The 106,567-nt window shown below is 35.9% G+C and overlaps 3 protein-coding genes across 4 annotated transcripts; 2 read left to right on the top strand and 1 right to left on the bottom strand.

Annotated features, from left to right (window-relative positions):
- The first annotated feature begins 6,055 nt into the window (after positions 1-6,055).
- MS3_00000790 (uncharacterized protein) lies at positions 6,056-7,849 on the top strand. The gene has a single exon (XM_051208421.1). It carries the CDS (start codon positions 6,678-6,680, stop codon positions 7,398-7,400), a length of 723 nt encoding a protein of 240 aa, XP_051064526.1. The 5' UTR covers positions 6,056-6,677; the 3' UTR covers positions 7,401-7,849.
- Positions 7,850-14,492: 6,643 nt separating this feature from the next.
- On the bottom strand, positions 14,493-37,778 carry XT1 (glycoprotein 2-beta-D-xylosyltransferase). The gene is made up of 4 exons (XM_051218090.1): positions 37,694-37,778; positions 33,951-34,336; positions 22,355-22,451; positions 14,493-17,915 (listed from the first exon to the last, which is right to left on the bottom strand). Exons 2-4 carry the CDS (start codon positions 34,289-34,291, stop codon positions 16,971-16,973), a joined length of 1,383 nt encoding a protein of 460 aa, XP_051064525.1. The 5' UTR covers positions 34,292-34,336; positions 37,694-37,778; the 3' UTR covers positions 14,493-16,970.
- A 1,475-nt stretch (positions 37,779-39,253) lies between these two features.
- On the top strand, positions 39,254-102,621 carry MS3_00009686 (uncharacterized protein; the record flags this gene model as incomplete). 2 transcript variants are annotated; one of them, XM_035731251.2, is made up of 18 exons in its annotated part: positions 39,254-39,311; positions 52,963-53,041; positions 54,503-54,689; positions 56,422-56,898; positions 60,763-60,845; positions 64,284-64,413; positions 69,904-70,289; positions 71,543-72,522; positions 76,863-77,539; positions 78,549-78,774; positions 80,580-80,688; positions 83,716-84,300; positions 86,465-87,710; positions 88,210-88,264; positions 91,644-92,051; positions 93,762-95,071; positions 97,516-98,220; positions 101,620-102,621. In XM_035731251.2, the coding sequence occupies 18 exons, from the start codon at positions 39,254-39,256 to the stop codon at positions 102,619-102,621; spliced, it is 8,703 nt and encodes a 2,900-aa protein (XP_035588107.1). The 2 variants fall into 2 exon arrangements, with proteins under 2 accessions (XP_035588107.1, XP_051064524.1); XM_051218089.1 differs by lacking the exons at positions 39,254-39,311; positions 52,963-53,041; positions 54,503-54,689; ... (10 more) ...; positions 97,516-98,220; positions 101,620-102,621 and adding an exon at positions 88,357-89,134 and having other exon boundaries at positions 83,340-84,300.
- Between the last annotated feature and the right edge of the window lie 3,946 nt (positions 102,622-106,567).

Genomic DNA, 106,567 nt, shown 5'->3' with positions numbered 1-106,567 from the left:
TTATTATTATTATTATTATTATTATTATTATTATTATTATGTCAATTGACAAGATTCAATTCTTGTACTATGTATTTCATTGACACAAAATTTTTGCATTTTCAATTTTCCTATAATGCTTAGTCACTTATTGTGACTGAACACTTTACTGCAAATCATCCCGACCTTTAGTGAATGACCTTTTAATTTGTAAATATATATATCGTTACAGATGTAAACGTTAACCATTGTTAACACATTACATTGTCAAATTCATAAATGTCATGCCTTATTTTTGGACTTTATAAAATAATAAAATTATGGACTAATAACTGTATAGTGTGATGATGAAGTTGAGGAAAACGATTGTTTCCTAAATTATTTTTGATTTTTGAATATTTTAAGGGAATATTTAACTAGTACAACGAGATTGTACCAGTCATAAATAGTTGATGAGGTGTGCAAATGAATACGGTGATATAATCAGTAGTTATGAATAACTATGGAGGCTTAGTTTACGATCAGACGTACTTCTTACGTACGCATAGTTCTGGTTTCAGGAAATTTTAATATAAAACAAGAATATGAAGTTCTTGTTTTGTGTATCTATGAAACGGATAATATTCTTATTTCTTTTTACACTTACTGTATGACCTTTTATCACCATCATCATTTCAATGATGATGGTTTCAACTTGTTTTCAAATGTCATTATTTTATTCCTAAATAAGTTAATTTTCTCAATTTCGTTTACTTCTCTATGAGCTTTAATCACATTCATCTTTGTAATTATCTTATTACATTCACTAATAAATGTCATCATAAGTTTATTGACCTAACGACAAAATTATGATTTTCACTCATTTAAAATATTCCTATTAAAATGTACTCAAAATGTACTTTTATTAGATAGTTCACAAATGTGTTACTAAAACATGAACGCTAATCACATTATTTTCAATATAAAATTACTAGATTAGTCTTCATTAGATGACAAAATCTTGTCTAAGTTTTCTTAACCTTTATATCTAATAAACGTTAGAAACAAGTTTACGAATACATGAACGATAATCGCTTTTCCACTATTAATCTCTAAGGGATATCTAAATTCATGAGACATTAATAAGTGCTTAATCACTTGACCTTTGCGGCGGAAAAGTAGTAGATAAAAAATAATGGAAATCAAATTGTGGGTGGCCCTGAAAAGGGCCTTTACTCGTTCTCGCGGTCGAACGTCATCACTATTAGTTTGTAATGGCGCCACAGATAGGACAGTGCACTGCTCGTACGTTCGGCGATGGGTCGTAGGCACAGAAGGTATGAAACATTGCTTCACATCTACAGAAAACCCAACCAACCGCATCACCGGTTTCACACGGAGGCTGCGCAAGATTACAGATGTCGCAGAGTCGATTCTCGTCATGCTCTTCTTCATTTTCGATGTCCCGTTCAGTTAACTCTTCCGAGTTAATAGAAATTACTTCCTCCTCATCGTTACTGAGCGTTTCATCCAAATCAACAGTTCCTCGTTGTATAAACGGCACTGCTACGTTAGTCGAGGTTCTTGAAAGGGTGTACGAATGCTGTTCTCCATGTAAGTTTACTGGCGTTGTTGGTAGTCTACCGTGAACTATGAAGTCATGAAGTGAACTGCATTGTTCCTCCGACATTCGCCTGATTAACGCAGACTGCTTTCAATTTCCCGTAATCACCTATAGTGTACATTATAAATTGGCAAATTCCGTACCAGGAAGGTTCGCGTGTGAGAACACTTTGTACCGCATATTGCAGACATCTTGAGCGGTCAGACATTTCCCATAAGATTGGTAAGCAAAATTCCTGATGTGGAATGCAGCGGTACCGGAAATCAGCAGCGGTCTCACAGTTTCAAACTCCCCATCCGTTAACCTGCGCATCCATGAATTACCCTGGTACCTCAGGGAATTGCACTCGTGATTGTGATGTACATTCCCACGTACAACAGTCCAATAGCCGTCTATAATCTTACAAAACATAAATGCTGGACATTGGGTGTTCATAGAAGCCCTTCATTAAAAAAAATTATAAAACAATTTACCAAATTACCTCCTCCGTCTAATACGTTGTGACGAACCGCTAGATCTTATACGCCCATTTCGCCAACACACAAATTTAATGTAGGATTTTTGATCTCTGCCAATATGCGAATCTCTCACTACATAATGACTGTAAGTCGATCTTTCAAAATTTGTGATAGTGGTCTTTAACGCTTCAACCGATGGAAACGCAACCAGAAACAAGGTAGTCAAAAAGACTTCCTCCATTTCCGTTACGTGAGAAACACCAGCGCTCGTACTCGGCACGTTACTCTGCTCCATAATGACGATTGAGATTGTGCTTCGTCGACAAGTACTGATAATTTATAACAATTTTCAAGACATAACTAACCAATTAAATCTAATTTTTGGAACTAGCCATTTCATTGGACGAAACACGGGATGAAAAATATTGTAATTTGGGGTTGGAAAATTTTTTTTAAAAAAAAAATGGCCGGTTGGACAATATTATTCTGTTCACTTGAACTTTCATTTGATTGACCTTTATTAGTTTTCATATAAAATGTCCTGACTAGTATATAAGTGACCAGATTGTTCGAAGTGTATGGCGAAAATACATCAGATTTATTTAGATCAACTCAGCTTTCTCAGTTAATATCTACAGTCTGTTAATCTTAATCGCTATTAACACGAACATACTCATCGTCAAACATGAATGATAAGATGTGTAATAACTTATTTCAATGAACATGTATTAGATGTCTGGTAGGTCATCGTGATGTTTCGTGTATCAATGTAGATATTTGATATGAAGAGTTAATCAGAATTTGAAAAAGGTCAATCGATGGACTGAGAAGTGAACAAAGGTCAAGTGTACTTCGTTAGTAATTTCAGTGGTTAAGATCATGAGTCAGTTGAAGCTAGACCACCATGAAAAACCTGGAAGCAATGGACGGCCGCTTCGTCCTATTGTGGGACTCTTCAGCAGTGCGCATCCACGAACCCGCCCCCGGGATTCGAACCCAGGACCTACTGGCTTCGCGCGCGAGCACTTAACCATTAGACCACTGCGCACTGCTGAAGAGTCCCATACTAGGACGAAACGGCCGTCCAGTGCTTCCAGGTTTTCCATGGTGGTCTAGCTTCAATTGGCTCATGATTTCAACTTGTGAAATTTCTAAAAATCTCCACAAAACCCATTATGATAATCACTGACTACATTAAAATGAAATGACAACGGCTATTGTAATAATTCTATGTAAAATTGTTATGTTTCAGGTGATGAACAATTATCTTGTTCTAACATTACTGAAACGAAATAGTCAATCACGTCACTAACGGAAACATCACCATTAATTGATTGTTCTCATTTAAGAAATACTTATCTGTATATGTGTTGTACAACATCTCACTGACTTTCTGTATGTTGTTCCCATAGCCTGTCTCATATATTTCACGCATTGTCATTTGATGATGTTTTGATTACCTAAGTTAATCTAGCAACTTAAAAAAGGTGAATATATTCCAGTAAAGATTTTAACAGATTACTAGATTCCGAATAGCATACAGAATGAGAATCGGAATACTTTTAGCATTAATTAATAATAACCAGTAATCTACTGTTGATCACTTTCAAGCCGTCAGCTGTTTTCTCGACAATCATTCATTCAGTTAAATAAACAAACATAACTTTTTATTAAAGTACAGTTTGTTTACTCACCAACATTAATGGAATCTTTACACAAGCATTCCCTAATTCATCTAGTTTGATTTACATTAAACTTCAATGGAAAGATTCACGTAAACAACACCAAATGAATTTAAACTTCACCCCATTGCACAAGTAAATGGCTATCAGGACTCAGTAGCTAAGTGGATAACGCGATGAAGTTTGAAGCGAACGGTACTGGGTTCGAGTCCCAGAGTGAACATCAACTCTGAGATGCAAGTACATCCAGCTGACGAGTCCCAAATAGGACGAAACGCGCGTCAAACTGGATTCCACTACTAGCCACTATCCATCTTTGCTTAGAATGCTTGTGAATTAAGGTAATATCGAGGCAATCTACATAGGATGCATATATGCCAATAAGAGACTGATCAATTGCTATCCTAAACATCAATGGGAAGATTCAAGTAAACAATACTAAGATCTAATCTGGTTGAAAAGAATGTAAATATATAACGAATTAATTGAATAAGGGTTGGTGTTAAATAAAAATAGTATCATAAGCCATTTAAGTGTGAAATTATGAAGTTGGAAAAGTGGAAACGATGCAATCAAAGTAAAAAAAAGTTTGAAAAGAGTGATGTAATAGAATGGGGGTAATGCTGATATGGTTAGGAAACATTTACTACTATATGTAGACGTAGACGATCTATGTAAAATGACTAGAGGCCTACTCAAGTTAGACGGGATTGGTGTGACTAACAGCTAACGTCAAAATCACACTTCGCGGTCAGCACCTATTTCAGATTACCCCTTCGTCGTATGAAAGTACTTTGAAGACCGTACAACACAAAGGACGTTATTATAGAAATATATTAGTAAAAATGAGTACAGCGAAGATAGTGAGACCACCACTACATGGACCAGTTCATGGCATACGATTAACTGATGCGCGCTTTTTTGTCGTTGACTTTGACAGGGATCGATGATCTATTCGATATTCAGTGACCCAACTGCCATATGATATGGTTAAGGCTCAGTGACATTTCAACTCCGCCTGTAGCTCTTCTAGAGTTACTGCCGGTCCCAAGCCCGGGTTAAGGAGGAGGGTTGGGTATGGGGTTAGCTTCCCCATCCCGTAGAAAACTAACTCGCTAAAAAAACGCTTACCAGAAAAAATAATTCAAACCATTTTAACTCTGCCCTGGGAGTTAGAAGGTCTTCATTTAGAAGAATTATGATGCCTCATGGTGAAAGCCGAGTTCCTTCGGAAGCCACGAGGCCGATGCCCCTTCTAACAACCAGAGCAAAATTTTTGTATGTACATGGAACGTCCGAACAATGTGGGAGACCGGGAAGACCAGTCAAATAACAACGGAAATTAGGCGATACAATTTGGCAGTACTGGGAATCAGCGATACTTACTGGACCCAATGGACAGTTCAGAATCAATTAGACGATTTGGACTTCGCAGATGACCTAGCCCTCCTATCGCATGCACACGAACAAATGCAGATAAAGACAGCCAGTGTAGCAGCAGTCTCTGCATCAGTAGGCCTCAGCATACACAAAGGGAAAACCAAGGTCCTCAAATTCAAAGCGGAGAACAGCAATCCAATCACTCTTGATTGCGAAACTCTGGAAGATGTACAGTCCTTCACATACCTAGGAAGCATCACCGATGAACAGGGAGGCTCAGATGCAGATGTAAAGGCAAGAATTGGCAAAGCAAGGGCCGCATTCCTACAATTGAAGAACATATGGAACTCAAAACAACTTTCAACCAATATCAAAATGAGAATCTTCAATACGAACGTCAAGGCAGTTCTACTGTACGGAGCTGAAACTTGGAGAACTACAACAACCATCATCAATAAGGCGCAAGTATTTATAAATAGCTGTCTTCGCAAGATACTCAAAATCCATTGGCCGGATACCATCAGCAACAGCCTACTGTGGGAGAGAACAAACCAGCTTGCGGTTGGAGAGGAAATTAGAAAAAGATGATGGAAATGGATAGGACATACATTACGCAAATCGTCAAACTGTATCACGAGGCAAGTCCTAACTTGGAATCCTGAAGGGAAGCGGAAAAGAGGAAGGCCAAAGAACACATTACGTCGAGAAATAGAAGCAGGTATGAAAAGGATGAATAGGAACTGGCAGGAGCTTTATAGGATTGCCCAGGACAGGGTTGAATGGAGAATGCTGGTGAGCGGCCTATGCTCCTTCACGAGGAGTAACAGGCGTAAGTAAGTAAGTCAGTGACATTTCACTGACCCTACAAACTTATAACTATAGAGCCTGATGATGAAGTTACTGAAAACAGTTGTTCACTCAAATATTCTTTGCGTTTGAATATTCTTTGGTGATACTTCTGAAAGTGTTCTATCCCTTCAATCCAAAACATTTTGAATTAGGCTCTTGGAATCACTCTCAGACTCTTCCATTTATTTGACCAAATTAAGTACTTTGTGTGATACATAGATATTTTTATATGCAGTTGTCATTAATTTGAAAGAGTTACCTATGGATCTTTGATTGAATTAAAGAATCTGTTACTTTGCATAGAACAGTCAAGTCGATTTCAGAGTACGTCCTAGTTAATGTATTACTTAGTCTAATGTTATTTTTGTTCCTGACATTTTGTCACCATTGTGCTTCAGTTGGATGAAGATAGATTTTATGTTGAATACGATTTCTATAGAAGTCTTGTCTTCATTGTATTCTCTAATGAATTTCATTGGTTATTTACTGTTTCTTAAACATTTGTAAACATTCATTAGTTCTACTTCTGGAGTTTGAACAATATACATTCTTTCTGTCCCATGAATTAATGTTTCGATAAGTGTATTTTTATAACTGACTAAATGAAATTTATGCGACTATTCGTCAATATTAGAACGAATAGTTTGACAAAAATTGGACAACGGTGGTTTTGGAAAGAAGGATCCTTATAAACTTGAATTGTTACTTGAGCATCAGCTGAAACTAATGCAAATGTTGACAGATATCAAAGTTTCGCCTCCCACACAGCCTAGCACATCTAATGCAAACACAGCATCATCAGTAGACGGCATCGCAAATAGCATCGCTGAGTTTCATTATGATCCTGGCGCCAACGTTACTTTTGACATGTGGTTCCGTCGTTATGAAGATCCATTTAAATTTGATTTTGCTAATCAAGATGATGCTTGGAAGATTCGGCTGCTACTTCGAAAAATGGGTGCAAGTGAGCTGGACGGGTACTGTAATTTGATCCTGCCTTTGGACTCACGTGATCGCCGATTCTCAGACACAGTCCAGACATTAAGTCAACATTTCGGCGACGACTCACCATTGTTTAATACTCGTTATCGATGTTTGAAGCTAATTATGAACGAAGACAATGACTTTCTTACGCATGTGGGGATCGTCAACCGTAAATACGAACGCTTCCGGTTGAAGTCTTTGTCTGAAGACCAGTTTAAAGCCCTTATCCTCATTTGCAGTCTCCAGTCCCAAAAGTTCAGTGACATAAGAACACGGCTACTGTGCCGATTGGATCAAGATCCTAAACTCAGCCTTAGTGACACAGCCAATGAATACGAACGCTTCATTAATTTGCAACGAGACACGACTATGATTCAGAGTGGTAGGTTTAGTCAATTTGAAGTACGAGTAGTGCAACAGACATCTAACCAGAATAAATGTGCCATAAATGTGTCATTATCATGACTTAAGGAGTAAAATAATGATCACGTTATTACATCAGAAATCACATAATTGTAATCTAACTAAAAACAAAAAAGAATTATATGCATTAAAACAGATGAGAAATGATAAGACAATTGGGAGATCAAATAAGGTGAACATGATAGTTATGAGCACAAAAACCAGGGGGACATTTAAAAGAGGTCCCTTATGAACTAATTAAAAAAAAACGAAAAATCGGACAACACTTAATAAACTTAATTTCGAAACCAGTTTGCAGTCTTATAATCGATGAGAATTAAACTAGGATCATCATTATGGTTCATGTTATATTCGAAGAGTTGTAACTCTTGTAGAGTCTATGGACTTGCAAAGATTCACAAGAATAATCCATTAAAACTAGTGATTGGTTTTGAAGATGCCAGATGTATTTGAAGTTTGACAACTCTTTAACCAATAACACCTTCTAATATGAATCATACCAAACTAGTGAAATCAAGAGTCAAAAGCGAGCAGGTTCGAAGATATGTTTGATACGCTACCAATTGATCGAGAATCGACTGATCTAAACTGGTTAGCGATTGCAGGAGAAGTTGAGCACGGCGTTCCCACATATGATCTAGTGTAGATTCATGACCGAACGCTTTCAGTTAGATGAGTCCATTAAAACGAATGTGGTCAGCATCCAATATCGAAGACTTACAAACAGAGTTATTGATTTTGGAGATTTATTTACCGCTACAATTCTATAACTAGTATAGGGGTTGTGGAGATTATTAAGTTTTTGATTGAGATCATGAACCGATTGATGTTAGACCACCACCTTTGGATACCTGGAAGCACTGGACGGCCTTTTCATCCTATTGTGAGACTCCTCAGTAGTGAGCATCCACGATCCCGCTCGCGGGATTGGAACCCATGGCCTTCTGTCTCGCTTAACCTACTGGACCACTGAGCCGGCATCCAATGGTGATAGTGTCTACCATCTTCCATTGTACTGAGGTAGATACCTGTCTCTACTCGACATGGATTAGCTCCAGTGCTTCCAGGTTTCCAAAGGTGGTCTAACATCAATCGTTTCATGATCTCGATCAAAAACAATTTTATTAATTCCAGCACATACAAACTAGTGAAATACTTAACTAGAATACTTAAACTGTATGATAAGTTGATTAATGATAGAATAAAAAAAACTCTACGGAATTCAAGAATAATGTCAATATTATTCATGTAGAAGAAGATAGAAAGTTTTGATGTATCTTCCTTAGTTATTACTAATGTACTTATCAATAGAGCATTCATTCATTCATTCATGATATTAATTTAAACTCAACCATTTCGATAACCTTATACTAGTGACTATTATTTGGAATATTAAAGATTCCCATTGTGAAAATTAGAACAACACATATAAGCGAACAATTGTTTTCAATTAGATCGTCATCAGGCTTTACTCTAATATACATGAATATTTATACGAAAATTTTTAAACCAATCAAGGCAATATGTATCAGTAATCCGGTACAAAAGAAATTTGGTTAGATGTCTCACTAGCAGAGCTAAAAAGATCTGCACAGTAGACACTCTAAATCAGGAGCTTGAGTTCATCAACAACTCACTCGGCTACCCCAGTGCTTTCTTTAAGAAGTACATGCATGACATAATAAAAAGTCGGAGATTTCGACTGTTCGTAAGAAACCTTTATATATGAAACTACAATTCAACGGGGATGTGGCTAGTGACACTCTGAAATATAGGTTAACCAAAGTAATCACCAGGACAGTCTACGCAGCCAATCTTGCGTTGGCTTTCTCTTGTCGACCAGCGATGTCTGTGCAAACGAAGGATAAGTTACCTGAGTTGGCCTTTTCCATGTGCATTTACAAATTCAGCTGCTCCTGTGGAGATAGCTATATAGGGCGTACTACCAGGCATCTTAACCAACGAATGAGTGAACATCTACCAACTTGGTACATAAAGGGCCAGAGAAAAACTATTCGCAGTTCTATATTGGCACATCTTATTGATAGCGGTCATGCTGTAGATAAATCGAAGTCATTTCGAGTTATCTATCGTATACCTCTATCATTTCCCGACGGAGTCCGTTCCCGTCTCCTATATATAGCTGAAGCCATTGGAATTCGTACATATAACCCCAATTGATGTGTACAGAAGAAATACGTAACTCCCCTATCCCTTCTATGGCCGGTTATAACTTAACTAACAATTTTTTTTAAAAATTTTATTATTATCATTATTTATTTTATTCTATTTGTCTTATCGTTAACCTTATTTCCACATCCATTATTGGTTTGTAATTATCCGCCTCTTTGTATTCTTCACTATTGAATTATTATTTGACCTGTACTATCAATGATTAAGAAACAATTTTTTAACCTTCAACTTGTACTTTTATTTATCCTTCATGATAAAAACATTTAACTACTTATAGTTCAATTTTACACGTATCAACAAACATACATACATACATACATACATACATACATACATACATACATACATACATACATACATACATACAAACAGACACACACACACATGATTTATTCAGTCGTTTATTTTCACACTGTGAACTTTTCACATGAATCGCGTTTAACTAACTGATGATTGAATAAACATAGTAACTTAGTAACAGATTGATCAATTGCAGTCTTAAACCTCAATGGAAAGATACAAGTCAAACAATACCAAATGAATTTAAACGTAGTAAAGATTTGATTTCATGGCAAAGCTCTACTTTATGAACGAGTCAATCAGAGGCGTTTTAGAGATTTCAAGGTTACGGCACCAACTTCAGTGCTTAATACTAACGTACGATCGGTTCACAGGGAATTTTGTACAAAACGTAATAATTGAGCGGCTATAACAAATAAAACGGCAAGACTTTAATTTGTGGACGAATCAATCAGGTATAAGATAATAGATCTCGAATTTTCACGCGAAAGCCTTTCATCCATTTAGCTAACTACATTTCTGGAATTATAGCAGATGTCAGTTCGTGATGAAAACTCCTAACCAAGGCAAATTACGACAATTATTACCAACTGGATAATAAAAGCACCAGTAAAACTGGCTGCATCCAGGTATTACAATATACAGGGATGACTGGAGAGCGTACAGACTCATACATAGGCTTGGTTATGTGCATTGTGTCGTTATCCACAAGTAGCATTTTGTGCACTCAACAACCTGAATGCACATAAACAATATTGAAGCTGTGTGGTCGAGGCTGAAAGAGTATTTGAGACTTTATCATTACTCCAGAGGCCGACTATTCTGTAGCCGTATGGATTATTTCCTCTACTGGATGCGTTACGATTTTAGAACCTCTGAACCTCTTTCTAACCTTGACAAGTTTTTGAACCACGTATAAGAAGTGTATCCACTTGATTTCCTTGTTTTTTCATAATATATTTTTACTCTATACTGACTGTTTGCTGATTGTCCAACATTTCTCAAGGTCACTTAAGATTCATTCAAAGCTCGTCCATAAATTAGAGTCTCGCCGATTTCATTTGTTTGTTATACGCTACATATTTCTTTGACAAGTTTTCTGGACGAACATTTGGCGTTTTTTTAGCGAGTTAGTTTTCTACGGGATGGGGTCGTTAATCCTATGCCCAACCCTCCTGTATTATCAGGGCTTGGAACCATCAGTAGTTTAGCAGGGGCTCAAGGCGGAGTTTGGGATGAAACGTTGGAATTATTGACATTTCAATCATTGAGATTATTTCAAATATAATTTTCACTTATAATGACTGAATGAAAGATAATGAGGTTCAATTAAACTCTATGAAACGAATATCTTACATACTAAACGTTGAATTATGCTTATATATATATATGCCCAGGTGCCCAAACAGAAGCAGGTGGTTTTCGACTTAAAGGTCTGATCTACAAGTCAGTGAAGCAACGTCAGGAGTTGCAGTCCCATGGTAGTCGGTGACCAACAACAGGTTTATGGAGCCCATGTGCACCACTGGTTTGGAATCAGGGTTTTCGAACTCCCCTATATGAACCCTCTGTGTTCATCAACCCAGTTAAATCTTCTGCTGGACATTCGATTTTCATCCTCTCAATTTTGTAAATAACACCCATGGTGTGAGAAGGCAGTGAGTAGAACTACCCTGACAGTGGTTGTATACACGTGTTCATGTGAGAGCATTTGGAGAAGGTGAGCTGACTCTTCTCACCCTCCGTCGTACCACGGCATTTGCGGACTATAATTTACGAACAAACCAATCAGGTATAAGATAATAGATATCGGATTTCTGAGCGAAATTCAATCATCCATTTGGTTAAATAACGTTTTGTCATTATAGCTAATATCAATTAGTGATAGAAATCCTATATCTAATACCTAACGTTAACCATCAACTATAAATCATAATCTTTGTATTTCACAAATGATTTATAACCCTTATTTAGCTCTATTAAGTTGGTGGACATTCTTAAGGTTACTTTAAAGTTACTCAAAGGTCGTCCATAAATTATAGTCTTACCACTAAATTAATGATTCAAATTAATCTCATACATATAATAACTTTGATATGGATATATATGAAAAAATCTTAATTCAATCAAGAGATTTTATGAATTAGTGATCGCAGTCAAATGAAATAGATTATCAATAACAATAAATCAGAGCTATTGTAGCGGTAAATAAATCTCCAAAATCAATAACTCTGTTTGTAAGTCTTCGATATTGGATGCTGACCACATTCGTTTTAATGGACTCATCTAACTGAAAGCGTTCGGTCATGAATCTACACTAGATCATATGTGGGAACGCCGTGCTCAACTTCTCCTGCAATCGCTAACCAGTTTAGATCAGTCGATTCTCGATCAATTGATAGCGTACCCTTGCCGTTTCCCATGGCGATTCGATTTCGTCTCCTACATTTACAAAAGTTAAAACTCTCCAAGCTTACAATAATACTTAGCATTTTTTTAAAAGGAATTTGTACCATCCCTAATTACTTCACCAGATAGTTAATCATCTATGTTCCACTCAACTAGCATATAAGTTTTAATATCAGAATGGGTTTTGTGGATATTTTTTAGAAATTTCACAGGCTGATATCATGAGTCATTTGAAGCTAAACCACCATGGAAAACCTGGAAGCACTGGACGGCCGTTCCGTCCTAGTATGGGACTCTTCAGCAGTGCGCATCCACGACATCCCCCCCCCGCGAGATTCGAACCCAGGATCAATCAGTCTCGCGCCAGGCGCTTAGCCATTAGACCACTGAGCCTAATGTCTAGCTTCAAATGACTCATGATTTCAACCAGTGAAATTTCTAAAATCTTCACAAAACCCCTTCTGATAAAATTGGTTTTATCGATAAAACTGCTGAAATAAATAATCCATAATTCGTAATCTACCATTAATTAAATTACTATAATATCTACAAACCCCCCTCTATCTCTCTATGATTATAATCATCATGTGCTCACTAGTGACGGTCTCCATGAGGTATTTCCTGGATGTTATAACTTGTGATTTGTGTGCCCTGTTAATGTATAATGTAATGATACCGTCAATTAGAGAGCAGTGAGTAATCGATCGAACCAATAACACGTAAAACACATACGAGCAGTCTAGAGTCCTTAACGGTTCTGTTTCCTGCCTAGCCCAGTCAGTTAAGTCCAGAACACCAATCTCAGCCTCTGCGACATGAATCATGTATTTCAAGCATACTGGGTATATACAAACCAAACAGACCACATCACACCATAAAATAGGGAACAACAGTTGTACAAGATTTAACCAAATGTGGCTGTGAATGTGGGAGGTAGTAATTGATAGACAGGCCATAACTTAAGAATAGTAAATCTTATATGAATAGTTTAGTTATTTAACAATTATTCAATAAAAATATACGTTTAGTATTGATCCATAAATGGATCCCAAACGTTACCATTCATTATGCTTGTCGGGACATAACACTGGAGTTCTAGTGAGAAGCCGTGACTAATGAGGTTCAACCGGATCTGTTGTGAGATGGTGGATGATGGCTGATTGGTTGAAGTTAGATATCAACACTGTTGGATGCCGGCTTAGTGGTCTAGAGCTTATGCATTCACGCGGGAGACAGAAGGTTCTGGTTTTGAGTCCCAGCATGCAGGTTCGTGGATGCGGACTGCTGAGGAGTACCGTACTATGTCTAAACGGCCGTCTAGTGCTTTCATGTTTTCTATAGTGGTCTAGTTTCAATTAACTCATGAATTCAACTACTTTAAAAAAGTGACTGTTTTCTTCCAATAACAAAATACTCCTATTCTAGCTTTAATCTCAAATAAGAGGCAACTTTCTCCAAAAAAAGTGACTGGAAGTTCATTTTAAAAAAGTGTACGTTAATTGCCCATAATCATCATGACCATCTCGCTTTATGAAAAAACAATATAACAATTCAAAGTATCTAATGTCGAAAAGATTTATTTATTTATTTGAACATATAAATATTAGTACAAAGGGGTACCGAATACATATGCGCCACACAAGTCACTTGATTTCTGTATGGGCTGTGATACTAGCCGAGTGCCCAAACCGAACCGAGTGGTTTTCTTTACGGGCCATGTCCAGAGCCTTCGACCTAAAGGTCTGATCTACAATGCAGTGGAGTGACGTCAGGAGACGAGTCCCATGGTAGCCAGTGACCAACGACTGGTTCATATACCTTTTGTTCCTTCAGGATCCTGGAGTTTATGTGTTTGGAGTAGGGGTTTTCCAACTCCCCTAGGTGGATTTTCCATATCCACCAACCCTGTTAAAGCATTGGACATTCACTTTTCATCCTCTCAATTTTGTAAACAACAGTAATGTCGCGAGAAGGTAGCGAATAGGAGTTCACCGTTAGTGGTTGTATACACGTGGTCGTATGAGAGCTTTGGAGAGAGAGGGAGCTGGCTATCCCCACTCTCAGACGTACCAAGGCATTTGGGGGCATACGTAGTACGAGACTAAACTATAGGATTGTGCTGACTGGTTTGAGTGCTATATTTCAGGCGATCATTCCTATAAGCGCATCTTTTTTAATTGATCAGAAGTTAAATATTGGATTATAAAACAATAATCTAGATGAATTGCTTTGGTATATTTGTTATGTGGCTATCAATGATATGTAGGAGACGAGTGTCATCATTAACTGTATGTACATTAATACCTATAATGGTGTTCACACTGATTCTCGAATGTCATACGTTTCGTTCCAAACACACAATGCTTTGTCTACTGAACTGCTGAGTTCAGATAGCTAATAAATTATACAATGAGTATGAAAAAATTAGAGCAAATGAGTGGTTTACCCTTGTTGATATTGAAAAGTCACTGAATAATTCTATTCTTGAATATCAACACTAAGAGAGTCATGGTTCCTCACTACTTACTTCATACTAATTAAATATGTTGGTGACTATCTAGACTCAATAGGTCAATAGACATGTGGTGTATGCTACTTATGTTGACAGGTGAAATGCCGACCAGCAGAAGATTGAAATGAAGAGAACAAGAAAGAAATCGAAAACGAATAAAACTAACAACTGAATCAGAAGATATTATTATATTATAATAACAAACTATAGTGCAGACATTGTATGTGAAAAGTATATTTGAAATAATCTCAGCGATTGCAATTTAAAATAGTTCCGTTTCATCCAGCTAACTTGTCTGAACTTCCTCAGTTTGTTTAACTAGTGGATTTTCTTATTCAATCCAAAATAAAAACAAATAAACAAACTGTTGAGTTGGCTTTCCGAGAACTGCAACGAAGCCTCCAGAGGCCCTAGAGAAGCCGAAGAGTCCTAGCCAATCAGAGCATGATGGAGCTTTCTAGAATGTCAACTATTAGTCAGTAGCATAATATTTCTTTTGGCGGATTGGCTAAAATATGATGTTGATTTAACAAATGTGAACATCTATAAATACCCGTGTTTTTCTGTACAAAATAACGGAACCTTAGAGTAAAGTATTTTCTCGCATACTTTGCGTCTTCTCTCTTGTGTTCAGGGCGCTGCATATTTCTAGCTTGGGGGTCACAGAATAGCGTCCAATTCGCAAGACTTATCAGTGGCGACGGGGACTTATCACAAACATACAAACAACCGAAACCAAGTTTTATAATTTTTATAGGTTGATATTAATTACACAATGGTTATGATTGCCCACCACCCATTGATGAAAAATTAAAATAAACCGCCGTGACTTTAACGATATTCCTCTTCCAAAATGTCAAATTATTTGCTTTGTCTTTTTCAGTATTAAACTTATTACAGATAGTTGTCAGTAATCATATAGAACTTTTTAAAAAAGAAAAGAGCCCCCCTCAAAAGTTAAATTAAGAAAACCCTTCCCCCCTCAGAAATTTTTTTCATCCATTTTTTGAACAATTTACAATTTTCTTCACAATATCTGTTTATTTTTTCAATGTATTACAAATAGTTATATTAGTATTTACATAGATGTGCATATAGATGCATGTACATCGGTAATTCATTTATTTCAGTATAAAAAATATCAAAAAAAGTAAAAAGAAAGACCCACCCCCCGAAAAATTTAAAAAAAAGAAAACAAACTCCCCACCCCAAATTATTTATTCAGTTTCTGAGCGATCTACAGTTCTCTTTACAATATCTAATTATTTTCCAATGTATTACAAATAGTTATATTAATGTTCATATAAGACTTTATATAGATATATATACATCATTAAATCACTTAGTTCAGCGTAAAAAAACAACGAAAAAATGTTAAAAAAAAGATAAAAACGCCCCCTTCAAAATTCTTTTTTTAAAAAAAGAAAAGAAAACCCCTCCTCCCTCCGAAAAATGTTTCATTCCATTTCTGAGCAATCTACAATTCTCTTTACAATATCTATTTGTTCTTCAATGTATCACAAATACTATTATCAGTATCCATATTGATCTGTATATAAATGTTTATACATCATTAAATCAGTTATTTCACTGTAAAAAAACACCCCCCCTGTTATGACTTTATGTCCGGCTTTTTATCACGTGATTTATCCACCAATCAAAATACGACTTTTACAATCGTAGTACTATGCCAAAATCAATGACGTTCGACCGGTGTGAGCAATCTAGCGTCCTTATTGGTCCTATATCCGACTAGCCCGTCCATGTGAGTCCAGAACACCAAATACAAGGTTCCAATATGCGAATCGAATCGAATCATTTATTTCAGACATATGAATCAAACAGATCGCAACGCACCATAAAATAGGAAATAACATTTGTACACAATAAAGCCAAAAAGTGCCTGTGAACATGGGAGGCAGTAGTTAATAAACTGAACATAGCTTAAGAATCGTAAATCGTACAATTATAAATTATAGATCAAAATAAAGCTTATAACAAGGGGAATATAAATATTTATAATCTAATTATACCATAAGAATGTATAGATAATATTACTCAATTAACAGGTCTCAGCAGAAGTTACTCATGATTTAATCTTCGCTGGGATATAACACCCCCAAAAGTAGTTTCTCAAAACAAAACAAAAAAACTAACAAAGAAACGAAACCCTCCCCCCCTTCCTCAAAGAAGATCATCTACTCTTTATTTTTTTCATTTATTTTCATACAATTTTCTTTCCATTTCTTATATGTTTGTAATATGATTGTTTGAAAATCATCAATCGGTATATAAGTTGATTCTAATTGTTTATTATCATTTATTGATAAACCATAATATGCATAATAATCAATATGACGTAATTTAGTGAATTTAATAAAATGTTGATTATTAATACAACAATAATTAGGGAATAATTCAATTACCATTGATGTATTTGATAATAATAAACTATAAGTTAAACCAGCACCATGCATACCAATTAATATATCTGTATTAATAATTAAATTTAATTGTTCATTTATAGTTAAATTAATAAAATCAATAATTAATGAATTTATAAAACCTAATTGTTTTAATTTATTTAATAATTGTAATTCATTATTGATTTTTCTACTAATATGTCCATTTATATTACGTGGATGTGCAATATAATCACGTCGACTAATAATAATTATTTGTGGTAATTTATAATTAGTTACTATGTGTTTATAACATAAATTATCATTGATATTTAAATGATAACTTTGAAGAAGAAATTGTCGAAATTCTTCAATATACATATTAAATAAAAGTGGTTTATCAACATATAATGGACTTGAATAACCATATGGTATTATAACAAGTTTATGTATATGTAATAAATAATTCTTATTCATAGGTAATATAGATAGTAAATTTGTATTATTATGATTATGATTTGTAATTTGTCTATAGGCACCAATTCTTGATATAGAATAATTAAATAATTGATACCATACTTCATCTAAATTACCTATAGGATGTCCATCAGTTATTAATAAATGTATATTATTGACTGATAAATTAAGTAATTTCATTGTTAGATAAGTATTATACCAATCTGTCATTGTATGATATAAATTAGCATATTCTACACGTGTAATTAAAAAGACAATTTTTTCCTAATAAAAAGAAAAGAGAGAAAACAAACAATGTTTTAATGGTGATAATTAAGAATTCATTAGTTTTATAGTTGAGTTCATGAGTTCAATTGAAATTAGATCATTATGGAAAAACAGGACGATCCATAGTTTGATGTGCCCAAGATCCACATCACCACCATCTCAGAAGCTTCCAGAGTACAAGGTTGGATGCCTGGTGTTTACTCGAGACTAAAGAGCAAATCATGGTCCTTGGATCGAAGCACGTGTGGTTGGAAGACTAGGCTAAGTTATGTACGAGGTAAAGGTGGGAAGAGACACGTGGACTAGACAACGAAATCAACTACGGAAGCGGATAGCCCCGGACCGCTCATCAAAAGGAGTAAATCTTCCCCTCGACATCTTGCTTGATACCTTCAACTTACCTGCAGCCCCACCACAAGAAGCTCAACAGCAAGCTGATCCCCGTCCCAGAAGGTGGCCTCTCCGTCAGTGGCGAACTACAGTCAAGATGCAAGTCGACCCCAGAAAAGTACGCTATTAAAAAGGGGAGGAGTGTTGGGGACGATATATCTCAAAAACTCATATTTGTAACTTTATCATATCGATTAAATGATTAAATAGCAGTCAATTGATGAACTCATTGACTAATGTTTTAGTGTTGATAATTAGGAATTCAGTAATTTCATAGTTGAGTTCATGAGTTCAGTTGAAGTGAGATCACTATGGAAAAACAGGAATCGTGAGTTCTGTGAGTCCCACAATGGGACGAAGTGGCTATTCAGTGTTTCCGGGTTTTCAATGATGGTCTAACATTAGTTGATTCGTGATCTCAACCAAAAACTTAATGATCTCTATAATCCTATACTGATAAATGCCATGTGCGCATTAGTGACCATAGCTTCGTGAGGGAATTCTCGAAGTTCTAGTAAGAAGCTGTGACCAATGAAGCTAATTCATATCAGATAGAGACAGGTATCTACCTTGATACAATGGAAGATGGTTCCGCAATTTCGTAGATTGGTTAAGGTTAGACATTAACACCGTTGGATGCCAACTCAGTGGTTTACAGGTTAAGTGTTCGCGAGAAAGACTGAAGGCCCTGTGTCCGGGTCCCGCGGTCTGGATAGTGGATACGCACTTCTGAGAAGTCCCGCAATAGAACGAAACGGCTGTCCAGTTCTTCCAGGTTTTCTATTACGGTCTAGCTTAAATTCAACTCATGAACTCAACTATTAAATTAAAATAATATTCACAAAAAGCGTTTCTGATAATAATTAAGTACTAGTGAAGATCACTGGTTGGTGTTTTTTGGCGAGTTAGTTTTCTGCAAGATCAGATCGCTACCCCCAAACCCAAGCCTTCTTCTTTATTTGGGCTTGGGACCGGCAGTAGCCTCAGAACGGCTCCAAGCAGTATATGCTCCATTAGGATTAACAGGCGTAAGTAACCATTTACATATTGATTGATATAGAGGATTTTGTGGACATTGTTGAATTTTTCTAGTTTTTATCATTAAACCGACTTTGGGTAGACAACCATGGTAAACTAGAAAGCACTAAACAGATGTTTCATGATAGTTTGATACTCGTCAGCAGTGTCTTCATGATCTCATTAGGGTTCGAATGCAGCACATTGAGGCTTCGAGGCGATCTCCTCACCTTCAGAACACTGAGTTGAAATCCAGTGGCACACACCTTTAAAGTGCTGGTCAAGGTGTGATGTTGAAAGGAAAAACAAGAGGTGCATCTGATAACAACAAGAGTCATCGTGTTAATGAAATGGTCGGAAAAGTTTTCGGCAATGTAATGAGTAATTTCCAAATACGATAGGAGTGCTTCGAACAATATTAGAAAGTAGTGAGTTGATCTAGCAACTGTGACCAGACTGTTGGTGGCAGTGAGTGCTAATTAATCTCGGAAAAGGAGAGTTGAAAAGAACAATCCTTAAAAAGAACCAAGTCATTTGACAAGGATGACTTAACCTAGCCAACCTAGAACATATAAATTGCTCATTATCTGACCACACTTTAAAAGGGCTTTCTTAATGCATGTGATAAGTATTATCAAAGTAAGTTTGTCAACGTGGTTGTCTGTCATTATACTAAACAAATTATGCAAACCAGTGAGGGGTCTCAGAGAAGCGTATAAATCTTGATTCACGTAGTAGATGAACTAATCACGTTTTGTATTGTTCGTTAACTGTTTAAACATGGTCACACGTATTTCAAGTTGAAAGTCGTTTCAGTTTTTTATAACAGATTATCCTCCAACTAGTTGAAGAACAATGTGCTCTGAAACTAAATATTGAAAAAGAAAGCTCATCAACACACTGAAATCGTTTTTACAAAAATATGTCATTTAAAGTCGTCTCTATGTCCGTCGTGAATTCGGCTTGACTATAAATGTTTGAGCATCCAATAATACGTCACTGAGAACAGCTTTGTTCTATTCATGTGATTATTGCTTCCACTTTCTGCCCTAGACCATTGTCATCACTGAATGAATGCTTGTATGCGGTGGAAACACTTTGTAAGTAATGACAAATTCCCTGAGAGGTTCTTTAGACAAAATACAGCTGATAAAATATTGTGAGTGTTTCCATCTTCAAACACAGGCTTCACTGACTTGGTCATATTTTATACATATGATTTTAGATTTCATTATACTGAGGAGTATTTATCGATGTTCTCATAAAATAAATAGGGTGCAGAAATATTTAGACTTATATATGAGGCTGTGAGACGAATGCTAGCTGTACATGAGACAACAATCTGTTGGTTCACCACAGTTCCCTGCGTAAGGTTTTAGAAACATCATTGTGTTTAACTCAAAATAGAATCCATTAGCTATTCACCTGTAGTATTCTGTTTAAAGACTTAATGAAAATTAAGATCCTTCTACTTACACTAGAAAAATCGATTTTGGTTTTACTTGAATTACCACGGTAGCCTTAAATACTTACCGTTCATGTTTTTGTTATTGGCACACTCTTCTCTATTAGTCGCACATATACTTCATTTCATTTTGTATAATGAGTTGTAACATCCACTTAAGTGTGTATGTATATGTGTGTATGTTGTTCATGTATATAACCATTTACATTCATATATTATTTATAAAGAAAAAAAAATGAAACACCACTAGTCAGAACCAATAACCAGATTAGTTTGATTATAAGATTCCATTGTTTTAAGTATAGAATACTTGGACTAATTAGGTCAAATCATTATGAATACAATAATCTATATATAGAAATTATGCACATTCTCATTCTAAATCTATTTTTACAGATAAATGATGCTATTTACTAAGACAAAGTAGATTTAAATATATTTGATATTCCTTTTCATTGATCAGTTAGACAATGACTAGTAGTGGAATACATGAAGTATGTTACGATCGACTTAAGATTGATCAACTGGATACATCTACTACAATCTATTGTTAATGTTTAAGCTGAGACTGAAATATAGTAAGATTCATTTTGAACGTCCAACGTATTATTGATTGAGCTATTGAGTTCATAATACCGCTAGTTTATAGAATGCCCCCAAATGCCCTGGTATGGCCGATAGTGGGAAAAGTCCGCTCTTCCTCTCCAAATCCCCTCACATGGCCACGCAAATATAGCCTCTGCCAGGGAAGTCCTACTCACTGTCTTCTCGTGGTAGGGGCGCTGTTTACGAAAATGAGAAGACGAAAAACGAATGTCCGGCGCTTAAACTGGATTCCAAACCACTGGTGCACATGGGCTCCAGTATCCTGAAGGAGCAAATGGCGTATGAACCAATCGTTGGCCACCGGCTTCCATGGGACTGCATCTCCTTATGTTGCTCCACTGCCTTGTGCATCCGACCTTCAGGTCGAAGGCTCGGGGAGTGGCCCCCTAAGAAAACCACTTGTTTCGGTTTGGGCACCCGGTTAGTATCACAGCCCTCACACATATCAAATGAGATTTGTGTGGCGCATATCTATTTGGTGCCTCATTGTACCAATATCTATGTGTTGAAATAAATAAAAAAAGTTTGTAGAATATGTATGATTTTAATCAGTAAGGGATTTTTTTAGTTGATTGCGCTCATCACATCTGTTAAACAGATTAGTGGCTATGTGGATTCAGTAGCTCAATTGATAATGCGTTTGATGAGAAAGGTAACGGGTCCGAGCACAAGTATGAGTACCAACACTAGGATATGTCAGATACATTCAATTGATAGATCCTGTATATTATGTCGAAATGCACGTGCTGAATTTCACTCCTAGCCATAATCCAACCTTAATCGAAGCTTGTAACTACTTGTTAATCCGATCAGGACATATATATGTCAAAAGAGGTTAATCATTTATAAACCTTCACATAAATGTAGAGAAAATACGAACTCTTACAGATCAAATTAATCAATTTCGGTGAAAAATATTGTTAATATTTTGTTATTATCATTTCTTAAGAATCATTACCTTATAGATATTTGTTGTATCCAAGTTCATGGAATCAAGTACCTCCACCGATTTGAGAAACGTAATTACATTAGTTTCATACGAACGTAATTGTTCTCTACAAATAAATGCATCGAACAATAATCAAACAAATTTAACACACATTCACTTGACATAATAAGTATGGTTACCATATCAGAAAATATAAACCGTGTTAGATGAGTAACAGTTACCCAAGAGGAGTTGGTTGACATATAGCATAAATCAATTGAAGTTAGAAGTGTGAACCAGTAGAAACCACACAGCTATTGACTGACCCTGAGAGATTTAAAGACACTACGTTCAATGCTTGTTAATGAAGAGTCCCATACTAGGACGAAATGGATAGTCAGTGTTTCCTGCTTTTCAATGGATGTTGAAATAAAATGAGTCTGAGATGCAAACAATGACAAATTAAATTGCTTAGTATTATTATTAATTGTTAAATCTGTTGAAGAATCTCATTACATGGTTGAGATACGCGCGATTTGTCTAAAAAGCTGTTTTTTTATTGAGTAATATACGTAAATGATCTAAATAACTCAATTCATGATGTATCTGTGGCGCTTAGTGAGTCTGTAAGTTTGAAAGAAAAAAAGGTTTTCTAAAATAATAACATAAAGAATTATTGTGACATACGATAATGCAAACGACAATTGCTAACTGTGTCTATTCTTGATAACAGTTTACCGACAAGCAAAGCGGCAACCAGAGACAAATAAACATGGAAACATTTTGATCCTGTGAGCGGGATCGTGGATGTCCCACAATAGAATGAAACGACCGTTCAGTACTTCTAGGTTTTCAATGGTAGTCTAACATCAATCAGTACATCAGCTCAATCAAAAACTTAATAATCTCCACAACCCTGTATTGATAAAACACGGAAACTGTTGCGTCTGAATAGAGATCAGCACTTCTCATAACACATCTCATAGATATTCAACATAAAACTTACTTCAAATTTATTCCGATTCATAATTACTCAATTTTTAACATTTAACCGTTGCTAAGCAAAGATGAATAGTGGTTATCAGGGGAATGTAGATATTAAAACGGATATAATAATGAAATGATATTTGTTCATGTATTATGTTTATAAGTTATAAACTAAATTGACACATTTATTCAGTATTTACTTATATTTAAATAGATTTCATTTAACTAGTTTAGATATAATACCATAATCAATAATTATTCCACATTTCGGTTGGAAAATACAGTATTCAACTGGTAATTCAATCAAGTTATATATATATATCAGAAAGGGGGCTTTGTGGATATAATAATATAATAGTTGAATTCATGAGTCAATTAAAATTAGACTCCCATGGAATATCTAGGTATATTGGAAGGCTTTTTTGTCCTAGTATAGGACTCTTCATCAGTGTGCATTCACGACCCCCCCCGCGGGATATATATATAATGACAAAGGTTAAAGATTTCAGATTTTGACATTTAGTCATATTTAACGAAAATGAAGTTATATGATTATGTATACATATACCGTCTTCATTTTTCTTGTAAATAAATGTGCATAGTTGAGAAGTCCCATACTAGGACAAAACAGCCGTTCATTGATTCAAGGTTTCCCATGGTTGTCTAGCTTTAATCGATTTATGAATTCAACTATTAAAATTACTACAATCTCCATAAAACCCACTTTTTGATAATATTTATTAATGATCAGTCGAATGACCCGGTACGGCCAAGGATGGGGAGAGTCCGCTCTCTCTCTCTCTCCAAATGCTCTCACATGGCCGCGTGTATACAGCCACTGTCAGGGAACTCCTACTCACTGCCTTATCTCGACCAGGGTGTTGTTTACAAGGTTGAGAGGACAAAAAGCGAATGTCCGGCTCAGGGTTTAACCGGGTTGGTAGACATGGTGGATTTATCTAGGGGAGTTGGAAAACCCTCATTCCAAACCAATGGTGCACATGGGCTTCAGAATCCTGAAAAAACAAATGGCGTATGAACCAACTGTTTGTCACCGGCTACCATCGGACTACATCTCCTAACGTTGCTCCACTGCCTTGTGGATCAGAGCTTCGGGTCGAAGTCTCCAGGTATGGTCTCCTATGGAAACCACCTGCTTCGGTTTGGGCACCCGGTTAGTATCACAGCCCACACACACTAATCAAGTGACTTGTGTGACTCATATGTGTTCGGTACCCCTTTGTACCACTATTTATATTTTCAATTCAAATATATAAAAAAAAACTAATTATTCATTGTTTTTTAAAAAATTAATATTTAAGTGTAAAGAAAAGAAAAATTCTTCTAGTTATTTCACTGGTTGAGATCATGAGTCAGTTAAAGCTAGGCCACCATGGAAAACCTAGAAGCACTGGATGGCCGTTTCGTCCTAGGATGGGACTACTCCGTGGCAGTGCGCATCCACGATCTCGGCCCCCGCGAGATTCGAACCCAGGTCTGTTGTGAGATATCAACTCACTGAAGACAATGGCGTACGGTGGCGCAATTTCGTGAATTAGTTGAAGTTAGAAATTAACACCGTTGGATTTCGGCCGGCTCAGTTATCTAAGGGTTAATCACTCGTACGCGAGACTGATCGGTCCTGGATTCGAACCTCGTGGGGGGCGGGTGGGATCGTGGATGTGCACTGCTGAGGAGTCCCATACTAGGACGAAAAGGTCTTTCAGTGCCTACAGGTTTTCCATAGTGGTCTAGCTTTAAATGACTCATGATTTCAACCAGTGAAATTTCTAAAATCTCCACAAAACCCTTTCTTCTGATTATATTTAAAGTAACCTATTTTGATCATCAGTAAATGAAAATTGTTCAAACATTGACTAATTTCAATTGAAGATTATGTTTTATCTAAATTAATATTAATATTTAAGAGGAATAATCGAAACAAACAAAAACTAGCCCCTAAATCTTTTATACAACATACTTTCAATCCAGTTAAAGTTGAGAATATGTTCATGTTGTTCTTGTTGTTGAAAACTTCACTAGTGAAATAATATGGATTGTGTGCGGATTGCCTTGATATTGTCATATTTTTAAATAAAATCTAAAATAGATGTATTATGATCTAGATGGGGAATCAACAACTGGATAATTTAAAGTCTTGATGGCAAAAGAAATATGAATAATATATATGTTGAACAAGTAACTGACTGTTCTGATTCAGTAGGTAAGTGGATATCGCGTCAAGAGTTTGACAGTGAAAAGTAGAGTCTTAGTGTGGACATCAACACTAGGATGGATGTAAATTCAACTGACGAGTTTCGGGCGTATTAGTGGGACATAGATTGGATTAAAGCATGCTTCATACACGCTGATTAACTCCGCCTGTAGCTCTTCTAGAGTTACTGCCGGTCCCAAGCCCGGGTTAAGGAGGAGGGTTGGGCATGGGGTTAGCGTCCCCATCCCGTAGAAAACTAACTCGCTAAAAAAACGCTTACCAGAAAAAATAATTCAAACCATTTTAACTCTGCCCTGGGAGTTAGAAGGTCTTCATTTAGAAGAATTATGATGCCTCATGGTGAAAGCCGAGTTCCTTCGGAAGCCACGAGGCCGATGCCCCTTCTAACAACCTGAGCAAAAGTGTTTGTAGGTACATGGAACGTCCGAACAATGTGGGAGACTGGGAAGACCAGTCAAATAGCAACGGAAATTAGGAGATACAATTTGGCAGTACTGGGAATCAGTGAAACCCACTGGACCCAAGCTGGACAACAAAGGCTAGCTACGGGAGAGATGCTGCTATACTCCGGTCACGAAGAGGAAAATGCTCCACACACTCGGGGAGTCGCTCTAATGATGTCCAAAGTAGCACGAAATGCACTTGTAGGATGGGAATCTCACGGATCCAGAATCATCAAAGCATCATTCAAAACAAAGAAGGAGGGGATCACAATGAATATTATCCAATGTTATGCACCCACCAATGATAGCAACGACGACATTAAAGATCAATTCTACGAGCGGCTGCAGTCAATCATAGAGAAATGCCCAAGAAAGGACCTAACCATTCTGATGGGAGATCTAAATGCCAAAGTCGGAATAGACAACACTGGATATGAAGATATTATGGGACGACATGGACTGAGAGAAAGAAACGAAAATGGAGAAAGATTTGCAAATCTATGTGCATTCAACAAATTAGTCATAGGAGGCACAATATTTCCACACAAACGTATACACAAGGCTACATGGATCTCACCGGACCACACTACAGAGAACCAAATAGATCATATTTGCATCAACAAAAAATTCCGAAGGACAATGGAAGATGTGAGAACCAGGAGAGGTGCTGACGTAGCTTCAGATCACCACCTAGTTGTAGCCAATTTAAAACTGAAGCTAAAAAAGAACTGGACAAGTGGACAAACAGCACTACAAAGGTTCAATACAGCCTTCCTTCGAGATACTGACAAACTCAATGAATTCAAGATAGCTCTCAACAACAGGTTCCAAGCCTTACAAGATCTACTGAAAGAAGAAGAAACTAGTAGACCTCAGCATACACAAGGGGAAAACCAAGGTCCTCAAATTCAAAGCAGAGAACAGCAATCCAGTCACTCTTGATGGCGAAACTCTGAAAGATGTAGAATCCTTCACATACCTGGGAAGCATCATCGATAAACAAGGAGGCTCAGATGCAGATGTAAAGGCAAGAATTGGCAAAGCAAGGGCCGCATTCCTACAATTGAAGAACATATGGAACTCAAAACAACTTTCAACCAATATCAAAATGAGAATCTTCAATACGAACGTCAAGGCAGTTCTACTGTACGGAGCTGAAACTTGGAGAACTACAACAACCATCATCAATAAGGCGCAAGTATTTATAAATAGCTGTCTTCGCAAGATACTCAAAATCCATTGGCCGGATACCATCAGCAACAGCCTACTGTGGGAGAGAACAAACCAGCTTGCGGTTGGAGAGGAAATTAGAAAAAGATGATGGAAATGGATAGGACATACATTACGCAAATCGTCAAACTGTATCACGAGGCAAGTCCTAACTTGGAATCCTGAAGGGAAGCGGAAAAGAGGAAGGCCAAAGAACACATTACGTCAGATAATAGAAGCAGATATGAAAAGGATGAATAACAACTGGACGGAGCTAGAAAGGATTGCCCAGGACAGGGTTGGATGGAGAATGCTGTCAAATGGCCTATTCCCCTTCACGAGGAGTAACAGGCGTAAGTAAGTAAGCATGCACGCTGATTGTTTAATTCTTGTCCAATCAGTGCTAGTCGATACTTGAAGAAGACTCTAGAAATCTTCTCATGCAAAAACTATAAATATACTAACGTTTTACCTATTGTGCTTCTTACCTCCATCTAACCTTGTTATTTGGAATGTAATATCTTTCCTGTGCAACCGTGTTCTGGTTTCGGGACTTGTCGAGTGAATTGGTGTCCAAGATTACTAAGCAATAGGAATAGCTGCGTTGTGTTAAGCGAGGGCAGGACGAAACGTTTGTTACAGATCACACAGCTAATCAATATCTAACTTTACTAAATTATTTATTTATTTATCCTTCCAATCTTGTTGCTATTCCAGTTTCTGTCTGTTTCCTTTCCTCTTCTCTTTAACGTTAAGCTTTCCACTACTAATCCCTGCTATATGCTACTTATATATGTCCTCACAAGTAGTGCACACAGCATTATAAGTATATGTCACATTATAACATATCCTGGCCCACAGAGTGCTTGATACTTGTGTGGTTGAGCCACAGGATTGAGCTGTACTAATCAGATTATAGCGTGAAAGTCTATATGGTGTTTGGTTTTCCTGTGAAAAGGGATTAATTTGTACTGCTCGGGTTATAAAATTTAAGTCTGAATGGTACTTGGCTCTCCTGTTAAACGTGATTGATCTGTACCGTTTAGGTTGTCACGTGAAAGCAATAAGGACAGAGAACGTAAACAAACTTAATGTAAATAAATAATCAATTTCGGTCAAGTATAATAATACTAATAGTAAAGTAGATAATTATCTCTTAATATTTCTTTCTATAGAGAATAGTACATAGTACCTAGGTTATTCAACTCTTGAAAAATATTGATAAATTTCAATAAAGTTGTTACATGAAACTACATCTTTCTATCTATATTATGATAACTTATCATATAGTTAGAGTTTGATTCATTCAGTTGTTGAGTGAATCTTGAATTGATGGCTTCTATATAGTCAATTATATCTAAAGTTATTTTGAATAAATAGATTGTAACTGACAGTTGAAATCAGGATACCTGAATCCTAGTAGTTATATTGATACTTAATAATTTAGTAGATAACGTGTCAGTGTTTGAAGCAAAAGGTATTGGGTTCGAGTCCCAGAATGAACATGAACATGGACATAGGTATATTTAGTCAATAACTCCTAAATAGAAAGAAACGTATGTTCTAGATTGCATTGCTAGTAACAATCTATTTGTTTCTTCGTGTACTTCGTAAACTTACAGAGTAAATGAAATTGTAAAGTCAAAGTTTACTAAAACTCGTCGATTTATGCTTAACAACATATTTTCAATTCAACAACAAAATTCACGAACAAACAAAATGGACACTGATGAGATCACCCAAAATCATGATTTATCGCAGAAGCAGTGATGCAGAGACTAGAAACCTTGATCTTACCAATGATCAAGCCAAAAATCTGAATTCGTTATGTAGACGACACATTCGTCATTATCAAAAAGGATGAGCTGGAAAACACCTACAACATCCTGATCAACAACGTCTTTGACGATATCAAGTTCACAAGAAAACAGGAGTCAAATGACAAACTATCATTCTTGGACTTATTTCTTCATCTAATTTAAAGAACAAAAAATATTTCCCACAACTAATTAGGTAATGTGTACCTTCAGATATACATAAAATTTTATTCTCAGCTGGTTGTACTCGTCTTAGTTTGGTTTATTTATTTATTTTAACATATAGATATTGGTACAATGAGGCACCAAATAAATATGCGCCACACAAATCTCATTTGATATGTGTGAGGGCTGTGATACTAACCGGGTGCCCAAACCGAAACAGGTGGTTTCCATAGGAGACCATACCTGGAGACTTCGACCCGAAGCTCTGATCCACAAGGCAGTGGAGCAACGTTAGGAGATGTAGTCCGATGGTAGCCGGTGACAAACAGTTGGTTCATACGCCATTTGTTTTTTCAGGATTCTGAAGCCCATGTGCACCATTGGTTTGGAATGAGGGTTTTCCAACTCCCCTAGATAAATCCACCATGTCTACCAACCCGGTTAAACCCTGAGCCGGATATTCGCTTCTCGTCCTCTCAATTTCGTAAACAATACCCCCACCACGAGAAGGCGATGAGTAGGACTTCCCTGGCAGAGGCTATATACGCATGGCCATGTGAGAGCATTTGGAGAGGGAGAGCGGACTCTCCTCACTCTCGGCCATACCAGGGTATTTGGGGGCCTTAGTTTGGTAGTAATTATTAAAATTTCTAAACAATAATTATCACCTTCACTTTAATTAACCCTGTTTAGTTTAAGGAAAATCAGTTAATCGGTCAGGTGTAACTAAAGTAAAGATAGATACAGAAATGTATTATCCTAACTTATATACGTGTCACCACTAAGAGATGAAATTGAAAAAACAAATAAGCAGTGAAGGATCGAAACAATGATAAGGAGAATGATTGAAGATTGGAAATATGTTTCTTAAAGACAGAGAGAGAGGATATTTATAACGGAATACTAAAACTGAAGATTAACAAGAAGAGAAAGAGTCAGTGCACCAGCTTATTACATAACTTAGTAGTCACTATGATCTTGCGGACTCCAACCAGTTAGTTTGGGCCAACCAACATGACTCAGACCAAACGTCAATGAATTCATGAAGAGATACCATATGTTGATTAAGTTGCCTTTACCTTTCTTCCAGTCTTCTACATTAGGAAATACCATCTGTCGAAGTAGACGAAGGTTCCGCGTACTCAAAACGTATTCCAAGCAGTTTAGTCAATGAACATGTACAGCTTGATCAGCTGATCTATCGTTAAGATTACTCGCTCGGTCGTTCATGATATGTGCCAGTAATGATTCGAGAATATCATTCATGAAAAATCAGCAGCAAACGTAAATCTTCCACTGCCACAGATCATTTTACATACACATAGAGTACAACGTCCACATTAAGATATTTGGGGTTATTAGTAGTAGCAATAGCATAGTGATTAGAACTAGCAGCAGTGGTGCGAGTAGTAGTAGTAGTATTGGGAATATTAATACTAGGTTCACATCTCTGAAAAATATATAACTCAAATAAAACGACCATTTAGCTCTACCTGGCTTTTATACGATTTTTTCGTACCGATTAATATTAATCATTCGAAAATAAGTCGTTATCAAATCAAAATATAATTTGTGGTGTTTTAGATTACTAATTTGTTGGTTGTCTGCCCGAATACCGATCAATCTTAGTAGGGATTTGTAAGCATGTCGTACGAGTCACCTCGATATAGCCATTATGATACAAGTTTATATGAAACAGATTAAAAGTGACCAGTAGTTCAGTTCAGAACCTGTGCTTGACACTATCTGGGATTCGTCAGATGGGTGCGCTTGCACCTGAACTAATGTTCGCTCTCAGTTTCGAACTGACTACCTGTGCTTCAAACGTCAATGAGTTATCCACTTAACCATTAAATCAAAACAGCTATGAACTTTTGAAACGGGTAAGAATTCTGGTTGAATTTGTAATCGTTTGGATTATCCTGTTGTTGTCGATATTTTGACTGATTTATAATACGTGTTAGCCGGCACCAACTCTGACAAGCAAGTGATCCAGCTGACTTGTACTAGATCGAACGAAGTAGACATTATGGACTCTACTACTAACCACACTATCTATTCCATATAAACATGGTCAAATTTAGCTCCCTTTTGCCTTTTTATGCAAAAAAATGATTTAAAAAAAACAACACCTATGATCTATCGTCCAACAACAGAATGTCCTAATTTTTTTTATATACCATGTGCAACTATACAATATAAACCATAATGATAAAGATGATAAAATAGTGAATAACGCCCTAACAGTAATAATAACAATAGGTATCATTATTATTATTATTATTATTGATGTTTACTATGGAGTCGTTTTTGTTGAATATATGCAAAACAATGACATGATAAATAAACTAAACGAGGTCAATTTATGGTTGCAATAATAATAATAATAAAATACTAAAACTAATATTAGTTCTATTTTGATCGTTTTTATTTATTTCTATTAAATAAACTCAATTATTTAACAAATATGATTAAACAGAAAATGTTAGTGATCATTAAAGGATAGGAGTTTGTAGGAATTGTCGAACTCTTGTAGTTTGCATCATGGTTTAATCTTATTTAGATAATTGTCAAAAACTCAGAAGCACCAGATCGATGTTCTATAGTAGAGTGAGACACCGTAGTGATAATGCTTAACCGCAACCCATTCACAAGGGATAGAATCTGGAACTTTTAATTCGCATAAAGGATTTTCAAACTTTCAGATCTCTGCGTCGTTATCTAATGGTTAGGTTGTCCAGTACTTTCTGGTTTTTAACGGTTGTATAAGTAAGAACTGTCTATGATTTTCATTATGAAAATAGTATTGATATCGTGAGCAAGCACTTAATTGTATTATTTATTTATTTTAACATATAGATATTGGTACAATGAGGCACCAAATAGATATGTGCCACACAAATCTCATTTGATATGTGTGAGGGCTGTGATACTAACCGGGTGCCCAAACCGAAACAGGTGGTTTCCATAGGGGACCATACCCGGAGAATTCGACCTGAAGGTTTGATCCATAAGGCAGTGGAGCATCGTGAGGAGATTGTTAGGGATGCAGAGGAATATACCAATAATTATCATGTTAAGTCTAACGGTGACCTTGGACTTTAAATGTACACCCCCTATTGGTCGATATTTATTTCACTTGTTAGATATTGTGTAAATGTTGTTTCCCATTTTATGGTACGATGTGGTTTGTTTGTTTGGTATATAAATAGAGTATGTCTGAAATATAATGATTCATATCTCAGAGGCTGTGACTTGCATTCTGGACTCAACTGGCTGGGATAGACAGCGGAGCAGGGCCAATCGGGACTCTAGGTCGTTCATTACGTGTTTACGTGTCACAGAAGCGATCAATAAAACGCTGCGCATCTAATCTGCAATCCACCCGTTACAACAGAGATGCAGTCCAATCGTAGCCGGTGACCAACAATTGGTTCATACACCATCTGTTCCTTGAGGATCCTGGAGTCCATGTGCACCATTCGTTTTAAATCAGGGTTCTCCAACTCCCCTAGGCGGACTCTCCGTGTCCATCAACCCGGTTAAAGAGCCATACATTCGCTTTTCATCCTCTCGATTTCGCAAACAACACCCGTAGTGCGAGAACTCAGTGAGTAGGACTTCCCTGGCAGAGGCTGTATACGCGTGGTCATGTGAGAGCATTTCGAGAGGGAGAGCGGATTCTTCCCATTCTCGGCCGTGCCAAGGCATTTGGGGGCACACTTAATTGACTGGATTGTGACTGACCTACGGTTTTTCCAATCGCTTATGATGTGTGGTCATATCTTAACAAGGAGTAATTGTATAACTTTTTAAGTTTGCTATTACTGTAAATGGGTAGATAGGTCGAGTTTTGTTCTCTGAGTTAAGTAGCTTAATCACGGATGACATTGAATGCTTCACAGTCAAGTCATCCAGTTGAGAGAAAAAACTTATACCATCTATTGCCCTATCTCAACTGTACGACTTTCTTAATACTTTCATCATAAAGCTTTACTAACGCCTTATGCTCAAAATCAAATGAATTCCTGTAAATGATTGACAGTGATAAAAATCCTTATTATGGTAGCAATAAGCAAATCTCTCAGATGACGATAATATATCCAAGTATAAAATGACAATAAATAAATCCTAAGAAAACATTTCCTGGTGTAGTTCATAAGCTCAAACATAACTGTATGGTATATTATGACAATATCCCTATCCTAAAGACCATTATAAACGAATAAGAAGAAATTTTAATCTCTGATTATCTGAACCCTCAGTATACACTCTAAATGCAATGGAGATCAAACGAAACTTATCATAGACATTTCAGACATCCATTTAAGCCTATAAATGACGATATTGGATGTATGATAATACAAACTATATTTAAAAACTTCAATCTCTAAAATTATACATTGATATTTATGGACTGGTGACAATGAATAGAAGTTGATGTAAATCATATCAAACAACCATTCCAAGTCCAACCTAGTACATTGCAATGTTTTGAAAATATTGCTGTAGCATAACAAACATCTGTCATTGTGGGCGATTAAATATGTAGACCACATATTCAACTCATCATCACCTCAGAGATAAATATAGAAGATTTAAAAATCTAGAAATGCTGGTACCACCATTAGCTAAAGATAGTTACACTAAAATTCTATTCACTGATAGACATTTAATATGAAAAATTATAGATCGATAAGTACACTGATTAAATGAATAAATCTAAAACCTTAAGTATTAGGATAAATTAAAATAGTGCTTTGACTAACTTTTTTATATTTGGCTTAACACTAGTTTTGATAAATCCATATTGAAAATCCAAGAGTTCATAAGATTCTGGTTGGTTAGCGACTTTCATAGGATCTTCGCCTCCAATTGCACCAACGACTTTAGATGGATCAATGAAAACATTTTTAAATACAACAACATTAAGACCAAAATCATAAAGTTCTGTGCCTGTTCCTTCTATAGCAATTTCATCAAGATGATTTTTATTTCGATTTGTGACATAAATACTGAATAACATGAAACAAGTAAGTATCAGGATAACAATAAATTTAGAAAGAGTTCGAAGGTGGAAATTAAAATATACTTTTCGTCGGAAGTGCATGATAAAGTTTGTCTTCTTTATTTACCTGGCCAACTTTCATTAAAACTACAAATAGAAAGTGCGAGACGTTTTATTACTTCACAGATGATAACTGAAGCGTTAATATTTGCGTAAAATTCATTTTTTGAGTAAATTTACAGTATTTGCAAAATGAAAGCATGCCGCTTACTTCGTTTTTTGTTACGAAATTTGAAACCATTAATGGCAATTAAGTCATCCTACCTTGAGCGAGAAGAATACATTAAGCGCTTTTAGCCCTTTATCTTTCCCAAATTCAGTCTTTAGTAATAAGGATAGGAGGTCTATTGACCTATATTAATTCTTGAAGTTTGTAATACTGTGTAGGTTCAATCTCGTTTTGAATATATTAACAAAGGGTGCTGATATTACGTGTTCCGGCAGAAAATTCCAGTAATTCACTACTGGATGCGAGAAACAAAGCTCCAGACGTAAACGATTTGATCTCAGTTTTTGAAATTTCTTCGAATGTCCTCTCAAGTGATCAGTCATAGACGGAAATAAAAGGCAAGACATGTTAATACCAAGGTCATCGCTCAGTATACGATAAGCCAATATTAGACCGCCCCGTACTCTACAGTAAGATAACGGAAATAAGTTAAGGTGTCTCAGTCTGTTTTCATAAGATAGGCCAGATAGACCTTGTACCACCTTAGTACCTCGTCGTTGGACTCTTTCCAGCATCTCTGCTTCATACTTGAAACAGGGACTCGTTGCTTGAATCCCATATTCTAATTATGGTCGCACATAAATCGGGTATAATAATCTAAACATTTCATCATCTAAATACTGAAAAGACCTACGAATAGACCATAATACCCTATAGCCTTTCGCAGCAGCAGCTTTACAGTGACTAGTGGTTTTGAGACCATTGCTTAATATGACTCCTAAATCTTTATAGTTTCTTACTTTGAGTAGCACGAACCCACATATTGTATGTTGATACAGTTCATCATAGTTATTTATTTGCATTACTACACTCTTATTAGGATTTACTTCTAGTGACCACCTGTCCAACCATGCCACTTATGAGCTAAGGTCATTCTGTAATAATATCCTATCCGATCTACTGTGTATGGGTCTCCAAATTTTTATGTCATCAGCGAAGAGTAGAACGTATGATTTTTTTATAGTTGGTAATTCATTTACATAAAGTAAAAAGAGAAGGCGACCGAGAATCCTACCTTGGGGAACTCCACTTTTTGCAGGTACCCACGAGGAAAGAGCTCCATTTACCCTTACCCTTCGTCTCCTATCATGAAGAAAGTTACTTATCCAATCTACGACTGTATAACAGCTTCCAAAACTTTCCAGTTTAAATTTAAGACCAGAGTGGGAAACCTTATCGAAGGCCTTACTTAGATCTATGAAGATCACATCCACAGGAATATCCCGATCTTTTGCAGCAGCCCAATCTTCTCTTGCAATGAGAAGATTTGTCAAGCATGATAGGCCTCTCCAAAAACCATGTTGTTCCCTGGAGAAAAGATTATGCCCTTCAACAAAGATTATAACAGACATTCGAATGATTTTTTCCATCAGTTTTACAACTGCACTAGTTAAGCTAACGGGTCTATAGTTACTAACTAAATCCCTACTCCCAGCCTTATACACCGGACTTATTGTGGCGTCTTTCCAATCTTTGGGCAGTCTGGACTGCCTTAGAGACATGTCAACTTGTTAAACCAACGCTTACGTTCTCTTTGAAATGGATATTGCACCTAGGTGTTATGAACAAACCTCTAGGATAAACACAACTACATTGATAAAAACATAGATAGTTGTGAGTTTGATTTCGGGAACTTTCAAACAGTAAGGGCGGACAAAAATAGCAGAGCTTAAGAGTAGGTGAGTGACGCTACTAACCTTATATTTCAGGCAAATAATTTCTACTGATAGTTTCTATCGTGAAAGTGGAACATGTGGGATAAAATATCACACTATTTAGTATGCCTAAAAATAGGTGCTTAATCATCAACTTAACTTTCCCAACTCACTTAAGGTATCCTTTTGAGATGATGAATTAACTTTGTTTTTGATATTACTCAATTAAAATGTTGCCTGGAAATTCAGTTTGGTTTGCTTCCAGATTAATATCACCTTAGGATTCGTTAAAAGTCAGGAAAACATAAAAAGGTTTTTAGACCTTATAAGGATTCCGATGTAGGGCTGGACAAAAACCAACCATCCACCAAATCCCACTTCTCAAAGTTTCGTAGTAATGACGGCTTCTTTAATTACTTAGCCGAAACCTAATAGTGTATCTTTCCATTATTAATTACAGATAGATTGTGACATCGTCCAATATCGTTAGTTAGCAACTGCGCCCATGTCTAAGACAATTTGGACAGTTTTCACCACATAATGTCTATGTTGTCCTTCAACTCTCAGTAGAATAGGATGAAAGGATTTGATTTAAAAAACTGAGAGGAACTTACAGCTTTAAATATTACGTCGTATTCAGGATTCAGATTTGTGTATTGAGGATATAAGGTCTAAAGCCTGTGTTAGTCCTTTTCTAGTAAGTTTCTAAGAGTGTCTAGTATTCTCTTGGATGAGTCAGTTGAAGGGGCGGATAGCACTTCTTTGCGCAACAGGTTCCAAGAATCGATTACTCGGTATGAAAACATGTATGACACTGTAATATCACCGTAATGTATTACCATAAACACACCCCTTACTGTATTATTAATGACAAACAAAATTCTTAGTCCCATGACTTACATAGGCATACGAAGTTAAGATAACAAATAAATTTGGAACCATTAATTACATTTCTTTGATCCAGTAACTCGTATATGAAAAGCTCAAAGATGATATGAAATAGCTGTAAATCAATCGATGATCTCAAATAAGAATGAAAGATGAACTGATAAACGACTATCTGTGTCTATTAAAAAAATTTAGTTTACATCTTAGTGCTATGTACAATTTTGCGGCCAACTTGTAAGCCACTGACAAATGTATAGCAGTAAATAAATACCTGAAATATTTAGTTCTGTAAAGCGTCGACATTGTTGTTGACCTCATTCGTTTTACTGGACACGCCCTAGCTGAAGCCACTCGGTCATGCATCCACACCAAGTTTCAAGTGGGCACACTATGCTACGCATCCCTCGAAACTTCTAGCCAGCTTAGAGCAAACTCTTCCCCACATATAAATAACCTTTCAAATATATCTCCGGACTACTTCATTTCATATTGAATGAAACTATCAACACTAGTTGAGTTGATACCCGAGCTCCCAAGTTTGGGAAAATCTTGAGGTTTTTGTGTCATTTCCTCAAAATTTCCCCAAAATTGGGAACTCGGGTACATTTATAAAATTTGAAGTAATTTCGGTTTTAAGGCCCTTAAACGAAGGAAAATAAGACAAAATATTACTTGAAAATTAAATTAACGAATCAAGTTAGCAATAATAGTGACTGAGATATATTGAGCTATAGTTAAATCGTAAGTAATGAGGACGCTAACTTGTAATACAACTTAAATCTGTAACCTCGACAAGGTCGCTTTATTTAAAGTTCAATAAGCAATCTCAGTAATATTGAGAACAAACACTATAAGTCAGTGAATTTATTCACAATAGATTCACAGCACTACAGCGCAGTTTCAAGCTTTTTATATCATTCAGAGTAAGTAGTTTGGTTGTTCAACTACATTAGTCTTGGTTTATATCTCAGTTATTAGATGCTGTAGTATCCTAAACAAACTAACCGTAATGTATACGCGCTTTCTTTGCTAGGTACTCACATGTAAGGTTTGGGCTCATTTTATGAATTTTTCGATGTGTTCACATATCTAGTTGTATTTATAGAACAACTGGTTGTCTATTTACTCACTGGAAACAGTCAATGTTTTTAAATATGATGAATCACCCTAACTGAGATCAGTTGACTGATGTCAAGTTTTCACCATGTATCAACATACCTCCGATTACTTGATTATTGGTCCATAATCGAAGGTATGAAACGTATTCTCATCAAATATTGTGTAGCGTTGTATTAAGGTCATATGTTAATGGTTAGCTAAAAAATAAGATATGAGGTAAACGAGCAATAAACTGCAATCAAATACGGGCATTTAAGTAGTAAATCCGTTAAACAGCCATTAAAATCACAATATCAGTATAATGTTATGCAGAATATTAAGTTTTTGATTCAAGTCTTGAGCCGATTTGTATTAGACAACCATTAAAAACTAGAAAGCACTGGACGATCGTTTCGTTCTATTTTGTGACTCCTCAATCTCAATCAAGAACTTAATAATCTCCACAACTATATGCTAATAATTACCATGTGCTTACTAGTGACTAGCATCGTGAGGGAATTCTCGGAGTTCTAGTGAGAAGCTGTGACCAGTGGAGCTAATCCGTGTTAATGGCTTAACGTTTTCTCTAGTGCCTTAGGTTTTCGCGTTAATCCTCATGCTACTCTTTATGATAACCATGGAATCACTTGTTATTAATAAAGTACAGTGTATCGTTCCGGTTAACCTAGCTCTTGTCATTGTTGATGAATTTGCGAATTGGATGCTAGTTTGTGTCACATTTGTTTTGTCTAACTGGAAGGATATCAGCACCTGTCCCAGTATCAGCAAGACAGATTCTCGGGTTATTAAATAGCTGATAGTATCAGACTGTAGGTATTTATACTTACTTATTTAAAGCTGGTAATATCGCGATGACACTTTAAATGAGCTTATATGTTGACAAATCATGTAATCGTTGTAATTTTTAGCACAGAAATGAAAGAAATGAACAAATGTATGTGCAGCATCAAATGACTTCAACCTATCAACATTTAGCTGTCCGAGTGCAAGACCATGTGTCCCTACGGATAAACACTTTTCTTCGTTCGCAAGCTGACATATCTGACAATGAGTTGACTACACTATAATGGAGTGAGATACCATAATGAGTTATTCTCATTGCAGAGTGATGACATGGGACCAAATCGATCAGGAGGCATCAGTTCCTCAAGATTACAGGTACAATTTGCTGGTGAGTGCCAAGTAGTACGAAACCTAGGCCCAGAGTTTCCTGTAGACTACCTCCAACCGTCATCATATCTCAGCATGTAAATGCTTCTAAATTTTGCTAATTAACCATTGTAGATTATAATATAGATGATCAATTACTATTAATAACTGAGCGAGCAAGTCATGGATACTAATCACTATCGCAACATTATAATACACGTGAGCATTAGTCGACGAACTAATAGAATAACGGGTTAGCATCTGTGAAAATCAATCGACTAAGTTAAAGTCAGAGGGGGAATTAATGACAGGCTGAGTTTCTTTATCCGGGCTTATCAATGTAGAATTATAGTATGGTTTGTTTTAGACGTTGATAACCAACACCACAACACTTTCATCCATTTCATGGATGAAATCCTCTATACAATACACTATGCTGACATAAAGTCGTGCTTTGTGGGCGTAATATAAGTTTAGCAACGAATAGTCATCTTCGATTCAGCAGATGGTATCACGAGCACTGGATATTGAATCTAGTCCAATATCTTAGTGAGATTAGATGGTGGTTTGAGGTAGTCGACAGCAAAACCCTAGAGACGGGTTTCGTGCTACTAGGAACTTGTCAGCAAGGTGCACCTGTAATCTTGAAGAAAACTGGTGCTCCCTGTCGGATTCAATATCGTGTCTTCTAGCTTCACAGTCAGGACTAGACAAGCACGACATTGATCACCACCCAGTGATCAATCAATTGTGATTACATCTCAGTCCTACAGGAGGTTAGTCACGGCTCGGATAGCTCAGTGGTAACGTCTCTGACTGTGAAGCTGGGTGACACGAGATCGAATCCGACAGGGAGCACCAGTTCCCTCAAGATTACAGGTACACCTTGCTGACGAGTGCCAAGTAGCACGAAACCCGGGTCCAGGGTTTCCTGTTGACTACCTCCAACTACCATCTAAATCTCAATACATAGTGCCCGCAGTGTCGAGTCACCTAGACTAGTGGCCACATTGCAACATGGTCGATAGCATTCGATCTGCACTAGTAAGGACTAGACAAGCATGACATTGATGGCCACCCAGTGATCAATCAACTGCCAATATCTTAGTTTTAAATAATACTGGGCTTTGATACGAATTTTGCTCAAATACTGGACGGTCAATTCTTTATATTGCAATGCTACCATGTGCGATTCGGCTGATTTTTCTAGTGAAACAAGTGAAATGCGTTTATGAACCATTTATAATAAAGGTCTAATGCGTCTTTATTTATTTGCATTGTTTTGTCATGATGGGTGTAAAGGCAAACAATATGTCATAAATCTGCCACCGTAATAAATCTACGGCTTTCCGAATCAGTAAGTTTCGACGACATATTCGAAGATGTACAAATATTGTTATCAGGTTTCCTCCGTTTGTCAATACGTAACGTATTCTAGAGATGATTGAGTTTCTAATGACTTCTGAAGGATCGACAGGAAATAACATTTCTCCTGATTTCCGACTGAAACTCAGAACTTCCGTCTCCTTTTAAAGAGATGTTCCGTGAGATGTACCACGGAGGTATGTCGTACGTGGTTGAACCACATAGTATATATGTAGAATTATGGTCTACGTCGTTATTTGTACTATTTTAATAATAGACCTGTAAAATTATGGTCTGCATAGTTAATAGTGCTTCTTTAATAATAAACCTAATCCTAAAATTGTACATTTGTCATGATGTAACTGCTTAATCTAATAGACTTTACGTGGAAGTCATATCATTGTCTGCACTGATTCATCGTATCTTGACAATTAACAACGTGAATCTTATTTCTTCTGAAGAACAGTTTTGGTCTGAAGATATGATAATATATTTAATGTGATTAAAGACAAGCTATACAGAATGACCACATTTGCGAGGCTGAGCCGTGTCATTCGAATAAATCAGATTAATTCTTCCCGCCTTTTCCATCGTTGATCTGCTCTGTTGCTGAATATAAATTTTCCTAGTTAACACATGTTCAGTTTTGTGGATTGTCTGGTTGGGGCTAATACCACTGTAGTGGAATTGGACCATAACCACACAATTCTCAAAGCTGTACACGATACTACTGGAAAAATAGATATTCAATATTTAACGCGGAGAAAAACCCAATGATGGAGAAGTCGAGAATAAGGAGTTGAATGAGAGTTGATCGAATGGCATGGCTCGGTCATGTAGGCGTGGTCCTTGCGGAATGTTACCTTATATATTTTATTCATATAAAATTTATTGTTCTATCTCTAGCCTAAGCTTTTTCCTCATCATTTATTGGTAATTGTTTCGATGCAGTAGGTTGGTATAGGCGATGATGTGACTTCCACGTAAGATCTTATAGATTAGGCAGTTATACCATGACAAATCTGAGATTTTAGGATGAGGTCTATTATTATAGCAGTACTACTATCATAGTAGACCATAATTATACACCACTACAGGTATCACTGCAGGTATCACTACCTGCTACGAGGGTACCCGTTGGATGAATCGTTTTTCAAAAAGCCTGATCAGCACAAATGGTCGAATTGAGATGATAACTAGTAATTGCTAGAACTGTCCAGTTTGTACTCCGGTAATCATGAGCAGACCAGTATCCATGTCAGAAAAAAATCAGTGCCTTTAAGATGCCACAAGAAATTGAAGTTTGATAACACCTTAACCAGTAACACCTTCTATAACATAAGCGTGTCTACTAAGAGAAACCAGGAGTCAGAAGCGAAGAGGTTCGAAGATATATTTGATAGATTATCAATATATCCGGAGACAAGCACAGCTTGCACCTGTTGAGGAAGTTTTGACGAAAAAATTGTTTAAATACGCCATCATTGAAAGTTCTTTGGTCGATAACCTCTCTTATTCCTTGCGACAGGTCGATGTTATTAAGGAGTTTGTCTAACTTTGTCTATCGGTTAGGTCTCCGCGTTTAAGAATAGAACGTTTCAGCGTTTCGTAAGGTTCAGAAACATACGTACCTGTAAAATTCGCGCGGTAATGCCTTGACTACCGCGAGGAATTGTGCACGTGTGTCGTTCACGCCGTGCTCGGAGAAATCGGCTTCTGCGTAGCAAAACCAGGCTTCGATGTTGTCGGGTCAGAAAGGCATGAGTTGAAACTAAGGTGGGGACAAAGTCTTAAGCTTAAGTAATTTTGGTGTCTGTTCAGTCATGATGAAATATGAAGTACGATAATGAACGAAGGAAAAATATATATATGTCCAAAAAGCACGAAAAAAATAGCACAGTGTATAAAAAATTAAGATAAGGCAATAATATACAGAATCCCAAAAAGGAATAGACTCGCAGTTTACGACTTGGTGTACCAGATCACGTTAGGCTCACCAATGAAGATGCCACAAGTATTCAGTGTTTGACAGCGCTTTGGCCAGTAACACCTAATATAACTCGTCCTCACCAAGAGAAATCAAAAGACAGAATCGAGGAGATTGGAAGATATATTTGATGAATATTGATATATCGAGAATCGTCTGATCTAATCTGGCTTGCGATTGCAGTAGATGTTGAGCACGGCGTTCCCACACATGATCTTGAAGATGACACAGGTATTCAGTGTTTGACAACGCTTCTACCAGTAACACCTTCTAATATGATTTGTACCCACCGAGAGAAATCAAAAGACAGAGTCGAGGAGATCGGAAGAGTGTATTTGGCGATAACCAATAAATCGGAATTCTCTGATCTAATCTGGCTAGCGATTGCAGTAGTAGTTGTTGAGCACGGCGTTACCACACGTGATCTGGTGCGGATGCCTGACCGAGCGCCTTCAGCTAGATGAGTCCACTAAAACATATGGTCAGCATCCAATGTCGAAGACTTACAGGGCTATTTATTTTGGGGATTTATTTACCGCTACAGATCACTCCCCCTAGTGGGTTAATGATGACCCTGAGACGTGGCCAGCCAGAAGTTTAAACCCAGCGAGTTTGTCGTTGGTAAACACTCTTCTGATAGCTTGCTAGGATTAGCAGCGTCTGGTCGTCTTTCCTTCCTATATGGGACCGAGGTACAACATAGTAAAAAAAGAAAATGTACAATGAAAATTTCACTTCCTCCTAAACGTCATCGTTCTTTTCCAGCCGTCCTGGAAAAGAAAAAAGAAAATGGAAGTGCATGTCGAAATACACTCGTATGTGCGTAAAAACACAATGTCGGCGAAAAAAATTGGAATATAAACTGATTTACACGTAATTTCGTTAAAAAAATTTATAATGTTTTTTTGTTTTTTTGAAATAAAAATATATAGGCATATTAAAATTGTATTTTTTTAAAATATATTATATGTCGTAAAAAGAAAGATCGAGATAGTATTAAATGTCTAGTGGTGCCTTACGTGCAATAGTCGTTTAAATGTTCTGGAAATCTAACTCTTCTTCCAGAACGCGTCGTTTTAAGTTTATTTTCAGATACATTCGGAGTATCATCGCGTGTGTTGGTTGTCGATTGAGGAATTATGAGTGGAGTCGTGTCGTTCGATTGTACCGAAGGAAAATCGACGTGAATAGGATTTCCTTCTAAATACGCTGCTTTGAGGCGATCGATGCTGATGCTATCGTTGGTTCCGTTCTTATCGATTAGATAGTACTTCGGTTCGCGTTGAAGAACTTTGAAAGGTCCTTCGTATGCTGATTCGAAAGGTCGTCAATGCGAGTCTCGACGAATGAAAACGTGTGTACTATATCGTAAGTCAGGTTGAACGAAAACATCAGTTGATTGAGGTCGAGTGGAAGCAGGTTTAACTGAACGCATTGCGTTTGTAAACCTGTTCGTGCAGGAGGTTAGATCCATGTTCATTGAAGAGGACGAAGGATCCACAAATTCTCCTGGAAGTCGAAGTGTCGTTCCATAAACGAGTTGAGCCGCAGTGTATCCAATGTCAGCTTTCACTGCATTGCGGATACCTAGTAAGACAAGTGGAAGAGCGTCGGTCCACTGTGAAACGTTTGCAGCTGATGGGGAAGCTTTTAGTTGTCGGTGAAAACGTTCTACCAACCCGTTTGCTTGTGGATGGTAGGCGGTCGTTCGGAAGCGAGTGATTCCTAAAAGTGTGGTCAGACGACGGAAAAGTTCAGATTCGAACTGACGTCCGCGGTGTGTAGTGATGGTTGAAGGGCAGCCGAAGTTTGCTACCAATCGTTCGACGAAGGTGCGGGCCACTGTTTCAGCAGTGATGTCCTTGATAGGTACTGCTTCTGGCCATCGAGTGGAACGGTCTACACAGGTTAAAAGGTAAGAGTATCCATTTGAATCTGGTAACGGTCCTACCAAATCCAGGTGAACATGGTCGAAACGAGCATCGGGAGTTTTAAACGAGCCTAAGGAACATTTATTGTGTCTGATAACCTTAGATTTTTGGCAGCTTACACAGGGGCGTGCCCACTCCCTCACGTCTCTATTCATGCCAGGCCAGCAAAACTGTTCTGCTATAAGTCTGATGGTTGCACGAAAACCTGGATGAGAAAGTTTGTGCAATGTATTGAAGACATTGCGTCGATAATGTTTCGGCACGATTGGGCGATCCCTACCTGTAGATGTGTCACAAAGTAAGGTTTCCTTACCTGTTCCCATCTGTTTGATGCGTAGTTTAAGGGTTGTGGACGATAACTCGTGCTGAAGATCACTGTCTTCTTTTGAAGCTCGGTGAGTTTAAGAAGGTCGATTCCTTGGAAACTGTTCAAGGAAGTTATGCGAGATAAGGCGTCTGCAACTACATTGTTTGCTCCAGAGATGTGTTGAATATCTGAAGTAAACTGCGAAATGTTGTCGAGACTCACGGGGAGAGTACTTGTCAGAAGGAGAGCTTAACGAGAAAGTGAGCGGTTTATGGTCCGTGAAAAGAGTGAACTCACGGCCTTCGATATAGTGTTGGAAATGCCTTACAGCACAATACATAGCTAGGAGTTCCCTACCGAATGTGATGTACCGCGATTCGGGGTCTAGCAACCGTCTAGAGAAAATGCCAAAGGTTGCCAGGAGTTGTTAACCCATTGTTGTAAGACTCCTCCGATTGCTGAGTCGGATGCGTCTACTGCGATGCTAATGGGTGCTCGGGTGTCCTGATGTGCGAGCATTGTTGCTTTAGCAATCAGTTCCTTAACTGTGGAGAATGCTTTTCGTGCGGTGTCGTCCAAATTAATGGATTTCGCATTTCCACGAAGTTGGTCGGTAAGAGGTTTCATGAGTAAAGCGCATTTCGGTATGAATCATCTATAGAAACTTACAAGTCCGTTAAACGTTCGTAGTTGCTTGATCGTGGTCGGTTCTGGGTAATCCAGAATTGCCGCCACTTTGGTCCTAAGAGGTGGAATGCCCTGAGCATCTATAGTGTGTCCTAGGAAGTCTAATGAGTCAGCTCCGATTTGGCATTTCTGAACGTTAACAGTAATGCCATGTTTTTGTAGTCGTTCGAAAACAAGATCCAGATGCTTGAGATGTGATTCTCTGTCCAGACTTGCTATTAGACAGTCGCCAACATACGCATGTTCGAAGTTGAGACCTCGAAAACGTCGTCTATGAACCTTTGAAATGTTTGGGAAGCGTTTCTTAGACCGAAAGGCATTCAAAAAAATTCATAGAGTCCAAAGGGAGTAATGATAGCTGTTTTCGGTATGTCGTCAGTAGCCATAGGGATTTGGTTATACGCTTTAACCAAGTCGATTTTCGAAAAGACAGTTTTACCTTTCAAGGTAGCTGTCAAATCGTGAATGTGAGGCAACGGGTAACGATCGGGAATGGTTTTCGCGTTCAATCGCCGATAGTCACCAGTTGGACGCCCATCGTTGCTGTCCTTTTTAGGGACCATGTGCAACGGAGATGCATATGGGCTACTTGACGGTCGTATGATTCCTAAGTCAATCATATGGTCGAAATCGTTTTTCGCCAACCTCAGCTTTTCGGGAGCTAGTCGTCGTGCTTTAGAGAATACAGGTGGTCCTGTAGTCGTGATGTGGTGTGTAACGTCGTTGGTTACACACGGTAGTTTCGGTTGAGTTTGTTGTATCCCAGGGTACTTATCGAGTAGTGGCTGATAGAGTGGGTCTATCATGTGCTTAATTGTGACTGGGGATAATTTGCAACCAGAAAAGGAAGTTACGCAAACGGACAAATTAGTGTTTCCGTCTACTAGCCTCCGTTTGCGCGTATCGATGATCAGATTATGATGTTGTAGAAGGTCCATACCAATGATTGGCATAGATACATCTGCAACAACGAAGATCCAGTGGATGGGTTTGCGTAAACCCACGTTAAGGTAAACGTACCTTTTGCCATACGTAGCATTAGGTTTTCCGTTTGCCGCCTGTAAGTTTAGAGCCGATTCGTTAAGCCGGTCGTTAGGATTTGCTGGGAGAACGCTAACTTCTGCGCCAGTGTATGACATAACTCGGTTATGTCATTCTGAGTCGTTTGAGGCTTTTCCTTGACTGAAGATACCTCGGTAGTAGAAGATTTCGTAATTTCTAAAATGCGGTCGGCAGATGCAGCTAGCTCGTCTAAGGCGTTGTTCTGAAACGAGACCAGAACTGCTTGCACCTGTCGGGGAAGTTTTGGCAAGAAAAGTTGTTTGAATAGACCTTCGTCGAAAGTTCTTGGGCTTATAACCTCTCTCATCCGTTGCAACATGTCCGTCGCAGAACCGTGTTGTAGGTCGATGTTATTGAAGAGTTGATCTAACCTTTGTCGATCGGTTAGGTCTCCTCGTTTAAGAATCGAACGCTTTAAAGTTTCGTAAGGTTCAGAAACATCACTAGTAAACATACTAGGTGTTACGTACCTGTTGAATTCCCGCGGTAGTGCCATGACTACTGCGAGGAATTGTGCACGTGTGTCGTTCACGCCGTGCTTGGAGAAATCGGCTTCTGCGTAGCAAAACCAGGCTTCGATGTTGTCGGGTCAGAAAGGCATGAGTTGAAACTAAGGTGGGGACAAAGTCTTAAGCTTAAGTAATTTTGGTGTCTGTTCAGTCATGATGAAATATGAAGTACGATAATGAACGAAGAAAAAAAAATATATATATCAAAGCAAAAACACGAAAAAAAATCAATGTTTAAAAAATAAGTCAGTTATATATAAAAATCCCAAAAAAGAACAGACTCACAGTTGCAATTCGGTGTACCAGATCACGTAGGTCTCACCAATGATGATGACACAGGTATTCAGTGTTTGACAACGCTTCTACCAGTAACACCTTCTAATATGATTTGTACCCACCGAGAGAAATCAAAAGACAGAGTCGAGGAGATCGGAAGAGTGTATTTGGCGATAACCAATAAATCGGAATTCTCTGATCTAATCTGGCTAGCGATTGCAGTAGTAGTTGTTGAGCACGGCGTTACCACACGTGATCTGGTGCGGATGCCTGACCGAGCGCCTTCAGCTAGATGAGTCCACTAAAACATATGGTCAGCATCCAATGTCGAAGACTTACAGGGCTATTTATTTTGGGGATTTATTTACCGCTACAGATCACTCCCCCCTAGTGGGTTAATGATGACCCTGAGACGTGGCCAGCCAGAAGTTTAAACCCAGCGAGTTTGTCGTTGGTAAACACTCTTCTGATAGCTTGCTAGGATTAGCAGCGTCTGGTCGTCTTTCCTTCCTATATGGGACCGAGGTACAACATAGTAAAAAAAAGAAAATGTACAATGAAAATTTCACTTCCTCCTAAACGTCATCGTTCTTTTCCAGCCGTCCTGGAAAAGAAAAAAGAAAATGGAAGTGCATGTCGAAATACACTCGTATGTGCGTAAAAACACAATGTCGGCGAAAAAAATTGGAATATAAACTGATTTACACGTAATTTCGTTAAAAAAATTTATAATGTTTTTTTGTTTTTTTGAAATAAAAATATATAGGCATATTAAAATTGTATTTTTTTAAAATATATTATATGTCGTAAAAAGAAAGATCGAGATAGTATTAAATGTCTAGTGGTGCCTTACGTGCAATAGTCGTTTAAATGTTCTGGAAATCTAACTCTTCTTCCAGAACGCGTCGTTTTAAGTTTATTTTCAGATACATTCGGAGTATCATCGCGTGTGTTGGTTGTCGATTGAGGAATTATGAGTGGAGTCGTGTCGTTCGATTGTACCGAAGGAAAATCGACGTGAATAGGATTTCCTTCTAAATACGCTGCTTTGAGGCGATCGATGCTGATGCTATCGTTGGTTCCGTTCTTATCGATTAGATAGTACTTCGGTTCGCGTTGAAGAACTTTGAAAGGTCCTTCGTATGCTGATTCGAAAGGTCGTCAATGCGAGTCTCGACGAATGAAAACGTGTGTACTATATCGTAAGTCAGGTTGAACGAAAACATCAGTTGATTGAGGTCGAGTGGAAGCAGGTTTAACTGAACGCATTGCGTTTGTAAACCTGTTCGTGCAGGAGGTTAGATCCATGTTCATTGAAGAGGACGAAGGATCCACAAATTCTCCTGGAAGTCGAAGTGTCGTTCCATAAACGAGTTGAGCCGCAGTGTATCCAATGTCAGCTTTCACTGCATTGCGGATACCTAGTAAGACAAGTGGAAGAGCGTCGGTCCACTGTGAAACGTTTGCAGCTGATGGGGAAGCTTTTAGTTGTCGGTGAAAACGTTCTACCAACCCGTTTGCTTGTGGATGGTAGGCGGTCGTTCGGAAGCGAGTGATTCCTAAAAGTGTGGTCAGACGACGGAAAAGTTCAGATTCGAACTGACGTCCGCGGTGTGTAGTGATGGTTGAAGGGCAGCCGAAGTTTGCTACCAATCGTTCGACGAAGGTGCGGGCCACTGTTTCAGCAGTGATGTCCTTGATAGGTACTGCTTCTGGCCATCGAGTGGAACGGTCTACACAGGTTAAAAGGTAAGAGTATCCATTTGAATCTGGTAACGGTCCTACCAAATCCAGGTGAACATGGTCGAAACGAGCATCGGGAGTTTTAAACGAGCCTAAGGAACATTTATTGTGTCTGATAACCTTAGATTTTTGGCAGCTTACACAGGGGCGTGCCCACTCCCTCACGTCTCTATTCATGCCAGGCCAGCAAAACTGTTCTGCTATAAGTCTGATGGTTGCACGAAAACCTGGATGAGAAAGTTTGTGCAATGTATTGAAGACATTGCGTCGATAATGTTTCGGCACGATTGGGCGATCCCTACCTGTAGATGTGTCACAAAGTAAGGTTTCCTTACCTGTTCCCATCTGTTTGATGCGTAGTTTAAGGGTTGTGGACGATAACTCGTGCTGAAGATCACTGTCTTCTTTTTGAAGCTCGGTGAGTTTAAGAAGGTCGATTCCTTGGAAACTGTTCAAGGAAGTTATGCGAGATAAGGCGTCTGCAACTACATTGTTTGCTCCAGAGATGTGTTGAATATCTGAAGTAAACTGCGAAATGTTGTCGAGACTCACGGGGAGAGTACTTGTCAGAAGGAGAGCTTAACGAGAAAGTGAGCGGTTTATGGTCCGTGAAAAGAGTGAACTCACGGCCTTCGATATAGTGTTGGAAATGCCTTACAGCACAATACATAGCTAGGAGTTCCCTACCGAATGTGATGTACCGCGATTCGGGGTCTAGCAACCGTCTAGAGAAAATGCCAAAGGTTGCCAGGAGTTGTTAACCCATTGTTGTAAGACTCCTCCGATTGCTGAGTCGGATGCGTCTACTGCGATGCTAATGGGTGCTCGGGTGTCCTGATGTGCGAGCATTGTTGCTTTAGCAATCAGTTCCTTAACTGTGGAGAATGCTTTTCGTGCGGTGTCGTCCAAATTAATGGATTTCGCATTTCCACGAAGTTGGTCGGTAAGAGGTTTCATGAGTAAAGCGCATTTCGGTATGAATCATCTATAGAAACTTACAAGTCCGTTAAACGTTCGTAGTTGCTTGATCGTGGTCGGTTCTGGGTAATCCAGAATTGCCGCCACTTTGGTCCTAAGAGGTGGAATGCCCTGAGCATCTATAGTGTGTCCTAGGAAGTCTAATGAGTCAGCTCCGATTTGGCATTTCTGAACGTTAACAGTAATGCCATGTTTTTGTAGTCGTTCGAAAACAAGATCCAGATGCTTGAGATGTGATTCTCTGTCCAGACTTGCTATTAGACAGTCGCCAACATACGCATGTTCGAAGTTGAGACCTCGAAAAACGTCGTCTATGAACCTTTGAAATGTTTGGGAAGCGTTTCTTAGACCGAAAGGCATTCAAAAAAATTCATAGAGTCCAAAGGGAGTAATGATAGCTGTTTTCGGTATGTCGTCAGTAGCCATAGGGATTTGGTTATACGCTTTAACCAAGTCGATTTTCGAAAAGACAGTTTTACCTTTCAAGGTAGCTGTCAAATCGTGAATGTGAGGCAACGGGTAACGATCGGGAATGGTTTTCGCGTTCAATCGCCGATAGTCACCAGTTGGACGCCCATCGTTGCTGTCCTTTTTAGGGACCATGTGCAACGGAGATGCATATGGGCTACTTGACGGTCGTATGATTCCTAAGTCAATCATATGGTCGAAATCGTTTTTCGCCAACCTCAGCTTTTCGGGAGCTAGTCGTCGTGCTTTAGAGAATACAGGTGGTCCTGTAGTCGTGATGTGGTGTGTAACGTCGTTGGTTACACACGGTAGTTTCGGTTGAGTTTGTTGTATCCCAGGGTACTTATCGAGTAGTGGCTGATAGAGTGGGTCTATCATGTGCTTAATTGTGACTGGGGATAATTTGCAACCAGAAAAGGAAGTTACGCAAACGGACAAATTAGTGTTTCCGTCTACTAGCCTCCGTTTGCGCGTATCGATGATCAGATTATGATGTTGTAGAAGGTCCATACCAATGATTGGCATAGATACATCTGCAACAACGAAGATCCAGTGGATGGGTTTGCGTAAACCCACGTTAAGGTAAACGTACCTTTTGCCATACGTAGCATTAGGTTTTCCGTTTGCCGCCTGTAAGTTTAGAGCCGATTCGTTAAGCCGGTCGTTAGGATTTGCTGGGAGAACGCTAACTTCTGCGCCAGTGTATGACATAACTCGGTTATGTCATTCTGAGTCGTTTGAGGCTTTTCCTTGACTGAAGATACCTCGGTAGTAGAAGATTTCGTAATTTCTAAAATGCGGTCGGCAGATGCAGCTAGCTCGTCTAAGGCGTTGTTCTGAAACGAGACCAGAACTGCTTGCACCTGTCGGGGAAGTTTTGGCAAGAAAAGTTGTTTGAATAGACCTTCGTCGAAAGTTCTTGGGCTTATAACCTCTCTCATCCGTTGCAACATGTCCGTCGCAGAACCGTGTTGTAGGTCGATGTTATTGAAGAGTTGATCTAACCTTTGTCGATCGGTTAGGTCTCCTCGTTTAAGAATCGAACGCTTTAAAGTTTCGTAAGGTTCAGAAACATCACTAGTAAACATACTAGGTGTTACGTACCTGTTGAATTCCCGCGGTAGTGCCATGACTACTGCGAGGAATTGTGCACGTGTGTCGTTCACGCCGTGCTTGGAGAAATCGGCTTCTGCGTAGCAAAACCAGGCTTCGATGTTGTCGGGTCAGAAAGGCATGAGTTGAAACTAAGGTGGGGACAAAGTCTTAAGCTTAAGTAATTTTGGTGTCTGTTCAGTCATGATGAAATATGAAGTACGATAATGAACGAAGAAAAAAATATATATATATCAAAGCAAAAACACGAAAAAAAATCAATGTTTAAAAAATAAGTCAGTTATATATAAAAATCCCAAAAAAGAACAGACTCACAGTTGCAATTCGGTGTACCAGATCACGTAGGTCTCACCAATGATGATGACACAGGTATTCAGTGTTTGACAACGCTTCTACCAGTAACACCTTCTAATATGATTTGTACCCATCGAGAGAAATCAAAAGACAGAGTCGAGGAGATCGGAAGAGTGTATTTGGCGATAACCAATAAATCGGAATTCTCTGATCTAATCTGGCTAGCGATTGCAGTAGTAGTTGTTGAGCACGGCGTTACCACACGTGATCTGGTGCGGATGCCTGACCGAGCGCCTTCAGCTAGATGAGTCCACTAAAACATATGGTCAGCATCCAATGTCGAAGACTTACAGGGCTATTTATTTTGGGGATTTAGTTACCGCTACAATCTGGTATGGATGCATGACCGAGCGCCTTCATCTAGGTGAGTCCGTCAAAACTGTAATGTATGTAGTAATTATCCTCACGAAGAAGCATCACTTAAAACTCAGTGCACTAAAGCATGAAAATGTCTATTTCTAAGTCCACCAGAATCGCCTTCCCTCTCATACTCAATAATTAACTCCCCCAAAGTCCGAATTAGTATATAATAGTTCACTTGAACAAAATAAAGTTTGGGATTGGGAAGTGGTTAATACTGGCTCTATAAAAACGTGTCACTTCATAGCTTCACAGACCAAATTCTTCATTAAAAAATTCGGTTTTTTGAAAATAATATTCCTCATCAGAATCAACACTGGGAAACTGTCCGAATACTAGTCACCTTCTGACTAAAGTGATACTGAGTGCAGTCGCGCGCATGAATTATTAAGGTCATTTGTGGGCATACTTGAGGTGGCGCAACTTTCGGATTCTCTAGTCCTTATCGTATGTGGCCAATTACGGCCTTCAATGCATGTTGAGATTTGTGAGATATGTAGCGGGAGCAGCAATATCTTATCAGATTTTTATAGTGTTTGGAATTCTACCATGTGTTATCTCTAGCGAGGCTTTAAATGGATTGTTATCATCAGGTCCATCGAAAGATAACAGGTAATTTGATTGTCTTACATAACAACGGTCTGGTTTTTTATTTGAATTTAAAGAGAAAATATAGTATTAGTGTTATATTGGTATGGTATTTCACTCAGATTCTTCAAGAACATGTCATAAAATATACATTGGTGATTTGTTTCTCCAGGATTTAGTTAGGCGGTACATATCAGTAGACTTGGAATCCATAATTTGTGTAATGGAAGTTTATAAGTCACACTAGGACAGCAGTGCCGACTGATTTGCCAACGATAACTATAATGATTGTAAGGTCAGTGATTGTCACTACCTCTTTGAGTTTAACCAAATGCTGAACTTGGAAAGTATTTTTTAGCTTTAAAATAGATCGTTAAACTTTAGAAAAATTGTAGTCTATTGAAAATCTATCCTAAGTTTTGAGGTGAACACTGTTGTGTTTTTTGTTTTTGCTAAGTCTAAACGAACAATGGCTTTGTTCAGTTTACCATGCAGTAATTTTTACCATCATAGAGTATCATCATAACAGATGCGCTAAAAATTAATTTAACTTGCCAACCTTAATTCATAAACGATTAATCTAGCTTCTGCACTTTATTTATGAGGTAGTTCCTAAACATGCGAATAGTACTTGTTTAGTAAGATTGAAGCATCAAGGGTTCCTGAACCTCAAGTATGTATTTTTGAAAGCAGATTCTCTATCATCCACTACTAACTAAAAGGTAATGTTCGAGCAACCTGTCTTTATGTTACCTATGATCTCGTTACTATATTTCCATTTCCTAAGTCGGGTAGTTCAAACGTTTCATGAACGAGGATAACACCTAAGACATTAAATTGGAAAATTATGTGTAAGGGCACCAGCTTCATTTCTCAGACCACGAAATCCCACCGAGAATGCATGAAGAATAACGAAGTAAAACATGAATAAAAAAATTAAGGAATGGAGGTAAAAATTAGATAAAAATTAATAAAACATTTACGACCTAAAGGAGTACTATTTAATGTATCATTTTGATAGGTTTTACTGATATCTGTTGTCTCGTTGATCCTACACATGAAATTCACACTAATTTAGGGCTCAGTAACAACCTGAAAATTTGTGGGTAGTTGGTGTACCTTTATCTAGCCATCTTTAGTTTTATGATTTAAATCTATTTTAGGGCACGTTTGCCTCGGTTTGAGCGCCCAGGCAGTATTCTAACCCTCACACAAATCAAATGATGTGTGTGGCGCGTATATTTTTAGTGCCTTCTTTTACTAATGTTTGTGTTTAAATGATTAAATACAGGGCAAATTTTCCTCTTACTAAGTAGCAACGTAATGTACTTAATACAACTCAAATATCTCAGTCATCACAGATATATTGAATTTCTTGCAAAACGTTTGCCCAATTGTGTGGTTCTATTAACTTTATGATATGGAGAGATCCAACATTTTATCTACTAAATACTTGCATTTTTATCACTTCCACTTGCTTTTTAGCGAAAAGTGTACATTGGCTACCTCTCATTGTGTCCCAATCGCTCTACATCTCAATCGTACCTGCTTAGGTAATCATTTGCCTTACAAACTGACAGCCCCAATACCACTTGGTGAGGATGTGACTTTTTACAGCCTAGAGTTTTGGACAGCCCTACAGTCTATTCCAACATGTTGGGATAAATTACAAGTAAACCTTATGTTTTTGCAGAAATTATTTCAAGTCAAGTGTAACTCCTTCATTTTACAATAGCATTAATAATAGCCTACTGTACTTTTATTCTTCTGCAATATGGTTATCATTACGATAGCATTCGTTAACTGAAAACGCCTCGTGATAAGTGGCTTGAGACTATATTTTATCTGCCTTTTTCAATGTAAACTATTTATTGTGTAGTTTTAAGGTTACTATTAATCTGTCTTCGTTGTTTAGACGTAACAAGATATCAGACATTCATAATTTCCTATAAATTGTACTTTCTAACTTTTGAACTCATTAAAATAACTAGGTGTTCTGATGTCAGGAATAGTAGTGTTGTATGCTTAGCAATATACATTTATCTCAACCCCAGGACCATGTCCTCTATGTTGATTTGTCTATTCCTTGTAGCTATCCACCTATGTCTTGTCGTTTAGTTGGTTATGAAAAGCAGTTGTTTCTTGTAATACTTTCTGTATAATTACTGACAACTTCATTAACGGGATAATGAGTATTGATTCTGTCAAATGACCTATGATGTAATGATTTATACTTGTGTAAATAATTCTTAACGTTATGCCTTCTTATATTTTTAAGTTAATAGTTATAGGACTGTTCAAAAACATCAGTCTAGTAGTCATTTGTAAGGAGCATATAGTTTTCACCGCGAAAAATTTCACGCTTTTATTCGACGCATTTAAGCAGTAGTTTCTTGACTAAAATATTCAGCTTCCAGCCAACAGGGTTCAAATCCAAGTTCGTCTACATCTAAATTATGACTTATAGTCTAATAAGTTAGTTTGTGCTCAGCAAACTAGTCACATTAATTTGGACTTAATTAATCCACTGTCCAGACCATTACAATCATATTTAACTTAGAGTAAACCGAGATGTATAAATTTGGTTTCTTCTGTTTAGCGATTGATATGTAATCACATGTTACACTGTTTAAACACTTGAATTAAAGTTACACGAATTAAGAAAAACAAAATGCTTTTCATCCAGATGATTTACGTTGTTCAGTTCTGTTAACCGTTAATTAATGTTGTGTGTTTGAAGTGGTTTCTTACAGAGTTAATTAATGAAGAACATAGTTTCAAGAAATCTACATATTTCACCAAATATCTTATCAGTACTTTGTTCTATTCATTCTGCATGTTACGTTAAACATAAGTGGCCAGAAACTTCATATATCTGTTTCATTACTTCAAAGGTGGTCAGATATTTTACTTATGACACTAATTAAATCCATTTCATTATCCAAATAGGCACATTGTAATACAGTATTCGAAATTGAATAGATCAGGAGATTGATACATTTGAAGCGTATCTTTTAGGATACTCAGATATCGATATTATGTTACCCTGTAGATTTCTAACACGCTTATATATCCCTATAATCTGTAAATAATGAGATGTCTCGCCATAGGTTCTCATCGATCGATCTAAATTCGAACGTAGAACTTAGTGGCTAAAAGTCAAATGTCTTAACCACTAAGCCACCGCCCCCTATACTAATGTAGTTTGTTTATTATGTTAAATACATTGGTGCAATTGCAAAGCTGAAATATTGAATTCTAACTAATTTGTAGACATAATTCGGCTGTTTTGTGTATTGTATGTGCTTGTAATTTCCTTAGTAGTTTAGTTTACTATCATTCAGTTTATCTTATTCATATTTTTCCCACAACTTTATGTTTGTTTTACCTTTGTGGGCAAATAGTTCTTTTTATGCTCCGTTTATGTTCCTGAATGTGTTGTTATTCAAACTTCAAAATTCATTAATGTGGATAGTACGTATTCATCCTTCACTATTGGAAATAATCAATCTGATCTAAATAATCATTCAATTAATGTAACCAATAGTCAGGAATTCTTCAATAAAAACATGTCAGTTGATAGCTTTCCATCATCATCGACAAATTCTCATCGAATTGTTTTACCAGAAGCTGAAATGTGTGAAGCCGTACATAAAGCCTGTCCACTTCTCTTTTCCATTATTCACTCAATGAATGATAATAATAGTAATAATGTAAAAAAGAAATTTACAAAAATCAACAACACTGGTACTGGTCACAGTATTAGTAATAATGGTAGTAGTGGTAGAGGTATTGACGATGATACCAGTTCTAGTAAACAGCATAATCATTTATATCCGAAATTCTTGGATTGTTCATTATATACGCCAGGATGTCGACAGGTATATTTATTTATATATTTTTTCCATAATTATTTTGTAAATAATTCTTGTCAGTTTTACATATTGAGCTGGTGATGTTGGTAGTTGAAACGTTTAATGACTCATTAAAGTTCAAATCAGCTGTCTCTGAATATTTGATCTACTGCTGGTTGGTGCATTTGCATAAAAATTCAGCCTCCAAATATGACTCATGTACCGATATAATGAATTGGATTGAAAGGAGGCTTAGAAACGGGGTTGGCCAATGAACCCATTGACTATTGGTCTTAGTCATGTTGGTAGATGTAGACTACTACTACTACCTGGTTGAAGTCTGCTTTCTAATCATAATCAGTGACTGGAGATATTAAGTGCAATCGCTCAAAACCGTTCACAATAGCGCAGGTGCATTAGAGAAATATGACTGATAACGAGAAGATAAATTCAAGGAATAAGAAGTACGAAATATTAGCGAACTCGTGTACAATCTACTCACCTTTTGGTAGGCAGATAAACATATTGTCTAGTTACTTACTTTTTAGTCCTCACCACCATTGGGATGGCGATCCGTGAGGCTCAAGGTGAAGTTCATTAATTTTAGTGTTTACCTTTTTTAACCCCTACTGTCCGTTACTATGAGATAGCGTCTCTACAGATACTAGTCTGTAAAAAATATCCTACCGCTGTCGTTCTATTGCACAATTAGCAACGTAATTTCCCTTTCATACCCTAAGTTTGCCACTTATTTTGTCTCTAACCCCAATCTACTTGATGTTAGTAGTAGGACATAAAGACGGATATTCTAGTCAGGTGCTGAACTATGACAAAATATGACACCACATTGTCTTTATTTTTTCTCTCAATTTCCTGAAGTGATGATGGCGAGTCTTAAAGGAGTCATTCAATGAGGAATCGTTTATTTATGGACAAATCCATTTTTTAAATATCACTCAAATTTATACGACGATTCGTCAGTATTTGAACAAATAGTTTGACAGAAACTTGGCGCCATATATATAGAAGAAATTATTTGTATAAAATTATATTTGAAATAATCTCAGCGACTGAAATCTAAACAATTCCAACGTTTTATCCAGTCTTATGATCCTTCGTATCTGAAATGTCGTATTACAAGATTTCATAAACATACAAAGCTTATATTTATGCACTCAATCACTCATCATTTCATTAGTCATATCAGATAAGTATCATTGTTAAGTGTCAATAATATATGAAAAGACTTTCGGTCAACCAAACACCTCATTTTTGTTAGATATGTACACAGAATTATCATTCCATTGACACTTTCATTGTTTGTAGAGTGAAGATGATTTTACCGAAATTTTTTACTCAACATTATCCTATTTATCTGGGGTGGTAAAATCAAGATGTCTGAAATTTTGGGTTAGGTTAGACCTGGTCAATCAGTATCTTTTTAACACTTAAGCTTTTTATGGATTAATATGAAGGTTAGATTTTTAGTCATATGAATAAATCTCTTCCTGTCCAGTTTGTCTAGACTGGAGACAAAGTATGTTCCACTTTATCTTGGCTGTCTATTGTTTATAAACCCACTTATTCTCTCGGTTCAAGTTGAAAGTCACTGTCAATCGCAATAAATAATTTATTCAATATTAACTTGCTTATTGATAGGTTTCTAGTTTAGTCATAAAGTTTCAGCTGATTGACTGACTAATTCTATGTGTTGGAAGGCTTGGGTGAGAGGGGTACTGGAGAGAGTTACGTTGATTACAATCAAAAACTTATTTTTATTTCATCCAGTCCTGCGTATGGCATGAATAGTTGATTTTTTTAAACCATTACAAATGTTTAACTGGAACCTATTCACTATTCATCTTGTTAATTTTATCGCGTTATGGCAATGTAATGTGCCAACTTGAATCGATACACATCAGTAGTACTAAGCGACTGGTTCAACAAGAAGACCCTGAAGTAATTTTTTATTAGCACAAATGAACCAGTTGTTCTGTCACATAAAATTTTGTATAACGTTTTGGATTTGAACTTACCCAACTCAATGCATCATTTTGTTCACTTAGTTGGATTTATTACTGCTTCCCAAAAATTTATGAACTTTGAGCTAGTATATAGCGCAAAATAATTTTGGTGTAATCATCATTGCGTGTGTTTCGAGCTACTATTTTGGAGGAGATTTCTGATGATACAAAATTTGTTTGGAGGAAATTAGATTGTAGGTCACTCATTCTCCAATCAATTAAGAGCCGACTGTTAGGTTTAATCTTTGGGTATCATATCACCTCTTTCACAAAATGATTCGAAATCCTTCTGTGGCAACATTGGTGAAGTAGTACTTTTGCTCCGCTTTATATATTCAATTTTATTGCGAATCATGTTTTCGTTTGTTTCTCGATTCCTTCCTCCCTCTCTTGGCACTTTCCATATGATTTGGTCTGTAACGGTCTGCGCAACTGGAACGTTCGTGTTCTGTAACTTAAAAGGTCAATGATTGCTGCTTGGCTTGTGGGGACTAATCTAGCGTATGTTCCATAGACTCATCTTAGTATTGTGTAACCGAAATTCAATATTTGAAGCTTAAAGTCGAAGAATTTCCAGGAAATTCTGACTGTGAATCAACCATGACTTCAAAACTGTTCATTGATTTAGTTATATCATTGCTTCCAACCATTCCATTGTTACATGAACTGAGATTTTTATCTGTCATGCATTCTTTCTGAATTAAAAGTATGTGAAAGGTGTTTAGGTTTTAACTCATTTAGTAACGTTTAGATAAATTCTCCCTTCGACTATGTTAACTAAAATAAACAATAAATTTCACTCACCTTTAACAACTGACATTTCAGAAAAAAAAATCGGTTTTTATTCTTATCATCACTGTTATGGAGATGGTTTTCTGTTAATTTGATGATGAATATGAACAGAAAATAAACGTGGAAAAAAATATTATGAGTGATTGATAGTAATCAACTTGTAGGTTGCTTATTCTCCAATCAATTGAAACCTGACTTTTAAGCTTAATCTTTGAACATCGTATCAGTATTTTATTGAGTAATCATTCTATTTATTTTATTATTTATTTATTTAAACATATAAACATTGGTACAAGGAGGCAACAAATATATATGCGCCACACAGATCATTCGATTTATGCGAGAGCTAGAATACTGCCTGGGCGCCTAAACAGAAGCAGGTGCTTTTCTCAGGAGGCCACTCTCCGAGCCTTTGACCTACAGGTCTAATACACAAGACAGTGGAGCAACGATAGAACATGCCGTTCCATTGTGGTCGGTAACTGACAACAGATTCATACCTCTTTTGTCCCCTCAGAATCCTGGAGCTCATGTACACCATTGGTTTTGAATGAGGGTTTTCCAACTCTCCTAAATGGATTCTCCATATCTACGAACCTGGTTAAAGCCTCTGCTGGACATTCGCTTTTCATCCTCTCAATTTCTTAAACAACACCCTCTCTGTAAGAAGGCAGTAAATAGAACATCCGTTACAGTGGCTGTATATGCATGACTATGTGAAAGCATTTCATTCATTTTACAAATGATAATTAATAGTGCTCATGATTCTTTAATGGTTGTTTAACTTTAAAAGAATTTAATCCTACAAGATTTAAATCTACATTTTAAAGTACTTTAATTAGAAGAACATTTCACTCAGTAACTAGATCCTTTTGAGGAAGGGATGAATTGGGATAGATTAATCATTAGAAAGTAACATCTATTTCACTGTTGACTATAGATAACTAAAGTATTAATTAATCGATTGGCTAATTAATTAATTAATTGGTTAAGTTCAAAAAGATTGCTGTGCTTATTTTACTTTCATTTCATTGTTTTCATTGTTGTTTTTTTCCTCAAAAAAATTGAACCAAAGAATAAATTAACTGCTCGTTTATTTCAAAGTAATGGCGGTGGATGTCAATCTCCTCTTGTTACAACATCATTAAGACGAAATTGGTAAGCTTTCTTTGTTTTCTCTTTAAATTCAATAAATATATTTCAACTACAAGGAATGTTGTATTATACAAAATAAGTATTATTTATAGACGATACTGTTTAATCATTCTCTTTCTTCTAGTTATTTGAATTTTGTTTTGTTTACATTGTCAGTTACTTATCTTGATAAGATTTCGTTATTATCAGAAGGGGGTTTTGTGGAGATTTTAGACAATTGTGTACGGTGGCGCAACTTCGTGGATTGGTTGAAGTTAGACATTAACACTGTTGGATGCCGGCTCAGTGGTCTAAGGGTAAATCGCTCACGCGCGAGACTGATAGGTTCTGGGTTCGAATCTCGCGGGGTGAGGGATCGTGGGTGCGCACTGCTGAGGAGCCCCATACTAGGACGAAACGGCCGTCCAGTGCTTCCAGGTTTTCCATGGTGGTCTAGCTTCAATTGATTCATGATTTCAATCAGTGAAATATGTCGTTATACATATCCTGCTTTCTTTCTTTAACTTTTCAAGTAGTATCATCAACCTTTGTTTGTTGATATTTGATGAAATCTTTGTATGAATTTAAAAATCTCGTTTAACTTTTGCTAACTTATGTCACATATAAATTAGGCGACATATCTATTTGCCAACCATAAGGCAAGTATACAGTGCAGCAATCCGCTTTGTATTACTCTACAGCTGTGAAGTATAGTGTTTGAAAGCAGAAGATATGCATAAACCAGATTTTTTCTCCATAAGTATCTTTGAAACATTGCTCGCGTATCGTAGGATGACTGAGTGAGCAGTGTTGGGGTTAAGCATAGGGTATCAGACAAGAATATAATATCGGTTAGTGAAGTTATAATTTATCATCAACTAAGTTGGTTGGGTCATATTTCACCTATGTCTAACCACCGCGTACCTCGGTACAGGACGTTTGCTCATGTAGGAATTATTCAGGAAGTTGCTAGGGGCGGCCAAAACAAAATGTGAACTTATTTCATGAAGTCACTGATTGTTAGCTTTAGTCGTGTTAGTAGATACAGACTATCTGTTTTTAGTTTGTCCAACAAATGCGATCAGTAATTGGAGACTTTGAGTAATATGGCTCAGAATTGATCACATTAGCCCTAATGCACACATTTTTTCGGTTTTCTTCGAACTATTTCCGAACTATGTAGACTCATTATCATTACTATGACATTATTTCAGTTCTTTTAGTATTCATCGTATTATTTTCATCCCTTTATGCTAATGTGATATTAGCAACTTGAGCTGACGCACATGTGTCAGACTGTATATTAACTATGAATAACTGATATTGTAAAATTGGTCAGTAATACTTATCCAGATAGTTTCACATAATTGATTGTCACAAAGGTCAATGTATCAGTTAATAACAGGCAAATATAAAACCTATTCCAGTTGATCATATATATATGACAATCATTTGTAGAGTTTCCAACTATCGATCTCAATATTTATGAAGAATGTCCTAGGCTACTGTACTTTCAATATTTATATCGATTATTATTAGTCAATATTTTGATGTATCAAATGAAATTTACTAAAGCTACTAATTTTTTTCATTTCATATTTCCACATGTAAGATAATTTACATTTTCTACATAACAATATTGTGGGTTTGTTTTGTTAGTTGCTATGTACTTAGAATTGATCCTTTTTTCTTCAGAAACAAACTAGTGGATAAAAATGTTTTATTCAAATTTGCCTTCTTTTCGAATAATAATAATTTATGTTTAAACACAAGGTATTGTTGACTCATGATTACTAATGTCATACACAATATAGAACCTGATACATATGTTTATCGGTTAAAAAATTACCATACCACATTAACATAGTGAGATAGAATTATTTCAAGACAAATCCCTGGGTAGTATAAGTGGTATAAAAAATATTAGGACTATAAAACGAAAAAATAAAAACAGTATAAGATTTTGGGTTTCAGATTCTAAGTGAAGATAGAGAGTCAATGCACTTGCACCATCATAAACGATACTGAGCCATCTTACTCAAAGTCTCTAATGATTGGTTATGACAATAATTTGAACTCCAACGAGGTAGTCTACACCTGTGAAAAGAGCTCAGTCCAATTTCCAATCACTTCATAGACTGGTGTCATGTTTTGTTTTGACCACCCCTACACTGGACAACGTGGTTCATTGAGAAGGGAGAAACTATAAATTTGTACGTATGGAGGAATACTTTCTTATGTTTTCACGAAGCCGTAACATCCATTTAAAAAGTTCTGTTCACTACATGCAAGTGGTATATGTTCATTAGAGCGAAAGAGGGATGGAAACAGTTGAACTGTAGTCAAATTAAGCAGACATTTATTCATTTAGATTATGAATAACCGTTAAAAACATGAAAGTACTGTACGGTTGTCTCGTCCTACTATGGGACTGTTTAGCAGTACATATCCACGGCCCCATTGGGGATCGGACCCAAGACCTTCAGGTTCTCAATGCTTCTCTAATTTAGGTCTGCTTTTACTCTCAATAAAATCAACAATCTCTACACACTATATTTATTTTTTGTTTTATGAGAATGAGAGAGGTTTTGTGTTTTGAAATGAGGGTAACACAAACGAAAACATACTAATAGCACTAGTACAGTCGAGCGCAGCTAGATAGACAGATTGTTATCTCAATCGATTGCAATTTACTAGATAGTACTGATGTTTATAAGCGTTTTTATGTCTCGGAGAGCGACCTAGGGTAGTGCAACTTTGAAGCAGTTTAGTCAAAGTGATAACTGCATAGAAGAAAGGTCAACTGTGTATGATGTTGAAATTTTAATTATACAGAAATGAAGTAGTGCACAAAGAATTATTTTCAGCTAGTGTTAGCGAAAATAGTTTCCTTTTGAATGACTTCCAACAGGATTAAATGCAGAATCAAGTTATTCATATATTGATGATGCATAGGCCTGGATTGTTCACCGGTTACCTTACGAATGTTATTCTTTGCGTTTCTGTGATGTTCCATTGAATAAAATGTTGGATCAAAGGATCCTTGTTTCATCCAACAAAATAATACCTGCTTTGGTTTATTTCTCTAATCAGTATCTCGTTCTTCACCTATCGGATATTTGATTGGCTTATTAGCAAATAATTGCTCTGATCAGGAATCCGTATCATCTATTTTTTAGATAATTGGGATATAGCCTCAGATGAAGTTTCCTAGCTTACTGCTGAAAGAAACGAGAGAGAGAGAGAGAGTAGGGTTCAGTCAACAAATCATCTTTGAACAGATTTGGATTCGATAGGAAGGTGAGTCTTAGATTTGATCACATTACGTGAATGATTTAGTTCTGTCACAGAGTTTTAAGTAGAAACATTTTGAATAACGCATTTCCGTAGTTTTCAACGCTTTTCTAGTTATAATTTGTGTAGTGCATAGATTTTGTTTGCCTTTTTACCATCTTTTTATAGGATTCCTGGCATAGAAAGATGTAGTTTTCCATGTCGACGTCCCCATTTCGATTCTGACCATTATAAATTAGCTAGATGGATTACAGGTTGTGCTGCTTTGTTCTGTTTATGTACTAATGTTTTTACATTGGTAAGGAATGTGTTTTTACTTAATTTTGTGTGTGGAATTTTGTTACACTAACTAATATTTTTCAAGCTACACAATTTTGTACTGATATATGAGTGGTTATCATAGAGAGAGGTGTTAGATCCTGATAAAGAACGATTATTTATTGGGGTTTCTCGGTTGATCTACGGTAATTGTCATTTGCAAACAGATGAGGATCATTCTAATATGAACAATTCTGTTGCGGACTCGATAACGGTAACTGGCACACAGGAAGAAGACAGAGTGTAGGGAAAAGGCTGATTTCTAAACAGAACTTAATAAAACTCAGTATATACATAGTAACGAGAACAGCCTTCAAGTACACGGAAAATTAGCGCAAGTCAAAGTAGTGGTAGGCAATCAGAAAAAAGAGCACAGGTCGTGGGAGAAATTTAATTCACAGTCACTGAATGTAATAAGATTTCATCATTATTGGTAAAAATCGAATAATTCCGTGTTCGCCCTAGTAGGAATAGAGGAACATAATGCTTTATTTTTAATCTACACTTTTCATAATCATAGTTGTGTGTTGGCTGCAATGCTCAAACTCGACGATTTTATTAGGGGGTCACTTCCTGTGTTTTTGACTTCAAGGTCCTAGTCCACAAGGGAGTAGAGCAACATCAAAAGACGCTATCTGATGGTTACCGGTAATTAAAATAGGTTGATGAGATTATTATTAACGGACGACCCTTGAGCGATACTATAGTAACCTTGAGAATATTCACCTTCTTACCAGAATCAAAAGATTATACATTAGTGTGAGGAATTAGGATCAGGACTTAAAGTTGGACGTTAGGGTTAGAAATTCGAGTTAGGGTTTTCATCACGACCTCACATCAACTATAGTGCCACAATACTATTTAGCTATATTAATCAGTGGGTTTCGCCCAAATATCTAAAACTTGCTTTCTTAAATCTTATTAGTTCGTCCATAAATTACTGTCTCGCCAATAGGTTAATATTCTATTCGTTCCTTTCAGATCCTGGGGTCCATTCTTATCAGTGGTTTGGAATTAGGGTGTCTTGACCCTCCTAGGTGAACCCTTCGTATCCCCCAACCCGATTTAAACTTCGGAATTTCTCATTTCGTCTCCTTACTTTCGTAAATGTACTCCCTCTTTTTGAAGTTAGTAAACAGGGTTTACCTGACGGAGGCTACAAACTCATGGCCGTATGATAACATTTGAAGCGCGTGATCAGGATTTTTTTTATCCTTGGGAGCTTCTGTTAGTCACCATAAAAGTGATGAAGCAAAAGATTCTGAATGAAAGTAAATGACATACAGTAGTTGAAAGCAATATACATTGTTTCTGATTATCACCATGTTCACTTACTGTTTCCAATTCAATTAGTATGCTCCGACCATCAGGTTTCTCGGTCCTTATTATTTATTTGAACACGTAAATATTAGTACAGAGGGGCACCGAATACATATGCGCCACACAACTCACTTGGTTTGTGTGTGGGCTGTGATACTTCTCGGGTGCCCAGGCCGAAGCATGTGGCGTCCTTAGGGGACCGCAACCCGAGACTTCGGCCTAAAGGTCCGATCCACAAGACAGTGGAGCAACGTCAGGACATGCAGTCCCATGGTAGCCGGTGATCAACAATAAGTTCATACACCATTTGTTCCCTCAGGATCATGGAGCCTGTCTAACATTCGCTTTTCGTCCTCTCAATTTCGTAAACAACACCCTGGTCGCGAGAAGGCAGTGAGTAGGAGTTCCCTGACAGTGTCTGTATACGTGTGGCCATATGAGAGCATTTAAAGAAGGAGAGCCTACCCTCCCTACCCTCGGGAATTTGGGGGCTTCGAGGTCCTTGGGCAAACTGTGAAATTTTCTGACGTGTAGGGATCTCTATGCTAATATCTATCTAGCTATTCACCTAAGTAGACAGGTATATCTCTACTATTTATCCTCGGTTCATTGTTTATTTACACCAAATCTTTCCGGTGGTTAGACCTAGTATCGTATAATAGAAATGTAGTTTTTTGTTTTTCATATTCAGTTTTTGTATATTATGCTAAACAAAGAAAAAAATCTTCTCTATTGCCTACCACCTTATCACTGTCAAAGAATTAATTTGTTTTAACAAGGATTATAATTCATTAAAACAGGTATAAACAAGAAATTTAGGATCGCTAGAAAAAATGGTTGAAAATCAGCTCAACTGTTATCAATCAATACAAAAACCATATATGTATGAATTCTAATTGGTAAAACATGACGTAGAAACAAAAAGTGGTCTCATCATTTAAGCTTGGTATTTATTTCAGATAGAATTAATCCCTATTTAATGCATTGAAGTGGGAGTATACTGAGACAATTTCCAAATATGATAAAATGCCAGTCAATAAAGTTTCAACATGATTATTGAACCATTACATGAATTATTTTTTATGGTAAACAAAAAAGAGCTCTAGGGTTAAACATAGAAGTAGAAGTAGGAGTTAAGATCATTGTAGGAGAATGATTTTTAGTCATAATATTCATGTTTTACTCAGGTAGTTCGGTAAAAGTATATACTGACGACTTGGAGTCAATCATTCAGATAAGATTATACTTCATGTGTTTTGCTTGAAATTTTAAGTTCAGTGATAGATAACATGTATCTTATCATTGGAAATGTTGAATTCTTTAAATACATTAAATCAATTAAAATATCTATTACTCGATTAAAAAGTGAATTTTATATGATGCATAAGCTAAGTACGTTTTGTTGACTGTTCATGCAAAAGATTCGTTTGCTGGTTAACCAATTTCATTCATACCGGTGGTTGCTTTTCAGTGTTCCCGAGGGCCATTGTCATTGGAACATTGTGAGGCATGTCGCCATTGCTAACATTAACGAGTTTGACTGTCATGTAAGCGGAATAGGTCAACTTTGGCCTGTTCGTGCTGTGCATAATTGATTCACGCTATCATTGATCGGAATAACTATACATGTGACGTGGATGTGCATATGAATGGTGCGTACGGTCCACCAGGGTGCTTGGTACCTGTGTGGTTGCGCTACAGGATTGAGCTGTACTATTCAGATTGTAGCGTTAAATCCTACAAGGTGTCTGGTTCTCCTGTGAAGCGGGATTGACCTGTACTGCTCGGTTTATAAAGTTTAAGCCTGAATGGTCTCTGGCTCTCCTGTTAAGCGGGGTTGAGCTGTACTGTTTTGGTTGTCACGTGAAAGTCCGGATGGTGTCTGGTTCTCCTGAAAACCAATGTAAAATTACCCTGACCCACAAGGGTATATTCTCTAACTTATATAACTAAGCTAAATTATAAAATATTCTTGCTCCTGAGACAGATTATGCGTTATGATATGTGATATGGTTCATTGCGTAATCAGGAGTGTTTAGTGAAGCTAGATGATATTTTTTCTTTCTTACTCTTACTTTAAATCTAAACCCTAAGTTTCTCAAGCTTGTAAACAGAAGGGTAGCAAAGCATTGCATTATAGCTGATATTAGTTCATGTCGAAAACTTTATCTCCAGTTATATAAACCTTACTCAAAACTCCAGTTTAACCCGAAATACCTAACCGTAACCTTTTTGCATTATAACTGATATAAATTGGTGACGAAAACTCTGTGGGGCGATAACCTTAATTAGAATTTTTGTGACCATAACACAAGCCAGACTACTAATATATATGTTTATTTGTAAACTTGACCTTTTCTCTTTACTAAAACGGATAGTTTAGCACATGAGGGTTGATTGTTCAGATCAAAGCTGTAATTTCATTGTTTTATATTGTAGATTGTTCTACAACTAGGTATCGTTTCCTGACCGGCTGATAAGTCTCTCAAGGTCGTCAATATATTATCCTTTTACCGGTAATTCTCGGCTTTCAAATCTTTAAAACTCCTAAGGTATCCTAGAAAAGTTTATGTCTTATTCTGCACCGATATCCTCGAAGATAACATACATAAACACCCTTCACTATGCTCCAAATCATATCAAGTACACTCAACAAGAATTCATTGTTTCAAATATCTTATCTCACATACAAATCCAATAGTTTGTGTGGTGTATACATAATTTGGTGCCCCTTTGCTCCACTGTCTATATATGTTTAATTAAATAGATACAAATTGGAAGAATATAAACAGCTCAACACTACGTCTCAAATTTCTCGCGAAATTTCACGAGATGCTATGTTAAATTTGATTGATTCTTTCGTACAGTATAGTTTTACCAGATTTTGGAAGGTACTTAGCTGTCGATGTTTTCGTACCCTTTTTTTCTACATCTATTGTGACAAAATATTTAAATCAATTCATACAGTACAATTCAATCTCTTTAAAAATCTGAATTAGGTTCACTTCATTGTTCTTGTGGTTTAGTGTAGTCTACATTTTGTAATTACTTACGCCTGTTACTCCTCGTGAAGGAGCGTAGGCCGCTCACCAGCATTCTCCATCCAACCCTGTCCTGGGCAATCCTTTCCAGCTCCTTCCAGTTGTTATTCATCATTTTCATATCTGCTTCTATTTCCCGACGTAATGTGTTCTTTGGCCTTCCTCTTTTCCTCTTCCCTTCAGGATTCCAAGTTAGTGCTTACCACGTGATGCAATTTGATGATTTGCGTAATGTATGTCCTATCCATTTCCATCATCTTTTTCTAATTTCCTCCTTAGCTGGAAGCTGGTTTGTTCTCTCCCACAAAAGGCTGTTGCTGATGGTATTCGGCCAATGGATGTTGAGTATCTTGCGAAGACAGCTATTTATAAATACTTGTACCTTATTGATGGTAGTTGTTGTAGTTCTCCAAGTTTCAGCTCCATACAGTAGAACTGCCTTGACGTTCGTATTGAAGATTCTCATTTTGATATTGGTTGAAAGTTGTTTTGAGTTCCATATGTTCTTCAATTGTAGGAATGTGACCCTTGCTTTGCCAATCCTCGTCTTTACGTCTGCATCTGAGCCTCCTTGTTCATCGATGATGCTTCCTAGGTATGTGAAGGATTCTACATCTTTCAGAGTTTCGCCATCAAGAGTGATTGGATTGCTGTTCTCCGTTTCGAATTTGAGGACCTTGGTTTTCCCTTTGTGTATGCTGAGGCCTACTGATGCAGAGACTGCTGCTACACTGGCTGTCTTTATCTGCATTTGTTCGTGTGTATTGGGTACGAGAGCTAGACATTTTGTAACACGAAACAATTAATCATGAATTCACATACATTTTTTATGGCTCATATGATATATATATATATATATATATATATATATATATATATATATATATATAATTCTCAAAGTTGTAGGTTGGAAAACTGTTCCATGTACTCCGGTTTAAGCAATCGGGTTGTGTCATTAGCCGTCACATAATTAGAGTTTGACTAAAAGTTAAGTACATCACTTAAACAAGGTAACTGTTATACAAGCGTCATATGTATGATAATTATATTTAGTAATTATTTAAATTTATTCTTTTTCAATATATTTATTCTATAATTCATAATTTTAGTTCACTATTCGTTTACAATTAACTGAACGTATGGAGATAACATTACAGCTTTCAATATATGTTCATCGTCTTATTGATTCACTACACTTGCCAACATTTTCAACAAATCGAAAATCACATCTTATCTACAATGGTAAATCATCCAAATCATCAGCGACAACATTAGCCACTTCTTTAACAGGAACAAAAACCACCACAACAACTACAGCATCTAATGAAACAGTTTATAATCCATCTTGGCGTTTATTACATACATCATTATTTTACATACATTTATTTTTAATATTCGGTTGCTTCGGTTGGTTATTACCTTTATTACCAACTATTGGTGAATATGTTGCTTGTCGGGAAGATGGTAGTCTTCGTGTTGGTGAACCACAAATTAGGTAAATATATGATATATGTCATAGTTTACATTACGAACTGATCTTAGGCAACTGTTTCAAACTAGGATGGATCTCCTTAGCAGTGTATGTCCACAATATTACCAATAATTAAACTCTTTAGCGTATTGGACGATACGCAACATAGCGAGTTGATTAGAGTTTGAAATATGTAAGCTATTGGATGTCGCCTCGGTAGTCTAAAGGTTAGAGACTCACCATAAGACCTAACAGTCTTGGATTCAACCTCTGCTGGATTCATACTCCTGAGGAGATCCATACTAGGACAAGGCAGCTTTTGAGTGAGTGCTCCTTGATTTTCTATCTAACTAATACCAGTCCATGATATATATATATATATATATATATATATATATATATATATATATAGCATTTTTTCGAGAAATAATGTTTACCTTTTTATTTAATTTAATCCGTTCCGATCATTATGTAAATAATTTAAAGATAGTCCTTTATTATAAACACCACTATCATCTCCATAGCGTGAAACTTTGGACTAGTTCAAAATACAGTTCATCTGGACAGAACTTTCATCATCGATGTGATACTGAATGGGTTGAAGAGTAAAGCTATTCACCAAAATGAGAGTGAAAATATTACCTTATGTTAAATAAAGTTGGTATTAGCTATATAATTTTGAAAATTATTTGAGCAAACTTGAAACTTGGAGAGATTGTTTTTTTTTTCATTGATGACCATAAATATTTGTGTATGCAAGAATACTGTTCAGGTCACTAACTCAAGAAATCCTTTCCCTAGTGATCAAAATAAGTTCATATCTCATTCATTCTCCTAGGATACTGAAATCTGTGTAAATCATTGGTTTGTAATTAGAGTTTTACAACTCCTCGACCAACCCAGTTTAAGCCCCCGGTGTTCGCTTTTCGTCTTCTTGTTTTAACGAAGAACATTCATCACTGCTTTGAGGTCAATGAGTAGCAATTCAATGGTAAAAAGCTATAAATACATAGTCGTACACGAGCATTTAAAGCGTATTAGTGAACTGTCCTCACTCTCAGTTTTACCACGGTATTCAGGAGCAGTTCATCTATTTTAGGATCGAATTCTAACCTCACATTATTTAATAATAAGTGATATTTTATTATTACTAACTGATTGATACAGTTTCTTTCGGTGTCATCAGTAATTCACTTTGACTTATTACTGTTTTTTTCCTCTTCATCCTCTACCATATAATCACCGTTATCATCACTACGTTCTTCACGTTATTGTAGTTCCGGAAAATCATTTCTATGTATCATCGATTTCATCTTATTGTATTTCTCTTCTATGGTTGCTGCTATTTGGTCGAATATTTTTGATTATGCATTATTATATCAAATGAAAAAAATTAATTATAATCTAACTAATCAACTGTCTCATCAACAATTCCCTCCTAAACATCATCATCGTTACCATCATTATCAGTACAAGAATAAATTACATCGACAACAATCACAACATCGGAACCACCGTCGTCGCCAGCGTCATCATCATCACGAACAACAACAACAACAACCATCTCAACAATACCATAACGATGTTGAAATGAAACATTTTCAATCATATATAACAAAATTCAGCGAGAATTTATCTAAAAAATATAATAAATCGTCATATCGTTCTATGCCAAAACGAATATCTGATGAACCTTTATCAGAGATAACAAATTCAGTGAATTTAACAAATGAAAAATCATCTGAATTTGAATTAGTTAATGAAGAACATTTTGTTCCGAATAACGATACTACTACTACTACTGCTACTGATACTACTAATAAAAATACACTTGATTTGAATATTGATAATAATAAGAACAACAGTACAACCACTAATGTTTATAATGAAGCAATCATTGAATCATTAAATGTACCAATTTCAAAAGATTGTACAAGTAATATTAATATGATTAAGAAAGAATGCAAATTATCTTGTTCTTTTTCGTCATCATCATCATCTTCTGCTTCATCGTCTGCATCACCTTCATCATTGACATCTTCATCTTCTTCATTATTGTTGTTATCTAGTCAAAATGTTGATAATGTGGAAAAAATGGATGATAGAGCACAATTGTCTAATAACAATAATAATAATAATACTTATACTGATAATAGTTTTACAACTGGTAAACTTCACAATTCTATGCATAAATTCCGTAAACACAAAATAAAAGGTTTACATTCAAGGGATTATTATTTTGGTGACAATTATCATAGTAAGCTGAACTGATATCTGTTTATTCTTTTAATGTTGCAATGCATGAGTTTTTGTCCATTTAAACTGTCTCTCTCTCTTTATTGCTGTTAGTTTATTGAAGTTATAATCTAGGCGGTAAACGTATTCTATGCTGAAGAGTCAATCAGATTCTAGATAACGCTTATTGTGCACAATTCAAAAAACCAACGATCTTATCAAAAATTAACCAAATACTGTCAATATTCACTTATTGAAATATAGGAAGACTAAAGAATAAGAACTATGATTTATGAATTTGTGAAGGTAATTTTAAGGTCCTTGATATTTATTATCAAGGAAATAACTGATTAAGTATTCATCTTTACAGTGCTATAAAGCATTCGTCTACTCGATTCTCAATCATTACTCCTATCCACTAACGCTAGATTCTAAACGTGACCTTAATTTTGAAGTTCACTCCACTTCAGTTTGAGCACTCGGGTGATATCATTAGGTGTTATTCTTGAACTGTAACTCATATCTAAGTACCTGGTGAATGAGTTAATTTAAGTTAAACCTCATATCCTAACTCTCAACCCCACCTTCTAACCTTAACCCTAAATCCTAAAAAAAAACTAGCCTTTTTTGAGTTCTTATGTGACAAATCATTGATTAGTATAAGTTGTATTCTTATTGCCTGAAAGTTGGTTTCGTCTTCTCACAGTCATATTCAAGTCACTGAACGTCTTCAATATGATATATTTTTACTGTTTAGCTATTTGATTTCATAGTTTTTTTTGTTATCTGTTCTAGTCTTATACTATACTGTTTCATTGTTAACTGACTGATTAATTTACTAGACCAATCGAATAGCCTAAAACATGATTAGATCAGTTCAAGTAGTTGAAATCTCATTTTCTAACTATACAATGTAGAATAGATTAATGTTAAGAGAGTCTAATAATAGATATGTCCAAGATTTAAAAAAGAATGAATATTTCATGACATTATTACTGCACGTATATATGGCATAGTTCGATTTTCAGAGTTAAATACCGTATGCCATTATAGAGCAATAAACTGAAACTTATCTGCTTGCTCAATGTTGATATTCAATGGTTCATCAAACAATAATGCTTATTATGTAGTCTAAGCTATTATTATCATTCACAAACGACAAAATTTTCATACCAATAGTTATGTTCTCTAACCAAATGCCCTGGTACAGCTCTCCCTCTCGAAATGCTCTCACATGGCCATGCGTATACAGCCACTATCAGGGAAGCCCTACTCACTGCCTTCTCGCATTACGGGGGTTGTTTACGAAATTGAGAAGACGAAAAACGAATGTCCGGTGCTCTAATAGGGTCGCTTGATATTAACGATCTACCTAGAGGAGTTGAAAAACACTCATTCCAAACCAAGGGTGCACATGACGTCCATGATCTTGAGGGAACAAATGGAGTATGAACTTATTGTTGATCACCGGCTACCATGGGACTGCATGTCCTGACGCTGCTCCACTGCCTTGTGGATCAGATCTTCAGGTTGAAGACTGCGGGTGTGGCCTCCTAAGAAAACCACCTGCTTCATTCTGGACACCCAGGCAATATAACAGCCCACACACTAATCGAGTGACTTGTGTGACGCATATGTATTTGGTTCCCCTTTGTACCAATATTTATGTGTTCAAATAAACAAATAATTAATTTAAACCGTTAAAACGATTAGGTTCAAGGTTCCAACTTGTGCATACATATTTTATTTAGAATAGATAGACTATGGCTAGCAGCGGAATCTAGCATCTTATTCTGGACTTCTCATCTCGATCTACCAACTTCTTATTGCTGATTTTCAAACCGGGGTTCAAAGTCTTCGGCCAACAATATCAATGATGGAACAATTCAAACCATTAATGATTTAACTAAATTCATACCTGTTATACAAGTCAGTGGCTATCTGGATTCAGCAAATATGTGAATAATGCATTAGACGTTTGAAAATATAGGTACTGCGTTCGAGTCACAGTGCGAACATTAACACTAAGATGTAACAGGTACATTCAGCTGGCCAATCCTAGATTAAAATGAAACGCGCATCCTTAATTCCACTGCTACCTATAGTCTATCTGTTCGATAAATATTGTGATGCATTATCTATATTGAAGCAATCCACACTGGATAAACATCCCAAACTTAGTTTAGTTAAAATTCAGCCCAGAATATCAACGACAGGTTTATTCATACTACTTCAAATGAATTCTTCATTAAATATTTCAGTTTTACAATATCTAGATCGTAGTAATCAACCAATTAGTCAATAAGCTTTAGTTAAATATATTACACAGATTTGTACTATCGTATTCAAGAGAATTGATCTCAGTTCATCAATTCTCAGTAATTCTTCATTAAATTAAGTTTAACCATGTAAATTCAGATAATCGTTTTTTTCTGGTTAGCGTCATTGTATCTTCTCATTTCCGTTGCTACTTAACTGATCTTCCCGGTCTCCCACATTGTCCGGACGTTCCATGTACCTATAAAAATTGTTGCTCTGGTTGTAGCTCTTATAGTGTTACTACCGGTCCCAAACCCAGGTAAAGGAGGAGAGTTGGGCATGGGGTTAGCGACCCCCATCCCGTAGAAAAGTAACTCGCTAACAAAACCCATCGTTTTTCTAGATGGTTATTTAAAATTAATAATCTATGCATATACCTATAAGGCTAAGTGTATTGTATTATGTGTTATTGTTCTGATAAACTTTCTCTGTTTAATGAAAAAAGAAATAACATACAAATTTATAGCAAATGTAATGACAATGGAAGAACATAAGTTCTTTGACGTTATTATGTTTACCACTAATAATATCAGTAGTATTTATTCCGTATACATATATATACGCACCTTATTTTATACAATAGTTACATGAAAAGTTTAGTAATCTTTTGGGATTAGAGTTTTATACTTTCTTCAATGAAATCAATTCTTCTCCTCTACCTTCTTTGTGGGTATATATATATATATATATATATATATATATATATATATATATATATATATATATACGTAGATGGGGAAGTATGAGACAAGAGTAAACACGAAAATATTATTATTATTATTATAGTATCATATGAGTTTGTATGATTTTCATTTACAATAAACAATTTCCAACTATGAAATATTTAGTGATCAAGGAATCATAGTCAATCAACTGATGATATAGTAGTAGTGGTAATGAGAATGTGAGCAGAAAAAGGAAAGCCAAAAAGATAAACAACTCACCAATGATTATAGATACATTAAATATGTATGTGAGGTCTTATCAAGGGAATTATTTAATTGATATTCATTAGATGGATTTGCATAATTTTTTAACAAATAACTAACATCTTGATTATGCATTGTTTAGTCAAAGGAAAACACTATATACATACATAATTAACAAAGAGAGAGAGAGTACAACAAACACCGACAATCGGTGTAAAACTATGTTAACATACATAATGATGATTGTAAAAATTGACGTATAAGATCAACATCATATAACTGGATAGATTATAAGTGTTTCATTATATTTGTCTTCAAAGTACTCCTTTCAACCATAATGAAATGTTATACAATAGAAAGAATCAATAATTGTTAGGATGAAAGAAGACTATTACTGATCAATCGATAGATGATGTGAAGTGATATGTTGTGGCTAAATAATATCTGCTCATGACACCAAATTATTGATATAAAACTCCTAAACATTTGAAATCAAAGATTTGACAGATCACTAGCCAGAAGAATAGTTTTCTTTTATGCAATATAATAAAATGTTATAGGGGATTGTAGGAAATCATTTTTTTCGCAGGTTACTCACTTTTCAATCGATTAGGGCCTAACTGCTAAGTCAAATATTTGCCCATCATATCATAAAACCACCAGGTCAGCCATAAAGTTCAAGTCAGAGACGACAGTTTGACTACTGAAGAGAAACATATACATCGATTTAGGGTGACTATATCATATATTATACTTATTTAGCCATTACCTACTCGAATGATGAACAAAGCTGGCTTAGATTTAAGTAGACTAAGAAGAAAGTTAAAGTTGGTATGAAATGTCAACTATTGACTGTCAGATCTACACTATTTTACAAATGGTAAACTAGAATCAAATTCTCAGTTCATTTTCTCTGTGATTTCGATTTCATAACCCAACATCAACTTACTATAAAAAAGATTATCTCTACGTTAATCTATTCCTTGAAATTGTAAATATTTTATTCCTCTATTTTGTACTTATTTTTCCTTTGAATAAAGCCATTAATAATAATAATAATAATAATAATAATAATAATAATAATAATAATATAACTACTTTTTTTTCTGTGCAGAATTACATTCTTCTCCTTCCAGTCATAACCATAGTCTAGTATGCTTGGAGTCGATTCCTCAACATTCACCAGGAATAGATAGTATTTGTTTAAATCCATATCATAATTATCATGATCGTCGACATCATCCACATCAACACCACCTTCATCATCATTGTCGTACTGATAGTCATAACTACTATCAACAGTATAAATTTGGTTCATTTACTGGAATCCCACTAAATTCACTTGTCGATTTATTATCGTCTGATTGTATAGATTCATGTTTTCATTCATCCTCGTGTTTTCCGATTTCTAAACCATTAATCTCACAAATATTATGGATTCAACTATTTACTAGTGATAAATATCTTTTTATTCACAACATTGATACAATTGGAACTGTTGATGATGATACTACTAAACATGGTCATCATGATGAAGAGGATGGTAATGATGATGCTGCTGGTCACGATGACAAGATTGATGGTCATTTTTTAAATACAAAAACTACCGCTAATACTACAACAACAACGACTTGTTCTCATATGAGATCACTTATGCTAAATCAAGGTGTTATCATTTCATCTCCAATTAATAACCAGTCAATAAATACTCAACCGCAAACAACCTGTTTACATTTCTTAGCGCTTGCTATCCCTTTAGTGTTTACGTTGATTATTTTGACAGCTGCAGAAGTAAGTTTAATGATGTTTATTTTGTTTTAATATACATGAAGAACACGCTTAACAATAAATATTTGGTGATTGAAGGTAGTCGACAGCAAGAAACCCTGATCAACATAGATGTCGTGTCAGGTGGCGCTCGTCATCAAGGCGTATTTGAAACTTTCATGAACTGATAGTCCCTATAAGATGTGAACCTGGATTACCACTCTACTGTTTGGGTGACGACTGTCTGTAAAATTGTGATGTTTACGATTGATTAATCACCAATGCCATGTTTTTCTAGCTCTTAGTGTTGACCAAGGGTCTATCAATAAAGATGTGTTGTAGTCACCAATCTCAATAACATGATATCGCTTACACTATGGAAATATTGATCTTTTGGAAATCGTCGACTGGAAATCCTGGATCTAGGTTCCAGGCTAGTTAAGAATCATCAGCGTGGCTTTGATGTATTACTCTTTCCTACTCCTTAACTGTGGCACATCTATTTCGAATAAATATAATTTAAGAGTTCATCAAATTACTTTTGAGTAGTATTCAAGCTGTTACACCATTCTGCATCATTAAAATGGCGTCTCGTTTTCATAAAATTCACAAATTCGAAGTGAAATACTTCACTGGAAATTAAACCTTATTGTGGTTTATATCACGGACTGACTCTATTTAGACAATCATTAAGAATCATGAAGCATTGTAAACATGCTCCATCCAAACATGGGGCTTCTCAGTAGTACACACCCGCGACCCAACCAATGATCTGATCAGTGACTTTCAGATCTTGTGGCGAGCTCTTAACCTTTCTACATCACTAAACTGATACCAAATAGTCTACACGTTTAACTTCAATCAATTTACTGTTTCACTCAATCATCTCTTAATCCCATTGGTGAGTAACTAACCTCTCCCCCTGACATGCTTAAACTTCACTGGTGAAATCTTTTCAGTAAAACTCTTAGAAAATACTTCTAGAAGCTAACAATTGTTTATTTTTACTCTTCTCTACTGCATATCTTATTAGATTGATGGAAATCCATTGAGTGGAATTTGTTCTGTTGGTTTAATCAATATATGGGCACGTGTTGGACTATTATTAATCCCGTTCACATTATGTCTAATAATAAAATTCTATTATTTTATTCAATTAATGCATCAATTTATGAAATTACGTCATAAATTCTTGTTATCCTCATTTCATGTGGATCATGAAATAGCTCAACGTTTAGTACGTTATTGTTTATTTTATGGTAAGTTTTGTATAGTAAATTATGAGATATATATTTGTATTAAATGATTACAGTTTCAACGGGATAACTTGCACTAGTTCTACACTAATGACTGAAGACGTTTTGGATATCTGATGGACAATATATATCAGTATGAATGTCGGAAGTTTTTCACAATTCCTGCAATAGAATATATTATAATTTGATAAGTAATTGGAGGTAACTGGCAGAAAATCTTACTCGACCTAGGTTTCGTGCAGCTTGACATTCGTCAGTGTAAGGTCGAAATCCAATCGTGAGCGAATCAATATTTTTCGGTATATTCGAATCGGCTGTTCTCAGGTATACAGAGAAGTTACCACCGAGTTATTCGAGCTGTGATTGACCTAATGTAGGACTGAAATATATATAACTGATTGATCACTTAATAGTGATCATTGTTAAATCTATCTAATTCTTCAGTTCTTATCGAGTTCCATCGATCAACTAATATTGCTATAGTATTTGATATGAGAATTCAGGAAATCAAAGTATCAAACGCTTATAAACTTGGTATTCAGTGTTCCCACCTGATTATTTTCAGTTAAACTGTTCGTCGCCTACTGTTTGTTCATAGATTCTCTCCCTTTATAAGCCTTTATTTTGTAACGCTTAACTAAGTATAACTAATTGTTTGCCAATCTAATCTCCCAGTTTCTTTTTTAAAAAAAGATATACCTATCTCTGGTATCTATGCACATCATAGTTTAACCTCTATTGAACATCTTGCAAATAAGATAGCACCGATAATAATGTGAAAGATTGAATATTTGGAATATATCTTGAAAAGAAAAACTGTGCATGAAGGAATCTTAGAACTCGAGTAAAATAAAGAGTAAATTCATCTGAGTCATTGTAAATAACTCTGAGCTATGTCAACTGACCTCTTCATCTACTTACAAAAATGTTGTGTATAATTAGCTTCAAACAATTGTCCCTTGGTCTGTGTAGTTACATTGGCTTATCGTAAAATGACTATCTATAGCTAACCATGAAACCAAAAAAAGATAATAAGTGAATAAAAGTGAATTCGATGACATTATTACGTAATTAGAGTGATTATTGCGACCGATGATTTGAGATGTTATATGACATGACTCAAAGTTTGTCACAATGGAACAGATGAATATACTCTTTATCTTCCTCGAAATGCTAAGTCCCGGTTAAACATCTTACACACCTTTTCTTACTGTCTTTTTAAAACCGTATCCTCAATGCGTGGTCCCTTATTATTTTCATCTCATTTTTAATTCGTCGTGTTGATGTAATATGTTACCTGAGCTAAAGCATATTTGTGACATGCTCTATATTGATTAAGTCTAATGAACTTATCTTTAAGTAAATAATTGATACTGACCTGTAACAAACAGATATGTAACAGCTATGACAGTCGATTTTTTTTGTTAATGTTTACAGAAGCATGCAATGTGCCTATCGATACTATTTCTTGTTTAACTACTCATATCTATAATTCAGTAGTATGTTACGTAACTTAACTTCCCATGAAAACACGAATGTTATATGAAGTAGCAGTTCGAGGTTGTCGATCACCACATGACATTTCAATATATCGCAAGTGATATTGATTCATTTAGACTAGGGACAACATTACAACTTGATCGATAGAATTTGATCAACAGTAAAGAGAAAAAGACTTGACATACATGACCATTGGTCAATCTCTATTAAATCATCAATCCATTATACAAACATTGGATTTTATAAATACACAATTAAATATTAAAATTATGTAATTTTATTTATTTATTTATTTATTTACGAACCAGGTATATTTCTGATGTTTCTACTAAGTTTATGGTTATTTTCAATTTGTATTCATACTTATGTATATTTAAATGAACCTGTCTGGTTGGAATCACAACGTCGTTTATTCTTGTAAGTGTAATCATATTGTTTTATTTATGTTATAGGGACAAGAAGAATGTGTCCGATTGATTTTCATTCATTCATTCATTCATTCATTCATAATTAAAGTATCATTTCCAATTGTTGTATATCATATTACCGTAGTGAACGAGAAGATCAAGTTGGGGGCAGTCGAATGTATTTGAATACAGAATTACATCTTAGTAAAATTTGAGAATCATATAGTAAATATTTCATTTGTAAAATGTCAATCAATCCTCTAGGACTTGATTGCTCCTTCGTTTCCACATCAATCATTCTCTGTTCTCATTCTCCTTTCTTCGATCTTCTTAAACCTTTTCCACTAAGAATTTCACTTTCGACTGATGATACATACTACTTATATTTGTTGACATCAGTAACACACACCACACTATGAGACTATCATAATCAATCACAGAGTAATGGAACTTGTTAAGAGTATCAGTAGTTGTAGAAAAGATTAGGTAAATGTAATATGATTAGAGAAGAAAGAATGAATTCATGAAGTAGAAATGGAGAGATTATAATTTATGGACGAACTAATCAGATATAAGATAACAGGTCTTGGATTTTGGTGCGAAATTCTTTCATCCATTTGGATAAATGACGTTACGGCATTTTAGTTGATATCAGTTCGTGATGAAAACCCTAAATCTAGTCCTAATCCTAACCATCAACTGTAAATCATAAGTCTAATTCCTCACACTGGTTTATAACCCTGATCTAGTCCTAGTAAGTAGGTAAACATTCTCAAGGTCATTTTAGAGTCGCTCAAAGTTCATCCATAAATTATAGTCACACCATAGAAATATATGAGACAATTTGAAAAATTGGGATTTAAAAGAAGCATAAGGAGTGAATGTATGTTTGCAATTGAATCATATCATCCAACGTCTCTAATCATGAGTTACATTAATCGTGTGGACACTAATCAGATTATCTGAATCTACTAAGATGGCTCACTCTAACAATTAGTGACTTTATGAATTGATGTCAAGTTTCAGATTGGCTTTCTCTAGATATCCTCCAACACTAATCAATAATGCATATCGAGGTAGGGAATGATTTAGTATATGTAATACATTCCTCAATCACTTCAGTCAATGAAGAGTCATTATCTCGTCAACCAATCAAAATAATCGAAAACTGGCAATTCATTTGCACATAATTCTATATGAAAGAGTACTTTTATAATTAGTAGTGCTTCTTGTATAAACGTTTTCTTCATTTTTGATATATTTGGTATTACTGGGATAAAAGTTGACAAGCCTAAAGTATAATTTAGTATTCATTGTTTATTTGACATATAGTTACTTTAATTAAGTTCTATAATTGATGAATACCATAATCCCATTGGTTTCCATTGTTATTCGCAATCCATCCAGTCTAGTTAATTCACATTTACGCTAACAAAGATTAATCAAAATTCAGTCCTAAACATCAGCAACTAGATAACTTAAACCCTTATTATTAAGGACATAGGCATCATATGTGTTGAAAAGGTTTCGTGGCTATTTGGACTCGACTGCTCAGTGAATAATGAACTGAGTGTTTAAGGCGAAATGTCTATGGTTGAAATTCCAATTTGTGCATCAATACTGAGCTGTGACGGGTACATCCAGTTAATGAGTCCTAAATATGATGAAACACTCTTACTGGATTTCACTGTTAACTACAATCCACCTATTCTGAATAATTGTACTAAATTATATTTACGGACAAACTATTTAAAATTCATTAAGAGTTGGAAATATATCCCTAAATAGCTCACTATCATCAACTGTGAATATCTTAGATGTGTATTCTGTTGTGGAATTCAAAAGTATGCGTTGGAAAAGTTCACACAGGTTCAGAAAATGTTTGGAAACGCCTTATCCAATCACCGTTGAATAAAAACTCTTCTGAAACATTTAAAGAGTCAAGAGTTTCGTGTCAAATTCCTAATTGGATACTGACCTATACTGACACCATATTTATTATGGTCTTAGAAACTTCCAGAAGGCTAAGGTTGTGTGTAACATCGTTTTTCTGAACATAAACGAACCTTGAAGCAATGCGTTTTTCTTTCACACTTCGCGCATTTTCTCTAATGTTCAAGTTACCGTGTCGATTTAACGTGAGGTTATCAGAAGCGGCTTATCACATTCAATGCTTATGAATAATTTACCAACGCAGTTTATTGTTATTATTATTTAAGCACATAAACATTGGTACAAGGAAGCAACAGATATATATGCGCCACACAGATCATTCGATTTATGTGAGGGCTAGAACACTGCCTGGTCGCCTTAACAGAAGCGGGTGCTTTTCTCAGAGGGCCGCTTCCCGAGCCTTTGACCTACAGGTCTAATCCACAAGTCAGTGAAGCAACGTTAAAAGATGCAGTTCCATGGTGATCGGTAACCAACAGCAGATTCATACCTCTTTTGTCCCCTCAGAATCCTGAAGCCCATGTACACCATTGGTTTTGGATGAGAGTTTTCCAACTCTCCTAAATGAATCCTCCATATCTACTAACCTAGTTAAAGCCTCTGCTGGACATTCGCTTTTCATCCTCTCAATTTCGTAAACAGCACTCTAGTTTAGAGAAGGCAGTGAGTTATATGCACGTGGCCATGTGAGAGCATTTCGAGAGGGAGAACGGACTGTCCTCACTCTCGTCCGTACGAGGCATTCGAGGGGAGTTTATCCAATGTAATCTATAATAATTCCCTTTATGCTTCATTCATTCAACATTTTAAGGAACCTTACCATTGGAAATTTGTAAACGGGTTTCACTAGCGTTGAAATCCACAAGCCAACTAGGGACTAAACTTAAAATTTTCACGTCTTAGGTCAAGTACTTATTAACCTTTAGTCATTCATTACTATTAAAGATAATTTTTTCATTCCCTCAATATTATTGAACTGTTTAAATGCGTACACTAATTGTTTGTATTTATTCCGTTGGCATCTGTAAGCATCATTACCATGATTTTTCTACATAATTCTTTCTTTTCTTTTCTTGTCTATCAGATGTCGAATACGTTATCGTCTATTAGGACTTGATGAATTAGCCTCAATGAATGTTTGTGTAAATACAGCTTTTTCGTATGAAACTGTTGATACATCACCATCTTCAATATTGTCATCATCTGCAGCAACAGTAGCTGCATTCACTCCATCATTGAATATTCATTCAAATCATATAAGTTCAACATTTCCAACGAAAAATCATATCTCAATAGATGATTCCTTCATGTTAAACAATATGGCTGATTTACAATCATCATCTACACAGTCAATATCTGATTTGTTAATGATGAAATCATCTGATCTACAAATACACCACCAACAACAGCAAATTCTGAAACAACAGCGACAAACAGGAACATCAATTCAACAGAATAATGATGAGACAGCATCATCATCGTCATTAACTGCAACACGAATGTCAACTTATCTGCCTATTGATGATGATGAGATGATATCGATTCAAAAACCATCTGTTGGTCCATTACTCTTACATTTAATCGTTTATTTCGCTATAAATCTCTTGTATAATTCAATGTGTTTACTAGATCCATCAGTGAAACGAACTTGGTGGTATTTGCTTAAACGGTAAGACTGTTTAACTGTATTCTTTTCTATATTGTGTTTATTTATTGGTAGTAAGATAATTCTCAATGGACTTTATATTTGTGTTAATTTTTGTGATTTGTTTTAAAGCTAAAACTATCACAATACTTGATAAATTATTTATTCAACTTTACTATGATTACAGTTATTTATGCTACAGTTGGCTTTTTTTGGTGATTATATCATTAACTGGAATGTTGTTAATGGTTTAAAGACAGTTTCAGGTCGCTTACACTATAGAAGAATGCGTCTTGTTGAGATGCTTATAAAGGCCCGACCGTTGTTGCTACCTTGACGTGGTGGTCGGGCTTGCCTATCGTGATGAAGCAACCGAGCTATACTGGCTGGAACAACCGTTCCTCAAGGTCCTACCATGTCAGACAGGTCGGTTGAAGAGCGGTATGACTAAAAGCAACAAACCTAAGGTCCGAAGGCGAAGTCGTACTGCTGACTGTACAGAGGTGTGACAGCAGTAAGGTGTTTCCTTCAGACAACCAGCATGACAGCGATGCTGCCTTCCCACAAGGAGGGGTGGGGTTAAAAAAGGTCGACCCTAAAAATGTGCACCTCACCTTGCCTCACGGATTTCCGTCTCCGGCGGTAAGGCCCTTTGAAGAACGGAGCTAACACGTCAAAAACCTCCCACGAAAAGGCCGTGCGCGACCGGCCTCAAGCAGTTGTCCCTTGGGCACTGCGGTCACGCTCTCACGTCACTGAGACCGCCTCTAATCCAATTTCCTTTTCAGGTACCTCCAGAAGAACCCTTCCACGGTGTGGGCAACCGGGAAGTGATAATCGCCCTCATACCTCTAACAGCACCCAAGACCACTGTATTCATAATCAACTGACTGACTGACTGCTTATAAAGGTGACTAGATTATATGTGGTAGTTCGGACGACCTCGGAGCGTGACCATGATGTTCAAAGAACAACTGCTTGAGGTCGATCACACACAGGCTTTCTATAAGTATTTTTATGCAGGATAGCTCCATACTTTTTACACCTCACTGCCGGAGATAGAGGTCTGTAAAGCAAATGCTGATTGTTTGTGAAGAAAATACTCTACTGCCGTCACCATATGATAACCGTGATTAGTGGCTGAAAACTTTGGTTAATATAGCTCATAATCTATCTCAATGGCGCATATGAACTCATTGTTCATCTTCCTTTGGTTCTTGAGCTCCAACATTCCTTCATATAAACCTTTCCACTTTGATTTTTCGAACCATATTTTAAGTATTTATTTATTTTCATCATTATTATTGTCACACCTTTTTAAAATCCGTTTGTTATTCGTCTCATCATACCGTTGTTGTATAACCAGTTAGGTTAAGTCATATTTGTGTAGGGCTGTATGTTGGATATTAGTGACAAAGATTTTTTATACAACATATGTGATTATCAGTAGAAATCATTTAGAAAAATCACTTAGTTATTTCCAATAGTAAATTGAATTCTTGAAGTTATTCATTACATTATATTTTTACGTCTGTTATCATTGAAGAACATGTCAATGTAAAATTGACGAGCGATGCTATTTGTTGTAGAAGTAGGAGTAGGTTGTGGGTAAGCTAGTAGCGACCAAACCAAGAAGTGACACCAGTCATTAATAATTAGACTGAATCATGTTAGTAAGTGTTGACTGTTTAGTTGATGTTCTCGTGAATATCGTAACCAATAGTTAGAAACTTTGGGTAGTAATTCCAAAAAATAATAAAAATGATGCTAATGGATTCAATCCTTGTTCTTTTTTCAAATCTGAGTTCCGACTTCTCTTTGGTCATCTTTGTTATTTTCTCTATACCTAATCTTTTCTACTATTACTAATAAAGACAATGTGTTATAACTTATACTACTCTGGGATTATTTATCTTGAAATTATTTGATCTCATTGTGTTCATATGCTATGATAATTTAAACTGATCCATTTATTCATTAATTTCTACGTTCCTTATAATGATGTGTTCAACTATTTTGAAGTTGAATTAATCTTTAGCCATCTACACATACACAGTCATATAGGCGCATGTCTGTTCAATCTGTTGTCTTGTATCTTTTTTCTTTCTTTCTTGTTAATTACCAGTTGTATGCTGAACATATTCATATATTTTATCTTTCATTCTATGTTATATGTATATTATTACAGAGTTATGTTTTGGCTTCAACGTAAAAAGAGAAATTACTTTCATCATCAACAACAACAACATCCACGTAACCGGCATCGCTATCAACACCGACATTATCATTCGCCTTATTCACATGATTATAGTGATAATGATAATGATCGTGATATTGTTCATAATAATAGTAATAATGAGAATGAGAATAATCTTGGCATCTTGAATGATAATGATGATTTCATTAAATCTTATTTAAATCATTTAATAATTGGATTCAGTTGGTGGGATCCTGGTTTCTTTATAATACCTACACCGATTCTATCAAATAATGATTTATGGAGAAAATCTGGCGTATTTTATCTACATGAAAAATATTCTAAGAAATTACAAGATTTTGAATTAGTCAAACGTAAATCAAATCGTTTTACTGATCATGATAATAATTATTCTACTACTAATACAAATACTACTACAATGATTAGTAGTAGTATGTTAAATTGCACTGACAATAATGATGGCAATCATCATCATCGTCATAAACTTGTCAATAAAATTAATCATACTACTGATCATGACATTGTGGATTTTAATGCAGACAATAATGATAATAATAATAACATCCTAGAGCAATTGGATCATGTAGTGAGTCCATTGGAATCCTTATTACTGTTGTTACAATCAAACACATCAAATCCTCAACATTTATCGAATTTATTATCGAAATTACTACTTTTATCAGTGAATAACAATAATTCGAATGGTTTATTAGAACAGTCAGTTTTAAATCAGCAACGAAATTCACAATTATCTTCAACATCATCTTCATCACCACCGTCTTCAATTCATGATAATAATAATAATAATAATAATAATAATAATTTGGAAACTTTATTATTGTTCGTTTCACGCCAATTGTATCAATTATCATCTACAACTGGGTTGACAGGTATCTCTAATGATAATGGTCCTGTTAAACATCAGGATAATGTTATTACTACTAGTTCCACAACTAATACTACTATTACTACTAATAATAGTAGTATTGGTCTTAGCCAAAATACTAATCATAATTTAACTGGCAATACAATGATCAATCAAACAACAGAATTGATTCCGACTACTTTGATTCGTAATAGTAGTAATGTTAATTTGACTGGGAGTAATCATCATCATTCCAATCATTCTTTGTCCCATCAGTCAGATCTAACAGCCACATTGACTGCGGCAGCTGCCTATGAACAGTATCAAAAACAGTTATCGGATTTAACAGCAGTAAGTTGATTTGATTACCTAGGAAGAGGTTAATTATGTAGTTTTTGCCGATAACTTTCATAACAGGCTGATACCAGCTGAAGATTAACAAAAAACCAAGGGGTATTGAATAACTCTAACATAAAGATTCACCAGGTTGTATGGAAAGCTTATGTCCCTGTGGAATTCAGTCATGTCGATAGTTGCACAATCATCGCCACTTATACTAAGTGACCGTTGCATTATTTTATACATACACCATTAGATTGGAGCCCAGTGTTTTGAAAATATTATGCTGGTCACTTAACCTAAAGTTCCCTATGCATGATACCTTGCAAGATCATAGTTGAACACTGCTGAGGAGTTATAAACTGGGGTAAAAACAGTTGTCGATCACTCACCAGTAGTTATCGATTGTTCTATTTCTGATTTCGATCTATAAAAACTGGTTAAGTTGAATCATTCTTATCAGACTTATTCAATTATACGATCATTATTTCTACTCATTTTTTCATTTTAGAGCATCACACAACGTCGAAGCAGGCACAAACGATTATTATCTGGACGTTCGTCAAGTAAATTACTTTTTTGATGTATATAAGTGTATATCATATTCACACTGCTCATGTGTTTACGAATATAAATCTGTAGAAACCTGTCATTTCAGCCTCCCCTGATGTGATCAAAATTTAAATTGTCAACATTTTGGTTGAACCTCTTTTCCTGGTAGCTAATAAAAATCTGGCATTCAGTTGAATAACACTTTCGGTCCTAGCAGTTATTAGAACATTGGCGTACATTGTTGAATCAAGCACCGAATTCTAGAAAGTTACTGAATACTCCTCGGGCTCCAACATTTAGTCAAAATGGTTTTCCCAAAAGACTGATCTCCGTTTTTTGACCCCATGGGTTTAATCCACAAAGCGATTGATGCAGTCCGATGGTAGCCGTTAATTAAAACAAGTTTATACGCCATTCGTTCTCTCGATATTCTGGAGCTCAAGCAACATATTGGTTTGAGATTGGGACACTCCAACTTCCCCAGGCTAAAATCTCCATGTCCATCAACCAGGCCTAATCTCCGAATGTTTGTTTTTCATCCTCTAACTTTCGTGAAAACCATGCACCACATAAGGGCAGCGGATCGAGCTTACTTTCCTGAGGCTATTAATCCATCCCCATATAAGAGCATATTCTAAAGTAGAGTAAACTCTCTCCACCCTCAGTTATAACAGCATTTGGGGCCAATAATTGAATACGACCATGTAGGGTATTTTGAATGGATTTAATTATGTATTTACTACAAGTGTATTGTAAGAGATCATATAAATATAGGATAATATGTTATTGAATAGTTATATGTTGCATTAACTGTCTCATAACTAGCAATTCATAGATCAATTTATATGAAGTGAACTTAGTTTCCGTTCTAGTTAGCATTCATCATCAAAGTGTACCTACAATATTGAAGAAATTGATTATTCTTGTCACATTCGCATCACCCAACTTCACCGTCCGTATATTTACCACTGAGCTTTTAGGTACTCGACGGACCTCATATAAGACTAAAATACGTACACTGATTGGTCACTCAGTAGTAATCAAGATTAAAACAGATAGATAAAGGGAAATGTTTTCCTTTGTTATTTATACTTGATAGTTAAAGTCGAAATAAATACCTTTAGCCATAATCTATTGTCCTAATGTAATTTTCAGGCTTTAAAGCACTATTTAAAGTGATCACTAATTATTAGCTAGTGGAAGTTGTTTTAAACACTTGAGTAGACGATTTTGCTAGTATTCTAGGCATTTGATTTTAAATATTTCACCTATATGACGCAGGAGACTGGATATAATTTTTATGAGCAGTACATATGCTAGTGCTTTACGAATGCAACACCTTAACAATCATCAAATGCAATAATAAAAATGAAGAAATTGTTTTTTTTTTGGGAGAATCCTTTCATTGACTGACTAACTCTCCAGTCAGAAATATTATAATATAACTATATATGGTTTATATCAGATGGGGTTATGTGGATATTGTAGTAATTTTAATAGTTGAGATCATGAATCAATTGAAGCTATACCATCATGGAAAACCTGGAAGCACTGGAAGGCCTTTTCGTCTTACTGTGGGACTTCTCAACAGTGCGCGTCCATGGTTTATGGTTTATCAGTGATCTTAAAAAAACTTACAGTAAGCCAGTATATTAAATGGTTAAGCAGACAATGTGAACAGTTTTATCTAGTATGAAATAAATTATGCAGAACTTCGTTTTGGAGTGTTTTATTTTATTAAAGATTTTGCGATATTTATCCACCATTCATCTCGATAAATGATATTGGAATTGCTAGAGTATAAATAGAAAAATACCTCTGGTTTGTTGGGTAAACAATTATAGATCTCTTTCATGAGTTCTCTATGTTTTGTGATGATCTAGGTAACATATGGTAGAAATGTAAAAAAAAATAATTATATCTACAAATGACTAATCACTGAGTGAAATGACAGGTATCACGGATGTCAAGTCTTTCTTTATTGATGACCACATTCTGTCTATCAAGTTGTAATGTGACCACTAATCTAAGTGATTCGATATCGCGTGTACTATGTTGATATCCAAAGTGGTGGTCGGAGGTCGTCAACAGGAAGCTTTGTACTTGGATTTTATCCTATTCGGCACTCGTTAACAAGGTGTATCCGCCAGGGAACATCATTCCCCTCAAGATTACAGATACGCCCAACTGACACGTGTCAAATGATATGAAATCTTTGTCCAGGGTTTCCTTCCGACTACCTTCAACTACCACGTTACACAATTATATCCACCATGATTATGGTCGCAAATAATCGAACAACTTAATGATATATTTCAGCTTCATATCAATTTTTATATTCAGTCAACCTTTAAATATCAGATTAGAATCTCGTTTATTGATATACACCTAATTCCGTATACAGAACAGCCCATTGTTATACCTTGAGGATCGCGGTCCAATATCATTTGCCAATCACTAATCAAGGTTCTAATTCGAATGTACTCTACTTCGCGTTTTCCACTTTTTCGACAGCCTAGTGTCCATAATTTTATCAAGTACAGGCTCGATCAGTTATTTTCAAGTTAGTGATCAGCCTCTGCTATGTTTATATTTCAAATAGACGTAGTTTATACACAAACAGTCCAGACCTCATTACATCATAAAACAAAAATTAAAAACTATGCATGAACAAGTTGGAAGTGGCTGTGAATAGGGCTTACTTACTGACTTACGCCTGTTACTTCTCGTGGAGGAATATAGGTCGCCCATCAGCATTCTGTATCGAACTCTGTCCTGCACAATCCTTTCCAGTTGCTACTCATTTTTTTGATGTATGCTTCCTATTCTCGATGCAGTGTGTATTTGACCTTCCTCTCCCGTTTCCCTTCAGGATTCCAAGTTAGCTCTTTCTTCGTGATGCAGTTTGATGATTTCCTCAATTTATGTCCTATCTACTTCCAATTTCTTTTCATTATTTTCTCTTCAGCTGGAATAGGACAGACTGTAAATAGTCAACTGACAACAAGTTAGGAATAGTAAAATGTAAAACAGTATGTAATGAGTCAACTGAAAGCTTATGATAAGTAAAACATATAAGCATAGTAATTCAGGTACTTAGTAATTACGTAACAAAATTATAATTAAAAATTACAACTAAAAAAACCCGTTCTAACTTTTATAATATTCATTCTGTCATAACACTTACCATTAGTTATATCTTATTATTTACTCACTTAACATAAATATAGACCTAATAATGTAAGTAGAATCTGTAAATTGTCACTTTAATGATAAGAAGCAAATAATTTTAATGCTTATCACTTTGTTGATTTTGTTTATCTGAATATACTTTAGTTGTTTATTCGAGTCTTTTTTCTTCTTTTTTCTTTAAAAACATCATTATTCATTCAGTTCGTCGTCGTAGTCAGTCGCATAGTCTACCTACAAATGGTTTATTTTTACCTAGTTTAACTACATCAATGAATGTTACCAATAATAGAATAAATTCTTCATTATATTCTACAGAATCCAAATCAATCGAACAACCATTTACATCAATACGAACAGGAACAATAACAACAACAACAGCATCAGCATCATGTTTACCACTTGGAAGAAGAGGTTCATTCAATGTACTGCAAGCTGCAGCTTCTATGTTTGCTGCTGCAGCTGTCGCTTCTACCAAAATGAGTAATAATGTTAAAAGTAATACTAGTAATAATTCTTTCAATAATCGACGCCGATTAAGTCAATCTGGTTTAAGTGGAATTGATACATTTTCTACACATTTTTTGGATAGTTCTAGTGGTACAGCTTCAGGTTAGAATGATTTATTTTTCTATATAATACGGTTTTTAAACAAATTATTTTTATCACTATAGGGTTATGGAGATTATTGTGTTTCATTTAAATCATGAACCGAACAATTTTAGGCCACCATTGAAAATCTGAAAGCACTAAACAGACGTTTCTTCCTAGTATAATGCTAATCAGTAATGTACACTAGTGACCCTTCACATGGGAATCGAATTCAGGACCTTCGATCTTGCGTTCAAACGCCTAAAGTTTAGACCACTAAGTCGGATGCATGTTTCATCTTATGTAACAATCCGTCGGTTAGATCTTAATGTTGATGATTAACCTTGGAACTCGAACCTAGTACCTTTCACTTTAAATGCCAATGCGTCATCCACGGATCTACTCTATCCAGATAACTACCTATTTTCTCAACGGATATAATGTTTAGATAATTATCATAAAGGACTTAAAGTTTTCAACAGTGATGATATTCAGGACTGAATTTTTATTAATCTTTGTTAATGTGTCGTGTATGAATCCCATTGGTATAGCCATTTTTACCACATGTTGTACAAAATATATTGATTTTGGCTAATAGTGCAATCTAGTCAGTTCATTTCATCCTATTCGAGGGTCTTCAACTGAATGTAGAGCCTATCTGGAGTTTAGAACCTCCTAGTAGTCGAAATTAAAACGTCTTAACTATTAAACAATCGCTCCATATTGATTTGCACACCAGTCTTGCGAATTCCTACTTCAAATTCATTATATCAGTTACGTATAGATATAATGATCATACAACACGCACCAATATCAGTTAGACAATGGTTAAAAATAAGGAAAGACTGGCTTCGAGACCGAAGATCCTTGGTCCGATCCTCAGTGGAGTCATGAATGCTCACTGGTAAGGAGGATGGAATACCTGTCCAGTGCTTTCTGGTTTTGGTTGGTTATCTAACTAAACTCACTCCATGATGTAGACTGTGAAAATTCCACAATTCCTTGCAAATTTCCCATACTAATAACTATACAATATCTTAATATTTATAACTCACTTATTCATTAGTTTTATGATTTTATGGAAACCGATCATTTTATTCGGTAATTGTGTATTTAGTTGGATTATTCATCATTAAAAATTCTAACCACAACTTTCTATCATAAACATTCTGGTTCAAAATTTCGCAGATATGATCTGGTTGATAAAAATGCATAGATCATGGTAGTTATAAATTTTATGTTAAAACCATCTTAAAGAACTTAATTTCCACGTGACTTCAATGTAAACATTTTGGATAAAATTTGACAATACATGTATGTTGATGGTGCAGAATTCTAAGTGAAATAACTACTTATTTACCATACAAGGTATATGAATTAGTTACAGTTTGACTGAAATCATGAACTGATCTAAATTAGACCATCATTGAAAATCTGGAAACACTCAACTTAGATCAGTTCATGATGTCAATGAAATTCAGCAATCTCCACAACCTGATACTGGAAAAAAACCTAGTTTAAGTGTTGCATCCTTTAGTCTATTTATTCTTACCATTTCTCATGACACCATTGTTGCTTTTTGGGATACTGGTGAGTTAAGATATATCTTTGTGTTGTGTCTGGTCCCTCGAAAATGAAAAAAAAACAGGCTTATCTACTCGATAGGTAAGATTGAGGAGCTCTGCGATATTCATTTAAAACCCTAACAGCTTCACTTCATTTCATTTATAGCTTTTGGTGGAAGTCAAATCTCGTCAACATCCATTCGAAGTGCTTTAACTAGTGTCGGTCTATCTCATCGTCATCACCGCCATCATCATCATCGTCGCCGACGTCAAAACAATCATACTCGACCATCTTCAACATCTGAAGCTCGATTAATTAATAGTATCAATAATTATAATAATAGCACTCTGAATAATATACAATCTAATACCATTGGTCTATCGACCACTACAAAGTATAATAATAGTAATAATAATAATGTACATAGTATGGGCAGTCGAATGTCATCATTACGATCAATATCATGTGCTTCTTCGTCAGGTGCTGAATCATACAACTCGTATCGATTATTAATTAATCAAGCTGGTGCAAGTTGGCGCGAATTATGGCGTACACGAATGTTATTAATGCATGTGTTACGTTGGGCTGAAAATGTTACATCATTTATGCAACCGAACACTAACACTACTACTACTAGTAATAATAATAGTAGTAACAATATAAATTCCAGTGTACTTAATAATGAATTTAGTAAATCACAAATCAGTCTATCAAACCATTTTGATGCACCCATAAATAATAATATAGACTGTGTGAAAACACCGACAACATGTATTACTACTACTATGATGACGGTGACGACGACCACATCAGCTATTGTTACCACTTGTAGTTGTGACGATTTCAGTGATAGAAGTAGAAGTAGTCCATGCAATATTAATCAACAAATGCCGGTATTCACGTCTAAACCTACCGATGGTATAAATGATTTCAATGGACAACTAACTCAATTGATAATGTCATTGATTGAACAACAAAACCAGAATCAATTTGTCAATCCTGGAATTGGATCCCAATCAAAACTGGACATAGATACACAATTATCAACTAACCCACTGAATAATTTGCATATTGAATCACCGTTACAAACAGTTATTACTACTATGACAACAACAACTACTACTACTATAAGTAGTATCAGTCATTTCGTTGAACAAACACATCAGTTGACCACTATGGATCCTATGATGGCAGCAGCATTTGCTGCGGCAACAGCGGCAGCTACTGTAGCTCTACAACAACAACAAGCTTTACGCCAGTCGTCGCCATCGAATTCAACATCATCTCCCGCTGCTATCGGCGCTGTTACTTTTGGTACCCCGACATCTACCATTCACAATTACAACAATGATATCAAAATGTCTCATCAAAATGTTAATACAAGTAATGCAAATATTAACAGCCAATTCTGTCATAATGTAAATCATCCAGTTATGACACATTGGACTACTGGATCATGTTCACTAGGACCGATGGTTTGTTGTTTATACTTTAAATGTTTTTTTTTTAGTATTTCAATGGTGTTGTGTTTCTCGATCCAGATGACTTATAATTATGAAACTTTCATTTTCTTAGGGGGCCAATCCCGAACCTTTGACCTAGAGGTTTAACCCACAAGACATTAAAGCAAGGTTAGGAGATGCAGTTCCATGGTAGCCCGTTACCACCAATAGGTTCATACGCCATTTGTTCAGTTAGGATTCTGGAGCCCATATGCACCACTGGTTTGGAATCAGGGTTTCTCAACTCTTCTAGATGGATCCTCCGTATCCACTGACCCGGTTAAAGCACCGAACATTCACATTTCTTATTCTAAATCTGGTACACAACACCTCTTCTGTGAGAAGTCAGTGAGTAGGACTTTCCTGGCTTCACAACCAAGCTATGCAGCTCAATGAATGAAACCACCAAAACCATTGACCTCATCTACAATATATTTTCCATCATTTCGAAACTGTAAACTACCAAAAAAATAAAACAAATAACTATAGGAATTATAATTCATTTTTTTAATTGAACAACTTGTAAAATAAACAAATGATTTCCGTCTAATTTGTATAGTTAACTAAATTTTAATTCCTGGAGTGTACAGTATAATCTTTTAAAGGTTTCAAACCATGATACACTTTAATTGGTACTAGTTATTTGTATTTTATCTGCCCCCAAATGCCGTGGTACGGCCGAGGGTGGGGAGAGTCAACTCCCCTTCTCGAAATACTCCCACATGGCCACGCGTATACAGCCACTACCAGAGAAGTCCTACTCACTGCCTTCTCGTGACCATGGTGTTGTTTGCGAAATTGATAGGGCGGAAAGAAAATGTCCGGCGCGTCGAAAGGGTTGGCGGATATGAACGGTTTACTTAGGGGAGTTGGAAAAGCCTGATTCCAAACCAATGGTGGACATAGGTTCCATGATCTTGAGGGAAAAAACGGCGTATGAACCAATCGTTGGTTACCAACTACAATAGGACTGATGATGTTGCTCCACTGCTTTGTGGATCAGACCTTTGGGTCGAAGGCTCGGTTTGTGGTCTCATAAGAACACTACCTACTTCGGTCTGGGCACCCGGGCATTATCACAGCCTACACACAAATGAGGTGAATTGCGTGGCTCGTATGTATTCGGTGCCCCTTTCTATCAATATTTATGTATTTAAATAAATAAATAATCTTCGGATGACTTAGAAGCGTAAGTCGATGAAATGCACAATGTTTCACCAATGAAACCGGTAATCTAGTTTCTTTTCTTAATGAATATTAGTTCTCACTTATAAGGATAATAGCTTTAGTCTTTCTATTAATTTATATTTTCGACACTGACTCTTCCTGTCATTTAATTTATTGTTCTCATGTTTGGTTTACTAATCAAATAGCCTATCTTAAGGTTATGTTTTTTTTATACACAGAGTTGTTCTACTTCAGTTTTGTTTTCTTGAATGTCAAGCTTCTGCTGATCTCCTAACTTGTCTTTGTTTCCCATTTTGTTGGGGATTGTTATTGAAGTGTCATAAATCAGTGATTCGGTCTGTCAAATTCTCGTACAACCAGTCTTAAAAGAATATTCCAGTAACTCGTAGTTACGTATTACCTAAGGCTACAGCCAAATTTTAACAGGTCTATAGCGTTCTTCGAAACTCATTGTTATTTGAATACATTGGTAGCCCACACTGTTTTTACTAGTAAATGATTGACACTAAGCATGGAATGTAAATCGAAAACCTTCAAACATGATGTTAATTTTTAGTTCGTTATTTATTACTGTTATGTGTTGTGTTGTTCAGTGTTTGATTCTGATACCAACACACAAGCCTCCTATATTCGATCTTAATCATTTACACGATATATATAACAAGCTACCAGTAGTTTATGTCTCATTCCTTAGAAATCCAAGCCATCTCTTGTCGCTCATCATTCACATGATTACCCCAATTTATCTTTATGACATTCTGGATTCAGTTATTTATAATTAACATACAGCCTTGAAAAAATGTACGTTGGTCAAAGTTTGCATAGCGCTTCACCACAACAAGATGGAATCAACATTATGAGTAACTCAGTAATCGAAATCATTATTCTGTAGAAATAGTAATGAAAAAGACAAAACATTGAGAATATAGTTGAAAAAAAAACCCAGATTAGAACGTTGTATATGAAGGAATATTGTAGCTCAAGATTTAAATGAGGATAAAAAGCATAGGAAAAAAAATCCGTTCTACTGTGACCAGTTATGAACCATGTCACGCAATGTCTTGAAGTAGTAGTTTACATCTATCAACATAACTTATTCCTCAAGTTCATCATCGTGGATTAGAATAAAATTTGTATATATGCTTGTCTATTAGCTCTTAATCATTGTTTGCTGACTCCTTCAATTTTTATCGGTCTACTTTATTGATTATTTTTTACTTGTTTTTCAGCCGCAAGATATATATCACTCATCAAGTGGTCAGCATTTAACATCACCAGCATATAGTCCTTCCAAGAATAATGATAATAATATCCCGCATATAACACCAATCAAAAATATTTCACCCTATTCACAAACTACTAACAACTGGTTCCCTGAAATACCATCAACCTCTAATCGTCATCATCGTTCGTCATGTGATCCAAATACTTTGAGAACTGTTCATATGTTAAACAATAATAAATTTGACAATCAACAAATGAATATAAATAATAATAATGTTAATTATGATATGAATACGATAGGACCATATCATAATTATTTTATGCAACCAAATTCTACGTATACAACTAATGTATCTTCTGATGAAAATCACCATTTTTATCAGTGTACTACTGCACCAGATCTACTTTTGGATCATGAACAACTTACTACAACAGAAAGATCTAGAAATATATCTAATCCATCACCAAGTTGTTCATCATCACAATTATTATCTCGACACCAACAATATCACCACCACCACCAACAACAACTGCCTGTAAACTGTCTAATAGATAATTGTAATCATTCTGTAATTCGTTTAACTAATTCATTTCATTCACCTGCTAACAACACTGTTAGTAATGTTTCACAAATTCCAATGTTACCTTTCTCTTCTACATTATCCTCTGTGCCGAATTCACAACAAAGTAATTATACATTATGTCCTAATGTAAGTTACTATATTTTATGTTATATTGGTTACCATTTATATAATTAGCATTAGTGTTTTTTAGTATGGGGTTGTAGAGATTGTTGAATTTCATTGAAATCATGAACTGATCTAAGTTAGACCATCATTGAAAACGCTTAACCTATAACTAGACCACTAAGTTAGCATCCAACGCGTTCATGTGCGAGACCTAAGGTCCTTGGTTTAAGTCCTGCGCACAAGGTCCTGAATGAGCACTACTCAGAAGTCCCATACTAAGACGAAATGGCCTTCCACTGCTTCCAGATTTCCCATGATTATCTAATTTGAATTGGCTCATGATTTCAACGAAGTATTATTATATTTACTTTACAGTAATCAGAAGTCCTAATGTAAAACTGTTCAGTTATGGTTGCCACCAATACTTTATTCTATAAAGTTTGGTAGATAATTGTATTATTAAAAATATTATACGATTATTGAAGTGTTTTTCTGTGGAAGTGAGTAAATTATTTCATGTAAACATACCAGTTGTTTACAATTGATTGATTATTTATCAGATTGTAGACATACATCTTGTTGTTAACCAGTTTCAGCTAGTATGAAACATGAGTTCAGGGTTACCTATCGATTACTTTTAATCATCTAACACACTAGAAATTGTTCATTGAATTTATCTGGTTTCTTATTAATATCTTCTTAGAATCATATCTATTTGTTTATAATTATTGAAGTGTCAGTTCTCTACAGAATGAATTCTCTAAATTAATGTTGTTTAAATACGTGAACAGGCATTCATGGATAATATCAGTCAGTTAGTCAGCTACAACGCAGGACCAGACATATATATGCTACGGTCGAAGCTGCCCCACCACATTATTATTTACTATTTATTTATTTTAACGCATAGATATTGGTACAAGGAGGCACCAAGTAGATATGCGCCACACAGATCTCATTTGAAGTGTGTGAGGGCTGTGATACTGCCAGGGTGCCCAAATCGAAACACATGGATTTCTTAGGGGACCACACTCGGAGCCTTCGACCTGAAGGTCGGATCCACAAGGCAGTGAAGAAACGTAAGGAGATGCGTTACCATGGTAGCCGGTGACCAACGATTGGTTCATACATCATTTGTTCCTTCAGGATACTGGAGCCCATATGACCATTGGTTTGGAATGAGGGGTTTCCAACTTTCCTAGGTGGACTCTCCATGTCCACCAACCCGGCTAAAGCTCCAGACATTCGCTTTTCGTCCTCTCAATTTCGTAAACAACACCCGTGGTGCGAGAAGGCAGTGAGTAGGATTTCCCTGGCAGAGGCATTTGGGGGCACAAGATGAACACCAAATGCATAGAAGTAGTTACTTCAGTGGTAGTAATATATCAAAAATAGATTGCATACAAGAATAAGATACAGTGAGAAATAGTTAGTTCGTAGAAAGAAAGGCATAAAGTAATTTTAATCCGATGGTTTAAGGGAAGACAAGCAGTGTACACCCCTACACCCATGTGATCGATTCTGAATCATGTCACCCAGAGTCTCCAACTACTGGCTGCGGTAGTGGCACGGACCACAACGAAGTAGTCTGCATCTAACAATATGGCTCAGATCAGAAGTTGTTGGCTTTATAGATTGATGCAACTTTTCGGTTTGGCCGCTCGTAACTTCCATCTGTCTCCAACACTAGTCAGCATTGAGCGTCGTGGTAGTCAGTGGTTGGGCATGCATAACATGTCGCTTAATCATCTCAGTCGATAAGGCTACACAACTTCATCAAATGATTTACCATCATCATGCCCTAATACTCTGCGTCTAACCTCACTATTACTTACCCGGTGATCCCAACAGATTCCGACCATATTTTTAAGACATCTGTGATCAAATACTAGTAACATACTACTATCCTATACCCTTACTGGCCTTGTTTCTCAGCCATAAAGTAAAACCGAACGAACTGCTGCTCTGTATACTCATCCTTTAACTGATAGACGGATATCTCGCCTTCGCCATAGGTGACGTAAGGTGGCAAAAGCCAAACGAGTTTTTCGAATCCGTGCAGAGATTTCATCGGACACCAACCCATTAGGGTTGATCGATCAGACTTCAAACATAGGCTAAATGGCATGAATGATATTGTGAAGTAAGATTTCAGAATACTTGACTTACATATTGTAATCATGTCAAATAGGGAAATCAAACTTCAAAATCAACCACTGACATTTATAACTACATTCTTATTACAAAATACTATAAATTGAGTCAATCAGCTGTTTATTTTCTTTCAAATAAAACATCTTTTTGTATGACATTTTTCTCTTTCTTTACAAGTACCATTCTGCTTTATTTTGTATGATTCCAATTACTATAGATCCATTCAATTTAGTAGACCATACAATCATTATTTTGTGCCAGTTATTCATCATTCAACTTTAGGACTTGTCATAATTGTGTATCAGTCTAAAAGAATGTATACAAATTTATATTTGGTCAGCTCTTCTCTGATTTTTCAACTTGTGAGGTACATATTCATGTAATTAACTTCGAATCATGTTAAGTGTGAAGGATAGTAACACTACTCACTTATTCATATCAAAGTAGGTTTATTGGGGGGTTCAAACCTTCGGATTAGCAGTTTTTATTTCAAAGGAAAACAACAAGAGTTCGTTTTTTTTATGGGTTGGGTTGTATTTCAACCCGTGTGATCTTCCAGTAGTGACAGGTAAACAGTTGTATTACCCTCTCTCTCTCTCTCTCTCTAGTACGATTATCTTTTAGTTCACTTGTATTGTCAGTAATACCGGTAACCTTCTAAGTACCAATTGACGCACTGGCCAATAAACAACAACCAAGTCGTTGAGGTTTATCAGTCCTTGAGCTCCTAACCCAGTAGCCAATCAGAAGACGAGGGTAGAAAACAGATTAGTTTTCTATTATAACCGATTCATTCATGACTCAAAAGCCCATACAGTAACATAACGTAAAACACTGACCATTCATCGATATCATTAAGAAATTACAATAGCAATCTAAATACGCCATAAGTGAAAGAAAACTGAGTAGTATGTACAGTACGCACCAACAGTTCACGTGTCACGGAAAAGTGTACAAGCAGGAGAATATAAGCATACAGTGATTTAAGCGTTTAAGAATTAATGAAGAAAATTAAGAACAATAACTTCAAGTAAGAGACAATTCTGAAATTTCCGACTTCTTCATTACTCATCCCTTTATAATATAGTTGAAAGTTGACTGGATTTACTCCTGACCTACTACTGCTCCACTTAGTTTAATGTCAAGAGTGGGATTCGAACCCATATCTATACAGTTGGTTAGGAAAATGTATATATTGACTATTTCTAAATAGTAATATTTCATTCTAGATATTATTTTCACACTTTTATCTCACTATATGTATAGACATGTACAAATCCATATATTGTAACTGAAAGTCCACTTGTTATCAATGAACAAAATCCCAAACAATCTCTAATTACATCTCAAAACTATATTCTTGATTGTGAATCCAATGTAAAATTATTACGCAATCCATCTGAAAACGCTATCCTCACCAGTCGTAATAATAATGACTCAGATGCGTTTGATAGTGAAGATGAAATTGTTTCAGTAAATGAAGACGATGGTGAATTTCTTGAAGTTGACAGCGATGACATTAATAATAACAATCCTGAACATAATGACCAACACCAAAGTCAACAACATACAAATTTGTTATTTACACATATTCCCTATATTGTAACAAATCAAAGTTATGCTAATAATTATGAACCAATGATTGAATTGAATGCTAATTCACGCGAATATTTTATTCCTGGTTTTGTAAGTTCAACTTACCATCATCATCATCATCATCATCATCATTTGACTACAATTGAACCAGTTAAAGTCACTACAACAATAACAACAGCAATAAACACAAGAACAACAACTCATTGTCTTCCATCTCATCCTTTGTCAGTTTATTCGAATATCTTAATGCAAACTAAATGTTCTACATATATTAGTCCAGATGATGGTGAAATATCTAGTGTTAGTCAAAGTGCTAGTCAAGTTGTTCCATGTGCATCATCACCATCGTCTTCATCATCTTCATGTACAGACCCATCATCTTCGTCATCCTCATCATCATCATCATCATTTTCAAAGTCTAAATTATTGCCTAAATTAAATTCATATAATGATCAATTAACTCCTAATCCTATTGTCGTTACTTGTGCACAACTTGATCATATCGTCACTGATCCTTCACCGTTATCTTCTTCTTATTCTGTTACTTTATCTCAGCATATTGATCAACATAATGATTCTATTATCAATGTACATCATATCAAATTGTTACCACTTGATAAACAATCAAATTTAAATGACACAAAAATGATCGATGAAACAACAACAATGTAAATTCATTGTTTATTTTTCTTTTTTGATTCCAACTAGAAACAATCTTACCTCCCCCCCCATTTTCTTTTACCTTACCTTTAGTCTTTTCTTTTTACACAAATAATCCTTAAAATAAAAATTGTTTTTATTTATTTGAAATAAATTGTGTTTTGTTTACTTTTATGATTTTATTAAATAGATAAGTTTGTTTCTCAGAGAAGAAAGAGTGTTTGTTTTCTTCATTCACTTACTCACTCCCTCTCCCTCTCTCACTTCACTTTAGTATTCTCATAACAACATGTAACCCTTCTTTTCTCTTCGTTTTTTAACTCTTTAAGTTTCATTACATTCTACTTACTTTTCCATTGTTATTCCCCTAATCAGTGTGTTATGATTATTTATTATTATTATTATTACTATACATTGATTAGTGGATTTATTTTATTAATTAATGAATTCTATTAGGGAATTATTGCATTTTCATACAACTATACCTATACTATATATAGAGAAAGAGGTATGGCTTCCTTCGTTTGTTTGTTTCTTTCTTTCAAATTGTCCGGTACACTTTTTCATCATTATAAAAATATAACAAAGAGAAGAAGAAGAAGAAGAATGACAAACGAAACTACCAAGCACCTATTTAATTTTTATTCTATTTTTTACTCATTCAATTATTCCACTTCTATTCATGTGTGTATGTAAAATAAGAATTGAATAATGAAATGAGTTAAGGATAAAGGCCTTTTTTTTCCTCATCATTTATACATCTCATATCGTTTCTTTAATATATATTTATCTAATTTGTGTTAAATTACTTTTGATTAACTATTAAAATGTATTTGTATGTATAATAAATTAAGTAGTTACATTGTTGTATCCAAGTCGATTACTGAATATACGTGAGTGTATGCGTACTTATGTATGTATGTGTATATGTGTTTTATTGGTAACTTACCCATCACCCCCCCGTCTTCTTCCCTCTCCTTGTCTCTCTCTCGCTTTCTCGCACATTATATTCATGTTAATATGTGTTATTGAATGACCGGTGTGTTCCATTTCAATGATAATAATAATAATCATAATCATTTATTGTAATATTATTTGTTATTACTTTGTATTAATAAATCTGTATAATCAGTTAAAATAATAAATTTTATTATTCTATTAGGTTAAATTTTGTTTTGGTTATTATTATTATTATTATTATTATTATTATTATAAACGTAATTTACAATAAGTTCACTTTATTCTTTTATACCTGATTGTCATATGTTTTACATCAACTAAATGGTAAATATTTATTCCACAGATTGAAATCATCAGTCAATTGAAGCTAGACGACCATGGAAAACCTGAAAGCACTGGACGGCCGTCTCGTCCTAGTATGGGACTTCTCAGCAGTGCGCATCCACGATCCCGGCCCAGTGGTCTAGTTGGTTAAGCGCTTAGTGCGAGACTGATAGGTCCTGGGTTCGAATCTCGTGGGGTCGTGGATGCGCACTTCTGAGGAGTCCCATACTAGGACGGAACGTTCGTCCAGTGCTTTCAGGTTTTCCATGTTGGTCTAGCCTCAATCGACTCATGATTTCAATCTGTGAAATTTCTAAAATCGCCACAAAACCCTTCTGAAAATATTTATTCACTTCATATTGTTGTTTACTTGAATCTTCTTATTGATGTTTAGGACTAAAATTGTTCAGTCTCTTATTGGTATATGTGTATATTGTGCGGATTGCCCTAAATCACAAGCATTATAAACAAAGATGGATAGTAGCTAGAAGTGGAATCTAGGATGCACATTTCGTCCCATTCAGGACTCGCCAACTGGATATACCTGCATCTCAGAGTTGATATTCACAGTGGAACTCGAATCCAGTACTGTTCGCTTCAAACGCTATCGCGTTACCCACTTAGCTACTGAGTCCTAATAACCACTTGCTTGTGCAATGGGGTGAATTTAAATCCACTTGGTATTATTTGGCTTGTATCTTCCCATTAAGGTTTCAGACTACAATGCATCAGTCTGTTATTGGCATATGTGCATACTGTACGTATTGCCTCGATATTGCCTTAATTCACAAGCATAAGCAAAGGTGGATGGTAGGTAGCAGTGGAATCTAGGACACACGTTTCGTCCTATTTAGGACTCGTCAACTGGATGTACCTGCGTTTCAGAGTACGACTGTCAGAATGAACATCCAGATGACAACTCCTAAACTGGACGAAACGGGTGAAACGATAATTTATGGTCGACCTTTGAAAGTTTCTAGAATGACCTTGAAAACAGCCACCTACCAACTAGGACTAAATGGGGATTATAAAGTAGTGTGAGAAATTAGAATTATGATTTACAGTTGGTGGTTAATGTTGAAAATTACATTTAGGGTTTTCATCACAAAATGATGTCAGCTATAATTACGAAATAGTATTTAGCCAAATGACTGTATGAATTTTGCGCTAAAATCCAAGACCTGCTATACTAAATCTGATTGGTTCATCCATAAATTGTAGTCTCGCCACGAAATGCCCATCCTGGTTTCCACTGTTATCCGCTGTCCTTCTTCGCTTGTATGATTTTATTCAACTTATTTGGTTTGAGCTTCTTCCTTTTAAATCTGTTTCGTCATCATAGGTTCATGTTTCGAACCCACAGTTTAACATAGTTTAATGTTAATAAATCAACATTAATAGATCAGAGATCAACTTTTTGAATGGTAATGATGAATTTTGAATTAGCGATAACTAGTTACCGCAAATTATGCGTTATTCAGCATATCGATGGGATTTGATCAACACTAAAGAATTAAATAAACATAACACTGGTTACTACTACTCGTCGACGAATCGGTTATAAATACATCTCAGTTTTATTAGAGATCAATTCACAACTGAATATCTCAGTGGTGACGTCTGTTATTGTGTGTGGTTGAGTGACTTGGGTTCGAATCTCACAGAGTATTGATTTCCCCAGGGTTACAGGTATCTTTTTATGATGAATATCAATTAGCACGAAATCTAGTCGGATAGAGTTTATTGTCGATTATCCTCAACGCACTTACATGTCCAGTAGATATTTGAACTGTAAAACCAACATTAAAAAATGTATTTTTGTTGTTTAAAATCTATGTTGATGAAATTCAATGATGATTATTCTCTAGACATATTATTTACGTATTATCGATACGATGCTCAAGAATTACACTTAACAGTTAGATCTTAATTGATTGATTTACTAGAATGGGTTTTGTGGAGATTTTTAGAAATTTCACAGGTTGAAATCATGAGTCAATTGAAGTTAGACCACCATGGAAAACCTGGAGCAGGTAAATTGATAAATGTACACACAGTTGGTCAGATGAGATAACTTATCCTTCAGATTATTGGTGAACAACGATCGACCGGAAAACAATATTTACGACGTTGCTGAAAAGAACGTTCTATTCAAAGACTTGGAGATTTTCGTCTTTAGCACGTTTGTAGCACTATCACCCTTAAAACCGTTACCCATTTAAAGTGTTTTCGACTGAGGTCATTTGTGTTTTAGACTGATTGGGTTTTATATTATTGTTAATAAATAAAGATGGATAATGGCTAGCAGTGGAATCCAGGACGTGCATTTCTTCCTATTTAGGACTCGTCAACTGGATGTACCTGCACCCCAGAGTTGATGTTCACTGTGAGATTCGAACCCAGTACCGTTTGCTTCAAACGCCATTGCGTTATTCACTTAGCTACTGAGTCCTGATAGCCATTTGCTTGTGCAATGGGGTGAAGTTTAAATTCATTTAATGTTGTTTTACTTGTATAATTCTTTTTACCGATTTTTATCACATCCATGAACTATTTTTATATTCATATACTTTGCCAAATCCATTTATTTGTATACAACATTAAAACAAAGTTATACGACATATGTGTTCCCTAATCAACTAATCTACGTACTTATCTATTAATCTATTTTAAC

This window comes from Schistosoma haematobium, chromosome 7 (assembly GCF_000699445.3).
Source record: "Schistosoma haematobium chromosome 7, whole genome shotgun sequence".
Taxonomy (NCBI): domain Eukaryota; kingdom Metazoa; phylum Platyhelminthes; class Trematoda; order Strigeidida; family Schistosomatidae; genus Schistosoma; species Schistosoma haematobium.
This window is presented reverse-complemented; position numbering and strand designations above follow the sequence as displayed.

What these genes read in the sequence shown, in the direction of transcription:
- MS3_00000790 (XM_051208421.1), top strand. Translation starts at nt 6,678, where the DNA reads ATGCAAATGTTGACAGATATCAAAGTTTCGCCTCCCACACAGCCTAGC.
- XT1 (XM_051218090.1), bottom strand. Translation starts at nt 34,291, where the DNA reads ATGCACTTCCGACGAAAAGTATATTTTAATTTCCACCTTCGAACTCTT. An exon ending in GTTAAGCCAAATATAAAAAA is followed by an intron (nt 22,452 to 33,950) that starts GTTAGTCAAAGC and finishes ATTTATTTGTAG; the next exon opens with AGAACAATTACGTTCGTATG. An exon ending in ATACAACAAATATCTATAAG is followed by an intron (nt 17,916 to 22,354) that starts GTAATGATTCTT and finishes TCTTTTTATTAG; the next exon opens with GAAAAAATTGTCTTTTTAAT.